The following is a 143,413-nucleotide window of genomic DNA, read 5'->3' on the forward strand; positions in this document are numbered from 1 at the left end:
TAGGAACAGGAGGAGGCTATTCAGCCCCTTGAGCCTATTCAGCCCCTTGAGCCTGCTCTGCCATTCAGTGAGATCCTTGCTGATCTGTACCTTGAAACCATTTACCTGGCTTGGCGCCTTATCCTTCGATCCCCTTACCCAAAAAAAATCTATCCATCACAGTCTGGAAAGTTCCAATTGTTTTCTTTTTGGGAGAGAGTGTTCCAGATATCTATTCCCTCTTTGTCTGACAATTACTACCAAACAAAATATAAATAAAACTTGGAACAAAGTCAGCTTCCAGGGCCCCTAGGGAAAAGTATCAGCAAGAGACAGACCATAGTTGTCAGGGGAGGTGTGTGTGTGTGTGTGTGTGTATATATCATGCGGTGCCGTAGACACTAACTGTTATGTTGTGAAAAGCACCCTTGGCTGCACACTTGCATATGCAGCTACGCGTGTGCAGGCACAAATGCCTGTGCTGCTAGGTTGCACAGTGTGGCAGAAACCGCTTGCTCCAGCTGCTGGCTGCTGCAAGCTGAGAGAGTTCTACCAGAGAGGAAACGGCACTGCCCCGGTAAGGTGAGTGTTGGCTCCTTTAAGAGGTCCTAAGTGTTGCCAGTAAAGAAGCTCGAACTGGCTGTGGGAAGAATGCCGGGTTGCCAACCCTCCAGGAATCTCCTGGTAAGCAAAACGTGGGAAAAATCGGAAGGGCTTATCACAAATTGTGCATCTTTTAAAAAACATTTTCTTAGATTACTGCTATTATAAAAATATCAGAGATGAGAAGTGGGCTCTTCAACCGAGAGAGGAAGTTGGAAGTGAGAGTTCACCCACTGAATTCTCTAGGAATGTGTCGAACGACAGTTGGCTACCCAACCAGGGTGGGGGCCGTGAGTGAAAGTCCCACTGTCTTGCCCATCGGGACGCACTGGTGTGAGGGATGATTGAGATCCAACCCCCATCTATAACATCTAAGGCTCCTGTTAAATTAGAGGGGCTCTTTGATCCTCCATATTACCATTAGATGGAGAAACAGGAAGATACTCTGTGCTTCAGATGGGCTGAGGTGGGATTTCATTTGTGCTCACCAGGCTTGCTATGCCAGTAGCTGGGATACATGACCAAATCACTGTTAAAGAAAACAAAGAGCAGAAGGTAACAGATGTCGCAGAGTGTGTGCGTGACAGACAGAGAGAGAGAGAGAGAGATTCTGCCCTCTGCTAGATAGATTGTGCTGTCTGTCATGTGCTCTTGAATGAATGGGTTTTCCACCCTGTGCAGATCCAAGGGCATCTCAACCGTTAGGTGCTTTACAATCACATTAAAACTGGTACCAAACACACAAAGCAGAGATGGGTCCATGTATTAATGGGGGCACATCCATGTATGTTATGTTAGCACCTTCTGGATGTAGAAATTTCAAGACCCTCTCTGTCACCCAGTTGTCTCTGGGTGTTTGTTGGTGTTTTTTTGACCTCTCTTATGTCCCCATTTCTTCTCTGGGTTACAACGAATTAAAATATATTTTGGGGGGGCAGCTCGTCCTACAGGCTGAATACCCCTCCACTCACCCCCCTTGAAGGCTGTTTTATTCACAGTGGATCTAATGCTGGTTTTGCAACCCCCCCCCCCCCAACCCCACATTGTGTCCCCAATTAACCCCCCCCCAACGCATTGCTCCACCCCCCCCTGCCCCGCCTAACGCCCAACGCTGATGTTGCAGGTCTTGCAGCTGGGGTCCTTCTTGGCGTCGGCAGTGGAAAGGCTCATAAGCTGGTGGCCGCCGATCTCGCCAAGGGTGCCCAAGGCCAAGCTGAGTGGCTGGGTATAGATCAGTTCCAAGATGAGGTCCTGGGCATGGTGGAAGACCAGCCGGCCCTCGGGGTCCTGGGTGCAGGTCAGGAAGGGGTTGTGGGCGCTGTCCAGCAGGGGAAGCCTCTCACGGCAGAACAGGTCGCCAGCGGTACCCTTAGGCGCGAGCACCAGGATGACATAGTGGTAGGCCGTATACATGCAGTAGAAGTCGGCAAAGTAGAGGTTGGTGCCGGAGTTGAAGAGCTGCTCGGCATCCACCCGGAACCGAAGCCGGCCGTAGGGGGAGTCCATCTGCGGCTCGCCGGTGTTGAACTCAGTGTTGCAGCTGAAGAAGATCCCGTGCAGTGTGCCGTTGACCGGGGAGCCATGGCTGCCACTGCTGTCCTTCAGATAGGGTTGCATGACACCATTGTGGTGCATCCTGCAACGACAAAGTCTTAGAGTGAGGCAGCTACTGCCCACCTCGCCCCCGCCAATCCCCCCACCACCACAAAGGCACAAAGGAGTTCAACCAAAATCCAACAGCTATACAAAAAATCTAGAATGGATCCACACTCCACTACACTGTCCCGATCAAATACTCCCAGGACAGGTACAGCACGGGGTTAGATACAGAGTAAAGCTCCCTCTACACTGTCCCCATCAAACACTCCCAGGACAGGTACAGCACGGGGTTAGATACACAGTAAAGCTCCCTCTACACTGTCCCCATCAAACACTCCCAGGACAGGTACAGCACGGGGTTAGATACAGAGTAAAGCTCCCTCTACACTGTCCCCATCAAACATTCCCAGGACAGGTACAGCACGGGGTTAGATACAGAGTAAAGCTCCCTCTACAATCTCCCCGTGAAACACTCCCAGAACAGGAACAGCCTGGGTTTAGATACAGAGTAAATCTCCCTCTACACTGTCCCCATCAAACACTCCCAGGGCAGGTACAGCATGGGGTTAGATACAGAGTAAAGCTCCCTCTGCACTGTCCCCATCAAACACTCCCAGGACAGGTACAGCATGGGGTTAGATACAGAGTAACGCTCCCTCTACACTGTCCCCATCAAACACTCCCAGGACAGGTACAGCATGGGGTTAGATACAGAGTAACGCTCCCTCTACACTGTCCCCATCAAACACTCCCAGGGCAGGTACAGCGAGGGGTTAGATACAGAGTAAAGCTCCCTCTGCACTGTCCCCATCAAACACTCCCAGGACAGGTACAGCACGGGGTTAGATACAGAGTAAAGCTCCCTCTACACTGTCCCCATCAAACACTCCCAGGACAGGTACAGGACAGGGTTATATACAGAGTAAAACTCCCTCTACAATCTCCCCATGAAACACTCCCAGGACAGGAACAGCACGGGGTTAGATACAGAGTAAAGCTCCCTCTACAATCTCCCCATGAAACACTCCCAGAACAGGAACAGCCTGGGTTTAGATACAGAGTAAATCTCCCTCTACACTGTCCCCATCAAACACTCCCAGGGCAGGTACAGCATGGGGTTAGATACAGAGTAAATCTCCCTCTACACTGTCCCCATCAAACACTCCCAGGACAGATACAGCACGGGGTTAGATACAGAGTAAATCTCCCTCTACACTCTCTCTATCAAACACTCCCAGGACAGGTACAGCACAGAGTTAGATACAGAGTAAAGCTCCCTCTACACTGTCCCCATCAAACACTCCCAGGACAGGTACAGCAGGGTGTTAGATACAGAGTAAAACTGTAAAACTGAGCATCCTGCCACAAGGTAGCAGCAGGGTTTTAGGGAGCTGACCATGTGTTACCTGTCCCTGGATGAGGATCCAATTGATTTTAGTGCAACAGTAACACAAATTCCATTTAAATTGCATCTTTAGGATAGTAAAATGTTCACAGAGAAATTGACACTAAATCCCATAAGGAGATATAGGAACAAAGCTTTTGATCATCTGTCTTAATATCTCCTTAGATTGCTCGGTGTCAAATTTTGTTGTATACTGCTCCTGTGAAATGTTTCATTAGATAAATTATTGTAGTAAAATGTTCCAAGGTGCCTCACAGGAGCTTTATCAAACAAGGTTTGATACCGAGCCACCTAAAAAGAATTAGGGTTAGGTGACCATACTATTGGTCAAAGTGGCACATTTTAAGAAGTCATTTAAAGGAGGAAAGAGAGTTGGAGAGATGAAAGGATTTGGGGAGGGAATTCTAGAGCTTTGGTCCTAGGCAGTTGAAGGCATGGCTACCCGTGGTGGAGCAATGTAAACCGGGGATGCTTAAGAGGCCAGAATTTGAGGAGCACAGATATCACAAAGAGTGGTGGGGCTGGAGGAGCTTACAGAGATAAAGAGGAGTGAGGCCATGGAGGGATTTGAAAATGAGGATGAGAAATTTATTCTTGAGGTATGCCTATCTGGGAGCCAATGTAAATCAGCAAGCAACAGCGATGGGCGAAATGGCCTTGGTATGAGTTAGGACATGGGCTATGGAGTTTTGGATGAGCTCAAGTTTATGGAGGCTGGCCAGGAGACTATTGAAATGGTCAAGTCTGAGCGTCCAAAGGCATGCATGAGGATTTCTGCAGCAGACAGTGCTGAGGCAGGGTGGAGCCTGGACAAGTTACCGAATTGGAAGTAGACTGTATTGGTAACAGAGAAGGACACAGGCTAGGGGCTGAGCATCAAATAGGAATAGGTAGTAAATGTATCACCTTATGTATTCAAAGTATTCTTCGTGCTGATTCCGATAGAAGACCGAGAATCTCAGCATTCGTCCAGCAATCACTTCTGCTTTCTCCAGCAACTGTTTCAAGTGGGCAGTGGAATAATCTGGGAAGCACATTAACAGGGAATCAGCTACATCAAACGATGCTATCTATGAGAATATCTCGAAGAGGGTGAATATTCCCAGGATGTCTCTGGAAGAGTGTTGATATCTACAGAATATCTCTCAGTGTTTATATTCACAGGATCGCTCTGAGGCGCTTCGAAGAATCTCTTTAGGAGAGTGTTAATATTTGCAGATGTCTCTGGGACAGTGATAATATTTACAGAATATCTCTCAGAGACCGGTAATATTCTTTGGTTACCTTTGAGATGGTATAAAGAGGTTCCACTCTGTCACTATTTTAGTAAGTGTAGCTTGAGGGGAACTAATGACTTTGAACCAATAATTCCCAAAACTTTCCATCACCTCATGCCTAGGTCTGTTGTAGATGAATTGATGAGATTGGCCGCTGAAGTTCATGAACAACTCTATTATCAAACAGTCTCTTGGCAGTGCAGAACTTGAATATCGCTGCAAAGAGAGACATGTTGCTGAAGCTTTTCCTTTTGCACTCATCAGGACAAATTTCAGACAAGTGCAACAATTTATACTACAGGCGAAAAAGTTGCTGATTGATTGACTAGTTGACTCTCATTAGCTGAGGTGTTGCCATGGAGAAAGCAACCGGGAACTATAGGTTCGTCATGCTCCCAGATAATTCAAAAGAGGTACAAAACTTGAATATATTCCTTATGTTTGCAGAGGACGGGTCCTTGTGTATGAATGTATGTCACTTCCAGCAAGTCTAAATGAGCCATGTTACAAGGTTGACTGATTGTCTTAAATTGGTTGTTAGTATAGTTTTTGCACACTCTGGGTTGTTCAGCAAGTGCCACCCAATCATGGAATCACATGAAACAGTAGACGTTTTGTTCCCCATTGCTTTGGCCATGGCAATGCCTCGGCCAATCAGAGTCAGTTTGCCAGCCAATCAGCACCCTTTTCTCCAGTCATTTAAATTGTTGTGATTGTTTGAAATTTGGCATTCTTGCATTTGTCCTGACGAGTGCAAAACAAAATAACTTCAGCAGCATGTCTCTCTTTTCAGCAAGATTCAACTTCATTGCGACTACCAGAAGACAATTTAGATGGACTTTTATTGTCTGGCAGTTTTTCTATTGCTAAATGCTACATGAGCGTAAAAGGAGACCAGTCCATATGTGATTTCACATGCTCACCTCCAGTGCAGAATTCCACCACCTCGCTCCAGTCAGACACGAGGTATTCTCCATCACTCTGCTTGATGGCGACCTGGACAGCGACGCTGTACTCTGTGCGGGGGCTCAGGAACCAGTGCCCTCTCACAGTCATCGGCAGTGCCACAGCCTTGGCCACCAGCTTGGTAGGGACATCCTGAATAGCCAAGAACATCAGAATGAGCTTTACTGGTTGGTGCCTCTGCTGTTGGCTTAAGCATGTGTGTACAGAGAGCATTTAATGACTGATGGGATTTTCAAAAGCCAATATCTAAGGGGCTGGATTACAAAGGGATGGACATGATGTTTGTTCAGACTCTTGGGTTAAGCCCCATCTGGTGTTTGGACACCCACCTCCAGAAGAATATCTTGTGCATGGAGGGGTTGATGCCAAGACTCAGATGGTTAAATTATGAGGACAGACTGCAAAGAATAAGCATGTTTTCCCCTGAGTAGAGAAGATGGAGGGGTAATCTAATCAAGGTTTTTAAAATGATAGGCTAGATAGAGAAAAACTATTTCCACTGGTGAGAGGAGTCCAGAACCAGGGATTAAAAAAAAACTTATGGCGGAATTTTATGGCCCCTCCCACTGGTGGGAATTTCTGTATCCGCCAAAGTCAATGGATTATTGAACAGCTCGCCGCATTTTCCAGCCCTGCTCCACCACAATGTGGCCGTAAGATTCCACCTTTAAAATCAGAGTCAGGCCATTCAGGGGCCGATGTCAGGAAGCACTTCCTCTTACAAAAAGTAGCCGAAATCTGGAACTCCCCCCCAAAAAAATCTTTGGATCCTGGGGTCTAAAATAAAACTGCTGAAAAAATTCAAGTGGCTTTCCCTCAAGTGCATTTTCAATGTATAGAATCCTGAATCCCATTTCACATTGTCATGTGCTCCCAGGTTTAAAGATGCTGCCCTCAATCTTCCTGGCTTTTCCCTCCTTCAGGTCACATTTCTTTTCAGCTGTGATTTCAGCAAATTACATAGCATTTTGTCTTGTTACATTGCGTAACAATACTAGGCACATCAACCTGACCCAGCCTTGTTTAGTCAGGTCCAGGCAACGATCCAAGGAGCCTGTCACTGACCCATGAAGGACTGCGTGATGGAGTGTGTGTATCTGTGTGTGGAGGTGTCAGAGCCAAGAAACTTTGAATTCCAATTACATTCAGCAGAGCGTGTCTTACATTACAGCCTGAGCTCTGCTGCAGGTAGGATAATGGTCTCTTCACGGCCCCTCATTACTGGAGTTAAATAAGCACTCAGTCAATGCCGGGTGAGGGAGCACTGGCTCTGCTGTGGTATCTGAGCCAATAACTGGTGTCTGGGCGGGGAAACAATGCTGGACCCAGAGAATAATGTGGATATGCTTTCACCTTTGCAGTTTCCTGGTTAAGTGGAAGCTTTATCCTTCTGCGGATCACAACCTAAACTTGTGAATTGGTGACTGACCTACTGCGTGTTTCCACTATTTATTTTAGATTTCTGGCATTTGAGCCTTTTTAAATTTTTTCTCCAGTGATGTCCAGTACAAGACAGACTCAAGCTCCTGTGCAGTAGTGATTCATCAGGGGAAATAAGCATAGCCCTAGAACAGCTTCACAAACAGAGGTAAAAACAAAAAACTGCGGATGCTGGAAATCGATAATCACAAACAGAGGTGTCGAGTACAAAATCAGAACAGTTCTGCTGATCCTTTATAAAGCTCTGGTTAGGCCACAACTAGACGATTGTGACCAGTGCTGGTCACCACACTTTAGGAAGGACGTGAAGGTCCTTGAGAGGGTGCAGAGGAGATTTACCAGAATGGTTCCAGGGATGAGGGGTTTTAGCTACAAGGTTGGGTCGGAGAAGCTGGGGTTGTTCTCCTTGGAGCAAAGGAGATTGAAGGGAGATTTGATAGAGGTGGACAAGATTCTGACAGGTTTAGATAAGGTTGGCACAAGAAAAGCTGTTCCCATCAGATAGAGTCATGGATTTAAGGTTTTGGGCAAGAGATAAGGGGGGGGGGGGGCGCTGTGAGGAAGAAAGGAAGAATTTTTTTTTACGCAGTGAGTATTAGTGATCTGGAACTCGCTGCCCACAAGAGTGGTGGAAGCGCAGATGATGAATGATTTCAAAAGGAAATTGGATGGGCCCTTGAGGGAGGTAAGCTTGCAGAGTTACAGGGATAGAGCGGGGGAATGGGACTGACTAGATTGAGCAGCCACAGCCAAATTAAAAGTCGAAAATCTTCAAATATCATCACTCATATTATCTCCCTTTGCAGACGTTGACGGTCCCACGTGTGACACTGGGCAGCGCCTGAATCCGAGAAACCATGCCCATCTCCAATTTCACCTTCTTTCAGATTAGACTCGAGAAGAAATTTTCTCAATCGTCTCTCATTGCCTGCAGAAACTTGGGACAAAGTGATCATCAGTAATGCTTTGTTCTGGCTATGGGGATCTGTAGCTTATCAATCTCCATTGGTGTGCAATTGCAGGTTTGTCACAGATGGTGATACACAAGTCAGGAGGGTGCACTGTAAATTTAATATCTTGTGGATTTCGATTAAGTGACAAAAATCCAATTCAATGACTGTTGTTTCCATCTTATTTTGCATGTCGGACATGGCTCAATTGGTAGCCTGCTAGCTCCGAATCACATGGTTGTGGGGTTTAAGTCACTCTCCGAGACTCGAGCACTGTAGTGCAGCACAGCAGTGTTGGAGGTGTGTTGCTAGCCACAGCATTCCTTGCCTCTGAACTGCAATTGTAGACGTTGCATTTATATGGCCAATCCAGTCCTGTTTCTGGTCAATGATAACCGTCACAATGCCGAAGGTGCGACTTCCGGCAATAGTAATGCCATTGAATATAACTCTTTCGAGTACAAACCCATTTCCATCTGTTTCAGATGAAATTCCATTGTTTAATAGTTTGCCATTGTGAGATTTGAACTCTTGATCTTGGGGTTACAAACCCTGTACCATAACCACTTGGCTATTTAGGCCAAGCTCACAGCAGTGTTGGAGGTGCCATCTTTTGGATGAGACATTAAGAGGCCCCACCTGCCCTCTCAGGTGGGCGTAAAGAAGAAGAGCAGGGGAGTTATCCCTAGTGTCCTGGCCAAAATTTATCCCTCAATCAACATCACAAAAACAAACCATTTCCCTCTCTCTCTCTTCCTGAAACGCCATGATTGTGATAACAGCAAATATGCACGTGCTCTTGAGCATGAGGATATTCACTATGAAGGAATTGTGAGCTACCAGCGCTGTTCCTATCTATCATACACAGTAGTAAGCTGAGACTAGGTTCTGCCAGGAATCCAGCTCTTGATGATGGTTCCCAAGGCAACGGTTGCTTTAGTGCTGTTTGCTGTTTAAAGAGAATGCAGGTTAAGCCAAGGGAAAAAAACTAGTTGTCATGTCTTTGATATCCGTCTTAGTCTTCAATATTTTTTACAAGCCAAGATATTAGAAAGAGCCAGAGCACACAACTTTCAAACATAGCCGGGGGAATGTATCAGTCCAGGAAGTGTCACCTGTGATAATTTTACACCAGATAAATGTGCGAGGAACAGCACCACTGTTAGTGAATCCTACATATTGATTCCTGGGAAGGAGTTACAGGCTGGAATCTAATTGGGAGTTTTGGTGGGGGAGGTGAGGATTGGCGGGGTTAATATGTCGAATAACAGAATCCCAGGTGTGAGTTACAGGCTGGAACCCCATCGAGGGGTTCGGTGGGTCGGGGAGTTACATATGGAATAACAGGTGCCCGGAAATTCAATCGAGGGGTGGGTGAGGTGGAGTTTCGGGAAATCCAGGCATGAGTTACGGGCTGGAATCTAATTGAGAGTTTTGACTGGTTTATATATAGAATAACAGAAACCTTAGGAGTGAGCTACAGGCTGGAATTCAACTGAGGTGTTGGGTGTGAGTTGGAGTTTATATGTAGAATAACAGAATTCCAGGAGTGAGGTATGGGCTGGAATCTAATCAAGGGGTTCGGGTGGTTTACATAGAGAATAGCAGATAGCCGAGAGTGAGCTGCAGTTTGGAATATAATCTCCTAACAGCTCTTTCATCACCTGTGTCGAGCTGTTGAGAGAAAGCATCCCACGTGAACCGTGGATGATTATGTAAGAAATCAATCTGTGTCAGTCAGACGCCCCCAGAGTGCAAATGATGGTTACATTGCGGGGTTTGAGTGAGCTTCAAAGTGGGAGAATGCCAGTGCAATTAGACAAGAGCTGATGGCTTTAATTCCAAAATCTTACAATAAGCAACGTGTAATAGTTTCAACGTTCCCTGGTGGAGGGGGGGGGCGGGGTAGCTTCTGATCATTTGTGATTAACTGTTTAATAACCTACACACTATCTAACCCCGAGTAAGAGGGAATGAGCTGGATGCTTTGCTCAAATCGCAAAAAGCAATCTTTTCACATTCAGTGGGTGTAGCCTGAGTTGGAGGAGAGAGAGGGACAACAATATTTCTCTGTAACACAGGTAAATATTCGCAAACCTATCCAGCTCTCCACTCTCATCTGCCTCAGCTACAATTCGCTAGAATGTGAAGTGGAACCAAGCTTGCATGGATGGCGGCCACTTTCAGTGCCCCCCCCTACCACCCGCCCCCCCCCCCCCCCCCCCTCTCTCTCTCTCTCAGCCATATGGCTCTCAGTGGGGAAGTGAAAGCCTTCAGGTGTTAATAACACATGCAGGAAGTGTGCCAGGCACTACTGCACCTGTCTATTATCTCAGTGAGGTGGGAGCTCGCTTTTCTTGATTGTTTACTTTTTGCCCATCTGCAGGTTTCTGCTTAAAGACTCTCGCTATCCTCCTGAGATGTGCGTGTGCGCAGATTCTGCGAATGACGCAACAGATTTAGTGTTGTACAGCTTGGTCCAGCATAGGCCAACACTTTCAGAGTAGCAGAACATTGAGTAGTGGACGGGTAGAAGGGGTGCATTCTTAAAACCCTCTCCGACTATATGGCTGACTCATTGTACAAGGCTTGAACTGATCCAGACCTGTAACAGAATGTCCACTCTCACCAGGGACAGTCTTCACTACTACAAGGGTTTAGTAGAGATAGTGTTAGAATATTCTGTATGTATGTGAGTTGCACTCTCACTTCTACTTTTCCTCTCTCTCTCCCTCTTGTCCTCCCTTGCTTTCTCTTTCTCTGTCTCTCTCAGTCGCTCTCTTTATGTGTCTGTCTCTCTCTTTCTATGTTGCCATCTCTTTGTTTCCCTCACTCTGTCATTCTCTGTCCCTCTGTTTTTCCTTCTCTGCCTCTCTTTCTTCCTCCATTTCTCTGTGTCTCTCTTGCCTCTCTTTATTTCTCTGTTTCTCTCTCTCCTCATTTTCTCTCTGTCATTTTCTCTCCCCTTGTCTCTCTCTGTTCTCTCTCTCTCTCTCTCTCAGCTTCTCTCTCTTTCTCTCTGCTTTTTCCTCCATCTTTCTGTTTGCTTTGCTCTTTGTTTCTTTCGCCCCACCCCCACTGTTTTTCTTTCTCTGGCACTCTGTCTCAGCTTCACTCTGTCTCTTTCTCTCTATTTCTCTGAGATGAGATAATTCTGTCTCTCTGAAGTCCTTTCTGGTAATAGCTGCTATGTAGGGAATATTTTGAAATAAAATTTCAATTGGAATTTGTCTCCCTGCTTTAGTCGGAGATGGCAGTTGATCCCTCTGAGCTGACCTGTCTTCTTGGCATCAGCAAACAGTTCCCGCTTCGGTCACCTGGGTCAGCTAGAATCAACATCCTTATTCTTCTCAGATGTTGCCTTTGGTTACCTTGTGCTCCATTTAGTCGGGACAGTTCCTCTTTGATTTTTATGTTTCACTGCTGCTGATGTGGGAAATGCATTTTGCTCTACTTAGCTTAGAAGGAGTATCACAAGACCACAAGAAAGATATGGATGAGAAAAGTTAGTTAGCCATTTAGCTCTTTATGATCAGAGTTCCCTTCTCAACACATGTAACTAGACTTTGCAAACACCTGTGAGCTGCCCACTTGGATGGATGCTAACTATCAGTCAGACTGTGACATTCAGGCTAAGACTAATAGTTGAGTTTATTCCACTTAAGGTAAATACATGGAACTGGATAGTGGAAAGCTGGGAATTGGAGATATTAGACTGCACTCCCATTATATTCCCATTCTCGAGGGCAATTAGAGATGGGTAATAAATGCTGCCTTGCTGGTGATGCTCAAATGCCAAGAATGAATGGAAAAAAATGTCCATCACTGATATTGCAACAGGCTCAATTGAAGTTCACTTGAATAAACAGAGAATTGTGCCTAGTTTTGAGAGAAGGGTTTCCACCCCAAGATGTTCTTACACTCTCATGCTAAAAGAGGAAGCATTACGCTTTAGCAACTCACCAAGGCTTCTTCAACAGCACTTCTCAAACCTGTGACCTTCACTGCCTAGAAGGATGAAGCAGAGCAGCAGGGATATGGGGCCTCCAAGTTACCAAGCATCCCGACATAGACATATATTGACCATTCCTCTATAGTTGCTGGGTCACAAACCTGGAATTTCCTACCTGACAACACCTGCTAGAGCACCTTCACCACATTGACTATTCCTCAAGTGGGCTAGTGATGCCCACATCCCCAGAATGAGTAAAACAAAAGGAAAACCTAGTCTAGTAAATCTTGATTTGAACATGTGAGGAGGCACCAATTGCCCTTGAAAATTGGAATAAAATGGGAGCGCAGTCTAAGATCTCCAATTCCCAACCTTCCACTATCCACCTGCGAGTAATTATCTTAAGCGGAAATAAACTCAAATATTAGTGTTAGCCTGAGGAAACAAGAGCATTTCTGATGACTAGAATAAGAGCAATATCAAGCCCATTTGGCTAACTTTAAAGGGATAAACTAAAGTTAATCAGATTATACTCTTATAGCCCACAGACATGATTAGTTGTGCCATATATATCTATTTAGTAAGCTGCCAGTCTGGAACCCTGGTATAAACTTACTCTGTGCTTGAATTTATTGGAATCCTTGTTTTCTTTCTTGTTGAGGTCCACAAAGTAATGTGTGATGCGCTCCCTGTCCTTCACATCCGTGTCCCAGCAGATCTTGAAAGAGTCGCAGGTGATGTTGGTGATTTTGATGTTGTGAGGTGTTGATAGCAGCTCCATTTTCTGTTGGAGGAAGAGAGAGCATTTCTTACACAGCAAGGAGCAGCTTTACCCTGAGCATCATTACTACACGGCTGCTTCACCCCCGACACTGCTTTTGGGGAGGTGGGGAGCGAGAGTTCTCTCAATAGTTTACAATCAACAACAACAACAGCAACTGGCATTTAGGTAGCACCTCTAACACAGTAAAACACCCCCAAGGCGCTTCACTAGAGGGTTATCAAACAAAAGTCGGCACTGAGTCACACACACAAAAGCTTGGTTCAAGTGGCCGGTTTTAAGGAATGTCTTCAAGGGGTGGCGAGGTGTAAACAGGGAATTCCAAAGCTCAAGGGCTCGACAGGTGAAGGCTCAGCTGCCAATGGTGGAGCTAAATCGGGGATGCACCAGAGACCAGAATTAGAGGGATGCTGATATCTCAGAGGGTTGTGGGGCTGGAGCAGCTTACAGAGATCGGGAGAGAGGAAGCCATGGAGGGATTTGAAAACAAGGGTGAGAATTTTAAAATTGTGACATTGCCAAACCAGGGACCAATGTAGTCAGCAATCACAGATGATGGATAATCAGGGCTTGGTGTGTGTTAGGATGCAGGCAACAGAGTCTTGGATGAACTGAGCTTGATGGAAGGTGGAAGATGGGAGGTTGGCCAAAAGTGCATTGGAATAGTCAGGTCCAGAGTTAAAAAAAGGTATGAATGTATGGTGGGTGGGGGGTGGGTGGGGGTGTTCAGTGGCTGGTGAGCTGAGGCAGGGGCAGACTTGGATGACGTTACAGAATGGAAACCGTCATGGCGATCGAGCGCTTGGAAACTGATCCCGGGTCTAAAAAATGGCACCAAGGTTACAACAGTCTGGTGCATCTCAGACCCTTCCTGGGAGAGAGCTTGAATCAGTCCCCTAATTAAATTGGACATTTCATAGCCACCCACGATCTTTGTACACAAATCCTTCATTGCAGAGAGAACAATGCATTCTCCAACCTGCTGGACACCGATTTAAAGTGATTGGCAAAAGAAGCAATGGCACAATGAGGAAAAACCTTTTTTGCACAGCCAGGGGTTAGGATCTGGAAGGCTCTGCCTGAGAGTGTGGTGGAGGCAGATTCAATGGTGGCTTTCAAAAAGGAATTGTATAATTATCTAAAGAGAGACAATTTGTACGACTGCAGGGAAAGGTGGGAAAGTGGGACTACCTGAGCCATTCTTGTAGGGACCCAGCATGAACAAGACAGACTAAATGGCCTCCTTCTGTGCTGTAATTACTCTGTGGCCAGGATTTTACCGCCCCTCCCTCAGGGCGGGATATTACAGTGCTGTCGGACTGAATGGAGATTTAAATAGCTCACCGCATCCATCGGGGCAGGCATGCCACAGAGAGGCTGTAAAATCCTGGCCTATGGTTCTATCCATCCTGCTCTTTCAGCCTCTGTGCAATGCATTTTATTGGCTGTAGCCTATGCTTTCATCTCCTGAATTAAGGGATTTTCTTCCAAAATACTTCAAAATGCCCATCAAAAGAAAATCCTGAGTGGTCACCATCGTGGTGTGACATTTGCATGATCCCAACTGAAAAGAAGAGGTTAGTCAGAGATCCTATCAAACCTCAATCAAGACTGACTTGAACTATGCTCACATAACATCATGATTGATGTTTTCCAGCATTGTAGTAATATTAGCCTTTGTTTGTTAAGTACGGAAGTATGATTTAATTTTAGAGTATTGATCACTGAACATTTGATCCGTGACTGACACAACAGCGCTGGCCAATTTTAATGTGAAGCCATCACCCACTCAATGAAGGAACTTAATTAAAATCGGCCATTCCAAAGTGGTTCCCAAGGGCAGAATCTTCTGCTCTCACTGGTGGCGAGCTTGTAGGCAGGAAGAGAATTTAATTAGGTGGAATGGTGGTGTGCCAGAACCCAGTCACCTTCACGCTTCCACCAGGGTTAGGTTCTGGGCGGGAAGCCCCATGGTTGACCTTCCCACCCTGCAGCCTATTGAGGCCCTTTAGTGGCCAGTTAATGATCATTTAAGGGCCCCATCCCACTGCCGCTAATATTAACCTAGTGGCGGGCCTGTTGAAATGCGGCGTGCACGACAGGTAAACCTGAGCGGCCAGCTTGTCACCCCTGGGGTGGGGGAGAAGTCCCTTGAATCAAAGACACTCAGTGCCTGATCCAGGGACTTGACATCGGGAGTGGAGGGGGGATTACTGCTGAGAGCCACTCCCCTGTTCTTGCTGCCGAGCACCCCTATACCCTTCCTTCCGCATCTCCCCACTTATGATCCTGGGGCTCTGGTAGGTGTTTCTCCTGTGGCAACCATGGCCCAGCTGAGCACAAGAGCTGCCAGCCCCTGACTGACCGGCAACTCACGGTGGGCGAGATGTCCACCCTCGGGGTCTTGATTCCAGGGGAAGGCCTGCCTTCCACTGTAGCCTTGCCACTGTCCAATTGCCTTGTCATTCAGTGGGCCTCTCCGCAAAACCGAGCGTGGATCTCTCGCTGGCTCTCCAACCAGCTGGCGAGATCACCGACACCTCAACAAGGTTCCGCCTTATGTCTCAGGGAGGTATATTCACTAATCATGGGCTCAAGGACAACAGGTAATCTTGTGATAAGAAAGCACAATTGCTGTCTGCTCATTGGGGTAGAATTGGAGCATTAGCTGGTGCTGGATGGCACAGAATCAAACGCCTACTTACAATTGAAGGTTTCACTTGGAAATAGCAATTATATGCAACAAGAGTAAAATTATTGATTAAAATAATGAAGTAAGGGAGTTGTACTGATCTCTTTAGCCCAACAGATAAATTTGTTGGCATGGAAACCGGCTTGTTAACTGAAATTAATGTAAAAGTGTATGTCCAATTAAATTCTCGTTCTATGGAATTGTAATTTAAATGTTGGTGTGCCTATTGGCAGGAATTGAGTGAAAGAATATACAAAAGGTGGTTTGTTATGAGTATTTGGATTGGTAATGGTTTGTTTGGCCTGTAAACAGTAACATATTTGACTCAGGTGTGGCTGTGGCTTTACCAGCATGCTTAAATATTAGTCTCCACCACTTACAGCAAGTGCATTGATGGGGATGCGACTTGCTTACTATATCTGGTGGGAGGATAAAGCCGCAAAACAATATAGATGAGCGAAGCAAGATTGTGGATTTCCTCCTGGTGTCCATCCCTGGATCATTACGATTCTCCCTTTTGCTCTGCATCCGACTTGATTTGCCTCCACAATATATCGGAATAATTCAACAAACGCTCCCTGCCTTTGTCATAGTGTTCATCACTTCAAAAGCATGTGAGACGACCAAGCCTCTACCTCCCATTCATTCCATGAGGGGGTGGACCCAGGGTGTGGAGGAGCTTTTCTAACTCTTTTTGTACTGTTCACATATTTGTTGCAGCTTCTTTGTGTGAAACCGTTTTAATTTCAAAACAGTGGTGGGGCAGGTAGGGAGGGTTGTATTGTATGCGAGCCATGATGTATGGAAAAGGATGGCTCCTCAGCTATTATGTTACATAAGAACATAAGAAAGAGGAGCAGGAGTAGATCATTCGGCCCCTCGAACCTGCCTGCCCATTCAATCCGATCATGGCTGATCTGCCTCAACTCCACTTTCCTGCCCGCTCCCCATATCCCTTGATTCCCAGAGAGACGAAAAGTCTCTTTCCTTCAGACTTAAATATTCTCAATGATGAAACATCCACAGCCCTCTGGGGAGAGAATTCCAAAGGTTCACAACCCTCTGAGTGTAGAAATTTCTCCTCATCTCAATCATGAATGAGCAACCCCTTGTCCTGAGAGTGTGCCCCTGTGTTATAGTTTACAGAATGGTTTTTACTTGTGGTTAGATGTTTTATCTGTACCCCAAGATCAATAAGGTTCTTGAGGCATTGAGAACAAGCATTTGTAGGTTTCTAAAGCAAGTAGACATGTGCAATACAGTTCCTTCCACTTATGTGGTGGGTTCTTAACACAGGCAAACAGCATTAACTATCACCATTCCAGTCAATTGCAAATATGTTGATTATATCACATTAAGTGCACTAGCTATTTCAGGCTATATAGTTAACATTAGTGGTAAGCATAGATGATATATCTTTTGAGAGCTTAACAACAATTGAATATCTCAGTCTTGATAGCAACAGCTATCCCCTTGCATCCACAGCCTCACAGGGAGGAGAGTTTTACAATGTTTTGTGTTTCCTGGTTTTCCTCCTGAAAGGCCAGTTTTAAGGTTATGTCACTTTTCTACACCAAAAAAAATAGTTTCTCTCTATCTACCCTCCTTTGAACATTTTAAACATCTCAATAAGATGATCCTTCAACCTTCCACACTCAAGGGAACACAAGCCTTGTCGGCCATGATCATATTAAATGGTGGAGCAGGCTTGAGGAGCCAAGTGGTTTGCTGCTCCTATTTCTAAGCTTCTTATGTTAGTGCAGCCTACTCCCTCATTGTTTAGAAAAAACTGATTTATAAATACTGTGGCTTCTAGTGCAGGTCAGAGGTTGGGAATTCTGCAGAGGGTAACTCATCTCCTGACTCCCCAAAGCCTGTCCACCATCTACAAGGCACAAGTCAGGAGTGTGATGGAATACTCTCCACTTGCCTGGATGAGAGCAACTCCAAAAATAGACAGGAAGCTCAACACCATCCAGGGCAAATCAGTTGGCTTGATTGGCACCCTGTCCATCACCTTAAAAATTAACTCCCTCCACCAACGATGCACAGTGATAGCATTGTGTACCATCTACAAGATGCACTGCAGCAACTCACCAAGGCTCCTTTGACAGCACCTTCCAAACCTATGACCTCTACCACCATGAAGGACGAGGGCAGCATGGGGAACACCAACACCTGCAGGTTCCCATGCAAGCCACACACCATCCTGACTTGGAAATATATCGCTGTTCCTTCACTGTCGCTGTGTCAAAATCCTGGAATTCCCTCCCTAACAGCACTGTGGGTGTACCTACAACACATGGACTATAGCGGTTTAAGAAGGCAGCTCACCACCACCTTCTCAAGGGCAATATCAGATGGGCCAGCGATGCCCACACCCTGTGAAAAAATGAATTTTTAAAAATACATCCTGAGTTCAAGATGGACAATCTCACATTTGCCCACATTTGCACTCCATTTGTCCACTCACTTAAACCATTGAGATTCCTTTGTAATTTGGCGCTCCCATCTGCTGCATTTATTGTCCCTTCAATGTAATGTCATAGTGGCACCTCCGCAAAGCCAATTTTCACCCACATCTCCCACTGAGAAACTCATCTGCCCTGCTAATTGAAGTGGGTTGCACTGTTGACAATTCTAGAGCAATGTGCTGTGCATTGAGTATCAATGGAGGCTGCAAACTCTGTCACTTCCACTTGCAATTCTTGGTAAAGTGGGACTGTAACAATGGCGATTACCTCCCCTTTCCTGGCCTGACACCATCAGGTCTGACTTGGATGGGTAGAAGAAGGGTCGGAGTGAAGGAGAGTTGGTGGTTGGCATGGGTGCAGAGAGGGAGGGTGAGTGGGTAAGAGTTGAAGGTAAGTGAATGAGGGAGAGAGGGATGGGGGATAGGAGGGAAGGGAGGCAGGTTGGGAGAGTAGGGAAGAGGGTGAATTAATCTGTGTGTTAATCCTGTCATGCACCTGCATTGTTTTCATGACCTTTTGATGTATTTTAATGCAAATACATATTGCATCATTAGTGTTTGAAATATTTCATTTCTTGTTGCTATGGCAACGATGCTCCTCTGAAAGGAAAGATGCTGATTATAAACGCATTTCTCTCTAAGACAAGTGCAGGCAAGTAAGGCAATTCAGCCCTCATGTTCATCTCTTTTCTCAATCCCTTCCCCTCTGCATCACAGTAATACCTCTAATCCTATTTATATTCTGCGTATTATTTTATAAATGTCCAAGGCCCCTCGATTGCCTCCTTTCAAGGCTGAAGCATTTCAGTTTTTTAACCCTACCTCAGAAGCAGATTCATAACCCTTCCCTGTGCCTCAAACAGTGATCTAACACTTCTCTCTCAATGTCTGTCTTGCAATGTATATGTCTATGTATTCAATATGTATACAATTCTCTCTCTCTCTTTGTAAGCTACTCTCTTCTTGTAAAAATATAAGCTCTGTATTTTACCAGCATTAAATTGAGAACACAGAGCATCTTTAGGAATGTTGATTGCCTTTTGCCCCACGAGGGTGTTTTAAATAATCCCCTCGCCCATATGTTCACTTACTCACTGCATTGCAACAACTGTCGGGGGAACCTCTTTGCCCCAGGCTTTAGCATTTCTGCTCTTCGAGCTTGGATAATATTGCTTGCCAGGAATTTGGAGCACATATGTCAGTGGTGCTGTTGCAGACTTTTAACCCTCCTCATGTACCTGAGGTAGGGCATGCAGCAATTCTACATTTTCCCCATCACACTTGGGAGGGGAATCAGGTTGCACTGTCCTAAATCAAGAGTAAAACCAAGATGCCTGTGTTCCTGACACCTGGTTATATCAACACAACGCTATCCGGTAGGAAGAGCAACATTGATCACTTCAAACTGTTGGCTGTGATGATGGGCTCAAATATCAGTGGAGACATGAAACAGCAAGCAGAGGAGTCGAGTAGGACCTTTTACTTAAGCGGATTCTAAATGTGGGATGTTACCAGAAATGATCAATGAAGCAGACAGTATAAATTGAGTCACTAGACTATTGAGTGTGTTTCTGAAGAAAAGCAGGATTGAGGGATATGAGTAGATGTCTGATAAGAAGGCAGGGAGATGGTGGCATAGTGCTGAGGCCACTGGACTAATAATCCCAAGGCCCAGGGTAATATTTTGGGGATAAGGGTTCAAGTTCCCACATCCAACTTTAAATTCAATTAATAAAAAAATCTGGAATTAAAAGCTAGTCTAGTCAATCATGAACATCCTTTAAGGAAGGATCTCTTATCAGCCACATCTGCACCTGCATCCCATGAAAGAATAAAGAGGTAATACATTGTGTAAATTGGTTGATCAATGGAGGTGGGTAGGTGGGATTGAGGGATATGGGGAAAATGTGCACAGGTAGGATTAAGGGCCATGGGGAGAAAGTGAGCTGCTGGGATTCAGGGATACGGGGAGAAGGCTAGTTAAGTGGGGTTGAGGGATACGGGGGAATGTGGGCAGGTGGAGAGAAGGTGAATAGGTTTAGCTGTCAAAAAAAGGTGGGCTTGAGGCTTTCCCTGTCCCAACAATTCCTACGTGTGCAAAAATATTTTCCGATTTTTGTTCGGATAGAAAATGAAAGATGCTGATGGAGGTCACCATCCAGTTGGACATTGGCTAGCTTAGTTTGAATTGGGAAATGATGGTTGGATGGGCCATATAGACATTTTCATTTATATCTTTAAAACAATGCAGTTTAGGAATAAGGAATTTTAAAAATCTTTTATGCAAATAAAGAATTTATATTCAAGGGCTTTTTAGATGTAAATGAAAGTGTTTTAATAAATGACATCCCATCCTATAATAATGATGAATGCAGCCAATTAAAGTGAGCAACATTCTGGAATATGTGCCAGTGCAGGGTTATGGGAGCTGACAGCTGGAATATTTAGTGCCATTTTATCATCAATCTCTCACATTACACAAATGTTAAAAGCTAGCTCACAGATTTAATTGCAACCTCTTTATTGTTAGGCTCTTAACTCTTAGCCACCCTGCCCTGTGTTTGTTAGGAGATGAAGTCTCCTTGTCTATTTGAAGCTAGTTACAATCCTACCCTATAGCTGCCGACATCACTGAAAGCCAGACTAACAAGTCACCTATTTGGTGCATTGTGTCTCAAGGATCCTCTTTAAATCCCTTACCCCTCCTTCTACCACCACCTTCCTTTCCTCCCTCACTTTCTTTCTTGCTCATTTTAGAAACAGAATACTATTTTGATGAAAAAATTATTGAGGCAGCCGAAGAGGTCACAATACAGATGCAACTAGTCGTTTGGTAGTACAGAGCTTGAGCATTGCTGAAAAAAGAGACTTGCTGTTGAAGCTTTTCGTCTTGCACTCATCAGGTCAGATTCGCAAGAATACCAAAGCTAAGGAGAACAACAACTGGCAAGAGGACTCTGATTTGTTCAACCAAAATTCAACCAAACAAAAGCATGGGGGACAGCTATTCCCTGGTTCATTCCCCATGGCGATGCCTTGACCAATCAGAGTCCACCTGCCTGGTTTGAATTGAATCAAAAGCTTGGCAGTTAACTGTTCTCTGGTGCATTCTCCATGGCAATGCCTCTACCACGGAGTCCTCTTGCCAACCAATCAGCACTCTCTTCTCATGCAGTATAAATTGTTGTTACCTTTAGATTTGGTATTCTTTTGAATCTGTCCTGATGAGTGCAAAATGAAAAGCTTTGACAGCATGTCTCTTTTTTCAGCAATACAGATGCAACTGTTCCATCTACTGTAAGCCAAGTGGCCATTGCCCTCACAATGGGCAGCATGGGTATATACTACTGAGGAAGACACACAGAGAAAGGCTTGCATTTATGTAGCCCTTTTCACAACCACCAGGTATCTTAAAGTGCTTTCCAGCCAATGAAGTGTCGTCAGTGTTCTGCAGCAGCCAATTTGTGCACAGCAAACTCCCACAAACAGCAATGTGGTGATGACCAGATTATGTTTTTTGTGATGTTGATTGAAGGATAAATATTGGCCAGGACACCGAGGATAACTCCCCTGCTCTTCTTCAAAGTAGTGCCATGGGATCTTTTTCATCCACCCTAGCAGGCAGATGAAGCCTCAGTTTAATGTCGCAACCAAAAGACGGCACCTTCGACAGTGCGGCACTCCCTCAGCATTGCACTGGAATGTCAGCCTTGATTTTTGTGCTCAAGCCCTGAAGTGGGACTTAAACCTGGAACCTTGTGATTCAGGTGACACAGAGGCACATTCGGAGGCCCTTGCTACATTCACTTGACATCCAAGCTCGCGCACTTTCTGGAGGGTTAGGGAGGGAGCAATCGGAAGCAAGAAACTGACCGATTGCACCTAGCCAGTCTCAGGGTAATACTACCAAATATCAGAAGTGTCAGAATATTGCACAAATCCAGGATCGAACCTGGGACCTTTCCTGGTCTGCGTAACTCAGTATCCCACCAGGAATTGTATAAACCCACTGAGCCATTAGGGTTGTAAAAAGAACAGTTCCATTTTTACAATAATTATTGTATGTGACATTGAATTTCACATGCCAGTGTGTACAGAAATCCCTGGTTGCTATTCTCTGAAAAGGAAGAACAAGGAAGGAGATTAGGGGAAACTATTTTTACGTAGTGAGTTGTTATGATCTGCCTGAAGGGTTTTTTAAAATATTCTTTCATGGGATGTGGGTGTCACTTGTTGGACAGCATTTGGTGGAGGAATGAAGTTAAAAGGAAGATGCATAAATACTTGAAAAAGGAAAAAAATGCATGCCAAAGCGAAGTGGGACTCATTGGATAGCTCTTTCAAAGAGCTGGCACAGGCATGATAGGCTGAATGGCCTCCTGTGCTGTAAGATCCCATGATTCTGGTTTCCAATTCCAGCTTGCTTATGACTGTGAAACATCCCAGTTGCAGCTCGCACCATTGTGATGGGCAAGAGATGGGGCATCGAAGGTGGTGATGAGCCACCTTCTTGAATTACTGCCATCCATGGGGGGTGAAGGTACTACTATTATACTGTCAGGAAGGAGTGAGAATCACAGAAACACACCCACCACTGATTTGGGAACAATTGCTTCCCCTTGGGGCAAGTGGTTCCACGAACAACAACTTGCATTTATATAGCACCTTAAACAAAGCATCCCAAGGTGCTTGACAGGAGCATGATCAAACATTTGACACTGAGCTACATAAATAGATATTAAGACTGATGGCCAAAACCTTAGTCAGAGGTCAGTTTGAAGGAGTGTCTTAAAGGAGAAAAGAGAGAGAGTTGGAGAGGTTTAAGAAGGGTGTTCCTAAACTTAGGGTTCAACTGAGGGCACAGCCACCAATGGTGAACCGATTAAAATTGAGGATGCTCAAGAGGCCAGAATTGGAAGAGCTCAGCTATTTCGGAGAGTTGTAAGGCTGGAGGAGATCACAGAGATAGGGAGGGGTGAAGACATGGAGGGTTGTAAGGCTAGAGATTACAGAGATAGGAAGGGATGATGACATGGAGGAATTTGAATGTGAGGGTGAGAATTTTAAATTTAAAGCTTGTGGGGCTGGGAGCCAAAGTGGATCAGCAAATATATGATGTGCTGCAGCAACTCGCCAAATCTCCATCAACAGCATCTTCTGAACCCGTGGTCTCTACTACCTAGAAGGTCAAGCGCAGCAGATGCATGGGAACACCCACCATCTGCAAGTTCCCCTCCGAGCCACATATCATCCTGACTTGGAACATTATCGTTGTTCCATCATTGTCACTGGGTCAAAATCCTGGAACTCCCTACCTAACAGCACTGTGGGTGTACATACACCATGTGGACCGCAGCGGCTCAAGAAGGCAGCTCACCACCACCTTCTCAAGGGGCAATTAGGGATGGGCAATAAATGATGGCCTAGCCAGCAATGCCCACATCCCATGAACAAATGAAAAAACAGGAAGAAGGGTGTGTTCTATGTTGAGGGTCTGGGTTATATTGGGGCTTGTCTCTGAGTTTGGGCAGCTCCTTATCTCTGTTGCCCTCTGCGGGTTTTCAATGAGGGGACAGCACAGAAACAGGCCATTCGGCCCACCTGGTCCGTGCTGTTGTTTCTGTTCCGCATTATCCTCCTCCCTCATCTCTTCGTTACAGCCTGTCGGCACATTCTTCTATCCCTTTCCACCTCATGTGTTTATCCAGCTTCCCGTTAAACATATCCATTCAATTCACCTCAACCACTGCCTGTGGTAGTGAGTCCCACATTCTCAACACTCATTGGGTAAAGATTCCTGAATTTCCTGTCGGATTTATTCGTGGCTACCTTATAGTTATGGCTCCTAGTTTTGGTCTCCCCAAGTGGAAATATCTTCTCTGCATCTATCCTATCAAATGCATCACAATCTTGAAGAACACTATTAGTTCACTTTTCAGCCATCTCTTTTCCAGAGGAAAGTGCTAAAAAGGACTGTAGGGCCTTTCTGGATGGATGGATTAAGGCTGGGCTGAATGGCTCTACATTCTATATATAATAGGACATTTCCTTCCCTCCATCCTTCTCCTCGCCTCTCCCACTCTGGGTGCTGTCACCGATTAGCCCGCTCACTGCTCTAAGTTGAATTTGACCTCCGAGGAGTGGAGAATTTGACGCCGTGTCCCTCCATCCTGTGGTGCCAAGTTATGATGAGCCATTCCTTTATCTCCTGGAGCTTTACCATTGTGCAGTGTTTTACATGGTACCCACAAGCTCAGAGCCTGATACAGTGGCCCTGTTGTTATAAGTGTGTACACACTGCAGTAGTATTCCACATTGTGAAGCAAAATGTTGGTACGGGGGAGGGATGACTATTCTGCAACCACAATCACCCCTCAGTGAGGGGTCTTTCAATTGGAAGCTGTGTTCATTTACCTCAGAAATAGAGCTTATATCTTTATGTAGTGTGTGCATAGTCGCAGAGTCAAGCTATAGCCTTGTCAGTGGCTGTGTGGAGTCCTTGAATTTTTCTATTCAGTTGGAGTGACAGGACAGGTTGAGAAAGCTGTTGACAAAACATGTGGGATCCTGGGCTTTACTAATAAATGCATAGAGGTACAGGAGGAAGGAAGCTATTCTAAACCTTTATAAAACACTGGGTAGGCTTCAGCCAGAGTATTGTGTTCAATTCTGCACACCACACTTTAGGAAGGATGTCAAAGCAGGGCAGAGAAGATTTACCAGAATGGTATCAGTGATCAAACACCAGTTATGTGGAGAGACTGGAGAAGCTGGGTCCTTCTCCTTGGGGCAGAGAAGATTATGTGCTAAGAATAGTGTTAAGAAATGTGAAGGGTTTTGATAGAGTAGATAGGGAGCAGGTGTTTCAACTAGCAGGAGGGTCAGTAACCAGAGGAAACAGATTTAAGATAATTGGCATAGAAAGCTAGGGCAAATGAGCAGTTTTTATGCAGCATGTTATGATCTGAAACATATAGCCTGAAAGGGTGGTGAAAGCACATTCAGTAGGAACTTTCAATTGGATATATACTTGAAGAGGAAAACTTGCAGGAATATGAGGAAAGAGCAGGGGGAATAGGACTAATTGGAAAATACTTTCAAAGAGCCAGAACAGTTGCGATGAGCCGAATGACCTCATCTGTGCTCTGTGATTGTATAATACTGAGGATTGAGACTCCAGTCTGTCACTTCCCTCACTTCAACATCATTGGGTTGCCTAAGAATGTCAGTCAATCTCCCTGTGGAGTTTGCTGGGGCTGGTTACACACTCTGAATATTTCTCATCTCAGTGGATTAGTGTTGCATGAAATGATAAAGAGCTACCCAGTAGGAAGGCTCGTGAGTAGCTTTTGTTCCTGCATTTCAGTGTACAGGCTGCTGCCAGGAGTTTAATGTAAATACTGATGGTTTAGATTGAGGGAGCCACATTGGCTTCTATTGCAGACCGAGTAGTTTGCAGAAGAATGGAAGAGAAAGGACCTTTCTCAAATCTCTGCCTTCTTACCGTATCTCTCAATCCATCCTCACTCTCAAGACCTCTCCAGCAACTCTTGAACCATGGATATCTTGCACCGTCCATAAATGCATCAGCTCATCCAAAATTGCTGCCCATGTCATAACACACAGCAAGTCCCATTCACCCACGTCAGCCCTGTACTCATTGACCTACATTGGTTCCTGGTCTGGCAATGCCTTGATTTTTAAAGTTCTCATCCTTGTTTTCAAATCCTTCCCTGACCTCAAAGCCTTCCTGTCTCTGTAATCTCCTCCACCGTTGACAGTAACACAGCAGGAATGTCACTGGGCTAGTAATGCCAGAAATAGAGAAAAAGAAGAGAAAAATTGGAGAAGATGGGGATGAGGAAATAAGAACTCACTTGGTAGTACAGAACAAAAATATTGCTAAAAAGAAAGACATGCCAAAACAAAACGCCTACTGTTAAATGTGATTCTGCAATTGGGCAATACTTGCTGAACAATCTTGAGTGCGCTAATAGCTACATGAACAATCAATTTAAGATAATCATAAGAATATAAGAGATAAGAACAGGAGTAGACTATTCAGCCCCTTGAGCCTGCTCTGCCATTCAGTAAGATCATGGCTGATCTTCTTGTGTTCCGATTTCCACATTCCCATCTACCCCCAATAACCTTGAATTCCCTTGTCTAACAAGAATCTATCTACCTCTGCCTTAAAAATATTCAGTGACCCCGCCTCTACCACCTTCTGAGGCAGAGAATTCCAAAGTTGCACAACCCTCTGAGAGAAAAAATTTCTCCCCATATCTGTCCTAAAAGGCTGACCCCTAATTTTAAAACAGTGCCCCCTAGTTCTGGACTCACTCACAAGAGGAAACATCCTTTCAACATCCACCTTGTCAAGGGTGTTCAGGATCTTGTATACTTCAATCAAATCACCCCTCACTCTTCTAAACTCCACTGGAAACAAGCCCAGTCTGTCCAACCTTTCCTCATAAGACAATCTACTCATTCCAGATATTAGTCTAGTAAACCTTCTCTGAACCGCCTCCAATGCATTTACATCCTTCCTTAAATAAGGAGACCAAAACTGCACACAGTATTTGAGGTGCGGTCTCACCAATGCCCTATATAACTGAAGTATAACATCCTTACTTTTATGTTCAATCCCTCTCATAATAAACAACAGCATTCCATTAGCTGCCTTAATTACTTGCTGTACCTGCATGCTAACTTTTTGTGACTCATATACTAGATCACCTAGATCCCTCTGCACCTCAAAATTATGCAGCCAATTTCTGTTTAAGTAAAACTCTGCTTTTTTTGTTCTTCCAGCCAAAGTGAACAGCTTCACATTTTCCCACATTAAACTCTACTTGCCAGATCTTTGCCCACTCAGTCAACCTATCTACATCCATCTCCTCATGTCCTCTTCACAACACATTTTCCTATCTATCCTTTGTGTCACCTGCAAATTTAGCTACCATGTCTTCATTCCCCTCATCTAAATCATTGCGATGTAAATTGTAAAAAGTTGAGGTCCCAGCACAGACTCCTGTGGGACTCCACCCATCACATCTTGCCAATCCGAAAAAGACCCATTTATGCATACTCTCTGCCAGTCAGACAATCTTCTATCTGTGTTAATATGTTACCCCCTACTCCATGCACTTTTATTTTCCACAATAAACTTTGATGTGGCTCCTTATTAAATGCTTTCTGGAAATCCAAGTACAGTACATCTACATGTTCCCCTTTATCCACTGTGCATGTTATTCCTTCAAAGAACTCCAATAAATCGGTTAAACATGATTTTCCTTGAACAAAACAATACTGACTCTTCCCGATTGCCTTGAGCTCTTCTAAGTGCCCAGTTTTTAACCTCCTTAATGATTGATTCTAACAACTTCCCTATGACAGACATCAAGCTAACTGGCCTATAATTTCCTGTTTTCTGCCTCCCTCCCTTCTTGAATAGAGGGGTTATATTTGCTACTTTCCAGTCTGATGGAACCTTTCCAGAATCTAGCAAATTTTGGAAAATTAATACCAGCACATCAACTACCTCATTAACCACCTCTTTTAAGACCCCAGGATGTAGTCCATCGCAACCCGGAAACTTGCCAACCCACGCGGCTCCATCAATTTGCTCAGTACTGTTTCCCCAGTGATTTCAATTTCATCAAGTTCCTCTCTCCCTTTCACCTCCTGATTTACAGCTATTGCTGGAATGTTTTTTGTATCCTCTATAGTGAACACAGAAGCAAAATATTTGTTCATTTCTTCTGCCATTTCCTTATTATCTACTATTAACTCCCCACTGTCTCTCTCTAGAGGACCAACACTCACTTTACTTACTCTTTTCCTTTTTAAATACCTGTAGAAACTCTTGCTATCCATTTTCCATTTCTAGCTAGCTTCCTCTCATACTCTAATTTCTTTCCCCTGGTTAACCTTTTAAGTCATTCTCTGCCATTCTTTATATTCTGACCAATCATCTATCCTGTCACTCATCTTTGCAGAGTTGTCTGCTTTTTCCTTAAATTTGATACTTCTTAACTTATTTAGTTAACCACAGATGGTGGGTCCTTCCCTTAGAATTTTTCTTTATAATAGGAATGTACTTATTCTGAATGGGCTGAAATATCCCCTTAAATGTCTGCCACTGCTTCTCTATTTATCTATCCTCTAGACTAGTTTCCCAGTCCTCTTCAGCTAGCTCAGCTTTCATCCCCACATAGTTGCCCTTATTTAAGTTTAAGATACTAGTCTTAGACCCACTCTTCTCCCTTTCAAACTGGATGTAAAATTGAATCATATTGTGGTCGCTGCTACCTAGGGAGTGCCTTTACTTTGAGGTCATTAATTAATCCTGTGATTAATTAATCAGTCAAGCTTGTAACATGGCTCATTTATGCTTGCTGGAAGTGACACACATTCATATACAGGGCCCATTCTCTGCAAACAAAAGGACTATGTTCAAGCCTTGTGCCTTTTTTGAATTACTCAGGAGCTTAGTTATAGTTTCCCTGTTACTTTTCCATGGCAACACCTCAGCCAATCAATGTCAACTTGCCAATCCAATCAGCACCTTTTTCTCCTGCAGTACAAATTGTTGTGATTATTTGAAATTTGGCATTCTTGCATTTGTCCAGATGAGTGCAAGATGAAAAGCTTCAGCAACATGCCTCTCTTTTCAGCAATGGATAAGAACTCTTTAAAGGCAGTTCTCCATGGGGTTGGTAATGGGTGGAGCAGTCACGATTAAGCATGCTTTTAGTGATACTTTCGGTAAAACTGGAATTCTGGCAGGTTGTAGTTGTCTAGTGCTGACAAATCTACGCTTGAACAATGATGAAGCCAGGCAGCACGGAGCTGAGACTTACCAGTCACAGTGATGTTATTTTGCACAAACTCTTTGTTTGGTTGTAGATTTGCTAATATTGGTCCCCAGATGCCATGTCAGACAACAGTTTTCAGAATGCCATTGCAGCTGTGAGGGGATTCTGTAGGATATGGCATTGGCCCGGCTCCAATATTGGCAGGCAATCACTGGTAAACAGCCTCATTCAGTTAAAGTTTTAATAGCTCCCAGGAACAAGGGAATGCGACTCAGGCAAAAGCTAATCATTTATTTTTGGAATTAGAGGCCTGATATAAAGTGATTGCATTAGGGGCAATTTCCATTGTATTAGGGGACATGTAGGTGGATGAGACTGGTAGCAGTAGAGATTGTAGGGAGGATGTTAGTGTTGGTAGGCTAAGGGAGGTGTTGTTCAATGGACAAGAAACTACTGAATGTAAAACCTCATTTACTAAAAGGGGTTGCATTCAAGTGATGAACACTGAAATATAGTTATTTATGAAAGTATGAGGCATAGAGGTACAAAAGCAAGGAAATTATGGTGAACCTGTATAAAACACTGGTTCAGACTCAACTGGAGTATTGTGTCCAGCTATGGGCACCACACTTTAGGAAGGATGTGAAAGCTTTAGAGAGGGCACAGGAAAGATTCACGAGGGTGGTTCCAGGGACTTCAGTTACTAGGATAGAGCAGAGAAGTTGGGGCTGTTCTCCTTGGAGTAGAGAAGGGGGAGAGAGGAGATTTGATAGAGGCATTCAAAATCATGAGGGATCCAGACTGCCCCGGCCCAGAGCAAAAGTCAGCCGTCTGAAGCTGGGCTCTCAAGACGCAGAGCTGGTCAAGGTAATCTGAGATGTCTACAGCAGCCTCCCATTGCTCAGGCTGCAGGTACTTGGGAAACACTTGCCCAGGTCGCGACGATAGGGAAACCAGGAAAAGACAGGGAAGACAGGAAACATTCTTTCAAAGAGCTGGTGCAGGAAGAATGGGCTGAATGCCCTCTTTCTATGCTCTATCCTTTAAGATCCTACAAGACAGGCAATAAAATCGTGCACAAGGATGAATCAAATTATTTGTTCACTGTTAGATACAGGTGGAATTGAGATAAAAAAACATCTGCAGCTAGCAAGCTGCCATCCACAGGGTAATGCACCTGCCCTGTTCAGAACCCTGTGGCAATAGAAAGCTACACTGCTGAGGTGCCAACAGAATTCTCTGGCATGAAGGCTTGTTGGCAGCATCACCCTGTTGCCCAGTGGGCAAATGCAAGTTGGCAACCTGCCCCAGAGAGCCACAGGACACTGGTGTGGGAAATGGAACAACGAAATAAAGCAAGCTCATTTTCCATGCAAAGCTATTAGGACTAACAAAGCTATTAGTGGAATGCTCAATTGTAAGAGGCTATGAAACCAAGTCAATTAAAGCAGTTAAAAGGAAAATTTGAATAGGAAAATAATTAAAAGCTGCAAAGAAAGAGAGAGGCTTAATGTATATCACTGATGTGAGACTATGGTAACCAGAAGACATGTTTCTGCTCTCCAATTCCAATCAATCTCTGATATAGAAGGGATTGAGGCACATTGTTCAGGTAGAGTGGAGTGTGCTTTACTCTGAATCTAACCCATGCTGTACCTGCCCTGGGAGTGTTCGATGGGGCAGTGTAGAGGGACCTTTACTCTGATTCTAACCCTGTGCTTGTACCTGCCCTGGGAGTGTTTGATGGGGACACTGTAGAGGGAGCTTTACTCCATATCTAACCCTGTGCTGTACCTGCCCTGGGAGTGTTTGATGGGGACAATGTAGAAGGAGGCTTTACTCTATATCTAACCCCATGCTGTACCTGTCCTGGGAGTGTTTGATGGGGACAGTGTAGAGGGAGCTTTACTCTGTATCTAACCCCATGCTGTACCTGTCCTGGGAGTGTTTGATGGGGACAGTGTAGAGGGAGATTTACTCTGTATCTAACCCCGTGCTGTACCTGTCCTGGGAGTGTTTGATGGGGACAGTGTAGAGGGAGTTTTACTGTGTATCTAACCCCGTGCTGTACCTGTCCTGGGAGTATTTGATGAGCAAGTGCTGAGGGAGTGTTTGATGGGGACAGTGTAGAGGGAGCTTTACTCTGTATCTAACCCCGTGCTGTACCTGTCCTGGGAGTATTTGATGAGCAAGTGCTGAGGGAGTGTTTGATGGGGACAGTGTAGAGGGAGCTTTACTCTGTATCCAACCCCGTGCTGTACCTGCCCTGGGAGTGTTTGATGGGGACAGTGTAGAGGAAGCTTTACTCTGTATCCAACCCCGTGCTCTACCTGCCCTGGGAGTGTTTGATGGGGACAATGTAGAAGGAGGCTTTACTCTGTATCTAACCCCGTACTGTACCTGCCCTGGGAGTGTTTGATGGGGACAGTGTAAAGGGAGCTTTACTCTGATTCTAACCAAAGCTGTACCTGCCCTGGGAGTGTTTGATGGGGACAATGTAGAAGGAGGCTTTACTCTGTATCTAACCCCATGCTGTACCTGCCCTGGGAGTGTTGGATGGGGACAGTGTAGAGGGAGCTTTACTCTGTATCTAACCCCATGCTGTACCTGTCCTGGGAGTGTTTGATGGGGACAGTGTAGTGGGAGTTTTACTGTGTATCTAACCCCGTGCTGTACCTGTCCTGGGAGTATTTGATGAGGAAGTGCTGAGGGAGCTTTACTCTGTATCTAACCATGTGTTGTGCCTTCTTAAAATTTAATCATGCAGTGATGTCCTGGGGTTGAGATTTTGGCCTCCAACTATCAAAACCATCTTTCTTCGTGTTGGGTAAGACTCCAACCAGTGGAGAGCTTTCCCCCAATTTCCATGTACTTCAATTTTATACAGGCTTCTTGATGCCGCACTTGGGCAAATGTTGCCTTGATGCCAAGGGCATATATACTGTCACCTCGCCTCTTGAGTTCAGCTCTTTAGCCCATTTTTGGAACAAGGCTATAATGATGCCTGAAGCCTTGTAGAATGCAAACTGAGCATCAGTGAGTAGACTATATCTGTATAAGTGCAACTTGGTAGCACTGTCAATGATACTTTCCATCACCTTGCTGATGATTGAATGTGAACTGGTGGGGTGGTAATTGTCCAGGTTGGATATGTCCTGTTTTTTGTGAACATGACAATTCTGGGCAATTTTCCACTTTGTTGGGTAGATGTCAGTGGAATACTTTGTTTAGGGTTGCGGCTAGTTCTGGAGGACATGTCTTCAGAACTACAGTTAGGATGTTGCCAGGGCTTGTAGCCTTTGCTGCATCCAGTGCCTTCAGCCATTTCTTGACATCGAATTGACTGAAGACTTGCAGCCGTGGTGATGGGAATCTCTGAGGAGGAGGCTGAGAAGAATCAACCACTCAGCATTTCTGGCTGAAGATGATTGCAAAAATTCAGCCTTTTCTTTCGCATTCATGCACTGGGCTCTGCTATCATTGGGGGCGGGATATTTGTGGAGCCTCCTCCTCCAGTTAGTTGTTTAATTAACCACCACCATTTTCAACTTCAGGGATGTGACAGCTCTACAGATCTTTGAGCTGATTGTTGTTTGTGTGATTGCTCAGTGTGCAACCTTCCCTGGGTGTATTTGATCTAACTCATGTATCTAATCCACACTGTACATGTCCTGACATTATTCAAGTTGATGTGGGGAAATGGTAACATAGTGGTAATATCACTGGACTAATAACCCAGAGGCCCAAGCAAATTGTCTTGGGGCATGAGTTCAAATCTCACCATGGCAGTTGGTGAAATTTAAATGTGATTAATTAATTAAAAATTCAATTAATTAATAAAGCTGGAATCAAATTGAAAACTAGGTTCAGTAATGGTGACCATGAAACTATTGTTTATTGTCATAAAAATTCATCTGGTTTACTTTAAGGAAGGGAATCTACCTGGTCTGGCCTACATGTGACTCCAGACCCACAGCAATGTGGTTGACTCTGAAATGGCTGAGCAAGCCATTCAGTTGTACCAAACTGCCACAGAAAAGTCAAACCAGACAGACTGTGGCAGCCCAAGAAGGCGGCTCACCACCACAATTAGGGATGGGGGACAAATGCTGGCCTTGCCTGCGATATCCGCATCCCATGAAAGAATAAAAACAAAAAAAATCACCAAGGCAATATCATTTTTAAATCTAAACACATTTACGAGATGTCAATCATTCTCCATTAAACCCATTAACTCCACAACGCCCACCCGGACATGACTCACTGCTGTGAGTTTTTTATAGAAGAATAATTCATCCAGACGAATCACAAAATCAATCTGGTTTAAATGTTGCAATAAAATGTGAGATGTTGTTAGCAAGCGGTAACTGTTTTGGGACTGATCTTTCCTGCTCTTTCGAAGCTGTGGATTAGGCTACATAAAATCATCTGGGCTAAGAATGGAGCTGACTAGTTCAAACCTGCACGGGGAAGGCAAACGGGATACCATCTCTCCGATGTGACAAAAGCATTCACTCTTTGACATTGTCTGATTTGTACAATCCCCCCTCGCTACCTCTGTAACCTCTAGCCCTTCAACCCCCTGAGCTCTCTGCACTCCTCAAATTCTGGACCCTTGCACATCTCCAACTTCCTTTGCTCAACCATTGGCAGCCATACCTTCAGCTACCTGGGTCCTAAGCACTCGAATTCCCTCTCTAAACCTCTCCGCCTTCCTCTCCTTTAATACACTTCTTAAAACCTACCTCTTTCAACACGCTTTTGGTAATCTGTTCTAATATGCCCTTTTGTGGCTTGGTGTCAAATTTCTGATTACATAAGAACAAGAAATCAGAGCAAGAGTAGGCCATTCAGCTCCTCGAGCCTGCTCTGCTATTCAATAATTCACGGCTGAACTCTATATGAACTCTACCTTCCCATCCTATCCCCTTCCTGCTCAAAAACCAATCAGATTTGAATATACTCATTGACTGAGCAACCACAACTCTCTGGGGTAGAAAATTCCAAAGATTCACAACCCTTTGAGCGAAGAAATTTCTCAACTCTGTCCTGAATGGCCAACTCCCTTAATGTAATCCCAGGTTCTAGACTCTCCTGTGAAGTTGCTTCGGATGATTTGCCACGTTAATGACAAGTTGTTGTGGTTGGAAGTGCATACTGATGGAGAAAACATATTGTACAAAGGCAGACCTACCCACCAACTTGCACACTTACACCCTGGAGCTTTGCCTATCTTATACTCACACCAGCAGTTTGTATAACTTAGCAAATAAATTCTCTAACCTGTAGAGCTGAATAGCAGGCTCTTTTCCTGCAGGTCAAGGGCTGTAGGATGATGTTCCTGCTTTCTGGAGCTGATCAGCTTCTCTGTTGCCCACACCAAAGAGAGAGAGAGAGAGAGATAGAGAGCAAAGTGAGATGTGTTCAGTAATCCAGTCATGTACAGATCTATACAAATCCAGCACTATCAGGGTTGTTCAGGTATGCTGGGCTCAGACTGCAGCTGCAGGGCACATACCCGTGGATTCTGACTCACCAGTGATTCTGCCAGGCCCTGGCAAAGCAGCAGCTGAGTGCACAGTCGAGAGGCTTCCCCATGACTCTGAACACAGGCCCTCCATGAGAAGCTTGCAGTTGAGTCAGCAGAGAGCTTTCTAGCATAAACCCACAAAAAGCACTGCAGGCTTGATAGAATCAGCCAGAGGAAGGCCATTTGGCCCATTGTGCCTGTGCCAGCTCATTGCAGGAGATATCCAATTAGCCACACTGCCATTCTCTCTTTCCTCATAAGCCCTGCAACATAGGTTTTTTTTTCCAAGTTAGGTACCCTTTTGAACACAAGAAAGCAGCTTAATATTTGCGGTTGCTTGAAGGGCTGTCACAAACCTGCTGGCATTTCAAAAGTTTTTTTGCTCTTCATTCAGAGCCATCTCACAATCACCAGTTCATCTTCCTTTTAAATCTTGAAACCTTTTCTAATTTACTGTGTGGCCTGGGGGAAAATGCAGATTGATATCAGCGTACACGTACTTATTCCAAAAACCTGACTGGTGCTGATAGGAGAAAACAAAGTGGGGAATTTTGAGCCGGCGGGATTTTACAGTCCTCCCAAAGTCGATGTAGATTAGAAAGTCTCGCCACATTTCATGTTCCCGTTCCCGTCGCACTGATGCCATTAAATTCCGGCCAAAGTATCTTTTGTAAGGTAGCTTTCCTCACTCTGACTTGGAAAGGTCGCGTGTTGGAAATGGAGAGGTAATCACTGCACACAATCTGTTCTAAATGGTGATAAAGGGCCCTGTGATAATGCACAAATCACACACAGAGCTCAGAGCAGACAGTTCTAGTCTCCAGACTACAAAATGGACGTAGACGGACTGGAGAAGGTGAGAAAAGGTGGTACCAGAACTGAGAGGTTATACCCATTAGAAAAGATTGAACAGGCTGGGCTCTCTTCTCTCGAAAAGAATTCATGAGAAACTTCTTTACCCAGAGTGTGATTGTGAATGTGGAACTCCCACCACAGGCTGTGTTTGGAGTGAATGGCATAGATGCTTTTAAGGGGAAGTGAAATAACAACATGGGGCAGGATTTTGCCCTCGTTGGGTGGGGCCAGGAGCGGGACGCAAAGTCAACTGCCACCCACAATCAACCCCGACATGGATTCCAATTAATGGCCAGCCGGTGTGAAACACCCGCTCAGTGCTGCCAGGGTGGGGCTGGGAGGAGGACACGCGTGGTAGTGTAGAGGGGAATAGAGGGTTATGCTGATAGGGTAGATGAAGTAGATTGGGAGGAGACTCGTGTGGAGCATAAATGCTGGTGTGAACTAGTTGGGCCGAATGGCCTCCTTCTGTGCCATAAATGACTCTAACTGCCTCTTGTACACATAGTGGGATGACACCTCCATAGAACAGCGCTTGCTATCATAATAAGAAAGGAGATGCCACTCCTGGGATGACTCAACATCTGATCTGTATTTTCTGGTGTCCATATCCTGTCCCACACTAAGTCCTGTTCTTTCATCAGTCCTGTCCTTACTGACCTACTTTGGTTCCTCATCCTCCAAAACCTCGTCCAAAATCCCTGTGCTTATCGTTGAATTGTTCCATGACCTTACCCTGACATATTTCTCTGTCAGCTCAGTTTTTATTTTAATCATTTTAATCCTCTGTGTGAGTACTACCAGGGATAAAATTTCCCCTGATTCTGGTTGGTTAGATTGAGACTCTCTTCTCTCTATTCTCTCTTTCAGCCTCGACTGTTCCTCAGAATGCTTGGACTAACAATAGCTATTTGGATAACTGACCGGGTAAAGCATGTCCTGCACATGTTTATTTTAATCCCGACAGAAAGAAGAACAACTTGCATTTATATAGCGCCTTTCACAACCCCAGGACATCCCAAAGTGCTTTACAGTGCTTTTCAAAGTGTAGGAATTGTAGCAGCTAATTTATGCACCACCACTAGCAATATGATACTGATCAGATAATGTTTTTGTGATGTTGGCTGGGAGATTAATATTGGGCAGGACACCAGGGAGAACCCCCTTGCTCTTCGGTGAAGAAGGACCATAGAACAAGTTACGGCGCAGAAAGAGGCCACTCAGCCCAGCGTGTATGCGCTGGCCAAAAATAAGAGAAAGAAGAAGCTAGCCGCTCATTTTTCTTTGCACCTTCCAGCACCTGGTCCGTAACCTTGCGGGTTACAGCACTTCAGGTGCAGATCCAGGTACCTTTTAAACGAACTGAGTGTTTCAGCCTCAACCACCGATTGAGGCAGTGAATTCCAGAATTTAAAATACTTTACATCTGCCCTTTTAGGTCCTAATTTAACATTTCATCCAAAGGGCCCCACCTCCAATAGTACAGTGCTTTCTGATGACTAACATCCTCACAATGCAGCACTCCCTCAGTACTATACTTGGGTATCAGCCTAGATTGTATACAAAAACAGAATTACCTGGAAAAACTCAGCAGGTCTGGCAGCATCGGTGGAGAAGAAAAGAGTTGACGTTTCGAGTCCTCATGACCCTTCGACAGAACTTGAGTTCGAGTCCAGGAAAGAGCTGAAATATAAGCTGGTTTAAGGTGTGTGTGTGGGGGGCGGAGAGATAGAGAGACAGAGAGGTGGAGGGGGTTGGTGTGGTTGTAGCGACAAACAAGCAGTGATAGCAACAACAATACTACAATAGAACACATAGGTGTTAAAGTTAAAGTTGGTGATATTATCTAAACGAATGTGCTAATTAAGAATGGATGGTAGGGCACTCAAGGTATAGCTCTAGTGGGTTTTTTTTTTTATTTTATATAATGGAAATAGGTGGGAAAAGGAAAATCTTTATAATTTATTGGGAAAAAAAAAAGAAGGGGGAAACAGAAAGGGGGTGGGGATGGGGGAGGGGACTCACGACCTAAAGTTGTTGAATTCAATATTCAGTCCGGAAGGCTGTAAAGTCCCTAGTCGGAAGATGAGGTGTTGTTCCTCCAGTTTGCGTTGGGCTTCACTGGAACAATGCAGCAAGCCAAGGACAGACATGTGGGCAAGAGAGCAGGGTGGAGTGTTAAAATGGCAAGCGACAGGGAGGTTTGGGTCATTCTTGCGGACAGACCGCAGGTGTTCTGCAAAGCGGTCGCCCAGTTTACGTTTGGTCTCTCCAATGTAGAGGAGACCACATTGGGAGCAACGAATGCAGTAGACTAAGTTGGCGGAAATGCAAGTGAAATGCTGCTTCACTTGAAAGGAGTGTTTGGGTCCTTGGACGGTGAGGAGAGAGGAAGTGAAGGGGCAGGTGTTGCATCTTTTGCGTGGGCAAGGGGTTGTGCCATAGGAGGGGGTTGAGGAGTAGGGGGTGATGGAGGAGTGGACCAGGGTGTCCCGGAGGGAGCGATCCCTACGGAATGCCGATAAGGGGGGTGAAGGGAAGATGTGTTTGGTAGTGGCATCATGCTGGAGTTGGCGGAAATGGCGGAGGATGATCCTTTGAATGCGGAGGCTGGTGGGGTGATAAGTGAGGACAAGGGGGACCCTATCATGTTTCTGGGAGGGAGGAGAAGGAGTGAGGGCGGATGCGCGGGAGATGGGCCGGACACGGTTGAGGGCCCTGTCAACGACCGTGGGTGGAAAACCTCGGTTAATGGGTGAGAGGAGCAGAGAAATTGAGACGACTAATGTCGCGCCGACAGTTCTCAATGAAAAGATCGAGAGAAGGTAAGAATCCAGAGGGAGGGGTCCAGGTGGAGGGAGAATATTGAAGATGGGTAAAAGGATCCGTTGAACTGGGAGAGGACTCCTGCCCAAAGAAGTGAGCCCGGAGACGAAGACGGCGGAAGAAGAGTTCAGTATCATGCCGAGCCCGAAATTCATTGAGGTGAGGGCGTAAGGGTATGAAACTAAGTCCTTTGCTGAGCACTGAACGTTCAGCATCGGAGAGGGGAAGGTCAGGGGGTATAGTGAATACACGGCTGGGGTTGGGATTGGAAGATGGGGTGGGGACGGAGGGACAGGCAGGGGTGGAGGGTCCTAGATGGGTGTTGGTGTCGATGAGTTGTTGGAGCTTGCGTTCCTTAGCACTTGAGAGAAAGAGAAAAAGTTTCTTGTTGAGGCGTCGGATGAGCCGAAGGATAAAATGAAACTGGGGGCACGCGCAGCTTTGAAAAAGGGTACAGGCGGTGCTGCTGGAGGGAGAGGTCGAGTGTGTTCATATGGCGGCGCATGGCACTGAGAGTGGATTTCAGAATGTGACGGGAACAGCAGTCCGAGAAACGTTTTATGTCCCGGAGATACCTGTAATCCTGGGTCGATTCGAAACATGAGGGGTGGAATTTCAGTTGAAATCCATGTGGGGTAAGTCGGAGACGGAGACAGTCACTGAGAAAGGAGATATGGCTGTGAAAGCGGGTTTTAGTAAACACCTTGTCAAACACTAGGAGAGAAATGGAAAGCAATGAAGGTGAACAAGGCAACAGAGAAATCCGGAAATCTTGTCGCAGAGAGGAACAGAACTTCTTCAAGGAGGTAGGCATTTCTTGAAGAGCAGTGGCAGTCAATTAAACACAGAGATAAAAAAAAACCCACTAGAGCTATACCTTGAGTGCCCTACCATCCATTCTTAATTAGCACATTCGTTTAGATAATATCACCAACTTTAACTTTAACACCTATGTGTTCTATTGTAGTATTGTTGTTGCTATCACTGCTTGTTTGTCGCTACAACCACACCAACCCCCTCCACCTCTCTGTCTCTCTATCTCTCCGCCCCCCACACACACACCTTAAACCAGCTTATATTTCAGCTCTTTCCTGGACTCGAACTCAAGTTCTGTCGAAGGGTCATGAGGACTCGAAACGTCAACTCTTTTCTTCTCCACCGATGCTGCCAGACCTGCTGAGTTTTTCCAGGTAATTCTGTTTTTGTTTTGGATTTCCAGCATCCGCAGTTTTTTTTTGTTTTTATCTCTGTGTTTAATTGACTGCCACTGCTCTTCAAGAAATGCCTACCTCCTTGAAGAAGTTCTGTTCCTCTCTGCGACAAGATTTCCGGATTTCTCTGTTGCCTTGTTCACCTTCATTGCTTTCCATTTCTCTCCTAGTGTTTGACAAGGTGTTTACTAAAACCCGCTTTCACAGCCATATCTCCTTTCTCAGTGACTGTCTCCGTCTCCGACTTACCCCACATGGATTTCAACTGAAATTCCACCCCTCATGTTTCGAACCCACCCAGGATTACAGGTATCTCCGGGACATAAAACGTTTCTCGGACTGCTGTTCCCGTCACATTCTGAAATCCACTCTCAGTGCCATGCGCCGCCATATGAACACACTCGACCTCTCCCTCCAGCAGCACCGCCGTACCCTTTTTCAAAGCTGCGCGTGCCCCCAGTTTCATTTTATCCTTCGGCTCATCCGACGCCTCAACAAGAAACTTTTTCTCTTTCTCTCAAGTGCTAAGGAACGCAAGCTCCAACAACTCATCGACACCAACACCCATCTAGGACCCTCCACCCCTGCCTGTCCCTCCGTCCCCACCCCATCTTCCAATCCCAACCCCAGCCGTGTATTCACTATACCCCCTGACCTTCCCCTCTCCGATGCTGAACGTTCAGTGCTCAGCAAAGGACTTAGTTTCATACCCTTACGCCCTCACCTCAATGAATTTCGGGCTCGGCATGATACTGAACTCTTCTTCCGCCGTCTTCGTCTCCGGGCTCACTTCTTTGGGCAGGAGTCCTCTCCCAGTTCAACGGATCCTTTTACCCATCTTCAATATTCTCCCTCCACCTGGACCCCTCCCTCTGGATTCTTACCTTCTCTCGATCTTTTCATTGAGAACTGTCGGCGCGACATTAGTCGTCTCAATTTCTCTGCTCCTCTCACCCATTAACCGAGGTTTTCCACCCACGGTCGTTGACAGGGCCCTCAACCGTGTCCGGCCCATCTCCCGCGCATCCGCCCTCACTCCTTCTCCTCCCTCCCAGAAACATGATAGGGTCCCCCTTGTCCTCACTTATCACCCCACCAGCCTCCGCATTCAAAGGATCATCCTCCGCCATTTCCGCCAACTCCAGCATGATGCCACTACCAAACACATCTTCCCTTCACCCCCCTTATCGGCATTCCGTAGGGATCGCTCCCTCCGGACACCCTGGTCCACTCCTCCATCACCCCCTACTCCTCAACCCCCTCCTATGGCACAACCCCTTGCCCACGCAAAAGATGCAACACCTGCCCCTTCACTTCCTCTCTCCTCACCGTCCAAGGACCCAAACACTCCTTTCAAGTGAAGCAGCATTTCACTTGCATTTCCGCCAACTTAGTCTACTGCATTCGTTGCTCCCAATGTGGTCTCCTCTACATTGGAGAGACCAAACGTAAACTGGGCGACCGCTTTGCAGAACACCTGCGGTCTGTCCGCAAGAATGACCCAAACCTCCCTGTCGCTTGCCATTTTAACACTCCACCCTGCTCTCTTGCCCACATGTCTGTCCTTGGCTTGCTGCATTGTTCCAGTGAAGCCCAACGCAAACTGGAGGAACAACACCTCATCTTCCGACTAGGGACTTTACAGCCTTCCGGACTGAATATTGAATTCAACAACTTTAGGTCGTGAGTCCCCTCCCCCATCCCCACCCCCTTTCTGTTTCCCCCTTCTTTTTTTTTTCCCAATAAATTATAAAGATTTTCCTTTTCCCACCTATTTCCATTATATAAAATAAAAAAAAAAACCCACTAGAGCTATACCTTGAGTGCCCTACCATCCATTCTTAATTAGCACATTCGTTTAGATAATATCACCAACTTTAACACCTATGTGTTCTATTGTAGTATTGTTGTTGCTATCACTGCTTGTTTATCGCTACAACCACACCAACCCCCTCCACCTCTCTGTCTCTCTATCTCTCCGCCCCCCACACACACACCTTAAACCAGCTTATATTTCAGCTCTTTCCTGGACTCGAACTCAAGTTCTGTCGAAGGGTCATGAGGACTCGAAACGTCAACTCTTTTCTTCTCCACCGATGCTGCCAGACCTGCTGAGTTTTTCCAGGTAATTCTGTTTTTGTTTTGGATTTCCAGCATCCGCAGTTTTTTTTTTTGTTTTTAGCCTAGATTGTATGTTCAGCTTTTTTTTGGGGGGTGGGATTTGAACCTCCAACCTTCTGGTTCTGAGACATGTGTGCTACCCACTGAGCCACGGCTGGTACTCAGCACAGGGGCAGTCAAAAGAAGAAATCTGTTCAACCTGTGCAGCCATCCCGTTAGGAAGCTCTGAAGTGTTAGTTGTTGTTCTGTGGGTAAAGCTGTTGCCCCTGAGTTTGTGGGTAACAAGCCTCACTCCACAAGATCTCAGCTGCCACTCCAGTGCAGTCCCGAGGGGGGGCTGCACGGTCGGACATGCTGCCTTTCAGATGAGATATTCAACCAAGGCTCCCTCTTCTCTCTCACATGGATGTAAAAGATCCCATGACACTATTTCGAAGAAGAGCAGGGGAGCGGGGCAGGGGTGGGAGGTGCGCTGCAGGGGGAGTTATTCCTGGTGTCCTGGTCAAATTTATCCCTCATTCAGCTTTGCAGAAAAAATAGATTACCTGGTCATTATCACATTGCACTTTGTGGGAGCTTGCTATATGCAAATTGGCTGCTGCGTTCCCTACATTATAACAGGGACCACTTTAAAACGACACTTTAAAAAGTACTTCATTGGCTGTAAAGTGCTTTGGGATGCGGAAGTGGTGAAATGTGCTCTAAAAATGCAAATTCTTTCTTTTTTTTTCTCCATCCTGACGATCACTTTAACAATGGTACTCTCAGCCAGTGCATCTCTCATTCAGACATAGCCAGGACTCATCCATCATCATTCTCCACCCCAGAGACCTGACACAATCACACAATCAGATCGATGTCTTCGAATCACAGGCACACCATTCATTCGCACAGCTCTGGCTAGGTTAATTCCCAGATCAGGCATAGACAGCGCTGATGCCTCCACAAATGCTGCGTGCCAATATTAACCCAGTTCTCAATACGATACTTCCTAACCACTGCTTGCCTTTCTATTTTAGCTTCCCTTAGTGCCATGCAGCCAACTGGTTTGCTGCCAGAACCTCACAATGCTGCTTCATGGCCAGCTATTGGGATTGCTGTTAGAGGCTTGGGGTGAGTCTCTCCGATCCTCCACTTGTTTTCTGTGTAAACACCTTTTTTTGTTAAGCTCTCCCCTGTTGATGGCTCAGTCAAGGTTGAGCTCATCATTACCTACAACTTCTCTGACTTATTCTCCCAGTTTCCCTGACCGTCCTTTATCACAAAGTGTCCTAATGGCTGTCCAGTACCCGCAAGCCCTGGGACAGGACCATTATTTCAGAATGGAGGAAACTGTGGCTCTCACCAAAGTCAATAGACTGAAATGTTTTTTCTCTCTGTCACCAAAGAACCTCAAACTACAACATTGAGTTCCTGGAGCCTTTAATGCCAAAATAATCCTACATGAACCATCTTTTGCATAGGCCCTTAACAGTCTTCTGAAGTCAACTTTAAGTTCAGTAATTTTAGATTTAGCCTCTGACCCATTCTGCATCATGTTTCTTTACAGATATGCTTTCTTCCCTTTCTCTTTTTTTTCTCTCATTTCCTTCACTTTGCATTCAGACGGCAGCCTCCTGTCATTCACACCTCCTATAGACACATAAAGAACAGGTCCTCAAGGGTTATAATCTCCGAATAACTACCCGAGCCACGTGCAAATTGGCATAGGGACGTGAGAATAAGGGAAGTAAACACGTGACTAAAGGAGTGGTGTGGGAAAGAGAGGTTCCATTTCGTGGGGCACTGGCATCAGTATTGGAACAGGAGGGATCTGTACCGTTGGGACGGTCTCCACCTGAACTGACCTGGGACCAATGTTCTAGCAAAAAGGGTAAATAGGGTGGTCAACAGGACTTTAAACTAGAAAGTGAGGGGGAGGGAAGGGTAAAACTCCAAGAAGTATGACTAATGGGAAACAAAGCAACAGGTTAGCGTGTGTGTGTGTGTGTGTGTGTGTGTGTGTTGAGGGGGGGGGGTGCATGGATTCAACTTCATTGAAAATTATGAAAAACTGAAAAGAAAGGAGAGCCCAGGAGAGGCTATTAAAGTCTCCAGAACACAAAATAGGACAGAGTGTTTGGAAAGGGCTAGGAATCTAACTTCAAGCACATCAGATAAAGGGATGACAGTGAGAAAGGGGACGGGAAATACAGGAATGAAGTGTTGATCTGAATGCACGCAGTATACGAAATAAGGTAAATGAGCTTGTGGCTCAGATTGAAATTGGCAGGTATGATGTGGTGGGCATCACGGAGACATGGCTGCAAGGGGATCAGGACTGGGAGATAAATATCCAAGGATATACATCCTATTGAAAAGATAGGCAGGTTGGCAGAAGGGGTGAGGTTGCTTTGTTAGTAAGAAATGAAATTAAATCGATAGCAAGAAATGACGTAGGGTCAGATGATGTAGAATCTGTGTGGGTAGAGTTGAGGAACCGCAAAGGTAAAAAAACCATAATGGGAGTTACGTACAGGCCTCCGAACAGTAGTCAGGATGTGGGGCACAAGATACACCAGGAGATAGAAAAGGTGTGTAAGAAAGGCAAGGTTACAGTGACCATGGGGGATTTCAATATGCAGATAGACTGGGAAAATCAGGTTGGTAGTGGATCCCAAGAAAAGGAATTTGTGGAATGTCTACGAGATGGCTTTTTGGAGCAGCTTGTGGTGGAGCCCACTAGGGAACAGGCAATTCTAGATTTAGTGATGTGTAATGAGGCAGATTTGATAAGGGAGCTTACGGTGAAGGAACCCTTAGGAGGAAGTGACCATAATATGATAGAATTTATCCTGCAATTTGAGAGGAAAAAGCTGGAATCAGATGTTACGCTATTACAGTTGAATAAAGGCAACTACAGAGGCATGAGGGAGGAGCTGGCCAGAATTGACTGGGAGATGAGCCTAGCAGGAAAGACAGCAATGGCAGGAGTTTCTGGGAGTAATTTGGGAGACACAGCAAAAATTCATCCCTAGGAAGAAGAAGCAAACTAAAGGGAGGACAAGGCAACCATAGCTGACAAGGGAAGTCAGGAACAGCATAAAAGCTAAAGAGAAAGCATACAATGCGGCGAAGAGCAGTGGGAAACCAGGAGATTGGGTAGCCTACAAAGACCAACAGAGGACAACTAAAAAAGAAATAAGGAGGGAGAAGATTAAATATGAGGGTAAACTAGCCAGTAATATAAAAGAAGATTGCAAGTGTTTTTTTAGATATATAAATGGTAAGAGAGAGGCAAAAGTGGACATTGGGCCGCTGGAAAAATACGCTGGAGAAGTAGTAGTGGGGAACAAAGAAATGGCGGAGGAACTGAATAGGTACTTTGCGTCAGTCTTCACGGTGGAAGACACGAGTAACATACCCAAAGTTCAAGAGAGTCAGGGGGCAGAGGTGAGTATGGTGACCAAGTGCTAGGAAAACTGAAAGGTCTGAAGGTGGATAAATCATCTGGACCAGATGGATTACACCCCAGAGTTCTGAAGGAGATAGCTGAAGAGATAGTGGAGGCGTTAATGGTGATCTTTCAGGAATCACTCGAGTCAGGGAGGGTCCCAGAGGACTGGAAAATCACTAATGTAACCCCCCTGTTTAAGAAGGGAGTGAGGCAAAAGACGGGAAATTACAGGCCAATTAGCCTGACCTCAGTCGTTGGTAAGATTTTACAGTCCATTATTAAGGATGAGATTTCAGAATACTTGGAAGTGCATGGTAAAATAGGGCAAAGTCAGCATGGTTTCATCAAGGGGAGGTCATGCCTGACAAATCTGTTAGAATTCTTTGAGGAGGTAACGAGTAGGTTAGACAAAGGAGGGCTAATGGATGTTATCTACTTGGACTTCGAGAAGGCCTTTGACAAGGTGCCGCATAGGAGGCTGCTCAGTAAGATAAGAGCCCATGGTGTTAGAGGCAAGGTACTAGCATGGATAGAAGACTGGCTATCTGGCAGGAAGCAGAGAGTGGGAATAAGGGGGTCCTTCTCAGGATGGCGGCCGGTGACTAGTGGAGTTCCGCAAGGGTCAGTGTTGGAACCACAACTTTTCACTTTATACATTAATGATCAAGATGAAAGAACTGAGGGCATTCTGGCTAAGTTTGCATATGATACAAAGATAGGTGGAGGGACAGGTAGTATTGAGGAGGTGGGGAGGCTGCAGAAGGATTTAGACAGGTTAGGAGAATGGGCAAAGAAGTGGCAGATGGAATACAACGTGGGGAAGTGTGAGGTCATGCACTTTGGTAGGAAGAATAGAGGTATAAGACTATTTTCTAAATGGGGAGAGAATTCAGAAATCTGGAGTGCAAAGGGACTTGGGAGTCCTAGTCCAGGATTCTCTTAAGGTTAACTTGCAGGTTGAGTCGGTAGTTAGGAAGGCAAATGCGATGTTGGCATTTATTTCGAGAGGACTAGAATATACAAGCAGGGATGTGCTGCTGAGGCTTTATAAGGCTCTGTTCAGACCACATTTAGAATATTGTGAGCAATTTTGGGCCCCGTATCTCAGGAAGGATGTGCTGGCCCTGGAGAGGGTCCAGAGGAGGTTCACGAGAATGATCCCAGGAATGAAAGGCTTAACATATGAGGAACGATTTAGGACTCTGGGTCTAAACTCGATGGTGTTTAGAAGGATGAGGGGGGATCTGATTGAAACTTACAGAATACTGAAAGGCCTGGATAGAGTGGACGTGGGGAAGATGTTTCCATTCTGCAGCCTCCCCACCTCCTCAATACTACCTGTCCCTCCACCTATCTTTGTATCATATGCAAACTTAGCCAGAATGCCCTCAGTTCTTTCATCTTGATCATTAATGTATAAAGTAGCAGGACCTGAGGGCACAGCCTCAGAGTAAAGGGAAGACCTTTTAGAACAGAGATGAGGAGAAACTTCTTTAGCCAGAGAGTGGTGAATCTATGGAATTCATTGCCACAGAAGGCTGTGGAGGCCAGGTCATTGAGTGTATTTAAGACTGAGAGGTTCTTGATTGGTAAGGGGATTAAAGGTTACGGGGAGAAGGCGGGAGAATGGGGTTGAGAAACTTATCAGCCATGATTGAATGGCGGAGCAGACTCAATGAGCCGAATGGCCTAATTTCTGTTCCTATGTCTTAAAGTCTTATGGTCTATCTTTTGTTTCTTTACCTGGCCCATTACCACTCCCTTTGGCCTTGCACCATTCTGCCATTTAATCTCTCCTGCTCTCCGCCCTATCACAGACCTCTCCTTTTCTTCTTCTCCCCTCCCCACACCATCCCCGCCACATTCACTTGCTTAAAGCCCTTTTTTTTATTTGTTCATGGGGTGTGGGTGTCACTGGCCATGTCAGCATTTATTTCCCATCCATAATTGCCCTTAAGCTGCCTTCTTGAACCGCTATAGTCCATGTGGGGTAGGTACATCCACAGTGCTGTTAGGGAGGGAGTTCCAGGATTTTGACCCAAAGACAGTGAAGAAACGGTGATATATTTCCAAGTCAGGACGTTGTGTGACTTGGAAGGGAGCTTGCAGGTGGTGGTGTTCCCATGTATCTGCTGCCCTTTCCTCCTAGATGGTGGAGGTCATGGGTTTGGAAGGTGCTGCTGAAAGAGCCTTGGTGAGTTGCTGCAGTGCATCTTGTAGATGGTACACACTGCTGCTACATATGTCAGTGGTGGAGGGTGCGAATATTTGTGGATGGGATGCCAATAAAGTGGACTGCTTTGTCCTGGGTGGTGTCGAGCTTCTTGAGTGTTGTTAGAGTTGGACTCATCCAGAAATGTGCAGTGCATTCATCGCACTTCTGACTCGTGCCTTATTTATGGTGGATAGGCTTTGGGGAGTCAGGAGTTGAGTTACCCTCTGAAGAATTCTCAGCTTCTGTCCTGCTCTTGTAGCCACAGTATTTCTAGGGCTGATTTCTGGTCAACAGTAACCGCCAGGATGTTGATAGTGGGCGAGTCAGCGATGGTGATGCCATTGAATGTCAAGGGACGATGGTTAGATTCTGCCTTATTGGAGATGGCCTTTGCCTTCCACTTGTGTGGTGTGAACATTACTTGCCTGAATATTGGTCAGGACTTGCTGCAAGACCTATTATATTTTGTTTTTTTCTGAGTGCTGATGAAAGGTCACAGACCTGAAACGTTAATTCTGCTTCTCTCTCAACAATACCAGTTCTCCCTTCTAAGAGCTGCTGTGGGGTTGCAGATCCCCACACAAAGCATTAACATGTCTTTTCTGTCCAATGGATTAGTGCCTGAGCTGCTGTGCACTTCCAGTAGTTTCTGCTTTTGTTTCAGGTTCCCTTAGTTTGCCATTTTCCATTTCTCAAGACACAGACTGGGGTGCATCTGCAGTGAGTTACCTACACACTGAGATCCTCATCTTCTGTCTTCCCATGGACTGGAGCATTTTGAACCCCTTCCCCCACCCTGGCCAAAAAAAAAAGCCTCAACATCACAGAGCTGCTTTGCCCAACAAGGGGTGCTTGGGTTTAGCGAGGTCCTGAGTACCTTCCAAAATGGGAGGCTGCAGTGGGCAGTTTCATCTTACATATGTGCTGGGCCAATAATCAGTGACAAATGGTCCCAGCAGGATAAGGAAACAAATACCTGTATTATTTTTGTTAGTGTGTACACTTCGCTTAGTGCCATAAAGGGAGGCAAAATGGGATGTCATAGATACTTGTCAAATTGTCCAAAGGGGTTGTAACCAGAGCCAGAGTGTAGGAAAGTAGCTTCAATTTATGCCTTGATGAACCTGTATAAAACATTGGTTGGACCTCAGCTGGAGTATTGTGTCCAGTTCCAGGCACCACACTTTAGGAAGGATGTGAAGGCATTGGAGAGGGTGCAGAAAAGATTTACAAGATTGGCCTCAGGGATCAGAGACTTCGGTTATGTAGACAGATTGGAGAAGCTGACTGAGGTTGTTCTCCTTAGAGAAGAGAAGGTTGAGAGGAGATTTGATAGAGGTGTTCAGAATCATGAGGGGGGGTGGGGGGGCGTCTGGACAGAGTAGATAGGGAGAGACTGTTGACTTTGCCAGTGACGTCTACATCTCATGAAAGAATGGAAAAAGACAAGAGACCCAGACAATGAGGAAAAACAGGACAATGAGGATTGGCAAAGGAAGCAATGGGGACACCAGGAAAAGCTTATTTCACATGGCAAATTGTTAGGACCTGGAATGCACTGCCTGAGATTGTTGGAAGGAAGATTCAATCGAAGCAGTCAAAAAGGAATTGGACAATTATCTGAAGAGAAAAAAAAATTCCAGGGCTACGGGGAAAAGGCTGGGGAGTGGGACTAGGTGAGTTGCTCTTGCAGTGAACCAGCACTGACATGACAGGCCAAATGGCCTCATTCTGTGCTATAACCATTGTATAATTCTAACATTTAGCTCACTGAACATGAGGAAACTTTACACGATTGTGCATGTCCTGGTACCAACCCAGAGTTTCCTGGGGATCTTGAACTTCCAGTAAAATGGTAGCCAACCAGCAGAGTTTTCTTAATGCCTTCCAAAAAGGTTGGAGTGGGTCCATAATTTTAATCAGCTCCAGGTCTTGGCTGGCTTGCTTCCTCCCTCCATGTATAGGATGTAAACCCATCTGGTGGAACACATGATGCTGATTTTCTTAACAATTTTTGAATACGAGTCCTGAGTGTAGCTTGTTAGGGAAGACCAGGTGACTTTAGGATGTTTGATTCTTAAAGCCTCCATCACAGGTGTTTTTCCTCATTGTCTGGATCTGTTGTAATTTTTTATTCTTTCATGAGATGTAGGCTTAGCATTCGTTCCCAATCCCTCATTGAGAAGTTGGTGGTGAGCCAACTTCTTAAACCACTGCAGTCCATGTGGTGTAGTTACATGCAGAGTGCTGTTAGGGAGGGAGTTCCAGGATTTTGATACAGTGATAGTGAAGGAACGGCGAGATAGTTCCAAGTCAGGATGATGAGTGGCTTGGAAGGGAACATGCAAGTGGTAGTGTTTCCATGTGTCTGCTGCCCTTGTACTTCTATGCGGTAGAGGTCATAGGTTTGGGAGGGGCTGTCGAAGGAGCCTTGGTGAGTAGCTGCAGAGCATCTTGTAGATGGTACACACTGTTGCTACTGTGCATCAATGGTAGAAAAAATGAATTTTTAAAGTGGTGGATGGGGTGCCAATCAAGCAGACTGCTTTATCCTGGATGGTGTCAAGCTTCTTGAGTGTAGTCGGTGTAGTTGGAGCTGCACTCATCCAAGTAAGTGGAGAGTATTCCATCACACTCCTGACTTGTGCCTTGTAGATGGTGGACAGGCTTTGGGGAGTCAGGAGGTGAGTTAATCTCCAGCCTCTGACCTGCTGTTGTAGCCACAGTTTTCATATGGCTAGTCCAGTTCAGTTTCTGGTCAATGATAACCCCCAGGATGTTGATAGTGGGGTGTTCAGCGATGGTAAAGCCATTGAGTGTCAAGAGGGAATATTTAGAATCTCTTTGGTTGGAGATGGTCTCGCCTGGCAAATGTGTGGTGTGAGTGTTACTTGTACTTGACAGCCCAAGATTAAAAGTTGTCTTGCTGCGCATGGTTATGGACTGCTTCAGTAGCTGAGGAGTTGAGAATAGTACAGTACACTGTGTGCGTGGAACCTGTTTGTACCACAGAGCTGAGAGTGAGAAAAGCAGAGTGCAACTCTCAGCCTGGCTAGAATTGTCAGCTGAGAGCTCTGCATCTCGGCCAGTTATATTTTTAATCCTTTTGAGAGCACGGGCAAGAGGCCGAGATTCCTCAAAGCATTAAAAGGTTGTAGAATAAATTATAAATGGCCCAGGATGTTAAGAAACCCAAGCACGGCCACACAACACAGTTGTGACCCTAAAGTGACACATCAAGATTCTCGTACTGGCAAAAACCTGCAAAACATATGCAGTCAAATTAGTACCTTTATTGTAACAGTACTTCTTTAAATACAAGATTTCGAGTTATTCTTTCACCAAAGACGTGAACAGAATCAAACCTTGTCACTCTGGAAAAAGCTTCATAAAGCTGTCACTGTGTAAAACCAGGCCGAGGAATATAAATACAAATTAGTCAAAAGTCTGGCCTTGTGACTTGTTTATAGTCATAGAATCGGAAAGTCTAATGAGGAACTGTTTTCTCCTGAGTAGAAAAGGCTGATAGGCTCAATGTTATTTGAGATTTAAACATTCTATTTCCTTGGAACCAGCCTGTTATAATGTCAGTATCGAAGAAAACAGCTTCCTAACTATCAATCATGTTTCATGACAAAGTCCTTATTTCAGGTTCACATTTCGTAGCAACATTATATCTGCCCTTTCCTTGAATTTATGCAGTGCCCATTGGAGTTAGACTGTGTAAAAGCTCTGGAGAGAACAGACTGTTATCATCTCCTTCATCTAGAATCAACGCTGATGTATCCTTTTAATCCACCTGAGAGCTTTTCAAAAACCTTTTCATTCAAACCCAGCGCATCTTCACTTTTAGCACAAAGAATAGCCTGAGAAAAGTAATTCGTCTCAAATGCATCATCGATGAAATACTCCCTCCCCCTTTAGTTGTTCGCGTTGCACTCCTGTCATTCTGTGATTAAGTGGGTTGGGGAGGATATTCCCCTGTCCCCACTCTACCAGCCCTCTGAGCGTGACTGGAACTAACTTTTGGGAGAGAGTCTGAAGAACAGTCATATGGACTTGAAACATTAACTCTGTCTCTCTCTCCACAGATGCTGTCAGACCTGCTGAGTTTTTCCAGCATTTTTTTGTTTTTGTTTCCAATTTCCAGCATCCGCAGTATTTTGCCTTTAACTTTTGGGAGGATTGTGAGAACGTTGTGCGGTGAGTTGCTTTCTAATTTCCCCTCTCTTGCTCTCTCTCTCTGTGTGGGGACGGGACAGTTTCTGTGCTCAGTGACTGGCATCAGGAATCCAGGTGGAAGATTGGGAGCTTGCCACGGAATGAGTTCTGCATATGAGACAACGGAAATTGGGCTGGCATTTAGAGAGGCCAGGGAAAACAGCTGAGGAGGGGAAGCTCTTCGAAAAGTGTAAGTGCTGAGAGAGGAAATGGGAGGGTCAGCAACAAAGGATGAAATATTTAGGGCTATTGGTTGAATCATAGAATCAATTCGAAGAGTTTTTTTCACACAAAGAGGTCGATTTTGAAATCGTGCTGACTCGCTGGCACCCATTTTAAGTGATCAGAATCTACCTCAAAAAGGTTATTAGAGTATGGAAGTCCAGAAATAGAAAGGGGCTTTTAGGCAGTGTCTGTCACAGCATTTAAATGGGAATTAGATAGGCACAAGGAAATCTGAAAATATACAGAGAAAGAGGGAATAGGTTTGAAGTAGATCTCCCTGATGTAGAGCTAGCACCAATACAGATGTGATGGGCCGAATGGCCTGCTTCTAGATCGTAATGTGATTTTGTCACCTCTTCCTTTAGTTCTGGAGTAAATATTCCTGAATTATGGAAAAATATGGACTCCAGTGAAAAGTTACTGACTATACATTTCCAACAGATGCACATGGCCCAGAATGTACAATTCAAGCTCCTGCAACAGAGAGTCTGTCAGCTTAGCAGAGGAAACCAGCTCACTGGGCAATTGAGTGTTCATGAATTGCAATATCAATTGCCGACAGTATTTCTCCTGGGGAAAATACAAGGGCAGTTAGCAATGTGTGGGTAGCACTCTGCCTGTTAGTCAAGTATCGGTAAGTTCAAGTCACACTACAGAGACTTTAGCGTATAACCTAGGTTGACACTCCAAGTGCAATACTAAAGGAGTGCTGCACTGTCAGAGGGGTAGTACTGAGGGAGCAGTGCACCATTGGAGGGGCAGTACTGAGGGAGTACTGCATTGTCAGAGAGGCAGCACTGAGGGAGTGCTGCACTGTCAAATGTTCAGTACTGAGAGAGTGCTGCACTGTCAGAGGGGCAGTCCTGAGGGAGTGTTGCATTATCAGAAGGGCAATACTGAGGGAGCAGTACACCATTGGATGGGCAGTACTGAGGAAGTACTGCTTTGTCAGAGAGGCAGTGCTGAGGGAGTGCTGCACTGACGGAGGTCAACACTGAGAGAACAGTGCACTATCAGAGGGTCAGTACTGAGGGAGTGCATTGCCAGAGGGGCAGTAATGAGGGAGCAGTGCACTGCTGGAGGGGCAGTACTGGGGGACCACTACATTGTTAGAGGTGCCATATTTTGGATAAGATATTAAACAGAGGCTCTCTCAGCTGGATTTGAAAGATCGTATGGCAGTATTTCAACAAAATGCAGGGGAGTCCTCCCCAGTGTCCTGGCCAAGATATCCCTCATCCAACAGATTATCAAGTCATTATCACAGCACTGTTGGGAGTTTGCTGTATGCAAATTGGCTGCTGCACTTCCCACATTACAACAGTGACTACAGTTGAAAAGCACTTCATTGGCTGTAAAGCACTTTGGGAATGTCCTGACGTTGTGAAAGGTGCTATATAAGTGCAAGTCTTTTTTTGTTTCCCTTGGGAGCAGAGGATAACAGAGATATGGGTGGCAACCACCTGTTCGCCTAGTAACAATAGTCATGGTGCTCCAGTTGTGGGATCCATTTGGAGACACTTTGACAACCAGAAAAAATATTGCATGAAAACAAAGGGTCCGCAGAATGAACAGTTAATCTTTGATTGTCTGAATGTTGTATCCATTGGCAATGGGCCACCAGATCCATGTGGCAGTTGCCAATAGCCCTGTGCACAGTGTTAACTAACAAGCACGTTGCTTTTTGAAATGATCCCTCCTTATTGCTCAAGAATAATGAATCGGGAATTATTTTGGTTATGGTGGCATCAATGTGAGGGAGAAACAGGGAGAAGCAGGGAGCAAGCAAGGCAGGGGATAAGAGGGAATTGGAATGGGAACAAGGAGCAGCAATGAACTACACTTTGATGTAATTCTGGTGGACTTAGAGTGTGTTTGGGGAAATTCTACCCATCACCCTAACACACAGGCTGTTTAGCAAAGAAATGTAGCTCCATACTGGCAGAGGCTGCTCTATTTCTAATCTGCAATAGCTGAACCTCTTGGGATCACACAGACCACAAGTGGAGATGATGTGATCATTAATCTCACACTTATAAGAGTCGTGATCATTTAATGTCCCTGTTCCATCGGTTGCTATGTTCATCAAGATGAAAAGTGGCAGTAAAAATATAACTCGACTTTTCACATCCTCTGTGTATGTGGACTCTCACACCCAGTAAGGAGCAATCTCTGCTGAAGATAGATAAATGAGCTGTTTTTGTTGGCAATTGCTTGAGGGGAATCATAGATCATGACACCAGGAGAACTCCCTGCCCGTCTTCAAATAGTGTCATGGGATGTTTTAACATTCATAACACTGAGCAGAAGAGATTTGGTTTAATGTCTTTTCGGAAAGAAGGCACCTCTGACAATCTTGTACTCCTTCAGTTCCACACTGAAGTGTCAGCCTTAATGATGTGCGGAAGTGGGGTTTGAACCTACGGTGGACTGACAGGCAGGACCACTATCCCTGAGGTAAACTGACAGTAGCGAGGATTGTAACATTCCTGCTACCTTCTGTCAACATCGAACATCTAAGAATGAAGTTCATTTATGCTCCTCCAACAAGTCACCTCATCATGAGCATCAATCCCAGAGGCTTATCCTGCCTACTCTAGTGCAGTTTTCATCATTCTAACCCCTCTTACATAGATTGCAAAGCTATTGTCAAATTGCAACTCATGTTCTGCTTTATGCTAACACACACTTGAGGTAACTCTCACTTCGTATGCTGTAGAGGGGTTTATTGACATCGTGTTGTTGCGTCTCACTCTCCTCTGTTGAACCAAACACCACTCCAGAATCATCAAGAGAGCAAAGATGACCCACGGCTTCTTTGTGTCACTGTTAACCTTTGCCTTAAACACCTCCCCACCATTGCTTCCCATTCCCTCCCCGCTCCTCCTCACCATCAACAGTGAGCAGCTCATAGACCTCATTGTCTCTGCTGCTCGCCACCTTTCCCATTGCTCACCATGTCAACTCTCTACAAGCTCCCCCCTTGCCCTGGCCCTGAAGCTGTATCTTTCTCTAGCTTCTCCTCTAACTCTCCTCTTTCTATCTCTCACCTCATCTCTCTTGACGCTATCTCTACTAGACTGTTGACCATCCCTATTCCATTCTTGACATCCATGCTTGCTGATATTGTCAGCAGATCCTCCCCCGTCCTCAGGTACCATCTCCCTTTCAAATCTTCCATCAAGTGTCATCCTCAATAAAATCCAGCCCTTGCCCCTCTCAGTCCTTGCTAACCATCATCTTCAACTACCCTTACCTCTTCAAGATTCTTGAATATGGTGCTGCTTCTAAAATCTGTGCCCATCTTTCCCACAACTCCTCACCCTGCCACAGCACTGAAATGGCTCTCATCAAAGTCACAGACAGCATCCTTGATAGAGGACTTGAGAGAGTGGAAACCAGGAGGATGCTTCCTGTTCTGGGGGTAATTAGAACTAGGGGACACAGTTGAAGAATAAGAGGCCACCCTGTTAAGATGGAGATGAGAAGAATTTTTTTTCTCTCAGAGAGCAGTGGAGGCTGGGTCATTGAATTTATTTAAGGCTGGGTTAGACAGATTTTTGATAGACAAGGGAGTCAAGAGTTATGTAGAGGGCAGACAGGAAAGTAGAGTTGAGACCACAACCAGATCAGTCACGATCTTATTGAATGGCAGAGCAGGCATGAAGGTCTGAATAGCCTACTCCTGCTCCAAAGTCCTATGTTCCTACGTTCATCCTCTATCACAGTGACCATGGTACACTTTCCCTCTTAGTACCCAATGATGTCTCTGCAGGTTTCAATATGGTTAACCACACCATCCTCCTCCCAAGATTGTTTTCTAGTTGAGTTGGGTCACCTTCGCTTGGGCTCTGTTCTTGCCTGCCCTCCCCCGGAAGAAGGAAGCAAGAGGTAGATAAAAAGTGGGAAGGAAATGAATCAGTTGCCAGGAATGTGGTAGAACATGGATCAGGAGCCAGGATTGTGGGAGGAAATTAATTATATTCTAGTGTTGCAGCAGTGAGTTTCTCAAAGCTGGAAGAAAGCATGGTAGGTAGGAGTGAGCAGGTGCCAAGGTCTTGAGCAGGCAGCAGCTGCGGTGTTGGTCTTACATACCACAGTCGAATTTGTAGAAAGAGCTCTAACACAGAGAAAGAACAGAAGCGACCATGGCAACATAAAAATGGCAAATACAGAGGAAACAAAGGGGAGCAATTAACGATACTTAAACATGGCATATGCTTGGAAAGGTGGCACTGCCAAGTGGCATTGCTGACCAGTTGTTATAATAACATAATCCAATGATAAATGACAAACATTTGATGAATTCTTCCCTTCCAGTGCACCAGGCTCCATCTGTTCTCATGTTCTTTACCCCAACACAGAAAATCTCTTGAGAGAAGGTTCTGCCCATGTGCCATTCCACTATCTCGCCCCACTCAGTACTCCAGCAATGAAGCTTCAGAATACTAACCAACCCTTAGATTTGTCGGTCAGTTGTGGCTTGGATGGTAGCACTCTTGCTTCTGAGGTCACAAAGCTGTTGGTTCAAGTCACAGTCCAAGACTTGAGTACCAAGATCTAGGCTGCCGAGTGCTGCACTGCCGGAGGGAATGCAATGTTAAACTGAAGCCCCTGTCTGCCCTTTGAATATCCTGATGTCACGAGAAGTGCTATAGAAATGAAAGTTTTTTCTTTTATCCTGCTGCATCTTGACCAGTTGCCTATTCTTGTCCTGGTATTTTAATGATGACCAGTTGCCTATTCTTGTACTAGTGTGTTAATGATGACCAGTTGCCTATTCTTGTCCTGGTATTTTAATGATGACCAGTTGCCTATTCTTGTACTAGTGTGTTAATGATGACCAGTTGCTTATTCTTGTACTGGTGTTTTAATGATGACCAGTTGCCTATTCCTGTCCTGGTGTTTTAATGACGACCAGTTGCCTATTCTTGTCCTGGTGTTTTAATGATAGCCAGTTGCCTATTCTTGTCCTGGTATTTTAATGATGACCAGTTGCCTATTCTTGTACTAGTGTGTTAATGATGACCAGTTGCCTATTCTTGTCCTGGTGTTTTAATGGCCCCAGAAGCTCAGGTGCAACCACATTGTTTAAATTGTTCGACCACCTTTCTTTGTCTTAGTCTCTCCAACAAGTGACTACCCATCAAAGGCATTCCATTGACTGTAAGAGGCTTTGAAACTCCCTGAGTTCATGAAAAATGCCATATAAACATAATTCCTATTCTTTCCAATGCATTGATGTCTTTCTGAAGACAGGAACCTGAAGCTACCCCCCAAGTGTGACCTTAAAATAATCGATCCAAAGTTACCATCATCAGTTCCAATTTAAGAGATGAATCCTTTTGAGATTCAGTCAACTGTGCCTATAATAGCATCGCATTGATGGATGTTGTCAGTGACTGGTTATTGCAACTGCAAAATCTTTTTCCAGCTTCCTTAGTGGGCATGTTTCATGGTGTAACCACACATCTGGGACTCTGGAGAATGTTTAGCAATGAGGACAGATTGAATAGGCTGTGGCTATTCTCTTTGCTGAGGGGAGATATAATGGAGGCATATGACATAATAAGGAGTCTTAAGTAGTGTGGATGGAAGGACCTATATTAGTTAGCAGAGATCAATAACCAGGGGTCATAGATTTAAAGGAATGGCAGAACTTTAGAGGGGAGTTGAGAATTCTTTTCACCCAGAGGATGGCAGAGGTTTGGAATTCATTGCCTGAAAGGGTGATAGAGGCAGAAACATTCATCGTATTCAAAAGGACACTTGGATATGGATTTAGATACTTGAAGTGCCTTAACCTACAGGGCTAACGACCAAGAGATGGAAAGTGGGATTAGGCTGGTTAGCTGTGTTTTGGTCAGCACAGGCATATTGGGCTGAATGGCCTCCTCTTTCTGGGTCTATTATTCTATGATCTCCTAATATCCCCTAATACTTATCCACATTAAAAATCTATTTGCAAGCCCTTTGCTAAGTTCCTTTACCTATGCAGCTCCCTGTGACTGCTCTCAATCTCCCTGACATTTGTTATGCATTTTGGGCTTCTTCTAGATTCTCTCTCTCACGTTCTCTTTTTCCCTCTTCCTCTGTGTCTCATGTGCCCCTTTTAATAAAGAACATTTGCCTCTGATGAATGCTTTCATAGACCATTCTAGAATGTACAGGCTGTGGGAGGCATCAAAACTCTTCCTGAGCAGAATTGCACTGCTGCCCTTTGAGCTCAAAGTGTCCACAGTGAAGGTAGACAGTTGCGATTGACAGCTTGCTATCGGAGCAGCCTCCCTGGCTCTTACCGCCGGTGAGCTAATGTCTGAGCCTTCCAGTGCTGTCACTGCCATCATTGCACAGATCCTTGCTCAGGCATCGGGCAAAGTCCTAGACTAATTGGCCTGGACGTGACTTTGTTCAAAACAACAATGCACACCCCGCTGTTTGTGGGAGCTTGCTGTGTACAAATTAGCTGCCACGCTTGCAACAGTGACTACACTTCAAAAAACACTTCATTGGCTGTCAAGCGCTTTGGAATGTCCTGAGGCCTTGATAGGCATTATATAAATGTAAGTCTTTTACATTCACCCTCAGAAATGTTTCATTGAGAACTTCCAAACTTCCATTGACGCGAGCAGTATGTATGCTGCCATAACAGTATTATCATTAAGGAAAGGGCATATCAGTCACACTATCACTGGCCCACACAATGTCAGTTCACATGGTCTGTGCATGACATAGTGATAATGTTTCAGCCAAGTCACTTTCTACAAAGGTTAAACCCTACACTGTTGATTAAGCACGATGTGGGGGTGTGAGGAGGGTGGGGGCTGAGTGGTAACTGCTGCAGCCATAAGCATAGGAGCCAGTAATCTTGAAGTCAGAACCAAGGCTTTCACTATGGGCCACAGCACTCCCTGTACATTTCACCAATTATGAATGACAGTTCCACTAACTCAGTAAATACCATCAGGAATCAGTCAACAACTAACCTGAGAGTCTGTTCTCGCCAAGTTGTGAATGTGTGCAGCCATGCAGTAGCCTGGGTGGTACTGCACAGGCCTTTTCCTGGATTCAATAAGTACGTTGTATTGTTTTAAATGTTGGCTGTGCACAGCGATTCAATTTTACAGGAGACATTGCCTGAATAATTGATGATCCTATTAAAAGGCATTGGTGCGAAGGGGGCTTTCCTGCTGCTGAACACATGTTCAGCTGTGCAAGGTAAGGCAGAACGTTAGCTGGAGCATCGAGGTTGAACATGGCAGTACACGCTGACTGACCATGCTGAACTGCCTACTCTGCATCCTTCCCAGCCCTGGCACGACTGATCTTCCCTATACAGGCATCCGGCACGGCCCATACTATAAGTGCACACATGGGGCACAGATAGTATTTGAATGCTAAATGGCTCCCATAGTGCCAAAATTATGGGGAGCCAAATTTCAGGTCTGAACAATCAAATTGTGATCAATCTTCTTCAATTGATAGTTCAGTATGAAGTTAAAGCAATACTTTACTCTCCCAGAAGAGATATGAAAGACTGTTGCGAGCACGAAATAAGAAAGGTTTTTTTTTGATCGCTTAATGTTTTTGCAGATTCTGAGATTTGTCCATGGACGGATTAATAGTTCAAATTGTTGGGGGTCTCACCTGACTGAGTAAATAATGTTCTTAATGCTGACTCATAATACTAAATTATGCAACAACACCCTCACAGGTTAGCTCACACTGAACTCTTTTGTTAAATTATTGCGCTTCTTTAGATAAAGAGCTGCAGGTATTTGGCAGTCCTTGAAACACAGCTGGTCTTGTCCAGAGTATCCTGGAGAAATACTCCTATCCTTGCCCTTAAAATTATCTTGAAAAGGATGTGCTCACACAGGCATCCCATGTGAGCGTTGCAAGCAACAGGACAGGTCACAATGTCGCACAGCCCAATTGATTCATGAGACGCTCATTTTCCAAGTTGGGGCCACTAGAGAGATTCACATCACCAAAGATCAAGTGTTTGGCTGTAAAAGGGGACCAGCGCTGGCATTATTTAAAGGCGTAGGCACCCATCTTGCCGGGAAGGCTACTTTGAAAAAGCGCTAATTCGAGGTGTCTGAAAATGTTTTTGGAGTTCCGGTGGATTTGGCAGTGAGCGTTGCTCCATCCTCATGGGTTGGGCAGAGGAATGGGTGACCTGTCCTCACCAAGGCTGCAGTAGGGTAGCGGGGCTGCAGGGAGATGGAGCAGAGGCCACAGAAATGGCAAGCTCTGCGCCATGCCCTCTGTCAAGATGGAAGATTGACTCCTTCTTGATCCTTGACAGTGGCAAAAGGCTTTCTAACAGGGCAGCCAATGTACCCAGCACCTCAGTGTGCATGCCCATCAACGTTCTACCGGATGCCACCCCATCAAAGTCCTCATCTGAGTCCTCTACAGCAGTCTGTGACCTGTTGCCCTCTGGTGAGTTGGTACACGAACCATCCATTACTCCTGACCTGGCTGCACTCGTGCCTGGTGACTCATCATGTGCTGATCCCAACTCTACTTTCACTTTTTAGGTCAGTGCCAGTATCGGAGCTGATAGCTGTAGCTGTCAGATCAAGTGACGGGGTCTCTTCATCAGCGCTGTGCTCTTGTTCTCTCTCCTCCTCCAGGGGCTCTGGAAAGCAAAAGGTCCGTGGTGACACCATCAGCATCTTGCACATCATGGTGGTGGGGAGTCGAGGGGGTGGTGGGTAGGTGGGGTGCAGCTGACAACATTGGTGGGGCTGGCAAAATTGGTAAGTATGTGAGGGTGAGTTGGAATACCTTCGTGATCCTGAGTGCCAGAGTGTGCTACTGGATAAGTGATGGCGGTATGGTGCATTGAACAGAATGAGAGCTTGGTGGTGTGACAGGCGGTGATGTCATGTGAAGATGCATTAACTGACCTTGACCACCCTGGTGAGGTCATTAAATTTCTTGTAGCGATGTTGCCAGGCCCTCGGGTCCCAACTCCAGGAATTCACTTCCCTGGGCACCTGCTTCCAAACCCTCTGAAGGTGATACTTCAGATCTTTGTGGTATGTATATGACTGGAGTTTGACTGCTTTCTCTCTAAATCTGCAGTGAACATCCTGCAGATGTTTTGGTAGGCATTGTGCTTGGATAGAGGTGACTTGTCATTGAAGTAAGTCCTGTAGATGTCACATGGACAGGAAGCTACTCAATCTCAGATGACTGAGACAAAGACAAAGGTCTCCAAGGGCATACTTTGCAATTTCCTGTTTGCTGATGACTGTACATTAGCTGCTGGCTCAGAGCTGGACAGGCAATGTAACATTCACTTGTTCTCCAATGCATGCGATGACTTCAATCTCACAATGAGCAGGAAGAAACTGAATTAATACCCAAGCCTGCTCCCAGAAAGCCCTATCTTAAGCCCAAGGTCTCACTCCTTGACCAGAACCTGTCAGCAGCAGATAAGTTCACTTATCTCTGGAGGATACTCTGTGAGTTGTATATATTGATGACAAGACACGTGCAAGAATTGTCAAAGCAGGTGTAGCCTTTGGCAGACTTCAAAGCTCAGTCTGGGAATGAAAAGGAGTACCATAGACCGTGGTGTATAAGTCGACCCAGTCAGGCCCAAAAATCATATTTTTGCATATACTCAACCCTACCACGTTCCCTCATCCAACCTTTACATTAGCAACATGCTATACTGACATTAGTATTGAGCCTCAAATTATCACAGTACAAACGCATGTTTTACTTACCAGTGACTTATAACTGGGTGTAAGGGATTGAGCAGGCGATATGGGCTGTATTGTGAGGATGTGCGGTAGTTTAAGACATGCCCACACAGAGCAGACCCTGTGAAGTGAAAAATGACGACCACCCATGCCTGCATTTCACTTTTATGCTCAGTATATCAGTCGACCCAGTTTTAAAGGGATTTTTCAAGGCTTCAGAGGTCGACTTATATAATACATTGTTACAGTTTGACTTTGTGACTCTTGATTTTCAGGAATGGCTAATAAGCAATTCCAATTGCTCTGTCATTGTAAACATCTTTACAGCAATAGATGGTGTCCCATATGTCTCCCCAGTGAAAGAGATCATCAGAAAGATGTCAGCTGTTCCATTGCAGCTGTACAGAGAAGATTGGAGGCTATGTCACTCAGGATCTTTAAAGAGAGTAACTTTTTGCTTTGCTTTTAACTCAGGCAGTGTTTGCACAGGTCTCTGCTGTTCAGTACTCAGGCTAAACTCCTTACTGGAGTATAAAGGCCTTATACTGGCTCCCTTCTGTCAGTTGTGCTACCCACCACACCACCAGACTCTCATTCTGTTCAATGCGCCATTACGTACATAGCAGCACTCTTGCTTTTGAGTCAGAAGGTCATTGATTCAAGTGGCACTCTGATCAGTGGCAAGTAACATTTACACCACACAAATGCAGGGCAATGACCATCTCCAACAAGAGACAGTCTAGCCACTTTCCATTGACATCCAATGCCATTGTCATTTTAAAGCCATCACCATTTACCAGAAACTTAACTGGGCCAAAGGCTGGATATTCTATGGCAAGTGACTCAACTCCTCTCTACCCAAAGCCTGTCCATCTACAAGGCAAAAGATTGTGATGGAGTTCTCTCCACTTGCCTGGATGAGTGCGACCCCAACAATACTCAAGAAGTTCAACAGCATCCAGAACAAAGTGGCATCCCATCCACCACCTTAAGCTTTCACTCCCTCCATTACCGATGCACAGTAGCAGCAGTGTGTGTACCATCCACAAGGTGCACTGCAGGAACTCACCAAGGCTCCTTTCACAGCACCTTCCAAACCTGCAACCTCTACAACCTAGAAGGACAAGGGCAGCAGATGCATGGGAACACCAAATTCCCCTCCAAGCCAAGCACCATCCTGACCTGGACCTCTTTCTATTCTTTCACTGTCACTGAGTCAAAATCCTGGTACTCCCTTCCTAACAGTACCATGGGTGTAATTACACCATATGGACTGCAGTAATTCGAAAAGGCAGCACATCATTGGGCAATTAGAAATGGACGACAAATACTGGCCATACGAGCAATCCCTATGTCACAAGAATGAATTTTAAAATCTCCAGAGACTTTGGCATTCAATCTAGCTAATACTTCAGTGCAGTAGTGAGGGAGCTCTGCACTGTCAGACATGCTGTCTTTCAGGTTGGGAAGTAAAATAGAGGCCTTGTCTGCCCTTGGTAAAAGATCCCACAGCAGTATTTGAAGATTGACAGTGGAGTTCTCACCAGTGACCGGGCCAATATTTTTCCTTTGCCAAACTCCTGAAGAAACAGATTATCTAGTTGTTGCAGTTTGTGGGATCTTGCTGTGCACAAACTGACTGCTGCATTCCCTGCATTAGAACATGGGCTGTACTTCTGAAATACTTCATTGGCTGTAAAGTGCTTTGGGTCACCCTGAGGTTGTGAATGTTACTATATATGTGCAAATTTCTCTTTCTCTGCTCAATGGTACACCATATGTAGTGGTTTGTAGAGTGTTTATGCTGTGGTGTGCAGTCGGCACTGACTGACTGAAAAATGACAAGAGAATGTATTCCATGGTCATTCTCTCAAGTATTTCATGCCCTGGGCTCTGGACAGACGCGAGCGTGAGTATCTTTGGTGTGATTATGACTTCATTACATTTCACAACTTTGGATAGAGGCTGCAGACTTTGAAAGCTCTTCAAAGCTCACGGTGGCCCCATTCGTCCTTCAGCCCCCACTGCTGCTGAAACCATTCTCCATGCTTTGTCACCACTGAACTCAATATATCTAAGCTGCTCTTGGCTGAACTTGCAACCTCCATAAACCTCAATTATTTCTGAACCAGGTGCCTGTATCCTGTCCTGCTTGTCCATAACTCATGTTCTTCCAGTGTCTCAAAAGCATTGAATTGAATCCTCGCATTCACCTTGGATCCCCTCCATGACCTCATCCCATCCTATCTCTCCCCCGTCCCTACATTCCCTGCCTCGTCCCTAACCAACTCTAGCCTCTGGTATTTCCTCCCTTCTTTTAGCCCATCATTGGAGGCAGAACATTCAGTTTCCTTGCTCATATTCCTTGGGACGCCATCCGTAAATCTCTCTGCCTCCCTACTGCTCTCTCCCTCTTTAAAAACCCTTCTTTAAGATGTGACATTTTTGACAAGGCTCTCACATGCTACTCTAACTCATGAGCTCTGTCCGCCTCTTCATTCCTTTTGTCTCCCTCCCCTCCCACCCCTGAAAAACATTGGAATATTTTCTGTGTTAAAAAAGGCACCACAACAATGCAACTTGTTCTTCTTCCGTCACCAGACCAGTTCTCTGATGCTCAGATAGAAAGCAATCCAGAAAAACCAGTTTATTCTTGTCAGGATGAATGCTGTTAGTGACTTCCACATCCCACGCTGGGGTTCCCATGGTAACAGAAAAACCGTGACAGCCACAAAAGTACTCTGGTCCATTCCAATAATATTTGCCATGCGAATAGAACGTGGGTAGTGTGTGGAGAGGCAATGGTTAGTGAAAGGGCAGGGTTAGACACAAGTCACCATTTACACTGACAGCCATCTGATTGAACATGGGCCAGAGAAGTGGGTACTGAGGTGAATGCCCTGTATAATGCTTCATTCAGCCATTTTATTCTAACTAACACAGATTTGGTTTTAGCTGATTGCGCATGAACCTAAGCTGTATTTGTGTTAGATGTGTTATCGCACACAATTCTGGTGCCACTAGTGCATGTCTAGTGAAGGAAATGAAAGTTCAAATGTCACCCAATCTGTTCAATTGGTGATATTCATATGTGTGATTGTGTGTGTGTTAGTGTGAATATGTGTATTAATATGTGTAGCAGAGTGTGATAATGTATCTGTACCAGTGTGTTAGAAAGTGTTAATGTGTTTGTGCCTTGTGTTTGAGTGTTAATGTGCGTGTATGAGAGGGATAGTTTGCTTGTGTGTCAGAATATGTTAGTATGTGTTAATGTGTATATGTTAACGTGTGCATGTTAGTGTGTGTGTGTGTGTGTGCATACATAACTGATACAGCCTCTCAGCAGCTGGTGTGATGATCTCGAATATTCTTAAAGTCGCATGACATATTTTTGAATATGAAATATTTTGCTAGCCCTTTGGCCTGACAAGCCAACATCGTGTCTGCTCATCTTCCAGGAGGATTACCCTTGCCTGTCTCCTTTGTTGCAGACAGAGCACAGTTCCATAGGGCCTCGTTGTTTCATCCTAGTGATCTTTCTATGAATTTGATGCCAGTCAGCCCAAGGGAGATGGTTCCACTTTGGGCAGCATCAACCAGCATCCACAATATGTGTGCTTTCCAGTAGGGATCACATGTGCCTGACTCAACACTCCTCACTCTCAACCATAGAATTGCTGAGGCTAATGGGGGTGCCCAGGCTGCTAGCTCAGCTATGAGCGGATAATTCTGTTGTATTTGATTGGGCACTACAGAGAAACAATTGAGGGAACATTTCTGCAAGATTAGTAGCTCACGGTGCTAAAGGAGATGAATGGTGGGAACATGTGACACTCCCATGGCTGTGAATGGATAGTGCAATGGATAGACCTGTGGATAGTGCAAGAGGGCTACTTAACTGAAGAGGCAATCTCAAATCAGGCAGACTGGGTGGAAGTCTATCCTTTCTTTCCAAATAGGATGGGTTTGGACGTCTCGCCTGGTCGTTGAGTAGTAGGCAAATGGCATGCAGTCTAACTGAGAGAGGCTGGCAGAGACATGGTACCCTGGCACAGAGGTTTGGGGGCTTAGACTTTCTGCTGAATCTAATACTCCCGGTACACATACACAATTCCAAAAAAAGCAGCCACAAAAAAAACGATAAATGAATGAAACCTGAAAAGGACAATTCTAATTTTCACAGGTACAGATATCTATCAGCAGGAACAAGCAGTTACTCCTCTTTCGTTTTGGAGGAATTTTATACATCCCCAAATTCCCTCCCTGATCGGAGTGGAACCATTCCCAGAATGTGTGCGTGCAAATCTTAAATCTTTTAAAGGAACGAGTGAGTGTTGTGGGACGGGGTGGATACACGCTTTGTAAACCTGGAGTGAGACCCCCATTCCCCCGCCCGCCGGCTCCCGACCCCGCCGCTGCGTTGTCCATGGTGCTGAACCGGTTAAGCACCTTCTCTCCAGTCAGCACCAGGAGCTGGACACAGAACGTGGGACACACCGGCAGACGATGCCTCTTGCCCATTGCTACATCTGTTTATCTTGCTGCATTTACAGGAACCCCCAGCGTCTGGGGAAGAGGGTGATTTGCCCCGTTCGATGCGCTCCCCCAGAATAACTGGCTGTGTGCTCAGGAATACCCTCTGTGTGTTTAGGGCTGGAGCTATATTGCAGATGGACCCCCCCACCCACCCCAACTCTCCTCAGTCTCCTCCTCCTAAAGAGACTGAGTGTTAAATTGCATAACAGCCTTGGTCCCCGGCAGCCTTCCTACCTTGGAATGAATGCATCCATTCAACCGGCTCTGCAAAAGATCGGACAGTGCACCCACCTGAAACTGTGGCTTCTGAATCCTTCAGTCTCGCCTGGCGTTAAGTTGCAAAGCTGTAATTTTGGGGAGGGGCTTTTTTTGGGGGGGAGGGAGGGGGAGGGGGGCTGCGATGGCTGAGCTTATTCCAGCTGCATCTTTTTCCCTTCTTCTGCCTTCGCCTCAGACGCTGCTCTGTTCTCGCTGGAGCTGCCTCCCAGCAACAGCTGATCTTACGTCAAATCGCTGCATAATCCCCACACTCGTGCAGTCTCTAGAGAATCCTGAACAGTCCAGGTACACACCCCCCAATTAAAGACGACACACCATTCTTAGGCTGTGCCGAGCCCTGTGAGTGCAGGCTGTGTGCAACAAACAAAGGGTCAATTCATTAGCTGCTTTAACAGTTGGTTGCAATAGGAGTGACACTATTAAGTAAGGAATGATTTTATTTATAAATTGTTCTCCCTTTTGCTACACCCATATCTTAAACTTCACCCAAGTTGGAGCTGCGTTCTCTAGAAAAAAGAAGGCTGAGAGGAGACCTAGAATCATGATTGCAGGACAAAAATGAGACCATTCGACCCATCATGCTCATGACAGCTTTCTGTGAGAGCAATTTAACGAGTCCAACACCTCTGCTTTTTCCCATGTAGCCTTGCAAATCTTTTCTCTTAAGATAATCATTCTATTCCCTTTTGAAAGAGTAATGTATTCCAGGTCCTAAACGCTTGCTCATGTCACCTCTGGTTCTTTTGCCAGTCACTGTAAGTGTGTGTCCCCCCTTGACTCTTTGACCAATGGGAATAGTTTCACCCTATCTACTCTGTCCGGACCCCTCATGATTTTGAAGGCCTCTATCAAATCTCCTCTCAACATTCTCTTTTCCAATCTATCCTCATAGATGAATCTATCATGCCTGGAACCATTCTTGTAAATCTGTTCTTTAAAGCCTTCACATCTTTCCTTAAAGTGCGCTGCCCAGAATTGAACACAATACTCCAGTTGAGGTCCAACCAGTGTTTTATAAAGGTTCACTAGAACTTCCTGGCTTTTGTAACCTCTGCCTCTATTTATAAAACCAAGAATCCCATTTGCTTTATTAACCGCACACTCATCCTGTCCTGCCACCTTCAAAGATAGCCGTCTTTAAAGATTAGGAAGGGCTTCAACAGAATAGATGTGGAGAGATTCTTTTCACTTGTGGGTAAATCCAGAAGAGGTGGTCCCATGAATATGATAGCTACTGGCAGATCAAATAAAGAACTTAGGAGGAGTAACTCACTGTCACTTGCAGCTGATGAAGCTGACAGCAGTGAAGCATTGAAGAAGGGGCTTGATGCTTATACAGGAGAGAATGAAAAAGAGGAATATGAGGCAAGGTAGGAAGAACTCACTAGACTGGGAAGAGGATTGGCTGAATTAAAAGCTTGAGCAATAGGCTGGTTGGACTGAATAGCCTATTGCTTTGTTACAGATTATATGTGTTTCTGGGGGCAACCACTATGTAACATGAACGAGCACTATTTCAGCAGGGAAGGAAGACTCACAAAAGGGAATTTGGATCCCTTGAAAACTGCACATACAGGCAACCAGTAGATATAATCTGTAGATCTCCTTCACAGCCATCTCTCCCCCACAGTAGAGTCACTCTGCTGAAAACCCAGCCCTTTCACATCCCTCCATCATGAGGGATATTTAGCTACAGGGGAGAATGGACATCACCAAATGTTTAACATGGTGAGGACACATCTGATGATGAAAGAAGGTCAGCACCATTCTTAAAGGAACATGGGACATTTTTCATTTGGGTACAATTTGGTAATAAATCTTTGGGTTTCTCCAAGTCATATTTCAGCATGACGGTTGATACAGGTACCTTTTTTCATTTGGTTTTTCCAGACTCGTCCTCTTCTCAAATATATAGCCAGACAGCACATTGCCCTTCAGGAACAAAAAAAAATCAATACAACTAATGAAGTGTTAGCTTTTATAATTAGAAGGCTATATTTCAAAGGGGGAGATAGATGGTGGCATAGTAGGAATGTCACTGAGCTAGTAATCTAGAGACCCAGCTCAATGCTCTGGGGACAGGCGTTCAAATCTGCCATGGCAGCTGGTGGAGTTTAAATTCTATTAATAAAATCTGGAATGGAAATCAAAAGTCAGTCTTAGCAATGGTGACCATGAAACTATCATCAAATTGTTGTAAAAACCCATCTGGTTCACCAATGCCCTTTAGGGAAAGGAAATCTGCCGTCCTTACCTGGTCTGACCTACATGTGACTCCAGACCCACAGCAATGCGGTTGCCTCTTAGCTGCCCTCTGAAATGGCCGAGCAAGCCACTCAGTTCAAGGGCAGTTAGGGATGGGTAAGAAATGCTGACCTTGGCAGCAACATGCACATCAATCAAAGAATTTTTAAAAAAGTTTTGCTAAGCTCTTTTGAGACCACATCTAGAGTACTGAGTATAGTCCTGAGCACTGCACCTTAGAAAGAATATACTGGCCTTAGAAGGAGTGCAGGACAGATTCACCAGCATGTTACCAGGGCTCCAAGGACTAATTTTTAAGGCGAGATTACATAAACTAGGCTTGTATTCCCTGGAATATAAGATTTAAAGGTGATTTAATTGAGGTTTTTATGATCTTGAAAGGAATTGATAGGGTAGATAATGAAAACTTTATCCAATGGTGAGGAAGTCTAGGACAAGAAGACACCAAGACATCAAACCAGAGCATTCAAGAGAGGAGTTTGGAAACATCTCTTGTCACAAAGGATAGTAGAATTGTGGATCTCCCACAAAAAAGCATTAGATGCTAGCTCAATTAATAACTATAATTTTATTACTGAGTTTTTCCAGGTATTTTTGTTTTTGTTTTGGATTTCCAGCATCCGCAATTTTTTACTTTTAACTATAATTTTAAGATTGCTAGATTTTCAGTAGACAAAGCAATAAAACACTAATGAGCAAAGGTGAATGGATAGAGTTAAGGTATATATCAACCATGATCTCATTGAATGGAAGAACAGGCTTGAGGGACTGAATGGCCTTCTGTTCCTATTTTTCTCTCCTGGCTGACATCGACCAATTCAACACAGGATTAGAACCTGGGACCATCCCAATCTGAATTTCTCAGCAGTACACAGGTTGGTGCAGTGAAGAACAGCTTGATCATCTTGTCAAGGGCTGATGATCGCAAGCTGTTATAGTGACAATAGTGCTGACAGCTCAAATGCCAATCTTTATTGCGCACACGCCTGGGTTAAGTGTGGTGGTTTATAGTTAAATGTTCCTGCCCTGTAATTACTCCAGGTTGCTCATGCATGCACCTCCACCTCTTCTTATTTAAAGTATATTTTGATGTATTATTATCTTGGTTTCCAGCTTCCACTGTTGCCTCTGCTTATTTTAGCCTGCTTCCTGTGTTGCACGGCTCTCTCTCTGATATGGGACCCTCTTTGAAACAGATGGCAATCTCTCTTCATTTGTGTTTCTCCTTTTTCCTTTATTAGTCGCAAATTATGAGTCACCTGGCATACATGTCATGTGAAAAAGTGGCATGATTGAAAGCATCACTAAAGCACAAAATGTGAAAGAGAGTTGATTACAGACTGGTGCTGTTTTGGATCATCCTTGGGAGCTACTGGAAAAGGGCACAGCCTACTGTTGTATGACACAAGTTGTGGTGGGGTGCTACACTTGTGGGGTTGTGTTGACTCCAGCTGCACCCCTTGGTCAGTGAACAGGAGATCTGGCTGAACCTCCTCACCAAGAAAGACTTTTCTCTGCTTCTCACAAGGTCAAACAGCCCACAGGTTCAGACAGTAAGAGTAGCCACTTGGGGGGGAAAAGAGCACCTGCTGCACAGAGAAGCATCAGCAACATTCAACACTTCAGGGAGAATGCTACAGATGGGCCAAATGGTCTCCATATGTGCTTTAAATTCTCTATGCTCCCATGAAAAATAATCCTTGATGACGAGGTTCAAACTACACTACTGTTGGTATTTTATTGTCGCATGATCCATGTCACAAAACATTTACCTGTTTGTAAAGAACAAGCTTATCATTGTGTTACACTTAATGCATAATGGGTATCTTTCATGGAAGTTATCACATTGTAAACACAGAAGGAAGGTTTCCCATATCAATATTTCTACTGTGGTTCTGAACTCATGTTCTTACCAAATTCCCTGCTCTTCTTCAATATGGTGTCATGGGATATTTTACATGCACTTGAGGGGGTAGAGGGGTCTTGGTTTAAAGTCTCATCCAAAAGACAGCATCTTTGACAGTGCAGCACTCCCTCAGTACTGGACTTGAGTATCAGCTTGATTTTTGAATCCAAAGCCTTCTAATTCAAAGGCAAAGGTGCTACCTACTGAGCCACAGCCAACACACATTAAACTAGAGGATAAATGTCATGTCTGCAAAGTAAAGGTCATCAAAGTAATGCAGTTGACACAGAGTTATGCTACCAAATCTCTTGCCTTCGGTGGGATACACAAGCCAAAAGTTGCAATTTCTTGCTTTCCTGTCTTCAGATTATGACTTTACGCATATTTTAATGCTGATAATTCCCAGCTCATTGGGAAGGAAGGGAGTAAGACTTGCAAATGGCACTGCAAGGTAGGGTAGAAAGGGAAAAGGAGAAAGATGGTGAATGGAAGACAGAGTTGAGAGGAGCAAAGAAGAATTCAAATATTGTTGAAAATGTTGTGAAAGTTTTTCATCTTGCACTTATCAGGACAAGTGCAAGAATAGCAAATAGCAAATCAATCACAACAATTTATACTACAGCTGAAAAAGGTGCTGATTGGTTAGCAAGTAGACTCTGATCGGCCAAAGTGTTGCCATACCTTTCACCATTGCCTTATCCATGGCAACGACATTTGGGATGGATGCAACTCATCTCTTCTGACCATGTTTAAGTTTCAGTTGAGTATGAGTCCCTGATTTACTGTTGCCAGTAGGAAACCTAACTCCTTGGATAACACACAGGCATTGATTCTGGAGCTGGCCATCAGCGGTCTGGAACAGAAACAGAAAAAAAACCAGCAACTTCTGATTTATAGATTGTGGCAGTCACTGAGTAAATGAGAAATACTCACAAAGCAGGTCCCATGATTAAGGGACCTGTGTTGAGAAAAATGTGTCAGGAGCTAGAGATGGATAGTGGCAGCCCATGGAGCCACAACACAATACCGAGCAAACTGATGAATACAATATGATTCAAAAAGTGAAAGCAAGGAGTAACAGATTGGATCAGGCAATGCTGAAACCATAACCAATGATAAATTATGTAGCTTTGTTATTCCGCTCTGGAAATATTTCAGTGTGTGATGCTAGCTGCAGACATTAGCCTCACAATCTAGGCTCACCGGTGAAGAATAGCCACTTGGATCATGTACTGGAGAACACCTAGTATCTATGAAACTCTCCCCAACCAAAGAATTAATGCTTCCGTAGGAGAAAATTGGTAGAAAAGAGAAGGTTAATATTTGTATGACAGGTCTGTGAATCACTGCACACACAGAACAAATGCAAGGCAGTCATCAGGATTTTAGTAAAATGTGATGTTGGGTGAAGTTTTCACACTGTGTTCACTTATCAAATGAAGCAGCACCAAAGGAGGAATTGGTGCATTGTGAAACGTTGAAGAGTGAAAATAACACGGCGGTACAATTTTAGATTCTGCCCTTCCAAACTTGGAGTGTAGCTGGCGAGGATATTGTGAGCGGTATGGCACTGGGGTGAAGTACTGGAGGGGACTGGCATTAGTGGGAAAGGATATAACCTTGGGGAGGCGGATTAAGGGGCAGCAGACAAAGACAGTCATGACACAACTGATGGTCAGTCACAGTGCCTATATTCTCCACATCAACATTAACATGACACAAATTACAATTTTTCTTCCACCAAAAATATATTTTATTCATAAAATGTGTTAATTTACATTGCAGAACAGTTCAAATTCCGCATTACATAAAGTGCAATACAGCTCAATTTCTTTCAGTACAGTAAATGAGCTGCCTTACTACACTTGCCATTACAGGTTATATTTCATGTCTAACATTCTTTGGTGCATGCAGTTTGTGGGTTTTAGCCCCTCATTGTACTGTAGTGGGAGGGCCTTAGTGGCCATTCCCCATTGAGTATTTGTAGCGGCTGCCTCAAGCTTCAGTACGTCCCTCAGCAAGGACCTTGGAGTGTTCCAGTCTGCATCACTTGGTCATTGACGGCACTTTAGTCCGGAAGAACAGCAGATTTCAAACAGACCAAGGAGCATCTTTCACTTAGTTGATGGTCCTCCAGCTGCAGTTGATGTTTATCTCAGTGTGCATTCCTGGGAACAGCCCATGGAGCACTGAGTCCGGTGTTACAAAGCTGCTCGGGATGAACCTCAACAAAAGCCATTGCCTCTCTTGCCAGACCTGTTTTGCAAAGGCACGTTCCAGAAGGAGGTGGGCGACAGTCTCTTCTCCACTGCAGCCACCTTGAGGGCAATGTGGGGAGGGGGATGAGACTCTTGGTGTGCAAGAACAGCCTGACAGGGAAGGGCCTTCTCCCCACCAGTCAAACGGCGCCTTAGTGCTTGTTTGTAAGTTCTGGAGATGACTTTAACAGTTTGGTCAGGGAACCATCTGACATGGTCCACCATTTCCTTCTCCTGCACAGAAACTGCAAATTGCAGTACAGCTGGAATCAACAAAACTCCAAAACAAATACTACATTATACTTGTTAATAGTATCCGAATGCGAAAACCCTCTTCTGGTGGCACCAGCATTGTAGGGTTCTTTTTGGAAGCATTATGTTACTAAGATAATTTGCTGCCTATAAATTGTGTACATTTGTTTTTTTAAAGGTACATGACTCTATAATGTTCTTTTTGGCTGGATGTTGGTAATTTAAGTTAAATAAATACAAATACTTTCTGATCTTGGGAACTAAACCATTATAGAATAATATTCAGAGGAATTAGTCCTCACCTGCTGTTGCTTTTATGCTATCTGTGTATGTTTGTGTGAGTCTTGTTGCTATTGCAAGTCTCTGGGAGCCTCCGTTACAACATATTTAAACTGTGAAACACATTTCTCAAATCCTACTTGAAATCTTGCTCACAACTCCAAGTTTAAAAACTAACAGCAGCTGCAGAAGCGAACTATAAAGAACACTTTTATCACTTTTATTGTGTCTTAGAAACAAGCACTCTGAATACAAGGAATTGCTTTGAAGTCCAGCCGTACTTAGGTGAGCATAGCAGCTGTGTTGGACACAACATGGTCCCACAAACAGTAATAACTTGAACAGTCATTCACTTATCCATCCGTTCATCCATCTTTTCACCTCTGTTTATCTTTCTTGCAGCATATGGGAACTCAAAACTGGATTTTGATTCTATTGTCTCTATGTTCTTTCACCCTCTTGCTGTGTGGATAAGACAGGTTTTTTTAAAATCACATTCTTCCCCACCCTTCCCCCATCTTTTTTGAATGAGCAAAACATTATGTGTTAGCTGCAGCTCAGATGTTTCTCACTTGTGCTCCGAGTCAAAAGGTTGTGGGTTCAAGTCCCAACCTAGGACTTGAGTATAAAAATCAAGGCAGACATTCCAGTGCAGTACTTGAGGGAGTGCTACACTACCAGAGATGCCTTCCTTTCAGATGGCCCAACCATATTCAGCTGCTTCATCAATGACCTTCCTTCCATCATAATATCAGAAGTGGGGATGTTCACTGATGATTGCACAATGTTCAGCACCATTCGTGACTCCTCAGATACTAAAGCAGTTCATGTCCACATGCAACAAAACCTGGACAATATCCAGGCCTTGGGCTGACAAGTAGCAAGGAACATTCATGCCACACAAGTGCTAGGCAATGACCATCTCCAACAAGAGAGAATCTAACCATCTGCCCTTGACCTTCAATGGCATTATCATCACTGAATCACCCACTATCAACAGCCTGGGGGGTTACCATTGACCAGAAACTGAGCTGGACTAGCCATATAAATACTGTGGTTACAACAGCAGGTGAGAGGCTAGAAATCCTGTGGTGAGTAACTCACCTCCTTACTCCCCAAAGCCTGTCCAGCATCTACAAGGCACATGTTAGGAGTGTGATGGAACACTCTCTGCTTGCCTGGATAATTGCAGCTCCAATAATACTCAAGAAGCTTGATACCATCCAGGACAAAGCTTCCTGCTTGATTGGCACCCCTGCCACGAACATTCACTCCCTCATCACTGACGCACAGTAGCAGCAGTGTGTGTACCATCTACCAGATGCACTGCAGAAACTCACCATGGCTCTTTAGGCAGCACCTTCCAAACCCACGACTGCTACCATCTAGAAGGACAAGGACAACAGACACATGGGAGCACCCACTACTTGGAAGCCACTCACCATTCTGGCTTGGAAATATATCGCCTTTCCTTCACCGTCACTGAGTCAAAATACTGCAGCTGCCTCCCTAACAGCACTGTGGGTGTACTTTCACCTCAGGGACTGTAGTGGTTCAAGAAGGCAGCTCACTATTACCATCTGAAGGACATTTGGGGTTGGGTAATAAATGCTGGCCTAGCCAGTGCTGCCCACATCCCGTAAATGAATAAAAAAGAGGTCTCATCATCTCAGATGAGACCATAAGACATAGGAGCAGAAATTAGGCCATTCGGCCCATCGAGTCTGCTCCGCCATTCAATCATGGCTGATAAGTTTCTCAACCCCATTCTCCCGCCTTCTCCCCGTAACCTTTGATCCCCTTACCAATCAAGAACCTATCCATCTCGGTCTTAAATACACTCAATGACCTGGCCTCCACAACCTTCTGTGGCAATGAATTCCATAGATTCACCACTCTCTGGCTAAAGAAGTTTCTCCTCATCTCTGTTCTAAAAGGTCTTCCCTTTACTCTGAGGCCGTGCCCTCAGGTCCTAGTCTCTCCTACTAATGGAAACATCTTCCCCACGTCCACTCTATCCAGGCCTTTCAGTATTCTGTAAGTTTCAATCAGATCCCCCCTCATCCTTCTAACCTCCATCGAGTATAAACCCAGAGTCCTCAAACGTTCCTCATATGTTAAGCCTTTCATTCCTGGGATCATTCTCGTGAACCTCCTCTGGACCCTCTCCAGGGCCAGCACATCCTTCCTGAGATACGGGGCCCAAAATTGCTCACAATATTCTAAATGTGGTCTGACCAGAGCCTTATAAAGCCTCAGCAGCACATCCCTGCTTTTGTATTCTAGTCCTCTCGAAATAAATGCCAACATTACATTTGCCTTCCTAACTACCGCGTCAACCTGCAAGTTAACCTTAAGAGAATCCTGGACTAGGTCTCCCAAGTCCCTTTGCACTCCAGATTTCTGAATTCTCTCCCCATTTAGAAAATAGTCTATGCCTCCATTCTTCCTATCAAAGTGCATGACCTCACACATCCCCACGTTGTATTCCATCTGCCACTTCTTTGTCCATTCTCCTAACCTGTCTAAATCCTTCTGCAGCCTCCCCGCCTCCTCAATACTACCTGTCATGAGACATTTAAACCACGGCCCTAGCTGTTGACGTCTTAGGTGGATGTAAATAAGACCCCATGACATTGTTTCTAAGAAGAGCAAGGGAGTTATCCCTGGAGACCTGGCCAATATTTATCCCTTAAACAACATCTCAAAAACAGATTGGTCATTATCACATTGCCATTTGTGGGAGCTTGCTGTGTGCAAATTGACTACTGCAGTTCCTACTTTGCAACAGTGACTACACTTCAAAAAGTACCTCATTGACACTTTGGGACATACTATGGTATGAAAGATGCTCTATACGTGCAAGTCTTTTTTTAATGATTATTTTGCCTCCTGTGATACAGTATCTTATTTCCCTGTATTCTTACCTTTTGGCCTGTTTGGACCATTCACACACCGATGTTATTGGAAATGTTTGAAAGTTTCTATCTTTAAGTAATATGTGTCTAGCAGCAGCATTGCAGCACAGCAAACCAGATCACGAGTGCATTGGTGCTCAAGTCTAACCAATTGTTTAGTTGGGGTTTATGATGATGGGAACGTGTGCTGATTAATTGTCTACACTAGTAGCAGGACCTCATTACTTATTTTTACCAATACACCATATGAAGGATTGCATCAAATCAGTGAAAGGATAGAGCAAAATGCTGGCAGCTGAGCCAAGGGACTTTTGAGGATTAATGGGTTTACAATGAACCCTACCTATTTTTACCTATAATCACATTACTAAAACTCACTACTTCCTATTGATACATGTGTTTGCACTCGGGGTGGCTGTGATATTGGGCATAAGAAGAGTCTGATTTTTTTTAAACTTGTGAAAAGAGCTGCAAGTAAAAGTGTGTGGCAGGCATCAAGATTAGGTCACATTCTTAAGGCAGCATTGGATGAGCCAGATAAAAACAAAAAAACTGCGGATGCTGGAAATCCAAAACAAAAACAGAATTACCTGGAAAAACTCAGCAGGTCTGGCAGCATCGGCGAAGAAAAGAGTTGACGTTTCGAGTCCTCATGACCCCCACTGTCAGTGAGAAGGACAGAATGGGCAACACGACCTTTACTTCCGCCCCGCTGTCAGCCGCCATCTTGGTAGGGGGCAAAATGCGCCGCCTGTTGTGCAGGCGAATCGGTGTGGAGAGGCAGGTTTGTCCCGCACCAACATGGCGATGAAGGAAAGAATGGGCAACACGACCTTTACTTCCGCCCCGCTGTCAGCCGCCATCTTGGTAGGGGGCAAAATGCGCCGCCTATTGTGCAGGCGTATTCGGTGTGGAGAGGCAGGTTTGTCCCGCACCAACATGGCGATTTACAGCAGCCGGCCGGGGGTGTGATGGTAGCGCGGCGGGTGAGTGGCCGAGAGAGAGAGAGAGAGAGAGAGAGAGGAGGCAGTAATCTGGTTGGTGGAAGAACCCGAGGATAGTGAGAGCTCGGCACAGCGGGGCCTAGCATCAGGTCTGAGCATTGGAGCTCGTCTCCAGGTAACTGCGGCCTAGCGGGACTGGGGGGTTTGGAAAGCCTGGGGAGGGTTCAGGCCTGGCAAAGAGCTGGTCTTATTATCCAGTACCCCAGAATGGGGTAAGCAAATGAAATAAAATGTTATGGCCCAAGCCCTCACTTAGCCCCCCTTTCAATTACCCCCGTCTCACCCCTTTTCAATTACCCCCCCCCTCGTCTCACCCGTTTTCAATTACCCCCCCTCGTCTCACCCCTTTTCAATTACCCCCCCTCGTCTCACCCCTTTTCAATTACCCCCCCTCGTCTCACCCGTTTTCAATTACCCCCGTCTCACCCCTTTTCAATTACCCCCCCCCTCGTCTCACCCGTTTTCAATTACCCCCCCTCGTCTCACCCCTTTTCAATTACCCCCCCTCGTCTCACCCGTTTTCAATTACCCCCCCTCGTCTCACCCCTTTTCAATTACCCCCCCCCTCGTCTCACCCGTTTTCAATTACCCCCCCTCGTCTCACCCCTTTTCAATTACCCCCCCTCGTCTCACCCGTTTTCAATTACCCCCCCTCGTCTCACCCGTTTTCAATTACCCCCCCTCGTCTCACCCCTTTTCAATTACCCCCCCTCGTCTCACCCCTTTTCAATTACCCCCCCTCGTCTCACCCCTTTTCAATTACCCCACCGTTTCACCCCATTTCAATTACCCCCCCTCGTCTCACCCCTTTTCAATTACACCCCCCGTCTCACCCCTTTTCAATTACCCCACCTCCCATCTCACCCCTTTTCAATTACCCCCCCCGTCTCACCCCTTTTCAATTACCCCCCCATGTCTCACCCCTTTTCAATTACCCCCCCTCGTCTCACCCCTTTTCAATTACCCCCCCCGTCTCACCCCTTTTCAATTACCCCCCCCGTCTCACCCCTTTTCAATTACCCCCCTTGTCTCACCCCTTTTCAATTACCCCCCGTCTCACCCCTTTTCAATTACCCCCCTCGTCTCACCCCTTTTCAATTACCCCCCCTCGTCTCACCCCTTTTCAATTACCCCCCCCTCGTCTCACCCCTTTTCAATTACCCCCCATCGTCTCACCCCTTTTCAATTACCGCACCCCCCATCTCACCCCTTTTCAATTAACCCCCCTCGTCTCACCCCTTTTCAATTACCCCCCCTCGTCTCACCCCTTTTCAATTACCCCCCCTCATCTCACCCCTTTTCAATTACCCCCCCCCTTCGTCTCACCCCTTTTCAATTAACCCCCTCGTCTCACCCCTCTTCGGTGGCCCTCGGTCTCACCCCTCTTCAGTGGCCCTCGGTCTCACCCCTCTTCAGTGGCCCTCGGTCTCACCCCTCTTCAGTGGCCGTCGGTCTCACCCCTCTTCAGTGGCCGTCGGTCTCACCCCTCTTCAGTGGCCGTCGGTCTCACCCCTCTTCAGTGGCCGTCGGTCTCACCCCTCTTCAGTGGCCGTCGGTCTCACCCCTCTTCAGTGGCCGTCGGTCTCACCCCTCTTCAGTGGCCGTCGGTCTCACCCCTCTTCAGTGGCCGTCGGTCTCACCCCTCTTCAGTGGCCGTCGGTCTCACCCCTCTTCAGTGGCCGTCGGTCTCACCCCTCTTCAGTGGCCGTCGGTCTCACCCCTCTTCAGTGGCCCTCGGTCTCACCCCCTTTCATGCAACCCCAGTCCCACCCACTTTCGTTGACCCCCCAGTCTGTCATCCCATTTTTCACATGCCATGTTTTTTTTTGTGTCGCCCTTTTTTGATAACAAGGTGAGTTAAGGACTATGTACAGGCATCTGAAGAATGGCAGACTGGTCCATATCCAGGCTGTCCTTCACAATTGTAATAGGTTTTGCTTCATAAAAATAAACTCCCCACCCTACTGGAAATCATGTAATTTTCTGGGAGACGTGCAAAGGACAGATTTAAGCCCAGGGAAATTTGGGAAGATAAAATCTTGGAAATTCCTCTCTGACCTCTTCAGGTGGTCCAGACTAGTGTTGGAGCTCACTGTGACTCTGAAAATTCTCTGCAGTACCCACCTTTTGAACTAGGAAAAAAAATGAGAATAATTTAAGTATTTAGGAAGCAAAATATCTGCAGGTGGAAGGTGTAGCAAAGAAATAAAAAAATAAAGATAGCAATGGAAAAGGCTGCATTTAGTTAAGAGACTGTTGCTAACTGGAAAGTCGAATAAACAACTCAAGAACCAATTTGTAAAGAGCTTGATTTGGAGTGTTGTTTTGTGTAGATGAGAGACTTGGACCTTCCAGAAAGGAGACCAACTTGCTGAATAGCTTTGAAATGTGGTTTGAAGGAGAACTGAAAGAGTCAGCTGGATGGAAAAAAAGTAACAGGTGAAAAAGTGCTGTGGAAGAGTGAATGAACAAAGAAATTTGCTGTATGTATTTAGGAAGAGGCAGAGAGACTGGGCAGATTGCATCGGAAGAGAAAACAGACTAGTAAGAGACATTATGGAGGGAAGATTTCAAGGAAAAAGAGGAAGAGAATATCATTGCTGGATAGCTTGTAAATTGAAGGAAATTATTAGAAAATGGAAACACTGGCACAGGACAGAGAGACATAGAGAAGACAAAGAGCGCGGGACCTGCCTTCAGGAAGAGCACACATGATGATGACGACCTATCTTTTGTAAGAATGATTTCCATCCCAGGGAGAAAAGGTCCAGCTCTTGCTTGAAGGGTTTAGAGAATTGGTGTTCATCGCACAAGCTTGCAGCCTGTTCCAGAGGTCACTATTCTCTCGGGGGAGAAGGGGGGAAGAACATCCTGATGTCTAACCGAGAACTGGCTTTGTACAACTTCAACATGTGATCCCTGTTCCTCCTTAAGCTTTTTAAATTGGGATTAACTGCTCAAACACAACCCATTCCTTCCACCATCTTGTAAACTTCGATTAAATGATGCTTTAAGTCTGTGCTTCTCTGAAATGTAGAGTCCTAGGGCTTGGATTTTTCTTGCTACCGCTTCTAAAATGGAAAGTAGGCATCACAAGGAATACAATTTATTTAGAACCTGCTTCCCATTGTGCTGTTAGCCCTGGAACTGTCATGGTCCTGCTGGTATTTGGGAGGTCGCAAAATATCATCCAATATGAATTTATATGGCGAGTTTAGGAAAACACCCCTAGGGTGCTTCTTGAGGGGGTGTCAGAAACACGGGCTGTCCTGGAACATACAGACTGGCAGGGTTCAACTTCATGCTGTGGACTTCATGTTACATTCTTGGGTAGCCGTCTTTGAAGCATATAATTTGGATTGCATTAATACAGCAACTTTTAGGGCATTGCTTTCTGCATCGCCACAGTACTGATGCTGCAGTTTGCATCCTGAGTGAGTGCATGAACTGACTTTAGGATTGGGCCCCCTGAAAGAGGCAGTCTAGCACCCCTAAATTCATGGAATATGATTGCACTCCATTGTTGAACTGTGACCTGATTTTAACGGTGGCTGATCTTTATTCATTCTCAAGTTATGACATCACTGGCAAATCTGGCATTTGTTGCTCATCCTTCGTTGCCTTGAAAGATGATGGGTCACCCTCTTGCATTCCATGCAATGAAAGTGCTCCTAAGGTGCTGTCAGATAGGGAGTCTCAGGTTTCTGAACTAGTGCTGACGAATGACAATGTATTTCCGAGAAGACTTGAACAAACTGTAGCAGGCAGCTCAAAGCGCTGGCGATGTCCCACCAGTGGTGCCTTCACAAGATCCTCCAAATCAGGTGGCAAGGAAGGCAGTCCAACAGCAGCAACCTTTCCCAAGCCAACTTGCCCAGGATCGAGGCGCTAACCACTCAAAACCAGCCCCGCTGGGCGGGACATGGTGTTTGTATGTCTGACACCAGACTCCCGAAGCAACTACTTTACTCAGAATTCAGTAGTGGAAGGAGACTCCCAGGAGGAAATGCTTTAGGTATGTCCTTAAAGCATCCCTGAAGAGGTGAAACATCCCCACTGATCTATGGGAGACCCCGGCTTGTGACTAAGCAAAATGGAGAAGGCTCATTGGGGAAGGCACCGAGCACATCGAGAGACTTTGTTGGGAACACGCAGAGATGAAGTGGAGGCATAGGAGGGAACACACAAAGCTCCAAACAGCCCATCCACCTAACCCTTCAAGCACTATCTGCCCTGCATGTGGCAGATCATTTGACTTATCGGCCATCTCAACCCAAAGAACCAGAGTGGAAGCAAGTCATCCTCGATCCCAAGGTACTGCCTCAGAAGAATGAGATTTCCTACTTGGGATGTTCTGTGTCTTGGAGATGGTGGTGTTCCCATGCCTCTACATCCCTTGTTCTTCTAGGTGGTAGAGGTCATGGGTTTGGAAAGTGCGATTGAAGTCATGGTAAGTTGCTGCAGTGCATTTTGCAGATGGTACACATTGCTGCCACTGTGTGCCAGTGGTGGAGGGAGTGATGTTAAGGTGCTGGATAGGTTGCTGAAGAAGCAGATAGGTTTGTCCTGGATGGCATCAGCTTCTTGAGTGTTGTGTGTAAATATTTAATCAAGTGCAGGAGCTCTGTGCCTGTGTGGAACCAAAGTTGTGTGGAGCCACATCCTGGGCAAGGTGTGAAAAACCAGTGAGGTAGCACAACTAAGGGACTGTCTGGCTGAAAGCTGGAGTATAAACAGAGGATAAGAGAAAGGCATTCTACAGAATATATAGGATAGATTGATATAGTGACCCATTTAATTGTGGCCTATTTAAGGTCATTATTTAAGAACAGCAACACTACAACCTCCCCATTATAGTATCCAGCTAGTTCTTAAATGATTCCAGTTCCCCGTTCTCAATCGCTTGTATTTGTACTCCTATAGAGAGCTGGCATAGACCTGATGGGCCAAACGGCCTCCTCTTCTGCCATAATGGCTCTATGACCTACCCTGTTTTGGTTATTGATCAGTTGTTTAATTTTGTCCATGTCAGAAGCTACACCTACTGTGTTTTCCTCACTAGGGGAGTTCCAAGCAAGTTTGGTTCTTTGAAGAGCTTTGAATAATCATCCTTTGTCCATAGCTTGCCATGTTTGTGATAATGTGCAGGTCCTATGAAGATCAAAAGTTTGGTGGTTTTCCTGAAACCCACAGGAAAGCTGCTTTGTTAAGTTGTGATTTTGAAGGATCTGTTCCGTTTCCTGATTGACATGGTTTCTGGAGCTATATTATCTTTGTTCCTTTACTTTGCAGATTGAGAAGCTGAGATGTCTGAGAGAGGTCCCAGTGGAGACTCTGGCCACTCTAGCGCCATCAGGCCTCCTGTCACGGTGGGCAGGGGTCTGCCAGGACGACGGAGTTCTGCCACCGTTACCCCAGGTCGTTTGCCTTCCATCCGCTCACGGGATCTAACGCTGGGAGGAATGAAAAAGGTCAGTGGCATTGATAGTTTGGGACGAGGGCAGGTCAACGTGGAATGAAAACTGGCTTGAATAGCAGGTCAGACCACATCTGTAAAGAGGACAGAGGTTTGCATTTTGGGTGTGACCTGTTGTTACTCTTTCAGACACTGACTGATCGATTATGTATTTGCAGCGTTGTCTGTTCTTATTTCGGCTTTCCAGTACTCGCAGCCAGTTTCTATTATTGGACATCAGTGATGCTCACTGGACTGAGACGAAACAGCAGCAAGGGTTTGGTGAGAGCAGATCTGTGACTGTTGAAATGTGGTGCTGCCTGAGCATTTGTGCCATGCTGTACTGCAGCAGCTTAAGAGCTTCTTTGTGAAGACTTGTGCAAGCTTCCCCTCCCTTCAGAAAGTGCAGGTTTTTATAGACTTTTATAAATGTCGGTCTTTGTCTCAGCAGATAACACTCTCGCTCCCTCAGTCAGTAAATTATGGGTTCAAGCCTTAATCCCCAACTTTATCACATTATCTAGACTTAACACTCCAGTGCAGTACTGAGGGAGTGCTGCACTGTCTTAGGGGCCATACTGAGGGAGTGCTGCACTGTCTTAGGGGCTGTACTGAGGGACTGCTGCATTGTCAGGTCAGGGCAGTGCTGCACTGAGGGAGTGCTGCACTGTCCTAGGGGCCGTACTGGAGGGACTGCTGCATTGCTGGGGCAGTACTGAGGGAGTGCTTTACTGTCTTAGGATGGTACTGAGGAGTGCTGCATTGTCTTTCGGGTCATACTGAGGGGTAGTACTGCATTGTATTAGGCACCTTACCGAGAGAGTGCTGTAATGTTGGAGGTGCTGTCTCTTGGGTTAAACGGAGGACCCATTTGCTCTCTCAGGTGGGCATAAAAGATTCTATGCTGCTATTTTAAAGAAAAGAAGGGATAATATTTATACCTCATCATCAAAATAGATTCTCTGGTCGTTTATTTCATTGCTGTTTGTGGGAGCTTGCTGTGCACAAATTAGCTGCTGTGTTTCCTATGTTATAACAGTAACTACTCTTCATTAGAGCTTCAAATTTAAACACTTATCTTACATGGACAGAAATTATTTTTATAGTCATGTTGTCAAAACATGTTTCGCATTAGGAAGTGAGCTGACTGTTGTATCGGCAAAATCTATGTGCTTAATTGGCCCAGATGTCTTTTGAATGCTGTTTATCTCACCTTGGAATTGTCAGCAAGTTTTCTAATGAGAAAAGATGAGTGGAGTCAAACCGGTAATGTACCGCATACAGACAACCTGCTTAGTAAGCTGCACTGTGCTGGTATGGCCCTCATTTTCATTCTTGAGTTGTACATGCACTTGAATTTGAGGTGAATTTTCAAAGGTTTGTTGCCATCAATGATGGTGCTTTCTCTGGCCCAATCAAATCTTCTATTTTGGTTTATGTAAAGGACTGGTACACTTCAATTTAAGCTGGCAGGGGAGTCGCTGGCGATAGTGGCTCTGCCACTAGCAACCTGCCATGTGCAATTTATACAGAAATAAGCTCCAAGGAGTTGATGTGCTACATGGTGGTGCTCTATACTTCATCTGGACTATAATTTATAATTTGTCATGGCTAATGGAAATGCAATGATGCAATCTGGCTACATTTAGTCACTGTGTGGTGCAGAGGTACCCCTCTGCTCAACTGGAGGTGGGGCTGTTGGGCTGGTAGTTACTGGCTTGTCTGTATTTTAAATAAATATTTTATAACATTTTAAGCATTTTATCTGTGCACAAATTGTTGAAGTTGGCAGGGCAGATTGAGAAAGCGCTTAAAAAGGCAAATGGACCCTGGGCTCTATGAATAGAGGCATAAAGTACAAAAGCCAGGGAGTTATGATGAACATTTCTAAAACACTGCTTGGCCCTCAAAGAGAGTATTGTGTCCGATTCTGGGCTTGACACTTTAAGAAGAATGTAGAGGCTTTAGAGAGGGTGCAGAAAATATTTACAAGAATGGTTCCAGGAATGGGGGACTTCAGCTGCGTGGATAAATTGGGACTGTTCTCCTTGGAAAGGAGAAGGCTAAGAGGAGATTTGGAAGAGGTGTTCAAAAACATGATAGGTCTGGACAGAGTAAATAGGGAGAGACTGTTCCCATTGGTGGAAGGGTCGAGAACCAGAGGACACCGGTTTAAGGTGATTGGCAAAATAACCAAAGGTGACATGAGGAAAAACTTTTTTAACGCAGTGAATGGGTTAGGATCTGAAATGTACTGCCTGAAAGTGTGGTGGAGGCTGATTCAATTGTGGCTTTCAAAAGAGAATCGAATAAGTACCTGAGCAGAAAAGCTTTGCAAGGCTTACAGACTAAGGATGGGAAAGGGAGTCCAGTTAAATTGTGCTTGCAGAGGGCTGGCACAGATGGAATGGGCTGAATGCCCTCCTTCAGTGCTGTATCTATTCTATGATTCTATGAAAACTTACATTTGGCCAACGGTATAGTGGATAAATGTGCCAAGACCTTTTAATCCTTAGTCTGTCTAGAGCTGGCTGAGTCAGCAATGGTTCAGTATCCCTAAGCCTGGAAGGGGGTTAACCAGTCAGAGTTTCCACTTCTGATTTCCATCCATTAATGGCTGTGGAAGTCTACTGAGGACAGGATTGGGCTTGCTGTAATGAATAGTCTAACGACTTCTAGTTGTTAATGAAGTTAGATTGTGGAATGTCTTTTTTGTGTTGAATAATAACAATTAAGTCAACTATTTAATTTGAATGAGGAATTAACCGTTCATTGCAGGATTAAGGAGGGGTTTTGACGTAGTTTTTTTTTTACAATTGGCACAAATGAGGAGGAGTTTGGTTTCACAAAGGTTTCCAGATTTTAAGGCTAATGTTCTCTTTAACTCTAAAAGCCAGGGAATAACAACTGTAGAAAGAAAGAAATGGAATATTAGTTCCTAATACGAATTGTGTGTGAGACAAATTGTGCCCTCTCTTGCAGAAAACTTTCACTCCCAACATCATCAGCAGGAAGGTCAAGGAAGAGTGAGTATATGTTTACTCTGTGGAATTTGTGACTTAGTTTTGGTTTTCCATTTAGTGGTAATTACATGATGCCAGCTGGTAAGTCATCGATGAGAATTCAGGGAGCAAGTGCCATGGGTCCGTGTACATGACCTCCACTTGCTGAGCACCTGCTGCCTGGGAATTATGATCAAAGGCTGAAAGTTTCTTGCAGGGACAGGCAATGAATCATCCTTATACGCCCATTAAGGCTTGTGTGCCTGACTTGCCGGGTGGACTAGTGTTTTCCCAACATTGATAACTAGTGTGATTTTCATCAAGAAGACTAATTTGCACGTTTTAAAACTATTTGAAAGGAATGTATATTCAACGTGAAAGAGAGAGAGTGCAGTTCAGTCTCCTAATTCACAGGATGAATAGCAATGATGTATTGACTGCAATAAAAGCAAAATATTGCGGATGCTGGAAATCTGAAATAAAAACAGAAAATGCTCGAAAAACTCAGCAGATCTGGCAGCATTTCTCTCTCCACAGATGCTGCCAGACCTGAGTTTCCCAATGTTTTCTGTTTTATTATGTAATGACTGCATCTGTACAAGCAGACCTGAGAACATCTCGTCTGTTCCCAAATGTCCTCATGCCTAACTCGGCCTCTGCAATCTTTACATTGTGTATGTGTCAATATGAAATTCCTGCAATTCAGTCAATAGAATAATTTATGTTCTGGCATGGTGTGGTGCTTGGTGTATGAATGATTATCAACTATGTGTGCTTTGAATATGAAAAGGACCCAGCAGCATCATTCTTGGGGTCATGTGTGCAGAGAGCACTTTTTGCCCTGGCTAACATTGGGTTAAGTACTGGTGGGTCAGGTCTGACTGGAAGTGGGAGAGGTGTGAGGGGATGAGTTCAGAGAGTCAGAACAGGTTGGCTTACATAGAACTTTTCCTGTAATGTATTACTGTAGATAAACCCAGTGAGGACATGGGTGTTTGGAAGTTGAAATTCATGCCGCGTGAGGTTATGTCAGATCGCAGTCTCATCTTTGTATGTTGGATGCTTTTAGCTTCTGTAGCTTCTGAATTTCCTGCTATTTATTCCTCAGCTCCATCAGTAATGTGTTGGTACCACATGAAAGACATAGGCACTCACAAACCAGATCCATCTTGCCAACCTATTCACTGACATCACCTTTCAAGCTAAAGATGTGCTTTTGGTTTTGATTTGCTGACTAACAGAGCTCACTTGCATCGTGTGAAGCACTTTTTTTTCTTAAATTTGCTTCTCTTTCAGGCCAAAAGAGGAAGATGCATCTCAGAGAAAAGAGAAGAAAGAACGAGACAGGGATCGCCAGAGAGAGGCACGGGGAAGGGGTAGAGGCAGACCCGAGACAATTCAATCCCACTCCATCTTTGAGCAGGGTCCTGCTGAAATGATGAAGAAAAGAGGTGAGATATGGAGAAGGGAATACATGTGGTGTCCCACATTCTCATGTCTTTCCTGCTTCTATTCATAGAATTGTGCAGCACAGTAAGAGGGCAAGGCCATTTGGCCCATCGAGCCAGTGCTGGCTCTTTCAGAGTGATCCAGTTAATCCCACTCCCCTGGCCTTTCTCCAAATCCCTGCAGTTTTGTCTCCTTCCAAGTATGTAGTCCAATGGGACCACATCCCAAAAATTTACCACTCATTGGAAAGATATTTCATCATATTGCCTCTGATTCTTTTACCAATCACCTTTAATATGTGCCTTCAGCCGTTGGAAATGGTTTCTCTTTATTTACTTAAACTAAACCCTTCATGTTTTTCTACTTCTGCACTGCAGAATCCTGTGTGTACTCTGCAATGTAGTAAAGAAACTGGTTGTTAGCTGTTGGCTATCTGTTTTGCAAGGGGCTCTGCTAGATATGGCACTATGGCCAAGTATCTGACATTCTTTTTTCATGGAATCCAAAGGGACAGGCATCAAATTGAGCAGCCTTTGTAGATCCAATAAAAATGGATTATGGGATCCTGTGGATTGTGGGACTAAAATGTCACAGGGTAGATTTGGGTGTTAGGCACCGCTGAAAGTTGCAAACATTCGGGGACTCACTTGGTGATTGGATTCGGAGGCAGAGATGTGAATTAATTTGATTTTCACCTGTTGTTTTTTTTTTTCCTGGCGGACCTGGATGTCTCTGTTGCTAAAAGGCTACGTCGGCCTTCCAGATCTCTGGTGTGAAGCTGGAGCTGCCGGTAGGACATTCCAGGAAAGTGTCATCCAGCATTTTGTGTTTCTCCCACCTTGATTTTGGTGATATTTTGGGAAGCCTGGAAACAGTTAATGGTTAGCAGTTGTGGCCACTGATAAGACAATGCCAAAGGGAGCTTACTACCACTGTCACTGTCCCTGTCCCATCCTCCAACAAACTGTGCACATGCTAAGGACATTTGCTATAATGCCGTATCTAGCAGGCTGTTAACCATGATGACTTGTTATTGATTGTCCAGCTGTTGTACTGTTACTCGCTATAGATCTGGCATCTCCTTATCTATCATTTATTATTCTAGCTATCTCTTGGTATATCTTTATATATCTTCACAGCTGGTTGGGATTCTTCCATGGACATGAAGGAGTTTGGAACGTCACCAATTATTAACATAAAGAAGGAAAAGCGCGAGTCGGAGGAGGAAACCAAACAGATTCTCCGCATGCTGGACCGTGATGATGTAAGCAGTGGCTGAGGGATTTTTGTCGTGTTTTTGCAGTGCCCTAGATGGGGGCTTAGGCACTGATGTGGGACGTGAAAGTTTTGGGGGGGGTTTTGTTGTTGGGATGGAAGGTTCATTTAAAGTAAAAGGTTAAGTGAAAATGTCTCATTGGCAGCAGAGGTGAGGGTCGGGTCCATGATTTGTTCCCAAACTGTGCCGAATTAACTAATCTTTTACTCAGCACCCTTGGTGTAGGGGAGGCAACAATGAGCTGAGTATGAGAGTCGTGGTGGCCATCTAATGATCTCCCCATACCCCCAACCCAGATATACATGTATGGATGTCAGCAGAAGACTCAAATTAGGCTGGCATCTCCTGCCCCATTGGTAGAATACCTTGTTGATGTTCACCATTGAGTGCCTCACAAGACACAGCAAGCAGGCCTATGGAACCACACCACAGAGAGAGCCTGTGCCTTTCAGAAGGCACAGCTTTGAGTTATGTCGGAGAAGTTCCAGGGTTTGGTGTTGGGATCACTACTCTTACTTTAAATCAATAACTTGGAATCAAGAACTCGGTGCAAACTGGTCACAATTGCGTATAGTATGAAACCGAAATCAGCACAGAGCAAAGTTAGAGTCTGCAACCATATGCTCCCTTATACAATGAATTCCTTTTCTACCTAAGCCATTCAGAGCTCATTTCTTTGTTTCTTTCTTTGTCCACATAAATGAAACATTATGTGTGTCCATTCCGCTGAGTGCTTTTCTTGCTGTGTGTCTGTGTGTAGTTTATTGATGATCCTGGTCTGAAAAATGATGCCCGGAACATGCCTGTCCAGCTGCCACTGGCACAGTCAGGCTGGCTCTTCAAGGAGGAGGTGGAGGACGAGGACATGAAACCCGCATTGCCGGCCAAGGAGGAGAAGATGGAAGTGGATATCTCATCTGTGAAAGGTGAGTATGACAACACAGGCTGTTGTTGGTGCAGGCATGGGTTAATGTGTGAAGCCATTTGGAGGTCACAACTGACTGGGTTGGTTTGTTGGGAACTATTAATAAAGCATGCATCCGTTCAATTTTGTGCCTGCAATCAACCAATCTTACTGTTGATTCACCTAATCTGGTAATATGCTGTGTTAAATGGGAGCAGTCATTTAGATAGTGTTGTACAGAATGTGAGGTGGTGTTTGTATCAATTCAGTGACAATGTGGGAGTGGACGAGTCATTCAGAATTCGGTCATTCAGAGTTGTTAAATTGTTTTATCATCAGAATTAGTGAGCCTGCAGTGTTGGGACACTTAGTGGATAGTCAGGCTCAACTGTGATGTGAACCTCCCACACCTAAAACAAAAGAGTTGCATTTATATAAGTGTCTTTCACAACATCAGAACATCTCACAGAATCGTAGAATGATTAAAGCACAGAAGGCGGCCATTTGGTCCATCGTGTCTGTGCTGGCTCTCTGAAGGAGCACTTCACCTTATGCCAGCCCCTGACTCGTGGCCACCAATTAGACCCAACAACGTTTCTCAAACAGCAATGTGCTGATGACCAGTTAAGCTGCTTTCGTGATTTTTGGCGGCAGGATAAATATTTGTTCCACGTAACTCCTGCTGCCGACCAAAAGGGCATCAGGAATGGTTGAGCATGCACACTCACCTACACTGTAGCTATCGGTGCATCTGTTCCTGAAGCCTTCGCCTCAAAATGAAGACCATGACAGTAAATCCATGAGAGAATAAGAGAGAAAGGTGCCAATGAGAGAGTAGCAGCAGTACTAGCAACAATAACAATGTGTGTGTTAGCTACAGGTATTCCATAATGAAACACAGCCTGGCTAGCTTAGTTGGTAATTAATAGGCCTCTTAATCCCAGGATCATGATCTCTAGCCTCGCATTGGCTGATGATTTTTTTATTTAATATTTTATTTAAGGAGGTAATAAATTGTACTTAATTAAATGAGCAAGACACTTTTGGACACGGTAATTAGGGGACAGTTCTTTGGCAGATATGTATGAAATGTTTTGGCTGACACATTCATTGAAAGTCACCTGGATTTAGCACCTAGGGAAGTGGTTATTGTTGCTGGCACTGCCACCACTTTCTCATTGGCATCTTCCCCTCTTACACCGACATGGTTTTGCTGTCCTGGTCTTCATTTTGAGGCACACTTAGAATGGAGCATGCAGTAGATGCAACACTAAACCCCCGCATCACTGTAACAGCAGAAAATGCTCCCCCTAATGTTGCGACACAAATAAACACAGCCACTTTGGTCAGGAGCTTAGGGAGAGCTCCCCTTCCTTTCTTCGAATAATGTCGTGAGATCTTTTATGTCTATCTGAGAGATCAGTTTAATGTCTCATCCCAAAAGACAGATCCTCTGACAGTGCGCCACTCCCTCAGTACGGCACTGGGAGTGTCAACCTAGATAATGTGCCTGGAGAAGGACTTGAATCCACATTTTTGTGACTCAGAGGTGAAAGTGCCACCGCATGGTGGACTATCCTGGCAATTGTGATGAATTCTGATACTTACCTTAATCGGCAGTTGGAATTGGAAGTTCGATGGCCAGGAATGACAGTTCCCAGTAGGCCTTGGGCCTCCAGCACATACGCTGGTCGGGAGATGGCTGCACATGTTCAATTCATTGTTTTCATGCTTGCGCCTGCTGGAGAATGTTTTTTCTTGTCTTAAGGCCAGGAACCAGCCCTGCGCAATTTGTTTCTTTAGCTCTTCAGGCCAGGAACCGGTCCTATGCATCTGCGCAAAAGAAAAGTGAAACAGCTCAAAGCTCTGGGTCAGGTCACCTGAACAGGAGCACCATTGGAGAGAAGGTGTCCCATGGAGCGGGATACAGGGAGGGGTACAAGGAGAAGGTCCCAGGCAGGACAAGACAGGGATCAGAAATGGATCTCAGAAGACAGTCATAGGTAAAGGACAAGGACAGAGATCAGACATAGATCCTGTTGAACAAAGTTGAGAGAAAGGAGCACGGCAATTGGCTCTGAGTTAAAGAGAAAGCTGCAGGAAGCAGACATGAAACAAAGTGAGCTTGAGAGAATTCAGAAGATCCGAGGAGGCAGCTGAAGATTGGTGACTCCTTACTGAGGGCCTTTGGAGCAGTGACGTTCTGCTTGGCATGGCCGAATATCTAAAGTTGCTTGGAAGGTGACCCTTAAGTGTTCGCAGAGATCCAGGGAAGGGAACATCGGAAGGTGAGATTGAAACCCTGGAGGTGGGTCCTTGTTGAAGGTGTCAAGTGGAAGCAACGTTTGGGAGAGAATTTAAAGACGAGTTCTTTGAGCGTGAAGATTGGAAGCCCTTGTGAGAAAAGCAGAGTTTCAGTGAGGGGGTGTGGGGGAAGGTGTCGGAGGGGCGATGGTGGGTGGGGGTGGGGTGGTGGTGGTAGAGGAGGGTGTGGGGGGAGGAGCAGCAAGTGATTGATGAGAAATCCATGGAATCTGCTTTGGTGGCATCTGTCACTCATTTTGGGGTGTGTTGTGTCCGATCACAGTTCACCTATTAGTTCACATGTACTGCATACTTACCCTGAATATTAGATTATAAAATAGATATTGTAAATTGCATTATCTTCACAAATTTGTATGTATCTGTAAAGGTATAGTTGGGGAGAGGAAGAGTGTGATTTGAATCATTTGCTGGGGTTTGTATTGAAATCTTTCTAGCCTTTTTGTCTGGTAATATAGTTCATTTTTTCTTGTTTATAATGTTTTGTTCTTTTTGTTATAAGACTCCTGTGAATTTGTTCAGTAACAACTCCACAGTTTCTAAAACAAATAAAAGTTAGGATCTATCAAGTCAGGTTTTGCTCTGGGATCTGATTTGTCCAGTAGTAACATCAGCTGGGATTATAACACAATTCTTACTGTATAAACTCGCTCACTTGCATGAACTGTTTGCTGACACCATTCGGGAAAGGAGTGTAGTAATTTTATCTGGTTTTCTTTTTCTAATTCTTCCATATACTGCTGTGACCACTGAAGTGAGTTCTGCACATGCTTTATCCATTGTTTGGTACGTTAATCTCTAATGTATAGTTACTCGCATGTGTTGCTCTGTTTTCAGTTAAGGATGAACCTGAAGATGAAGGTATTGCCAACGAGATTCAGGTGTCACAGAAACCAAGTGCAGTGAAGAAGTTCCCAACTGTGTCAAAGGAGGTTTCGGTATCTGAGCTGCTCCAAGAGCTGAGTGTGTGTAAAGATGATGAACTGCTGTTTCTGCAGCTCCCTGATACACTGCCTGGCCAGGCTCCCACTCGTGATGAGAAGCCAGTAAAATCTGAGGTTCAGACTGAGGATGGCCAGACTGTGTTATTGAAGCAGGAGAAGGCTCAGGTCTGTATGGGGGAGTCACCAGTTATAATGTAGGGGGTCACTCGGGTTATCTCCCACTGACCACCATTTCCAAAATGGGCAAACGACCCAGTGCTGAGGGTTGGAAATATACCAGTTTCAGTTCTGTTGCCTGATTAAAGTAACAAGGGTTGGGATAAATAGGAGTGAGTTACAGGCTGGAATTTAATTGAGAGATTCGACACAGTTTTTATATATAGATTAACAGATATTCGGAAGTGGGTGACAGGTTGCAATGTAATCGAGGGGTTCAGGCGGTTTATATTTAGAATAACAGATATCCAGAAGTGAATTACAGCTGGAATCTAATTGCGGGATTTGAGTGATTTATTTACAGAATAACAGGAGTGAGTTACAGGCTGCAAGCAAATCAAGGGGTTCAGGTGATTTATATTTGGAATAATAACATCCAGGAGTGAGTTACAGGCTGGAATCTAATTGCGGGGTTCAGTGGTTTATATATAGGATTACACTAATTCGGAAGTGAGTTACAGGTCAGATCTAATTGAGGGATTCAGGAGACTTTATATATAGAATAATTGATACCTGGGAGTGAGTTACACACTGATTTAGATAAAGGGATAAGAGATATGGGGAATTAATGGATCTGTGGTATTAAGACATTTTAAAGGCACTTTGCATCACTTTGTAATCCAGTGAGTTTATTGCCTATCTTCTAATTATCCCTGGAACAGAAATACAAAATGATATCTACATGGGCTGGTGCCCTTAGAGGCTGTTGTTAGCCTGTGCGGATGATTATGCCTGTACAGTTAATGACCTGTTCTATAACCAGTGTCTGTATGTGTGTGTGTATCCTGCAGGAACTAAAGCAAGCTGAGAATTCCTGCTCGCTGATGGATTTAACTGAAGGTCAGATTGGGAAGCTGCTGATTAGAAAGTCAGGGAGAGTGCAGCTTGTCCTCGGGCAAGTCACCCTGGATGTCACCATGGGAACAACATGTTCATTTCTCCAGGTATGTTCTACATATTTTTCTAAGCAGGGAAGCCGTTTACTATAACCTTTGACTTTTTCCTGGGAGGAGTCCTCTCGTTTGTTCCTTTGCTTTGCTGGAGGTCATTTAATTCATTCAGGAGCCTCTGATTGTTGTGGGAATAGGTTTGTTACATAATGAATAATTTCCTCCAATTAAATATTGTAAAGACTGAAGCCAATGCTTTCGATCCCTGCTCCAAATTCCATTCCCTGTCCCAGGCAACAATCTTGAGTTTGCAACCTTGGTGTTGCATTTGACCCCGAGATCAGCTTTGACCTATTTTCATGCCACACTAAGACTGCCTATTTCCACCTCTGTAACATCGTCCAACTTCGTCCCTGTCTCAACTCATCTGCTGCTGAAACTCTCATTCGTGCCCTCATTAGCTCTAGACTTGACTATTTCAATGCACTCCTGGCTGGTCTCCAACATTCTACCCTACCTCTGAGTCAGATGGTCAGGGGTTCAGGTCCCACTCCAGAAACCCTTTGAGCACATAATCCAGGCTGACACTCCTGTGCAGTACTGAGGGAGTGCTGCCCTATTGAAGATGCCATCTTTTGGATAAGACATTTAACCAAGGCCCCTTCTGCTGTCTCAGATTGAGTAAAGGATCCCATGCAATGCTTTGAAGAGCAGAGGAGTTGCCCCCGGTGTCCTGGCCAATATCTATGCCTCCACAAACATCATTGAAAAAAATATCTAGTCTTTATTACATTGTTTGCAGGAGCTTGCTGTGTGCAATTAGTTGCCATGTTTCCTAAATTATAAAATTGGCTGCATTTTAAAAGTGCTTAATCAGCTGTGAAACGCTTTGGGACATTGTGAGGTTGTGAAAGGCACCGTAAAAATGCCATTTCTTTGTTTCTCCCCCCCCCCCCCCCAGTCCATGACAATAACCCTGTAATTGTTAAACATCCGTCGTGACTGTTCCACTTAGTTGATTTCTGTTCCCTTTCTCTTTTCAGGAACTGGTTTCTATTGGAATTGGAGAGAACCGGACTGGGGAAATGACGGTGCTGGGACATGTCAAACACAAGTTAGTCTGTTCTCCTGACTTTGAAACACTTCTTGAGCAAAGGCAATAGCTGACATTTGAGGTGCGCATGTTAAAAGGCGTGACAGCACAGGAGAAGCAGAGAAAGTTGCAGGCGGCAGGGTGAGCTCTACTTGTTTTCTCTGAGCTGGGGAATGCAGGAGAGTTTAGAAGAGTAATGAATGACCAGTCCTAAAAGGCAACTGGACTAAAACTTTATGGCTATATTTATGTCATAATGAGGGTTTGTTCTGGTCTGGCTTCCCTGCTAACTAGCTGGCTGCCGGCGAGGTGATGTCTATGATCACTGCAGACATATTCATGTAAAGGTTACTAAACCATGGGAGCAGCTGTACATGAATTTCAGGAGCAAAGATTTTCAGGGCTGGGGTAGGGGAAGAGGGGAGAAGTGCTTAGATTGTGTCTTGACACCATGCAACACTTACCAGGTACATTTCTCTAATGTGCAATGTTACCCTTCCTGATGAATATTTTATTTTGAGGTTGTGTGAATTACTTAAATTTGCTTTCTTGCATGTTTTCAGCCAAAGACGTAACTTGTTTTGCATAATTGGAATATATTTCCATATTGTACCTCAGAAACTGGGAATCCTTCTATAGTTGTGGGACCGCTTCATAGAGGATCTTAATTTACCAAGGCATGGCAATGTCAACAAAAACTAAGTTAATCCAATATAATTTAAAGTGATGCTTTACATTTTACCTCAGGCCTTCATAATTCACTGTTATACTTAAACCCATCCCTCTTGTAGTCTTCAGTACTTTACCCCAGTCCTATACAGCTCAAAAAAATGCTCTTGTGACAGGGCACAATCTCTCACTGTACTGCTGGGTGTTTTTCACAGTTTTGAAGGTTTCACACTCTGTACTTTACATTGTATTGAAATCCCAGTACTGTACTATTGCATAACATTGGTCAAGGAATCTCTGGTGGATACTACACTCTCCCTGGTGTCAAGCAATGTTACAGTGCAGGAGAGAGCTGACAGCACTATTTGCAGAGTTAAATAACTACCCTGACCTTCATAAGGTGGTTACGTAAATCAGAGGTCCACGTGACCAATGTAGGATGAGATTGAATACTGACATTGGCCAGGACTGTGCAGGCTCTGAACTGGTTAATGCAGTGTTTCACTCAATGTTCTTGACACAATGTATGTTAAAATCATAAAGAGAGTTTTGGAAAATCCTGCTGTGACATTCTCAGTGCTGCGTTACAATATTTGGATTTAAGTATTTTTGGATCTTGGACTGGAAATAAAACAACTTCACTTTTTTAAGGTGGGACTTTGTTTTGATTTGATCTTCAGTACATTGGTTGTACGGAACCACAATCTCGGCTTGGAAAACTGTCTCGGCACAACATGCTTATTTTATAATCAGTTGAATATACCCAACTTGTCAGTCACCAAAAACATACTGAAATGGGTGGAAATGACTCCTGAACAGAAACGCACACCTTTCAATACAGGGGGGTTGTTGGTTATCAGGGCTAGGAACAATTATAGCAGATGTCAAGGGATCAGCTGTAGCATGTAGCAAAAGCAGTAAAGGACTGGAGGTGAGGAGTCAGTCCTCTGATTTTAAACAGGAGCTGACAGCATATTTTTGCTAAAGTTCAATATGATTGGAAAGCAATTTGTCGGTGGATGAGAATAATATTTAAAATGGGAGTAATTTTCTCGCTAATGCATCTTCTGCCACTCATTATCCAATCAACAAATGCAACATCTTTCTCCTGAGCGATAAGCCAGTCTGCAAACTAGGACAAGTGAGATAAAGTTTCTAGAACGGGACAGCATTGGAGCTTACCCAGAAACTTAAGGTTGCTGTCCTCTGATAGGTTTACATAGGACTATGTTGTAAATCCATGAATTCTTCCTCCAAATCAAGATTGTGTGTGACTTGGAGGGGAACTTGAAGGTGGCGACATTCCCGTGTATCTGCTGCCCTTGTCCTTCAACGTTACGGGTTAGGAAGAAACTGTCTGAGTTGCTCATTTTGTTCGGTTATCTTCAAAGTTTTGTGCATGTACATCTCCAGGTGTTTGATGCATCTCCTATTTAACCATACCATTTAAATGCAATTTAATGCAATCTCCACCTATCACTGGCCCTCTATCCAGCTCTACTTGTCCCACCCCTCCTTAAACCAGCTTATATTTCACCTCTCTTCTATTTTTCCTTAGTTCTGTTGAAGAGTCATACGGACTTGAAACGTTAACTGTGTTCCTCTCAGCAGATGCTGTCAGACCTGCTGAGTTTTTCCAGATATTTTTATTTTTGTTTTGGATTTCCAGCATCCGCAGTTTTTTGCTTTTACCATTTATATTGTCTGTCCTGATCCATCCTGGCAAAATCCAGAATCAAAGTTTTAAAAGTGCGCTAGAATTCTGAGAAACAGCTTGTCCAGAAATATGCTTGAATGTGCTATAAACAACATTTATAAATAACCTCTTGACAAATCTTGGTGGCATAGCCTACTATACTTAGCAATCTAAACACTTGAGGTGAGAAACAAACTAATTCACAAAAGTGGTTAAAATTCTTTTTTTTGTTAAAAAGAGAACTGAGCTGCTGTCTCTGGGTGAAGTTTGGCAGTGGATATTTGTTACGTATGCTGAATATCAGAGCTCAGCCAGTTGAGACTGTGCTGAGTCAGGATGAGATTTTCTGTTTGGCCAATTGCCAGTGTGACTTGCAGCCTTGGTTAAATTATTTACAGTCTGTGAAAGCCACCTAGGGCGGTGAACTTTTGGGGATTTATCGACCGGCTCACGTTTGGAAGTGCCTGAGCTGTGATCTGCTTTTTCTCCATTCATGTATTTTGGCTCAGATTGAATGGTCACATTTGTAATGTGAAGTATGAGATTCTGTAAGTAACTGGAGGAGAATTGAATCATTTCTGTACCTCATTTACACTGCAAGTTGTAACTGGCCACTTGCATTTTTATTTTAATTTTTAGTGTATTGTAGATGTTTCTTGTAGATACAACTGTCTTTTGAGGAGCATCAAACACTTTTTCACCCTCTCGAAAGAAACAGTCAGCCAATTAACATTTTTAAGTTTATTGGAGCAACACGAGTAACATGTCCGTTCCATTCAGTATTGCAAACTTTGTGCCCGTACACTGTAGAAACTATGTATAAATTTCAAAAAGTACTTTTCTGTGAATAATTTTTATTTGAAAGGGCACAATTCCTACTCAGGTAGTGGAGTTGCCAATAGGTCCAATGGGACGTTTACGAGAAGTGGAACGTCAAAGGCTTTCGAGATGACTTAAGGCAATTCCGTTGCATCCACAAAATAGCCACAGTAAGTTTAATGCCATTTTTCCTAACAGCCAGACTTTCTAATGTAGTTTGCCATCTGAAATGCCTTTTTATTTAGCGTTCCTCCATGGACCCCTCTCTTACCCATAATCATGATGAAGACTTTGTTAGACCTGGCAATGGCTATGCTATGGCAAGGATGGTTGCTGTCCCATCTTTTTGTCCTGATATCCATAGTATAGTCCCCATCCACATGGAAGTTATCTCTGATGACAAAGCACTTCTTGCCACCAATGGTGAGTCCCTTGACCAGGAAGGTCTTCCGGTCACTGCTCATGATGACTTTGATTTCCTGTGGATTCATTTGTTCAAACAGCCCTTCCTCTTTGGCAGCCAGCAGCCTGGGACAGGAGCATGCAAATACTGCTGCATCTTGGCATAACCCATCTGCGAGTAAACTTCTCACATATTCTTCCCAGCCCAGCATCCTGTTTTATGAAGCTGGGACCAATGGGGTGAAGTTTTAACTGAGAACAAGGGCCAAAGTGTAGTGACCCTTTTCAGATTCCAGATTGAATTCTTGCTCAGAAGTTTATCAAAATCGTTCTGCTGGAGTGGCAAACACACTTATGAAGGAAGAAAGTAGCAAAAGGTATGAAGATTCTCATGTGCGCAGGATAAAGTTAACAGAGAAAATGTAACTTAAAAGTATCCAAGTTAATTTAAACTCTGTGTCATAAACATAATGATAATTAGGGTTATTGTGACATCACAATGCATTTAATGTTTAACTCTTAACCAGACAAAATGCACAAAGGAACTTTTACTTTCTACATCTGATGTGGGTCACAGGTTCACAAATGGCTCGGTTTTAAGCTGCTCATCCTCCATGACGCCCCCCAACCCCGTAATTTCCTCCAGCCCTACAACCTCAGAGATCTCTGCGCTTCTCCAATTCTGGCCTCTTGTGCATCCCCGATTTTAATCGCTCCATCGTTAGTAGCCATTGGTCTTTCAGGATTCAGCCAGCTTAGAAAATCACTTGGTGGGTGGGTATGCTGTGAGAAAACATTACCCTGGTGTAGCAGTGGGATACTTTGATTTTTACTTTGTTTCTCATTGTGATATGTCACACCTTGGCGTATTTAATGGCAGCAACAGATACCAGAAATTTTAAAATTTAGGTTGAACTGAAGAAAGGAGGATATTGATATTGGCATCAAGCCATTGTTTCCAGGATTGTCACTGACCTCATATCCTCTGGAGATCTTCCTCCCACAGCTTCCAACCTGATAGTCGCCCAACCTCGGACAGCCCGCTTCTACCTCCTACCCAAAATCCACAAACAGAACTGTCCCGGTAGACCGAACGTGTCAGCCTGCTCCTGCCCCACAGAACTCATTTCTCGTTATCTTGACTCCCTCTCTCTCCCCTTGTCCAGTCCCTTCCCGCCCACATCCGTGATTCCTCTGACACATTACGTCACATCAACAATTTCCAGTTCCCTGGCCCCAACTGCTTCCTCTACACCTCCATCCCCCACCAGGATGATCTGAGGGCCCTTAGCTTCTTCCTCGAACAGAGGCCCGAACAATCCCTATCCACCATTACTCTTCTCCATCTGGCTGAACTTGTTCTCACATTGAACAATTTCTCCTTTAACTCTTCTCATTTCCTCCAAATAAAAGGTGTGGCTATGGGTATCCACATGGGCCCCAGCTATGCCTGTCTCTTTATGGGGTATGTGGAACATTCCTTGTTCCAGTCCTACTCTGGCCCTCTCCCACAGCTCTTTCTCCAGTACATCGATGATTACTTAGGTGCTGCTTCATGCTCTCGTCGGGACTTGGAAAAATTTATTAATTTTGCTTCCAATCTCCACCCCTCCATCATTTTCACATGGTCCATCTCTGTCACTTCCCTTCCATTCCTTGACCTCTCTGTCTCAATTTCTGGCAATAGACTGTCCACCAATATCCATTACAAGCCTACCGACTCACATAGCTACCTCGAATACAGCTCCTCACACCCCGCTTCCTGTAAGGATTCCATCCCATTCTCTCAATTCCTTCGCCTCCGTCGCAATATTCTGATGATGCTACCTTCAAAAACAGTTCCTCTGACATGTCCTCCTCCTTTCTTAACCAAGGTTTTCCACCCATGGTCGTTGACAGGGCCCTTAACTGTGTCCAGCCCATCTCCCACGCATCCGCCCTCACGCCTTCTCCTCCCTCTCAGAAACATGATAGGCTCCCCCTTGTCTTCACTTATCACCCCACCAGCTTCTGCATTCAAAGGATCATCCTCCGCCATTTCCGCCAACTCCAGCATGATGCCACCACCAAACACATCTTCCCCTCACCCCCCTGGCAGCATTCCGTAGGGATCGTTCCCTCTGGGACACCCTGGTCCACTCCTCCATCACCTCCTACTCCTCAACCCCTACCCATGGCACCTCCCCATGCCCACGCAAAAGATGCAACACCTGCCCCTTCACTTCCTCTCTCCTCACCGTCCAAGGGCCCAAACATTCCTTTCAAGTGAAGCAGCATTTCACTTGCATTTCCCCCAACTTAGTCTACTGCATTTGTTGCTCCCAATGCGGTCTCCTCTACATTGGAGAGGCCAAACGTAAACTGGGCGACCGCTTTGCAGAACACCTGCGGTCTGTCCGCAAGAAAGACCCAAACCTCCCTGTCGCTTGCCATTTTAACACTCCACCCTGCTCTCTTGCCCAAATGTCTGTCCTTGGCTTGCTGCATTGTTCCAGTGAAGCCCAATGCAAACTGGAGGAACAACACCTCATCTTCCGACTAGGCACTTTACAGCCTTCCGGACTGAATATTGAATTCAACAACTTTAGATCTTGAACTCCCTCCTTCATCCCCACCCCCTTTCCATTCCTTCCCCCTTCCTTTTGTTTTTTCCAATAATTTATATAGATTTTTCTTTTCCCACCTATTTCCATTATTTTTAAATCTTGTACGCCAGGCTAGTCTTTCCACCCCACCCCCACTAGAGCTGTACCTTGAGTGCCCTGCCATCCATTCTTTATTAGCACATTCATTTAGATAATATCACCACCTTCAACACTTCTTTGTTCCATTGTCTGTGACATATTTTGATTATCTGCTCCTATCATTGCTTGCTTGTCCCTACAACCACACCCCCCGCCCCCACCTTAAACTGGCTTATATTTCACCCCTCTTCTAACAGTCAGTCAGTTCTGTCGAAGGGTCATGAGGACTCGAAACGTCAACTCTTTTCTTCTCCGTCGATGCTGCCAGACCTGCTGAGTTTTTCCAGGTAATTCTGTTTTTATATTGATATAGGTATAGAAGTGTAAAATGCTGTTCTAAGCCATTTCTTTATGATTTTATTGCTAATCCCATCCTTAATATTACTGATTCACTGAACTCTTCAGTAGATGATTAAGGGGAACTGAATGGGAGTGTCTAAACGTTTACTTGATGTATTACACAGAACCACATGATATTTAATCCTTGTTCCAAATAATTTGTAGGTTCCCCAAGTTGGAGAGAAACAAATTTTGGTGTTTGGTTCTACCTATCAAGTAGGGAACAAGGGTAGGAACAGCACTTTGCCAACCCTCCTGGCTCATAAACTTCAAACATACAAAGTTAGAATGTGGAATGCGTTAGCACAAAGATCTATTGAAGCTGAATCAGTCTCAGCATTTGTGTGTTAATTAGTAAAATACTTCCAAGGAAAATATTGAAGTGAAAGAGCAAAAAAATGGGATTCGGGGATCATTGCAACATGCAGCTAGACAAATGGCTAACTCTTGTTATAACATGGCAGGTGATGTGTGCCAGGCAGACTAAATCCACAAGGGAAACTTGGCTACGCTATCAGAAGGGTTTTGCAATTTGTATTTATTATGAGGAGATTTGTGCACTGAATTCACAAGTAATAAGTCCACTTAACACCTTTAGCAATTTTAAAAATTAAAACATTTATTAACAAAAAAAATTTCAAGCACAAATAGTTATTGAATACTGTAACAAATCCCAAAATTCCTAAATAACCTGACTCCCAACTACACCCCCCCCTTTAAGGCAACAGTCCAAAATAGATTTTAAATTTCAATAACAAGCCAGCAAGTTTACCACAGCACCCACTCAACAGTAGAATTCCAAAGGCTTTCCTCCACCTTTCATTATTGGACACAGCACACTTTAGCAAAATAGACATAGTGTTAAGGGTTTGGATGGAGTGGATTTCTTGAAATGTGTACAGGAGAACTTTTTAGGTCAATATGTAGAGACTCCAACAAGGGACGGCGCAGTTCTGGACCTAATTCTGGGGAATGAAGCCAGACCGGTGGCTGAGGGGGAGCATCTTAGTGAAAGTGACCGCAACATGGTATAGTTTAAGTTTGTTATGGACAAAGAAATGGACAAGTTGCAAAAAAATATTTTGGATTGGGGGAGAGTGGATTTTAGTAAAATAAGGCAGGATCTGCCCAATGTAGACTGGGAACAGCTACTTGTGGGGAAATCTATGGAGGAGCAGTGTGGGGTGTTCAGAAAGGAAATGGGGAGGGTACAGGCTCAACATGTGCCCTCTAGGAGTAACAAGCCCAGAGAACCATGGATGACCAGAGATATTCAGATTACAATGAGAAGGAAAAGAGAGGCTTTTAGCAGGTACAAGGGAAGCAAATCAGCAGAGACAATAGTGGAGTACAGACAGTGCAGGGTGGAGCTTAAGATAGCAATGTGGAGAGCAAAGAGGGGATATGAGAAAGCTCTGGCTGGTAAAAGTAGGGAAAATCACAAGATATTCTAAGTATATCAATGGGAAGAGGATAACCCATAAGGGACCAAGGGAGCAATCTATGGGTGGAGCCAGAGGATATCACTAGAGTGTTGAATGAATACTTCACATTTGTCTTCACCCAAGAGAATGAGGATGAAGGTATCGAACTCGGGGAGAGGGACTGCGAAGTTCTTAAGCAAATTGATATAGGGAGTGACAAGGTATTGGAGGCGTTGGCAGGCTTAAAAGTGGACCAATCTCCAGGTCCGGATGATTTGTGTCCCAGACTTCTGAGGGAGGCAAGGGACGAGATCGCAGGGGTCCTGACCCAAATTTGTAATTCCTCTCTGGCCACGGGGAGGTGCCAGAGGACTGGAGAACAGCTAATGTGGTTCCGTTGTTTAAGAAGGGTTGTAGAGATAAGCCAGGGAACTACAGGCCAGCGAGTCTCATGTCAGTGGTAGGGAAACTATTGGAGAAAACTCTGAAGGAGAGAATCTATCTCCAGTTGGAGAGGCAAGGTTTGATCAGGGATAGTCAGCATGGCTGTGTCAGAGGAAGGTTATGCCTAACGAATTTAATTGAATTTTTTGAGGAGGTGACCAGGTGTGTAGATGAGGGTAGTGCAGTTGATGTAGTTTATATGGATTTCAGCAAAGCCTTTGACAAGGTCCCACATGGGAGACTTGTAAAGAAGGCAAATACAGGGTAATTTGACAAGGTGGATTCAAAATTGGCTTAGTTGTAGGAGACAGAGGGTGATGAAAGAAGGATGCTTTAGTGACTGGAAGCCAGTGTTCAGTGGTGTACCACAGGGATCTGTGCTGGGTCCCCTCTTATTCGTCATTTATATAAACGACATAGATGACTATATGGGGGTAGGATTAGTAAGTTTGCGGATGACACAAAGATTGGCCGGGTAGTTAACAGTGAGGTTTAGTGTCTTGGGTTAGAGGAAGATATAGGCGGGACGGTCAAATGGGCAGATGGAATTTAACCCTGAAAAGTGTGAGGTGATACACTTTGGAAGGAGTAATTTGACAAGTATTCAATGAACGGCATGACACTAGGAAGTTCTGAGGAACAAAGTGACCTTGGCGTGTGTGTCCATAGATCTCTGAAGGCAGAGGGGCATGTTAGTGGGGTGGTGAAAAAGGCATATGGGATATTTGCCTTTATCAATCGAGGCATAGATTACAAAAGTAGGGAGGTCATGTTGGAGTTGTATAGAACCTTGGTGAGGCCGCAGCTGGAGTACTGTGTGCAGTTCTGGTCACCACATTATAGGAAGGATGTGATTGCACTGGAGGGGATGCAGAGGAGATTCACCAGGATATTGCCTGGGATGAAACATATGAAGAGAGGTTGGATAGACTTGGGTTGTTTTCGTTGGAGCAGAGAAGACTGAGGGGCGACCTGATCAAGGTGTACAAGATTATGAGGTGCTTGGATAGGGAGCAGCTGCTTCCCTTAGTTGAAGGGTCAGTCACAAGGGGACATAAGTTCAAGGGGGGATGTGAGAAAAAACTTTTTTACCCAGAGGGTGGTGACGGTGTGGAATGCACTGCATGGCGGGGTGGAGGCGGGTTGCCTCACATCCTTTAAAAAGTACCCAGATGAGCACTTGGCATGTCATAACATTCAAGACTATGGGCCAAGTGCTGGTGAATCGGATTAGGTAGGTAGGTAGGTCAGGTGTTTCTCAAGTGTTGGTGCAGACTCGATGGGCCGAAGGGCCTCTTCTGCACTCTGAAAAGTAGCTGGAGACTTCCCCAAGGCTGTTTTACATGGCCCCTGAACCTTGCCTTCCATTCCACCTTAAACATGTTTCTCTCTGTAATCTGTAAATTCCACTGTTCTATATGTCTTTGTGAATTTACTTTTCCCATAATATAAAAATCTTTCATGTTGTCAATACTTTAGGGAAAAATAAACATACTGCTTGGCCTTGCTTATCTTGTTAGTTGTAAACATCCTATAATCCCTTTGAAACCTAAACAACCGCTTTACTTATCTAAAAATGCAAATTTCCTTCACACCCTACATGCAAAGCCATCATCCATGTTTACTCATTAGCATTTCAAATGCCTTTTACCCTTAACTACTTTTGATAATTTCAAGCTTGCAGTCTGATTCTAATTTAATTAAATCGTACCGACAGACCCATCCACACGTACATTCATAAAGCTTTACAATAAACCACAATAATATAATGAATAAAATGTTAGTTTCATGACACCTCCATCCTTATGGAAAAATGAACCATCATAATTTTAAAAGACAGCTTCATTTTCTCAACCTATTTTACTTACTATACTTATCTTTGTACACAAACTATTACATTACCAGGTGCATGCATTAACATAGCTATATATACAAATTCTTTGTATCAGAGGTCAGAGACAGTCCGGTATCCAGGTTTTAAATGTCCAATTTCCTTTGAGCTTTAAACTCTCAACAATTCAGCTGCAATTAGCTTTTGTCATCCAGCCTCATGTAAAACCTATAAATTAAATGGTTGCAGTAATAAACTCCATCTGAACAGTCTTGCACTTCGGTCTCAATTTGTCCAGAAATTTTAAAGGACTGCGGTCTGTATAAACGATTGTTTCTGACAAATTGCTTGCAACATAAACCTCAATGCACGATGCTAACACCAGACCCAGAGTCTCTTTTTCGATATTTAAGTATCTTCTCTGATGTACATTCGGCTTTCACGAAAAATAACCTATTGGGTTCTCAATTCATTTCTTCATCTTTTAACAATACAGCACCAATACCTACATCACTTGCATCAACTGCCAACTTAAACTGCTTGGCATAATTAGGTACTGCCAAAACTGGTGTCGCAGTGGTCAAATTTTAAACTGTCAAATGCATTCTGACACTCCTGTGTCCATTGAAACTTCATGTTCTTTTTTAATAGTTCAGTCAATGGAGCAACCACACTGCTAAAATTTGGTACAAACTTCCAGTAAAATCAACTCATGCCCAGAAATCTAAAACCACCTCGTTTTGTTGTAGGCATGGGGAAATATGGCCTAGATATGTAACTCGCATTTTTGCGAGTGAACTCTTAGCCAAGTTCACTGCCAAATTAGCTTCTTGCAATCAACCAGCTCTTTCAGATGTTGTAAATGCTTCTCCCATGGTTGACTGAAAACTATCAAGCCGTCCATATAAACAGTGCAATTGCTCAGCCCTGCAATTTCTTGGTTTGTCAGTCTTTGAAATGTCGCTGGTGCATTTTTCATACCAAATGGCATAACCTTAAACTGATTTAGTCCATCTGGCTTCACAAAAGCCAATATCTCCTTTGCTTTCTCCAATAATGGGATTTGCTAGTCTACACTCAGCAAGTCAATCTTTATGATGAACTTTGATTGTCCCACTTTCTCGATGCAATCCCCCAACTGTGGAATAGGATATGAATCCGCTTTCATCACCATTTACTTTTTGATAATCCACACAGTCTCTGTCTTCCATCCGGGCTTGGTACCGTCACAATAGGCGAACTCCATTACTGCAACTAGACTCAATATCATTTTGAAACGGGAATTCAATTTCTTTCTGTACTTGTGATAATTTTGCTGGCTTTAATCTATAAGGATGTTGTATTATCGAAACTGAATCACCCACATTTAAATCACATGTAGCTAAATTTGTGTCCCCAACTTATTCCCCGTGACTGCAATAGCTTCTCCAAATCACTATGCCGCTTGTCTGGAAGATAACTCAATATGACTTAAGTTTTTAAGTACCCCCTCATTATTCAATTTGATTAGAGGAAAATGAATTTCAGAATCCTTCATTTCTACCTCTTTCTCTACTACCACTAATACCTCATTTCAGTCATCTTCCCTGTCAAAGTACTTTTTAAGTATATTTACATGACACACCCTCTGCTTCTTTCTTCTATCTAGAGTATTTATTAAATCACTTACTTCACTTAGTTTATTTTCAATCCTGTAAGGCCCACTAAACCTTACCTTTAATGGTTCATCCTATAATGGTAATAAAAATAACACATTCCCCAGCAATATAATTACGAGCTTTGGCCCTCATATCTGCCTTCGCCTTCATCAACTGCAGTGATATCTTTAAATGGTCCTTAGCTAACTCAAGTGCTCTGTTTAATCCAGGAGAGTAGTTTCTAAATTTTGACATTTTTTTCCTGAATCAACTTCAGTGGTCCCCTTCCCTCGTAACCATAGCCCAATTCAAAAAGGACTAAATCCTGTCAATTCATTAGGAGCATCCCTAATAGTAAATAACAAGAATGGAATTCCCCGATCCCAATCCTGTGGGTAGTCTTGACTATAAGCCCTCATCATGTTTTAAAGTTTGATGCCATCTTTGCAAAGCACCTTGTGATTCAAGTTGATAAGCTGTTGACTTAAACTGTTTTATCCCTGAACTGTTCACTACTTCCTTAAACAGCTGTGACATGAAATTTGAACCCTGATCAGATTGTATTTCTTTTGGCAAACCATATCTGGTAAAGAATTTAGTCAGCTCTTCCACAATTTTCTTGCTGCAATATTTTGCGAAATATCACTTCCGGAAACCTTATAGACATATCCATTATTGTCAGCAAGTACTGATTTGCACTTTGTGTAGGGCCCCTCCTTAAGACAACCCCAGTAAAAAGTGCAGGTTGAATAACTGCTTGATGTTTCCCTGTGATAGGCCAATAGAAATGTTTTTGTATTTTTGCCTGAATCTTCCTAATTCCTAAATGTCCCCATATTGGAATTTCATGAGCTACTCTCAATATCTCATTTCTGTATCCAGATGTTCTTACTATCTGATGCATTCCCATCCATTTTTCATCTGCTGAAACATGAGACGGTCTCCACTTGCTCATTAAGACATTACATTTAAGGTAATAACATTCTGCCTCTGTTTCTGAGTAAGCTGTCTTATATAACTGCTTTATTCATGGATCCTTCTGCTGTAACTCTACAAATTTAACTTAACTGAACACTTCAGCTTCATTCTCCTCTATTCTCTCTCCCTGAAGAAGCTTATCAAAGATAGTATCAGCACATTTACCTGCCTTTGAAATTCCTCCTCTTCCTGTTTTAAGTTGTGAATTTGTGATCTCGTGACTACACAATCTGAAAACAATCCAGGATGCTGTTTCTGTAGCATTTGTTGAATGCACCTCCACAGGCTGCTCAACGACAGTAGGCATCACCAACATCTGTGACCCAGCTATATCATTACCGAAAATAAATTGATCCCCTGCAATGGGCAATTTTTCCACTACTCCAACAATCACCTCACCTGTTCTCCATTTACACTTTAAATTTACTTTTCACAATGGAATAGGGTTAGCATCTCAATGAATCCCACTTACCACTTATTCCTGCAATACTGCCTCTGAACAACAAATATCACTATCCCATAACATTAAGGATTGACTAGTCCCGGTGTCTGTCAAAATTTTAATTTCTTTACCTGCTCCACCCTGTATACAAGGAAAGTATTTCCCTTCACATACAAAATCTTTAAACATTTCTGTAATCTGCCCTTCGGTACTCCCTTGGGTAAACTGTGAACACATTTCCGCTTCTTTACCGATCACTGATTCTTCCTGCTTTGCCTGGATCTCATGACCCACTAATGTAACAGATTTTCCCTGTAAAACAGTGTAATGAGGTTGGGCAGACAAAGTCAATGAAAACACCTCAGTTTAAGTGTCACTTCTACCCTCAGTACCTTCCTTTTTGGTCTGAGAAAAAATTTCCTGAGTATTTCCAACCTTTCCTCCTTTTCCTTGATTACCCACCTTCCTTTCACCTTCCTACTTTCTATCCTTCTCAGATTTAAAAGGATGATGAAAGGAAGATTTAGATCTATGAACTAATTCACAATCATCAGCTACCTCTGCTGCTTGCCTTGCCGTTTTAACCCTCTGTTCCTCCACAATTTCTCACTACCAAAGGAATTACTTCTCTAAGAGCTGCATATGTTGTCTCTACCTTTAATGCCCTTATCACTCGTCAAAATTACTTGGTTTTCCGCTCTCAAACTCAAGGTAAGTTTGACCAGGCTGTTTCCTTTTAATTCATAAATTTCTGCCTGCAAGCCTCAGGAAGCAACTCATATGCACTCAATAGCCTTTTTTATTGCATCATAATCCATCGATACGGCTTCTGACAGTGAAGCATAAACCTCATGATCTCTACCTACCAACCTAGACTGTAAAAGCAATGTTCATATTTCTTGTAGCCATTTCATCTGCTGGCTATCTTCTCAAGAGAAATAAAGAACGCCTCTACCTCCCTTTCCTCAAACTTCAGAAGAGCTTGCACAAATTTCGACACGTCCGCACTGGGCGTTAGATTGGAAGTGATCATTTCATCCTCAGAACCTCCCTCAGCACCTGAGATCTCTTTTTTAACTTCCAGCTTCTTAAGCTGACTGTCTTTCTCCTCCTCCCTTGCCAATTCCCTTTCCTCTTTTCTTTTCCTTTGCTTCTAATTCTAGTTTTTCATTTCCATCACTTGTTCAAGTTCAAGCTTCTTCATTTGTAACTGAATTCTCACTAGTTTCAGGTATCCCTTCCAATTTCAAATGCTGTGCTGTTGCTTCATTTATGTCTGCATTCTTTGCCCCTGCGGTTGACTTCAACTGCAACTTATCCGCCAATTCTGTTAACTTAATCTTAGATAATTTTTGTAAACCAGTTATGTCTTCTATTCCCAGAAAAGTATTAGCTATTGATAAAGCCATTTTTGCAGTCTCACCATTTTAAAATCCCTCACACCAGCTTATGAGTTCAATGTTCTTCTCGTACTCTTAAGATTCACGAACTCCAAGCCAATTAAGGAATTTCAAAAATTCTGCAAAGACTCCCCAATTTTATTATGTTGTGGCAGGTGGACCAAATCCACAAGAAGAACAGCTATGCTATCACAACGGTTTTGCAATTTGTATTTATTATGAGAAGACTTGTGCACTAAATTCAGAAGTCATGAGTCCACCAACACCTTTGGTGATTTTAAAAATTAAATTGAAACATTAACAAAAAAAATTAAGCATAAACATAAGATTACAGTTACTTAATACAGTAACAAATCCCCAAATTCCTAACTAACCTAACTCCCAACCACACACCCCCTTGAAGGCTACAGTCAAATAGATTTCAAGTTTAAATACCATACCAGCAAGTTTACCACAGCACTTGACAGTGGAATTCCAAAGGCTTTCCTCCACCTTTCATTACTGGACACAGCAGACTTCTGCTAAGATAACTGGAGGCTTCCCTAAGGCTGTTTTACACAGTCCTCTTAGATTTTACATGGCCCCCTAACATAGCCTTCCATTCCTCCTTATATATGTTTCTCCCTCTTTAATCTGTAAATTACATTGTTCTAATGTCTTTGGAAATTTACTTTTCCCATAATATAAAAATCTTTAATGTTGCCAATATGGTCAATAACTTTGAGGAAAATAAACATACTGCTTGGCCTTGCTTATCTCGTTAGTTATAAATATCCTATCATCTCTTTGAAATCTAAACAACCCCTTCCTTTATCTAAAAATGCAAATTTCCTTCACTTTACATGCTAAGCCCTCATCCACATTTACTCATTAACATCACAAATGCCTTTTACCCGAACTACTTTTGGTAATTTCAACTTTGCAGGCTATCTGACTCAATTCAATCATACAGAGAACCATCCACACTCACACCCATAAACCTATTTTGCAATAAACCACAATAATATAATGAAAAAAGTGTTAGTTTCATGATGCTGTGTGCTGAAATTTCTGGTTCTATGCAGGAGTGGTCCCGAAGTAGGATTTTCCTGTACATGACTTGCCATTTCATCAGATGGGCACAATATTACACTGCCAGGAAAGTGAAACCTTTCTGTATGCAATCACCACAAGATGGAATGTTTTCAAAGGACAGAAGAATTCTAGTCTGCATTTGATGTAAAGAACACATGCTGTCTTGCAGACAGTTGGCTAGACAATATTAATTTCAATACTCTGGAAAGATTTTTGCCATTTGTAAACCTGCATTTAAGGAATGCACATTTAACATTGCTATAATGGAAATTCCTTCCCCACCCCCAAATCTGTTACTCTGACCTAGTCTGCATCCTATTTTTTAAGTTTACTGCTTTTGGATTGCAGGATCAGGCAGGTCTGTTTTCCACTGAATCCAAGTGTATTCAAAATAACTGAAAATTCATGATCCCAAGCAGCAAAGAATCCATGTTTTTTTTATTTATATATAAAAGACTTCAGCATTGTAATTTTTAGAGAATAGTACAATGAAATTTCATCACACCTTAGAACATGCATTTTCTAACAATGTCTATCAAAGTATTACAAAATTAAAATGTATTTTTTAAAAAGGCATCAAAATATAACGGCATTCCACTACTGCAAAAATGACATTCTCCCTCAAGCTAATATATTTAAAAAAGGACACCTGATTACTTACATAAAAAGACACAGTCTGAGGAGCTTTGTTCAACTGTTCCCTTTCTCTCCGCTCTCCAGGTTTATATCCCAAATACTCCATATATTTACATTTCTGCTCAGATGGATTGTGTGGGCGCCTGGAGTTTCCATCCCATCATCCAGCCACATTATTCCTTACCTGTCACTGCGTATGTTACCAAGCTTTCTGTTGACAAACAACTTTCCTTCTGATTCCTGTGCTATGTCCCTCATCCTAATCTGACTTTTCAGTTTTCCTTTGTGATAATTCAAGGAGCCTCCTTATTTCACTCATTTTCCAGCTACATCTATCACATAAATCTTGAAGGCCTCCAATCTTTAGGACCTGCCTTTATTGTTCAAGGTTGAGTTTTCAAATCAGAAATTTAAACATCTTGCTCACCACCAGCTTAGTTTTACTATGAGCTCCTTCATACGTTGTTTAAAAACCTTTTCTTGCAGTTGCTATCTTTTGTCTAACTTCATCATGTGGATGACCCAAGTACACAATACTCTCTGTTCACTTAAAGGTCATTTTTTAGAAGTTGCTCGCTCTTTCCATGCTATTGTGACTTGTAACATTTGGTTATGTGGAATAGAGCACGAGTTTTTAATTACTTGTTAACATTGAAAATTGACTCTAAGAGGACAAGTCAGCCAGCATTCCGTATCTGTGATACTGGCCTTAGATTCTCAGTTTTCCACTGATCTTGAATCCAACTAAATCATCCTGTCTTTCACTAAGTTCAGAATTTACACTGAAAGGATGTGTGATGTAACACATCCTCACTTATTCTGCCTTAATCAATGTCTGTTTTGTTACTTCATAATAAATGCCCGTACCTTGCAGTGAAGGTTGCTTCTGTTTTTCTCTCATTCCAACTCCTTGTAAGACATTTGTCCTTCATTCTAGTCCAATGTTTATGAACCGTAGAACTATTTGTCTCCAGTCTTATTACAATTCACAAACATTCTGAACTCAAAGTTTATGTTTCTTGCTTCAAAACTGTGTTTTGCTTAATTCTCAATCTGGCTTCCTTTTTCATTTTTGTAGTGATTTTTAGCAGCATTTTCAGTGTTGCTCATGATACTTTTCTCCATGTTTTTAGGGGAGGGTTAGGAATATAGGCTTGGCAGAGCTCATGGGGACAATTTCTGAGCTATAGTTATCACTCAGTCACTCAGTTCCATTCACAATTCCCCCACCCCCACAACATCGCTGTTACGAGACTGTTTTTCCTTCTAACTCACATGTAGTACCTGGCTTTTCTCGGTCAAAGGTTCTGCCTAGCTAGATTTAATGTTGTCTTTTCTACACTGACATCAGATTAATCAGAGGTACATACGGTTGTATATTTTTGTACAGCTCTGTACTTAACACTTGTGTGCTAGTTGTCACAATTCACTTTAAAACAATGGCATAAATGTAGATTGAGTGTTGGCACCAATAGGCCATGAGGAGAAAAGTAACACATTTGACCCAATACACTTTAACATTGTAGCAATATATTTATTACATTTCCAATTGCTCCCACCTTGTGATACTCATGTACCTACCAGTATTTCCGCCTGTTATATAGTTCAAAATGCTCTCTCCAGACATAGCCAAAGTACAGAAGAGCGGAAGTCTGTACCATTTATGATGAAAAGATCACACATCCAACATTGCTGAAATCCTGAGGACAACGCTGAGATTATTTCAGCTGTGCAGAAAAACCACAACACTGAGATGTGTGGCATCTATTGTGCTACTGTTATAAAACAGTATTAGCATCCTATAAGTGAAGGCCTTAGGTTTGGCTTTTTTTAAGCTGTGGATGGTGCTATGCTTAATATGAAAGCTTTGTAATTCACTTGAACATTAACATTCATTGGTAAAATGTTCTTCAGTTAAACTTTTACCAACAGTACCACAGAAATATAGTTAGTAGGATCAAATCTAAAATTAAACTTACAAAAAAAATAAACTTGTATGCAGAAATACTTGATGCATGAGTGCAGTCGAGACAACAACAGCTGTTGAAACGAAACCCCCATCTCAACCAGGAATCAGATGGGCAATACTGTAATCAAACAGGTCCACTCATAATAAATTATCAAAGTGAAAAAAAAGAGACACCCTGGGGGTATATGGCAGTAATGAGGCAATAATGCTACACCACAGGGCATAGAGTCACCACGCACTGATCTATTAATCCTAGGCAGGCCTTTTGGTGAGGAACTCCATGTAGGAGGTATATGCCCACTGCAAGGAGAAAAGGAGCCATGTCATTAACAAACAACCTGAACAACTCTTCTATGCCTCCAATCAAAGCTACACAACAGCACTGGCAGAACCCTCATTCACAGGCCCCATCCCCTCCTCCTCAAAATGGGATGATCTTGGGAGGTGGTTGGGGAAAAGCTTCTCACCTCACTCTCCCTTTTTAAAAAAAACACAAAACATAAGAACTGAATTTTGTTTCAAAAATGACAAAACAATTCTTAATGTTTTCGATAAGAGGTCCTGAAGACAAATATTTGAAAAATCATCAATATAATGTATAGTGCTACAGTCAATTAAAAAAAAATGCTAGCAGGAAATCTGGCTTATGAGCAGGCAACCGTGATTGTGCAACCCTGGACCAATCCCAAACCCTGCATCTATAGACTACAACCTGCATCTTGCACCTGATGGAAAACATTAGATAAGCCCAGAGTTAATGCTGAACAGTCAGCGGTCATAGATTGCACCATCTGTTTTACTCTTGCGCACTAGTAACAGTGGCACTTGTTACACAACGTCATTGTCCTCCTCTTGTTCTTTAGCAGTATGCAGCTTAGGCTGCATATTTTGAGCCTGCTTGGAGAGCTGCTCTGTGCGAAGGTGAGAGTTACAAGACGACTGGGGCTCGCAACATTCCTGGGCACCAATGCCACCCATCAGGCCCACTTCCTCATGATAAGGGTCCTCATCCATCTGGCACACACACACCTCTATGCCAGAGTCTCCGGTGATTCGCCTGTGCCTTGAGCTTTCTTCCTTCCCTTCCCCTTGGTCGCATAAGTCAGAATTCATGTCCAACGTTTTAAAATCAGAAGCTGAGGGTGCAGCAGATTCCTCATCTCCAAAGACATCACCGTTTTCTCTGTCAGCTGGATAACTGGGCAGTGCCCCTGTAGTGGTGTCTGACACCTGATGGTCATCCTCCTGTTCGCAAACGGATGGGCTGGACTCTACTTCTTGTGTTGCTGCCTCTGGCACAAGTGAGGTCACAGACTCCTGCAAGGCAGGCTGGCTCTCGACAACTGCGGTTTCATGGCTAGAAGTCTGCGCATTCTGCTGCTGTAGTTCAGTATAGGGAGGTGGGGGTGTCGGTGGGTGCCCTGCCACTTCCTCGTAGTCTGGTAGCTTACAGTTTGTCCAGAATCCTATTGAGAAGTAAATACGGAGATGAGTAGTACGTGACTGTGAGACAAGATTTGTTGCTACAGTTAAATGCAGGATGCATGCACTAAAGATCATATTGCAACTCCTGATAAGGTTTGTCCTCATTAAGGTGAAGTGTGCAAGAGATGGTAACTTTTGTACATAATCAGCATCAGTGAAAATAATTTAGCAATTTTCACAAAACTCTGTTGTACATTGTGTTATTCAGCCTCATTACTCACACACCTTTCAATTTCCAGCTCTGATAAAGGGGCTACCAAGATGTGAATATGCTTTTATTTTTAAATAGTCCTAGTGTATGTTTACAGCTTATTCTATTTTCATTCACCGAATAAAATAGAGATTTAACAACAATGGCAATTGTTGTGTAATCCTCCCTGCACAGATCTCAATTATAAGGTATACTCACTTAAATCCAATGGCTGAGTCGTGTAGGTGCTAGCGCCCTGGTAGGCCATCAAGCTGATCTCCCTCTGACGCTGCTCCTGTTGTAACCGCAGTTTCACACGACGGTGCCGATAAGCACAGCAACAGCTAAGCATAATAATGATAGTCCAGACCAGCCAGAACCCTGCCGTGGTCAAGCAGAAGGAAGGGTCCCTCAGAATTGCATTATAGTTGGATGAGCGAATACAATGCGTGCAAAACTTAACTTGGCAAGGACCAAGCCCTTTAATGTACAAGGGAAGGTGGGTGTTGACCAATAACGGCTGAGTTTCTGCCCCATTCCAGGACTTTGGTACACTGGCTAATACTCAATTATAGTACTGAGGGAGGATTATTGGCAATGAGAGACCGAGGCGTTGGCTATTGGCTTAGCTGGATGTTAAAAGATTCCACAGTACTAAGCAAAGAACAGCATAAAGCTCTCGGTGCCTTGGCCAATATTCTCCCTGCGACCAAAATTAACACAGTGAACAGGAAGCTTGGAAAACTCCTGGCTCTTCCTTGGAAAATGGCATGGGATTTTCAACAATTGTCAAAAACTCTAGAACAGGCAGTTGGGTCTTGTTTTAACACATTGTCTTAAGGGTAGCACTGACAATGCAGGATTATTCCCTTAGTGTTGCATTGAACTGCCAGCCTAGATTGGAGGTATCCAATGCCCTGAATTAACCTGATTATTAAATTTCACGTGCAGTTCCTCAATGGCAGCATTGTTGCATCACCCCCTGTATATAGGCCACGTATATACTATGGAGAGCACCCAGCTGCGATCATTTGGGTCTGCCAGGAGCATTAAGTGAGAGAAGTGAATTGATGCCAACTGTGTACAGGGCTCGTGATGACATGGCACATTCACTAAGTCCCATTCCGGGCCGCAGGTAAACTCCCACCTTCTGATCTTCAGAGTCCTTGTGCCCAAGACCTGGAGAAACATTATCCTCTGGCAGTTAAAAGTAGTTTCTGTGCCCATGCTAGAAACTTACACCACAGTTCGTAATAGTAGGTGCAACACTCGGTTTCCCCACAGCAGTATCCTGTCTCACACCAGTAAGGCTCGTTGTTCACTCCAAAACATAATTCTTTAGCCTGAAAAGACGAGAGAGAGTAAGAACAGTCCACAAGCGCACAACCATACACTATAGAGATGGAAGAAGTAGAAGTGAACCAAGGTGATATGGAAAGTGGTTGCGGAAAGCATATTTTTTATTTACACACACGCATTAATTTTAATCAAGGTATGGTATTTGATCTTTAAAAAAAAACACCCAGAAGGATTTTAAAAAGCCAGAGTTTAATTTAACTTTATTTGAAACATTTCTTACACTTTTTAATAAATGAAATGTTAGATGATGTAAAGCAGTAAATTTCAGTACTGCTAGAAGGAATAATTCAAATGGCTCAACTCAGCTGCATTGCGATGGACTGGTTGTGAATTACAGGCAGAGATTTGTTTTGCAAGTTGTAAGAGCCCCATAAATACTGATGTGCCTCATCCCTTTGGAAAAGTTATTTAAGCACATTCTACCCTGGATGTTCTTGGTTGCTTTCACATGAAATGACAGAGGAGTAAATTTATTGCTCTCAGCATTGTCCAAAGGACTTATCTTCGCTGTCTCCTGAGCAGCAGCCTCAAATGTCCAACCCTCTTCTCTTGTTGACGTTCCCACCAAGCACACCAATTACAGACTAATCCCCACTTAACCTCTGCCTCCTTGTAAGAACTGCCAAGATTTACAGTCACCCTTGGTCTTGTGTCATCAGTACTCGCATTCCTCTGCCCACCGTACTTATTCTGCACCAGCCCTGGTCCCCATAACTCACTTAAAGGTACTTTTCAACTCCTAATTGTTTACCTTTTGGCTCTGTTTGCCACGATACTTCTACAGCTGTTGGTTTGCTTTTGTTGTCCTCCTTACGCTAAGCGATTCTCTTAAACTCTCTGAATTTGGTCATTCCCTTTGAGCCTGCTCCACCATTCAATGAGTTAATGGCTGATCTACTTCAACACTACTTTTCTGCACTATCCTTGTATCCCTTGATGTTTTTATGTGTTGAAATCTATTTATCTCAGTCTTGAACGTGCTCAACGACTAAGCCTCAACAGCCCTCTGGGACAGAATTCCAAAGAATCACCACCCTCTGAGTGAAGAAATTCCTCCTCAACTCTGTCCTAAATGGCCTGCCCCTTATTCTGAGACTATGTCCCCCTTGGTTTTAGATCTTCACAGCCAGGGGAATCATCCTTCCTGCATCTACCCTGTCGAGCCAATGTCTCTTTCTGAATTCTACATCAGATGATACTGTAAACAGTATTTCCTCACTTTTAAATTTGCCATCACCACCCTCAAAAAACCTAATTATCCTCTATTCTTGCAAACTACTGCCCCATCTCCCATCATCCTCTCCAAAGTTCCTGAACATGTTATCTCCTAAATCTATAGCCACCTTTCCTGCAACTTCATGTCTGAACCTCTCCTAACAAGATTCTGCTTCTGCAACAGCAATGATGACATCCTCCATGATGGTGACCTTGGTGCACTATACCTTCCTCATCCTTCTGGAGCTCGCTACAGCCTTTGGCACAGCTAACCACAGCACCTCCTCCAATATCACTCCTCAAGTGTCTGGGTGGCCGGGACAGCCCTTGCCTTGTTCCACTCTTACCTATCCAGTTATGGGTCAAGAATCTTCTGCAATGGATTTCCTCCATGCATTTATACGTTACCCCTGGACTGCCTCAAGGATCGTTTGTTGGCACCTTCCCTTTTCTTATCCACATGCTACCCTTTTCTTATCCACATGCTACCCTTTCCAACATGTCTGAAGAGACACCACCAGGTTTCATGTGCAGGCTGACAGCACACCAAGCTCTATGTCACCAGCACCCCTCTCATCATCAGGTCTCTTTATTCCATCCTCATCCATAGCCACTGGCTCAGGCCGAATCAGACCATTTGCAGCCATGGTATGCTATTTCACGTTGAGCGTCCAACCCCATATCCTTGCCATGACTAAGATTGCCCACTTCCACTTCCTCCACCTTGCTTGATCCATGCTGTTGTCACCTGCAGACTAGACTATTTCAATGCTTTCCTGGCTGGCCTCCTATATTCAATTTTTGTCTTATTCCAAAATAATTAGGCAGAGCATAATGTTTTCCTACATCAAAGGCACTCTACAAATGCTAGTCAAGCTGACTGTTCAGCCTGTAGATAATGAATGTGCCTATTTTGTTTTTTAACACATTAAATTTCATGAATAGACTTCAAGAGATCACCACCTAGTGTTTCCACTGTTATTTTTCAGACTTGTTCATCCAAAATTGGTGTAACAGGTGCAAAAGGTTACAGAGTTTTAAGTGCAAATTACACGCAGAACAAATCATGTTTCCATGACTTTTGCCGCTCCATAATAAGATATCACACTAGAAGAAGGCTCCACCGACAAAACAGACCATGTCCCCAGAATTAATCAATCACCATTTAGAGTGTCCGTTAACTCATTTGGGGGCCTTTGAGGAGATTCTAAAAAACTGAAGTGGCTCTTTTGGGTGCAAAGACACTCTAAAGAAGTTTAGTTTTAGAAACGTTTTAATTTGCTAACAAACTGACTACTGCACCACAATATAACCTTGGAATGGTTCTGCATATAGTTCTGTACATTTTTCAAGAGACATTTTTAGTCATTTAAAATTACCTACAGGTGGAGTGACACCAATTAAAACTTCATTCTCAGTTACATAAAATCAAACAGCACCTAATTACCAGTGCTAAATATGTCAAAGAATATTTTCATTACTGCAACTGTACAGCACAAAATGGTTCCTCACTCCATTCAGTTAGTCCTCTCAAGGTTCTTGATTCACAAGAATCCAATCTGCACAATATTTGAATTCAAGGAATGAACTAAGCCAGTTTTCTGATCTTTGAGTTTATATTGAGAAAACACCTTTTTATGATGATTCTTTAGTAACGGTTGCCTGATTATACGAGAACCCAACAGGGTTCAAAGGCACAATGTTTCTCCAGGTAGTAAAGATGGAAAATCTCTTTTCTTTTTAGGTGAAGGGAAATTTTAGCAGGAAGTGGACTACTAGACAAAAAGTTTTTTAAAAAACTGTTATATAGGGGATTATTTTGGCATTTTCACCTGACAAGCAATTGAATAACCAAAAGAAACTGACCCAAACATGCTTTTAAAAAAAACAGCACATCAGCTACTTGCGGATTGTCAGAAGTCAAAAAGACTGGTTACTGAGATAGAGTAACTGAGGCATTGCCTTCCATTGTGATAGGGCTCAGCAATCTTCCACGTTCAAAGTCAGAACTTAGCAGACTAAATTAAAATGATCAGTGGCAAGTTCACAGCAGTAATTTGATCCCTAGTGTCTGCTGATGTTCACCAGTCATCAGAACCATGATTAAATTACTTCCATACGTCACCACTATCCAACTCCTATACTATATATAACTTGTCTGATATCCTAAAGGTGGATGACTTGCTGTAACATCAGCCCACTGTTTATTCTTTATTTTTGTAGAAAAACACGTCTGCCCCTCTTGTTTCTCCTCGATTTGCTTCTGTTGCTCTCCTGTAGATGCTGCACAGCTGCTTAGGCATAACTCGTCTTCTGGTACCTCGCAAAAGTAAGCGTACACAAACTCTCAAAAACGGGATGATCAGAACTGAGCAGGACAACATTATTACCTGACACTCTTACAAAGGCACTTCCAGTAGGATTGGGCAATAAATACTGGCCCAGCCAGCAAAGCCCACATCCCGCAAATTGAAAAAAAAAGTGGGGCTTGCTCAATAGCAATTCAGAATAGAAGTTCTGGTTGCTTTCCTCATCCCCAACTCAGGAGCATCCAGATCAACTGCGGTGCCTCCACCATCTTCCCGATTTAGTTCACATAAGAAATAGCAGGAGTAGATCACACTTCCCACTGAGGCTGCTGCTCCATTGAATAAGTCCATGAACGAACTTTCCCGATCCCCCAATCTATCAGTTTTGATCTTAAATGTACACAGAGTGGACATCCACACCTCTCCAGGGCAGAGAATTCCAAATATTCACAACCCTCTAAGTGAAGAAATTCCTCTTCATTGCAGTCCAAAATGTCTTTTATCCTGAGACTGTGACCCCTATTTCGAGACTTTCCAATCAAGGGAAACAGTCTCTCAGCATCAACCTGTCAAACTCTCTTAGAATTTCATATTTCAACAACATTGCCTCTAAATTTCTTCTGAAGTCCAGAGAATATAGCACCATTCTGCTTAATTATTCCTCATCCTACTTCTTAGGCAGTCCCTTTGAATAAAGATGACTTGCTCACTCAATGGTTTGATGGGTTCTCAGATGGCTGACTAGTCCATTGCGTGATCTGCAGACTCTGCCACATTACTCGGTGGTTACAAGAACATATCAGAGGCAGGGAACTTGGTGGCAAGTAACTCATCCCTGAGTCCCCAGATCCTTTCCACAATCAACAAGGCACAAGTCAGGAGTGTGAGGCAATGCTCTCCACTTGTCTGGAGTGCAGCTGCAACGCCATCCAGGACAAAGCAATTGACTTGACTGGCACCCTGTCCACCATCTTAATCATTCACTCCCTCCACCACTGTCGCACTGGTTCCGCAACTAATCAGAAACCTTCCTTGGCAGAATCTCTAAAACCCACAACTTCCACCTCCTAGAAGGATGAAGGCAGAAGGGGCATGGGAACACCACCACCTCCAAGTTCTCCTCCAAGTCTCATACCATCTTAACTTGGAAATGGATCCATTTTGCTCTGGGAGAATTGCTGGTTCATTGAAAGTTTAACTGGGCATTCAAGTGACTGTGCCAATGACAAACACTTCTATTTTTTATTTTTCCACAGCGGAAGAAGTGATGTTAACAGGTGGGAATTGACACAACACTTGTCACTTCAGTCACACTGGCAGGGCTCCTGTCCAGAACATTCATTGCACGCCAACACGTAATGTATGTCTTGCGCTTTGTGGAGACATTTCACATTGAGGGTGGCCCAAATCATAGGCTAAAGGTCTGAAAGTGGGCTTTGGGCATATACAACACTGAACCCATTCCTCGTGTACATAAATCACAAGCACTTGAGCCAGTTTGTAAGCTGTGCAAATTGATTGCGCAAAAATAAATGGAAATATACTTAAAAAGGGTTTGGCTCCCAGCCCAGCATCTGTATAATGTTATAACACAATGGAAGTTTACAGGAACACTTAAGTTCAGAACACGCGTTGCCCCTCAGGGCAGGTTCACACCATTGGATCGGTCAAAACCGTACTAATTAGGTACAGTGCTCACTTGGGTTTAAAAATGAGACCTGCTTTAAGGTTAAGGAGATGTCAAGTTTCAAAACTCACTGGGACAGAAACAAACCTTTCCTACCAGGCTATTTGCTTTCTAAACTCAAACAAAAATGACAGCCTGATAAAAGTCATTTTAGTTTTTTCCTTCTTAAATACATGTGTGTACACACACATACAAGGAAATTATTTAATGGCTTTCTGATGTAACAATATGCACCTAAATTTAAAAAATATCAAAGTGGTTTCAAGGTCTGGAAATTATTACACAATTCATGTTATCTCATTTACTGTAAATGCCCAGCTTACTTCTCTAATGTATTCCTGTCACATTTCATGGATAACACCCCGTCATACTGCGACTAACATAGAAAACAAAAAGACTGAGTAATGTTTTGATAATATCAAATTTCATGAGACCCTGGTGACAGCACGGAGGCCTTTTGGCCCATTATGCCTGTGCCAGCTCTTTGAAAGAGCTCTCCAATTCGTCCCAGTCCCCTTTTCCTGCAGAGCACTGCACATATTTCCTTTTTCAAGTATATATCCAATACACCTTTGAAAGAGAGCAGATTCCAGATTACAACCACTCACTTTGTAAAAGGTTCCTCCTAATTTCACCTCTGGTCTTTCAACTAATTATCTTAAATCGGTGTCCTCTGGTTACCAACCCTCCTGCCAGTGGAAAGAGTTTCTTGCTATTCAACCTTATCGAAATCTCTACATAATTTGTAACATCTCTTAAATCTCTCTTTAGCTTCTGTTCTACAAGGCCAACAATCCTAGCCCAGCTAGTGTCTCCCCATAACTTCAATTCCTCATCCTGATAGCACATTAGTAAACTACCACTGCCCTCTTTGCAAGGCCACAGCATTCTTTCTAAAATGTGGTATCCAGAATTGACCACAATACTCCCAGCTGAGGTCAAACCAGCGTTTCGTAAAGGCTAAGCAGAACTTTCTAGCTTTCATATTCTTGTAAACAGGAACTTACTTGGGGTACGCAAATCAACCCATTATTACCAAATTAGAACAGTACCTGTCAGCTTGGATCCCTTGTAAGATTCACCGGTCATACAGAAGAACTTCCTTGCTTTTGTACTCTTATGCCTCAATTAATAAAGCTTAGGAACATGTTATGCTTGTTTTCCAGCTTTGTGAACTTGTCCTGCCACCTTCACAGATTCGTGCTCCGCATTCCTCCAATTCCGGCCTCTTGTGTTTCCCCGATTTTAATCGCTCCACCACATTGGCGGCCGTGTCTTCAGCCCTCCTTAAGCGCCTCCACCCGTCTAAAAGCAAAATACTGCAGATGCTGGAAATCTGAAACAAAAACAGGAACGGCTAGAAAAACTCAGCAGGTCTGACAGCATCTGCGGGGAGAGAGAAAAAAAAGTTAACGTTTCGAGTCCTTGTGACTCTTCTTCAGCTCTGAAGAAGTGAAGAGCTGAAGAGTCACAAGGACTCGAAACGTTGACTCTTGTTTGTTTCTTTCTCTCCACAGATGCTGTCAGACCTGCTGAGTTTTTCCAGCAGTTTCTGTTTTTGCCTCCACCGGTCTCTCTCTCTCTCTTCCTTTAAGACGCTCCCTAAAACCTAGCTGCTTGATCCAGCTTGTTTTTGTTTGCCACCTATTCTAATCTCACCTTGTGTGGGCTGGATGTCTAATTTTTACTGTCAGACTCACCCTCCCTTGGGGGTGTTTTTAAACTACACTGAAAAGGCGCTATATAAATGCAAGTGGTGGTTGCTGAAGCCCTGCTCCTGCCCCCACTTTTAAAAGTGTCTCACTCCAGGCCACATTTTATAACTTTTTTTAAGCCAGTATTTCCACCGCCCGTCCCCAGCAGGTTATTTGTTACTTGCCCTGATGGGGTTTGGCTGCTTCCCTGTTTCTCTCACATATTAACCAACACATATTAACCAAACAGACTTTAAACCTGGGGGGGTTGTTGGGGTGGGGGGAAAGAGGGGGTTGTAAACTTTAGGCAGAGGGTAGGATACGAGAGGTCGGGAGGGGCCTTCTGCTCCCCGCTTCTGCCCGACCGCGGCCTACCCTCACAGCTTGAAGCCTCGGACTTTCCTGGAGCGTTGGCCGGGCTCGCCCCCACCCCCCTCGCCGGCCGTACCTCAGCGTGAAACTCCATGCGCGACGGTCCAACGGGGAAAGCCGGGGCGATGAAGAGGAGAAAGCCGAGGACCATTTTCTCCATTTCTCGGGGCCGCCGGCGACGCTCATTTAGATTTAATTCAAATTTCCGCTCGAGCCTCCGCCGCCCCCGCGACGGCCATGGACCCGCCCCCCGCGCCGATTGGCCGCCAGCTTCCCCGTTCTACCACCCCATTGGCTAACCCCTCTGTCGATCGTCGCCGCCGGGCTGCCCTCTTTTACCCATTCCCGCTTTCTATTGGGCTATGTCTGGTCGCACGTCCACAGCTGCAGGTTTTGATTGGCTAGACGCCGCGTCAATCATCACTAGGAGAAAACTTTCTCCTACCCCACCCCCCTCCCCCACCCCCAGTAAGTTTTGAGCAACTTTTCCAGCTGAGCTTAGCGCTGTTGGAGGTGTGTTGTCATCTTTGTGCCAGGCTAATGTTTGCAGATGCTCGAACTCTTTTCGTCATTGGATTCTGACAAAAGGTCACAGACCTAAAACTTTATAAAAGTTCTCATGGCACTATTTTGAAGAAGAGCAGGGGAGTTAATCTGTCTTGGTCAATATTTATCCCTCTATCAGCACCATCCGGGACAAAGCAGCCTGCTTGATTGGCACCCCACTCACCAACTTCAACATTCACTCCCTCCGCCACCGACGCACAGTGGCAGCAGTATGTACCATCTACAAGATGCCCTGCAGCAACTCACCAAGGCTCCTTCGACTGCACCTTTCGAACCTGCGACCTCTACCATCCAGAAGGACAAGGGCAACAGATGCATGGGAACATCTGCAAGTTCCCCTCATCATCCTGACTTGGAAATATATCACTGTTCCTCCACTGTCGCTGGCTCAAAATCCTGGAACCCCTCCCCTAACAGCACTGTGGGTGTACCCACACCACATGGACTGCAGCAGTTCAGGAAGGTGGCTCACCATCACCTTCTCAAGGACAATTAGGGATGGGCAATAAATGCTGGCTTAGCCAGCAATGCCCACATCCCGTGACAAATAAAAAAAATCCTTCTGTCTCATAAAACAATTGTTTATACCATGGCAGTCAACTTTGTGTTCAGCATCGCATAGTGTGGCTCAGCAGCCCAACTCTTACAAGGCAGTCTCTGCCACATTTGCTGCAGAGGAAGACAGTGGGCTGAGAGGGTTCATGATTCACTGGCCTCTGTTTCTCTGGGGTCTTTTCTTGGCCAGCTGAGCATTTCGTTTCTACTCAGCTCTTCCAATGCCCTTCCAAGCCATCAGCTACCAGGGGGTCATGTCTGTCAGCAACTGGCTCCCAGTTGTCAGTGTCAATATCCACCAGCTTTATATCTTTCTTGCAGGTGTCCTTGTAGCAGAGGCACAAGCACCCAAGAGATCATGACGCAGTGGCCGATTCACCATATAGAAGGTCTTTGGGTACATAGTTATCATCCAACAGATGAACATGCCTGAGCCAGCCCAGACATCATTGGCTTAGCACTGATGGAATTAGCATACTCCAGGACCTCTGAGTTGATGACCTTGACCTGCCAAAAAATGTCAAGGATACATCTGAGACAGCAAAGGTGCAAATTGTTCAGCCTTTTCTCCTGCGTAGGACATGTTGTCCAGGTCTCACCATTGTACAAGGGCATGCTGAGGACACAGGCTTGGTAGAGTTGAAGTTTGGTGTTCTCTGTCAGGTTGCTGTTGTTCCACACTCGGTTACTCAGCTTGGACGTAACAGCTGCATCTCTTGTGAGGTATATGTATTGGTTTCAGCATCATGTGACATATTGCTGGTGATTGTGGTGCTGAGATGTGTGAAGCAATCAAGACCTCCAACATGATATTCTTAATGCCGATAGAAGGTGTTATGTCAACATTCTGGACCATGACATTTGTCTCCCTGATGGACAAGCCAAATTCTTTACGGGTATGTGAGAATCTGTCCATTTTCTGCTACAGGTATTCCTCAATATTAACATAATAAAAGAGATTATCTGGTCATTTATCTCATGGCTGTTTGTGGGACCTTGCTGTGTACAAATTAGCTGCCACATTTCCTACATTACAAGTGACTACACCTCAAAAATACTTAACTTACTGTAAAGCAATATGGGACAATGTGAAGTGGTGAACAGCGGTATATAAATGCCAATCTTTCTTACTGTTTCTCTTTCCACAGAGGGTGCCTAAGCTGCTGAGTATTTCCTGTTTTTATATCAGATTTCCCACATCTGCCATATTCTTTCAAATACCTTTGTGTTACAAGGAAGTATAAATTAAACCCATAAAAAAGCCTATGAAAAGCTATACACACCTGAAGAATAATACCTTCCCCCATTTCACAGATGTTCTCTGACTTGCTATTTCCAGAGTTCGCCTCACTATTCACACGTGTTATGATGTGCGACACAGTCTTTTAATTCAAAAATATTTTCGAGCCATGATTGTTTTTGATATTTACTTGCTAATGGGAAATGTTGAAATTGCATTTTTGAGTTTCTTGACAAGTCTTCCCAGAGTCAAAGAGTGATTACTGCCATTTGGAGCATCGGGTCCATGCGTCTCGTTGTAGACCAATCAGTCCCATTCCCCCACTCTATTCCCATAACCCTGCAAGTTGACTTCTCTCGAATGCCCATCCAACTTCCTTTTGAAATCATCGGCGGAGGAGAAAAGAGTTGACGTTTCGAGTCCTCATGACCCTTCAACAGAACACGAGGACTCGAAACGTCAACTCTTTTCTTCTCCGCCGATGCTGCCAGACCCGCTGAGTTTTTCCAGGTAATTCTGTTTTTGTTTTGGATTTCCAGCATCCGTAGTTTTTTGTTTTTATTCCTTTTGAAATCATTCATTGTCTCCGCTTCCACCAACCTGGTAGGCAGCGAGTTCCAGTTCATCAGCATTCACATCTAAGTAGCAGTAGGAAGTCATATATATCCTATGTGAATGGGTTGTAATGTTTGTGTAAAATGCTGCCCACTGTCATCTGGCACAATTTATATAATATAATGTGGTCTCTCTACTGTTGAGAAGATTTTTCAAATCCTTAATCTTTGATGATTGGGAGAAACATGGTAACTTGCAAATGAATGAATGCGAGAAAGAACACAATATTTACAAGTTGTTTTCTACTTTTATATCAAGAAGAAAGCAACATTTATGTCAGGGGAGGGAGGTGGGGGAACAATTCCAAGCACGGGCGGAACCATCGTCTCGAAGTCGTTTTCCGGTCGGACGATGTTGTCTGTTACGGGGAAGATGGCGGCCGTTTGGTGATGGAAGTGTTTCGGGTCAATGAATTTGCGGCCGAATGTCTGAGCGTTTTGCCTCCAGCTGAACGACCGGAGATAGGTAAGGGTTACAGCTGTTAAACGGGATTTTTTTGTTGTGCCGCTGCCTCTTGTCCTCGGCGACATCTTGGCCTCCTGAGGTATCGGGCCCCGCGCGTGCGCCGAGGGAGCTGCCGGCCGCCGGCCCTCCGCGGGGGCGGGGGCGGGGGAGGGGGAGGGTGCCATTTGTCCCCATGTCCTAATAATAATAAAAACAAAAAAAACTGCGGATGCTGGAAATCCAAAACAAAAACAAAATTACCTGGAAAAACTCAGCAGGTCTGGCAGCATCGGCGGAGAAGAAAAGAGTTGACATTTCGAGTCCTCATGACCCTTCGACAGAACTAAGTGAATCTTAGGAAAGGGGTGAAATATAAGCTGGTTTAAGGTGGAGGGGGTGGGGGGAGAGAAATGTGGGGGCGGGTGGTGTGGTTGTAGGGACAAGCAAACAGTGATAGGAGCAGATAATCAAAAGATGTCACAGACAAAGGAACAAAGAAGTGTTGAAGGTGGTGATATTATCTAAACGAATGTGCTAATTAAGAATGGATGGTAGGGCACTCAAGGTACAGCTCTAGTGGGGGTGGGGTGGAAAGACTAGCAGGGCATACAAGATTTAAAAATAATGGAAATAGGTGGGAAAAGAAAAATCTATATAAATTATTGGAAAAAACAAAAGGAAGGGGGAAGAAACAGAAAGGGGGTGGGGATGGAGGAGGGAGTTCAAGATCTAAAGTTGTTGAATTCACTATTCCGTCCGGAAGGCTGTAAAGTGCCTAGTCGGAAGATGAGGTGCTGTTCCTCCAGTTTGCGTTGGGCTTCACTGGAACAATGCAGCAAGCCAAGGACAGACATATGGGCAAGAGAGCAGGGTGGAGTGTTAAAATGGCAAGCGACAGGGAGGTTTGGGTCATTCTTGCGGACAGACCGAAGGTGTTCTGCAAAGCGGTTGCCCAGTTTACGTTTGGTCTCTCCAACGTAGAGGAGACCGCATTGGGAGCAACGAATGCAGTAGACTAAGTTGGGGGAAATGCAAGTGAAATGCTGCTTCACTTGAAAGGAGTGTTTGGGCCCTTGGATGGTGAGGAGAGAGCCTGGACTGAGTGCAAGCCCAGCAGGAGTGTGGAAGTGTCCTCCAGTCTTTTAAAGAGGAAGAAAGTGGCTGTGGGTCTCTCAAAGTCAAAACCAGGGCTCTCTCTAACTGCCTTATCAACACTGAATTCTCCACTATCAACATCCTGGGGGTTACCATTGACCAGAAACTTAACTGGACCAGCCATGTAAATACTGTGGCTACAAGAGCAGGTCAGAGGTTGGGAATCCTGTGCCGAGTAACTCACCCCCTGATTCCTAAAGCCTGTCCACCATCTACAAGGCACAAGGCAGGAGTGTGAGGGAATACTCTCCAATTGCCTGGATGAGTGCAGCTCCTACAACACTCAAGAAACTCGAAGCTGTGTTATAGATAAAGTGCTTCATTCCCCTGGCTAACAGCGCTTACCCTAAAGGTTGCATCTACAAGCCACTTGATAGCTTGAGGGGATACCAAACTGAGTGAAAGCCAGTTACTGTTCCCTTTGTTTATTGAGAAGCTGAAAGGCACCAGCAGGTTTTGACTCTTGTAGCTTTGATTTTTCCATCACAGGTTAACAAGGAACGAAAATGCTGCTGAATGAAATCTCCAAGGACACATTGGCACGACCGCTGAGCCGGAGTGAGGTGCTGGGAATGCTCTTCCGCCTCACGGTATTTGGCGCTGCCACATACTTTGGTATTAAATTTATGGTGGATACCATCGATCCTACACGGAGACAGAAGATCGAGGCCAAGAAAAAGGTATGGCTGTTAAGGACAAGCCACTCATAAACAGTAGAGACTTGTGTTGAAATAAGTTTGTTTGGGAATAGGGTGAGGTTATTAGACCCTAAAAGCCCATCTTTTTTGTTTGGCCAGTTGAGGTTGATCTATCATATCCCTCAGTCTTCCTGCCATCGGAAATGTCTAATTTTCTCAACCCCAGTTGTGCTCTTCAGTTTTGTATAATCACAATCCCCTTTGGATGAAGAGTCTCAGTCTGACTTGACTGTCTTACCAGTAACTTCTGAAATGTTAACCTGGGCTGACTGAGGTTTGTACTTGTTGACAGCATGAGTAAAAGGATCTATTTGTGCCATTTCAACCATTGGCCCTCATCACTTCAATTGTTTCTGACACTTATTAAGCAATATAAATGTCCAGTCTTCACCAGCATCACATTTGACTGCAGCCATAGTGTTTTGTTGAACTGTTCAACAGGCAGCGAAGCTAATGAAACAGATTGGTGTGGAAGGAATCAAACTCTCAGAATATGAATTGACAATAGCTGCTCATCTGGTGGACCCCAGAACATTGAAGGTGAGTGTCTACATTATGTATTTTATTGACTTATTAAATTAATGATTTATCTTTGGCCAGATGCTTAACTAAGCCTGGACTGTGCTATCGGTGCCAGTTAGAGAGTCACTTTGGGCATTTACATTGTGAGCTGGAGCTTGGCCTCCATCTCATAAAACATTGCAGCTGCTGGCAAGAGAAGCATAAAGTAACAGCATAAAGGAGAAAGAACTCTGTATGGTCTTTCTGGGGGAGTTTATTTCAATCCTAAACAAGTAGATATACAGTGCACCAAACAAGACAAAGAGCCACCTCGCAACTGGTGTTGACTTTCTGCACTGGAGATGGGTTCCTGATCCCGAGGCTAGCTGCAGCAGAGTAAACGTGTAAGCTTTTGTTCAGTTAGTTATAAAGTTAATTTTGCAAATAAGTGCTTAAGAAGAGGTTCTTTGCAATATCTGAATACCTCTTCTGGAGTCTTTTGAGAGAGGTTCTGTTGTGTATTTGCTATTTGCGTTTTTTATTCATCCATGAGATGTGGGCATCGCTGGCAAGCATTTATTTCCCATCCCTAATTCAGAGGGCATTTAAGAGTCAACCATATTGCTGTGGACTCACATGTAGGTCAGATCAGCTAAGGACGGCAGATTTCCTTCCCTTAGTGAACCAGATGGGTTCCTACGACAATTGGCAATGGTTTTGTAGTCATCATCAGACTTTTTAATTCTAGATTTTTATTGAATTCAGATTTGAACCCTGGTCCCCAGAGCATTACCCTAGGTCTCTGGAATACCAGTGCAGTGACAATATCACTAAGTCTCCACCTCCCCAGTGTTCCAGTGCAGGGCTCAATGGGAGTGAAACTAATTTGAGCTGTGCTTAATGTCACACTGTAGTATCAAGCCCTGCTGCTCCCTGAGCCCTGACAAATGTGAAAAGTTTAATCAGACCACCAAATTGCCCCAACTTTACCAAACTCTAATTTAGGTTAAAAAAAAATACGAACACCAAGTTTGTAAACTTAACAAGTAAATAACTGTTTATTAAACAAATACAGTGGCAAAAGAAAGAAATATGAACTGCTAACTTTTAACTCTATAACGCGCGCATGCACACACACATTAAGGGTGAGATGAAACAGTTCAATAGCACCAATCTGGAGTTCAGGATTAGATGAGTTGACTTTGATTGATTTCTTCCAAATTAGTTGCAGGTTGTTGTTGTTGACATGAGGTGGTCTCCTAGCATTTGCACTCTGTGGTTCTCTGGTTGAAACTTGCTTTTAGTGTCTCTACTGGTGATTTTTTTTCCCTTTTCTTCATGACAGGGGTTTCTCAAAGAAAATAGGATACAGCGATGTGAGAAATAGCCAGCTAACTGCTATGGCAGGATTACTGGAGTCTTACAAAACACAGGAGAGAGTGGTTTCAGGTCTTTCCTCTTTTCAGGCTAGGAGCTGATTTACTGCACCATCCTCACACAAAACCTGGCCGTTTGGTCAGGAGCCAATCAAAACCCTGTTGCTAGGCAGTTCCCTCTTAAACCAGGTCTCCATTCCAGCACCATTATGCCAAACCTGGCACATACACTGTTCCAGGAGATGGCAACATTAATTGGAGTTCTTTGAATCAATTGGTAACATTTTCACCTCTCCGTCAGTATATTTTTGGTTTGGAGTCCAAAATCTAGATTGGCACTCAAAGGCAGCATTGAGGGAGTGCAGTGTCAGACATCCTGTGGTTTAAGTAGTCATTGAAACTGAACTCCCAAAAATGGGTGAGTTGGAGTCGTGTCAGAGGTTAAAGTGCAAAAAAACTGTAACAGGAACCAAACAGGCGCACTTCTGGTTTTAACTCAGGTGGAACGAGGGGCAGACAATTAACCCATTTATGGAAAGAAAATTTAAACGTAATAATGAGGCTGTGTGCCTTCACTCATTTGATGTACCTTTAACCGCAGGCAGCAGGGGTTCCCAGGCCTTGGGAAATCTGGCAGCTTAAGCGAAGTGAGAAGACTGAACACATGAGGCAATTGCTTTTACAGCACTGCTTGTGGGCCAAGAGGAGAAGGAGTGCTTCTTCCAGGCCCAACAAGCTACCCAGTAAATCCTCCCTAGCTCTGTCTGCATCCTCACCTACTATGATTGAGGCCCATCAGACCCTGCCCTGCACCAAACCCCCTCCCCCACCAAGTATCTCTCTCTCTCCTCGTTGCTCTCTTTGGCTATGAAGCTGGCCTCCAGCTTATCAATCAATAGAGGAAAATCCCATTAAACGAGCCTTATAGTCAAATTCTGCAGGACATTTAGGAATCTTCTGGGTATCCCAGCTTACAATATCAACCCCTATGGCGCAAAACTCCTCTCCAGGCTAAAATCCTGACCCAAAAATCCCACAACACCACTTGTAAAAGCCAGGAAGTTTTTAGTGTCCTAGCAAAACTGTTTAACTGGCCATTCATCTTATTGATGTTTAGATTTACTTGGCCACATAACAACAATCACTGCACTTGCTGTGTTTTCTGACGTTTGTTCCTTTATAAATATAATTCTTGACATTCCAATAGGTGACATGGCGGGACATTGCTGGGCTGGATGAAGTTATCACTGAGCTACAGGAAACAGTCATTCTCCCATTCCAGAAGAAACATTTATTCCATGGATCCAAGCTCTTCCAGCCACCAAAAGGTGAGGATTGATTTGTATTTGGAGCAGAGACATGGTAATAACTGAGGTATGGTGTCGACTTTAGTGCGTTTGATAACGCCAGTGTCTCATAACTTGGGATCAAGTATTATATTTAACACTGCACAACGCAAAATTAGCGTTTGGAAACTCTGTCTCCAGGTGCAGCAAGGGTCAGATACAGAGTAAAGCTTTCCTCTACACTGTCCCATCAGACACTCCCAAGACAGGTACAGCACCGGATTAGATACAGAGTAAAGCTTCCTCTGCACTGTCCCACCAAATGCACCAAGGGCAGGTACAGCACAGGGTTAAATAGAGAGTAAAGCTCCCCCTATACTGTCCCCATCAAACACACACAGGGTAGGTACAGCAAGGGGATCGATATAGAGTAAAGCTCCCTCTACACTGTCCACATCAAACATTCCCAAGGGAGGCACAGCATGGGATTAGATACAGAGTAAAGCTCCCTCTACACTGTCCAGTCAAGCCCAAAATTATGTTTTTATTTTTATGACTTTACCTATATGTCCTTGAGTTGTCAGAGCACCTTTTTATCCACACCTTGTGTTTAGACACCATGTCTTGCTCCCTGCAAGGGGAGGTTGATCTGTAAATTTTGAATATTGGGAAACTCAGAAAAGCTTGAAATGCGTGATCTGTCAACATCTGAATGGAGAAAAAGCAAATGCTTCTGTTGCAAATGTGTGGGTTTGAAGGCCATCGATCTGAAACATTGCCCTGTATTTTCTTTCGAATCCTGACTCTGCAACTTTGCTACGTGTACCGCTTCCTATTTGTGATGGATTTCAAACGAGAACCTTCTCCCTGTGCCTGTGAATAGGTGTGTTGCTGTATGGCCCTCCAGGCTGTGGGAAGACCCTCATTGCCAAAGCCACAGCAAGTGTCTTTGGCTGCCATTTCATCAACATGCAAGCCTCAACGTTAACTGATAAGTGGTATGGAGAGTCACAGAAACTGACAGCTGCTGTCTTCTCTTTGGCTGCGAAAATTGAACCTTGTATTATATTCATTGATGAAATAGGTAGGTGCTGACTCGCTGGAGAACGGTTACTTGGGGCTAAAGAATTTAAGAACTTTTCTTCTTTGCCAGAACTTGTAAGAGAAAAGAGGGACCTTGCATTCTATATATAGATCACCTCCTGAACTCCCCGATTAGATTTCAGCCTGTAATTTACTCCTGGGTATCTGTTATCCTGAGTTATCTGTTATGAAGGAACAGAGGAACTTGGTGGCAAGACAGGTTGAGAAAGTATAAAGCATGGGAACCTGAGCTCTATAAATAGGGGCATGGAGTACAAAAGCAAGAAAGTTACTATAAACACTGGTTCAGCCTCAACTGGGTTATTGCGTCCAGTTGTGGACACTACACTTTAGGAAGGAGAGGGTGCAAAAAAGATTCATGAGAATGGTTCCAGCGGTGAGGAATCCCAGTTCCATATATAGACTGGAGAAGCTCCTCTTAACCTTTTCTTGTCTGTTCTCTTCAGACAAGATTAAGAGGAGATTTGATCTAGGTGTTCAAAATCATAAGGGGCCTGGACAGAGTTTATAGGGAGAAACTGTTCCCACGGGTGAAAGGATCGAGAATGAGAGGGTGCCGGTTTAAATTGATTGGCAAAGGAAGAGATGGCAAGTTGAGGGGAAACAACTTTGTTTTGCGTGAGTGGTTAGATCTGCCATACACTACCTGAGAATGTTGTGGAGGCAGATTCAATCATGGCTTTCAAAAGGGAATTGGGTTAATATCTGAAGAGAGACAATTTACAGGGCTATGGGGAAAAGACAGATAGCGGGCAAGGGCACAATGGGCCGAATGGCTTTCTTCTGTGCTGGAAACATTCAATGATTCTCAATGACTCAAATCCATCAATTAGATCAGCACTTCAAGGCTGGGTATTGTGGTTAATATGCATGGTTCAAGTTTAACAATCCAGGCTGATTTACTCTTATGTCCTGTGCCCTGCACCTGATGGCAGTCTGTATCTTGTTGATTCTCACTCTGGTGTCTATTTTCATTCTGCTAGATTCCTTTCTCAGGAACCGTTCCTGCAATGACCATGAAGCGACCGCCATGATGAAAGCACAGTTCATGAGCCTGTGGGATGGACTGAACACTGACACAGATTGCCAGGTATATGGGGAGCTGGCTGTTACCAGTAGAGCTGGGGTCAAGACAATAGATGAATATTCCACATTGCTTTATGTATGTGTCACTTGTGATGGACAATTTTTAAACCATAAACCTTTTTAAAAAGGGGCTTTAATTTTACCAACAATGTGAATGAAACAGGAAGTCAATGCAGTGCTTTGATTAAAAGGTTGTTCTTTTAAATCCCACAAGTTCAGATGTAACTGCTACCTGCAGATCTCATTTCCAACCAGCTGCCAGCTCCTTCAGCAGCAAAAGGAGGGAGATATAAACTTTAGAAGCCCCCATGTCCCAGGAGGGAAAATCAGACATGTTTGTCATAATTAAAAGGAAACATTGGGAGGTAATGTTGGAATTCAGTGTCTGAGTCAATTAATCCTCAAACCCCTTCTTTTCAAGTTCTTAAATGATTCAAAATGACAACGCTTATTGGTGACAGTGCTTATATTTTATTCAGCGTAAGACTTAACAGATGCTGCTGTCTGAGCAGGAGGATCAAAATGCAGGTTGGAAGTGTGACCTCCACGTAACTACTCCCTGGTTGTGCCCCAGATCTTGCTGCATCAGTCAACAACATGCAATACCTCGACAATCTCTATATCAGGGTTTTTGCACTTTGCTGGATGTCTGCTGAAGTTTGCCTTTTTTTAAAAGTTGATCCCCAAATCTTTGGGGTCAAGAGCACTTGGTCGATTGCACGTCAAGTCACCTCTCAGCTGCTTTTATCTAGAGCGTACCACAAACAGGATTAAAGATCTAGTTCAGTATAAGATTAAGTGTAACAAGGAAATTAAAAGGAATGTCCAGCCAGTTATAGCATTGAAGTTAGTTTTTGTTAATTAGCAAGAAAACCCAGCGTAGGGATTTCCCAGGATTCTTACAATGTGAATGCTGCAAGTTTTGCCACCTAGTTTCCTGTTCCTGTGCTTTTTCTGTAGGTGATTGTGATGGGTGCTACAAACAGGCCACAGGATGTGGATCCAGCCATCTTGAGGAGAATGCCCAGTACATTCCACGTGGGCCTGCCTGTGAGTTTTTGACTGTTAGATTTTTTCAAGTTTTCCTGAGCTGTTCTGCTGTCCCTGTTAGTTTCTGAATGAACCTGAACAGGTTTCTGAATGAACCTGGAGGAGGGGAGAATGGAGGCATTGGCCCACTGATTTGCAAGTGTTCATGAACATGTGCCCAATTTTAAAAGAGGGAAGTAACCACCATACTCGACTAGGCCACTTGCAGAACCCAAAACAAAATGTCTGCTGCTAGATGAGCTTTATCAATTGGGCAGCACTTGTTGAACAATCCAAAGTGTGCTAACATCAATTTAAGATAATCAGTCGAGCTGATAAGTTGATTAATTTAAATTCACTAAAAGCAACATTCATTCATATGCAGGGACCCATCCTCTGAAAATAAAAGGAAGATGTTTAAGCCTTGTGCCTTTTTTTGAATTACCTGGGAGCATGGGGAGCCTATACAGTAAGCCCTCACTTAAAGTTGTGGTTGTGTTCGCCAACAGTGCAACTTTAAGTGAAATGCCTTTAAGCAAATCAAATTGTCCCACTAAAGCCAATGTAAAACTGCAGTTAGGTTTTGCCAGACATTATTATCAGAAAGAAAACTTAACACATTATACACTTAAGTTGAAATGCTTTATGTAGCTAAATTCCTATATTGGTAAATGAAGTAACTTTAAAATAAATTTTAATATTTAGAAGAAGTGTGGTAACTTTCTACTCCTGCTTACTGCCAATCCTGCTTCCTGAACCTACCGCCCGCCTTGCCTCCCTCCTGCCATCCTGCCCTCTAGCCCTTCCTCTCGCTGCCGACTCTCTCACTTCATAACCAACCCACTTGCTGCTGACCCTCCAGGATTGTGTCTTCTGCTGCTGTCTGACCCTCCCTCTCGCCAAACCTGCTGCTCTCCAACTCTCTTGCTCACTGCTTCCTTCTCCTGAGCCCTCGCTCTGAGCGAGGGCTTTGACAATGCGAAGCAAGAGGAGCAGCTTGGACTTCCTCTACATTACCCTCCAGAGCTCTCTCAGCAATGGTTCAGGAGGGAGAAGTAGTGGGTGGGAGAATCGGGGAGTGAGAGGTTTGGCGAGAGTAAGGATTGACGAGATGGTTAAGAGAGGGAAATTCAACTATTCCCCTCTTGACATTCAATGCTAGCACCATTACTGAATCCCCCATTATCAACATCCTGGGGGGTTACCATTGATCAGAAACTGAACTGGACCAGCCATATAAATGCTGTGGCTATAAGAGCTGGTCAGAGGCTGGGAATTCTGCAGAGTAACTCACTTCCTGACTTCCCAGAGCCTGTCTGCCATCTACTGGCACAAGCCAGGAGTGTGTTGGAATACTCTCCACTTGCCTGGATGAGAGCAGCTCCAACAACACACAAGAAGCTCAATACCATCTAAGACAAAGCAACATGCTTGACTGGCACCCCATCCACCACCTTAAACATTCACTCCCTCCACCACTGATGCACAGTAGCAGCAGTGTGTGTACCATCTACAAGATGCGCTGCAAGAATTCACCAAGGCTCCTTCGACAGCACCTTCCAAACCCATGACCTCTACCATCTAGAAGTACAAGGGCAGCAGATGAATGGCCACACTAACAACTGCAAGTTCACCTCCAAGCCACACACCATCCTGACTTGGAACTATATCATTGTTCCTTCACTGGGTCAAAATTTAGAACTCCCTCCCTAACCGCACTGTGGTTGTACCTACACCACAGGGACTGCAGCGGTTCAAGAAGGCAGCTCACCACCACCTTCTCAAGGACAATTAGGCATGGGCAATAAAAATTTCCGTCCTAGCAAGCGATGCTCACATCCAGTGAAAAAAAAATTCTTTTAAAGGGTCGGAGAGCGGCAGAGGCTGGTCCAAAATGGCGCCAATCAGGTCACGTTGCCCTACGTCAAACTGACATGAAACAACTTTAAAATGAAACTTGTGACATTAAATAAGAATATAGGCCCCATTAAATGACTGCTAAAGCAAGAAAACATAAAACAGGACAGTGCAAAGTGGGGACTTATTGTAATTCCCCATTGCTTTCTCCATGGTAATGTCTTGGCCAATCACAATAGACTTGCCAGCTAATCAGCACCCCCCCTTTTCTCCTGTAGAATAAATTATTGTGATCGTTTGAAATTTGGCATTCTTGCGTTTGCCGTGATGAGTGCAAAATGTAAAGCTTTGGCAACATGTCTCATTTTTCCTTGATATTCAAGTAACTATTTCTGTGTAATCTTACAGAGGCAGAGAGAGCGGCAGGAGATTCTGAAGTTGGTCCTTTCTGGCGAATGTGTACGTGTCTCTCTCCTTTCCGTTTGTTTTTGTCTTTTATCCAATGCCTTTCCTGCTGTAGGTTGGGTGCATTCATTGATTTTTTTTTTTCTCTCTCTCTCTCTCTTCTAAAATGTTCCTTCCAGTTAAACAGTAATGTGAGGCTGAAAGAAATTGCAGAGAAGACTGAAGGTTACTCTGGCAGTGATCTAAGGGAGCTCTGCAGAGAGGCAGCCTTGCACAGACTCCGTGACTTTGTTCGGAAGGAGCAAATGCAGCGCATCGGGAGACAACTGCAAGCTGATGACTGCGAGGAAAGGTGCCTCTCGCCGCCATGGTTTTTTACCGTTTGAGAGGCATTCGCACTGGGGCTGGGAGGTGCCTAAGGGCAAAGATTGTTCCACAGTGTGGGGGAGTTAACAAGAATAGCAGGAAGGTAAGGTGAGGGGCACAGAAGGGAACGCATCCCTTTATGGGGAAAACGTGGGCAACTTGTGTCCTTGAGCCCCGACAGTGCATCCACTTGTCACTTTCCAGTCACTATGTGAAGCAGCATCCGTTCCCTGTGCTGCCATGGGTAGGAGCTGTTTCGTTATCTTTTCACCTCCTCCCCTGTAGATGACAAAAAAAAAACCTGTGGCGTTAGATCCTGTTTTGTGCTGGCAATGTGGGACTGGGTATTGGGAGACAACCAGTGGCCATTCCAAATGTGCAAGTCCCTACTGGGTAATGGCAGGTTATTTGTTCTGTGATTTGAAAGGTGCACACACAACTACCACGGCTAGCTTCTAGAAAAGGAGTTCATTGCACTTAGGTTTAGGGACTGAGAGTTCGGTGACTTCAGTATATCAGGCACAGATCAAGCTTGCCCTAGGATTAGTGGAAGGGATTTGTCGTATCCCCAAGGATTGCCTCTCTAAATGAGGGTGACTTCACTTCATCTGAAGATTTAGTGACTAAAATTGAACATAGCTTTATATTTTCCCCTCCTGAATGGTCTTGATTTTATTTTTTTGACCAACAAGAATTCTGCCTCTGCTCTGTCTAGTTGCACCTCTGTGGATTGAAGTAAGACCAGAAACTGACCAGTACCTGGGGAACTTAGTAGGTTCAGGAGACAGGGGAGAAAATTTTCAGGCTGGAGGAGGTAGTGGAGTGGAAAAAATCGGGTCTGATAGACAGTTTTGAAAGATGTATGCTTTGGATGATTGGGCTGAAGCAGTTTTCAGTCTAGTACAGTATGACTGTAGGGAGGATAATCCTAATGCATGCTGTTGTTATTTTTAGCTCCACTGATGAGGGTCTGCGAGCGATCACTCAGACGGATTTACACCTGGCCTTAGAGAAGATGAAGGAATCAAAGGCGGGGACTGGCACTCCGATACTGCAAGACACTCCTGTGGACTGAGCAGAGCACACACTGAGCAGCACTGACCAATGGGTTTACATGTGCAAGTCACTTTTATTTGTTTTAAAGGCAGTTCTGTAGACTTCTAGCTGTTAATAGTTAAGTTTCACAAATGGGCGGCTATCCCTTTCATGAGATTGGACTGCAGGAATTGCCGAGCGACCATCAACTTTCATTTTCTCCCTGACAGTCAGAAACTCCCTCAAGTGACTTCAAGAAAAAAAGCATGACATACTTGCAGTGCACTGAGAGTTGAGTGAGTCGTCGTGCATTCAGCACAAACCTCGTTTGGACCAGGATTAGTGGAGCAGATTTGTCATACACTCAGGGAGTTCCTGCAGTTGTTGTCTCACCCCCATTTCAGCGAAGAGCTGCTAGGTAGTGAAAAGTGACAATGGCTGTGCTGAATTTTCCCGTCCCCTCTCCTCCAGTGCGGCCTGTCACCGGTGTGCAATGTCACAGGCACCAGCAGCCATTCACTGCTGAAGCAGCAAGACCTTTTTCTCAGTGGATGAGCTGGGGCAGTGAATGTCGCCACGCTGTTTTGACACTGGGTAGGTGATACAGCCTGGCCAGGACAATGATAGGGGCACGAAACCTGCACTGTTGCTTCCCTCCAGCACTCCCTAATCCAGGTGTTGGTAGAGAGGGAGCCGTTTAGGGAAAGGGTGCATATTGCAGCAGGTGTTTGACTTCGGCTGGCATATTAAGCTGAGGCCCTGTCTGCCCTGTTGTGCAGTTTAACATTATTGATTGGAAAGAAGTCTGATGTTATTTAAAGAGCAGCAGGGACATTTCCTGGTAACCTGGCCAACATTCCTCTTGCCCAACATCACAAAAGTGGTAATTCACGTTGCTGCTGTTTGTGAGGAACTTTGTGCATTCGGCAACTAACAGTCACTGCAGTTTAGGCAATCGAATCGTGATGGTCCTCAGTCCTCTTCCAAAGTGCTTCATAAATGCCAGTTTGTTTTACCAGTTGAGCTGGTTTCAGAGTTTGCATCTCCACCAATTACATACGCTTCCAACAAAGCGGCAGATGAGCTCAGTGGGTAGCACTGTCTCTTTTCTCTGCCTCCCCAGTCGATAGGTTGACGCTGCAGAGACTTGAGCACACAGTCGAGGTGGCACTCCAGTGCTAAGGGAGCATTGCACTGTCGAGGGTGCCATCTTGCTCCTGAGTTGTTAAACCTTTCCGTCCCTTCAGGTGGATGCAAGTAATCCCATGGCAATATTCGCAAAAGGGCAGGAGCAGGGATGTTCTCCTGGCCAACATTTATCCTTCATTTGCCCTTTTTAAAAAAGACAATGTCGTCTTTTTTTTCCATTTGTGAAAACTTGCAAATTGGCCTACATTACAGCAGTGACTGCTATTCGGAGATACTTCATTGGCTGTAAAGCACTTTGGAACACCCTGAGGTCATGAGATACATATAAATTTACACGTTCTTTCTAATAACTGAAATTAATTTATAAGTTCCAATTAATTGAGTGTTTTCACCTTCGCTAACACCATGAGAAATTAGCAACCACAGCTGCATTTACAACTTTGCTTCCATTTGTTACCTGTATGTACAATATGCTACATGATTGTAAGATGGAGAAGATAATTCTGCCCATCTTATTTCAGTTGTCTCGAAAATGTCACCTTGCCCCCGTCACAACGTCCTGATTATCATTTTTATCCCACACAGATATGGACCACTCTTGATAGGAATGGCTTGCTGACATCCGTCCAAGACTTGTCTCTCGCTGCTTTCAGTCTGTGCTAGTGTGTCTGCTGTACAGCTGTCCTTAATCAGGGAGGCAGAAAGTGGGTCCCAGTGCCCATAGAACGGCAGGCCGTGAAAAGCATTCCTGCTGCTAATCTCTCTCCTTATCGTACCCATTCCTATTGTATAGAATTAACAGCACAGAAATAGGTAATTTGTCTATGCTGGTGTTTATGCTTTCCTTGGCTCCCTCTTACTCTACTTCATCTCAACCTATGGGCATATCTTTTCTTCCTTTCCTTCTTGTGTACTTATTTAACTTCCCCTTAAATGCATCTTGATGTTAAACATTCCTATGTGATGCTGATCAACTCAATCACTCCCTGTGGCACTGAGTTACGCATTCTAACCACTCTGGAGGGAACAAAAGTTGCTGAATTTCCTGTTAGATTTATTAGTGACTATCTTATACTTATGGTTCTGGTCCCCTCCACAAGTGGAAATATCTTCTCTGCATTTACCCCGTCAAACCATTTCCTAATTTCAAAGACCTCCATCAGTTCACCTCTCAGCTTTCCATTTCCCAGAGAGAAGAGCTCCAGCCTATTCAATCTTTCCTCATAGTTATACTCCCTCAGTTCTGATATCATCCTTGTGAATCTTTTTACACTCTATGTCCTGTTTGTAATGTCCAAGACTTGTCTCTCGCTGCTTTCAGTCTGTGCTAGTGTGTCTGCTGTACAGCTGTCCTTAATCAGGGAGGCAGAAAGTGGGTCCCAGTGCCCATAGAACGGCAGGCCGTGAAAAGCATTCCTGCTGCTAATCTCTCTCCTTATCGTACCCATTCCTATTGTATAGAATTAACAGCACAGAAATGGGTAATTTGAGCCCTGTACTCTGTGTGGTCTCACCAAGAATCTATTTAAGATCAGCATAACTTCTCTGCTTTTGAATTCTATTTTGCTAAAAAAAATACCAGTATTTGTTTACATTTTTATGACCTTGTTGACCTGCGTTACTACTTCAGATGATTTCTAAATCTGCATCTAAATCTCTTTGTGCCCCTACCCCATACTGCTATGTTCCAACGGGTATGTGGCCTTGTGATTCTTCCTAGCAAAATGGACCGCCTCACAGTTGCTGCCCAACCCTTACTCTGTGAGCTTATGCTGAAAGAAAGGCTAGTTTGAAGAAGACTGGAGAGAGACTTACAAATCCTTGAAGTCTTTGTTCGTTTTTTTTTAAGTGGACGCAATGTGTAAAGCTTGTTTGCCCTCTTCAAACTCTGACAGTGGCATAAGGCCAGAGGTTCAAACTCAGGCAAGGCACATTTAGAACTGAGGTCAAGATGTGCTTCACGTAAACAGTGACCAACACATAAAATTAATACTATGATGGTGCGGGAGTTAACTATGGGGCATTAATTAAAGGATGAACTCCATAATAGTCTGAATGAGCTTCCTTGCCTGTGTCCATCCTGTGGCTTAAAAATAGAGTTAAATCATAGTTTCTATAGAACTCTTTTATATACAGAGTGTACTGCTGAGACGTCTTTTGTGCTGGAGTATGCTGGTTCAACATGCACAAGAAAAACATTCGGATGTGTATGTTAAAACAAAAGGCTGGAACAATGGATTTTTTTTTTGTCTTTTTAATTTTAACCAGCAAAAGCCATGCTTGAGGATCTTTTACAGGTCTTAGCCATGTAGATGGGAGCTATAGGCAGCAGTATAAGCGAGTCCTGCCATCAACCAACTAAATAAGAGGAAAGCTATTAGCCAGTTTAGAAGATTTACGTGAGTATGATAGAACAAGGCCAGACAGGAAAGAAAGATCTTGTTGCCTGATCTTATTTTGGGTTATTCTGCAGTTAACATTTTTATTATTCAGCCTTGTAAATTAGATTTCCAAATTTCTCAGTGAACTTTAACCAAACAACATTGAGAGCGCTCATCATTCTAGGAAGACTTGAGTTCTGTTATGAGACCTTAGTATATGTGAGGATTTTAGCTGATTTGCCTTCACAATCTATTACAAACCACTTTCTTTCGATGCTAATGATGATATGGTGATGTAAGAAAATATCAAAAGATACAGGAGGTGTTCAAAACTGAATTCGAAGCAAATACTTTTTTGTCCAGTTTCCTCTTTCACCTCTACTGAATGCATGCTGCCCTTGTGATTTTGCAGACTCCAGCAGATTTTGGTACAACTGAGTTCAGGAGAGGAAGTGGGTGGGGGGGAATAAGGAGGTGCTCCTGGCCATGAGAATGGGCCTCCAATATGGCAGTGCTCTGGACTGTAAATCATGCTGCAATAATCTGCACACCTTTGAGTCTTTGTATATACAGAACTTGAATAGAAAGGTTTTTGTTACTAGCAATAATTTATTGTTTTGTGTGTGTATATAATTTGACATCATTTGACTATTGTACAGTGGGTGGGGAGGGTGTTTAGTTTTAATTTGCTTGCCTGTTACAAGCAGTTCCATTGACTGCAGTTGTCAGCTAGCCCAGGATTTTTAGTAAATTATCACCGTGAGACATCGCAATGAAATAAACAGATCTCAATCTCATTGTTGCTTAAGTCATTTTTGTTTTAAACCAACAAATTATCCATAATAAAGGCAGAGAAAGTGATGGAAATGGTCAGCAGGTCTGGAAGCACCTGTGGAGAGAGAAACAGCCTTCAGAAAAAAGCATGTTTTCAATGTGAAACGTTAACTCTGTTTCTCTCTCCACAGATGCTGCCAGACTTGCTGAGTATTTTCAGCACTTAGATTAACCAAGGTGTTGCTTGTAGTAAATTGAAAGGCAGGAATGCTATAACATTTCACAGGCAAAGTATTATTCTCTTGCTAACCTGGTATGCATTTTTTTTCAGGCTATAATGTTTAACTGCTGTGAACAGGTATACCTGTGCATCATTTAGAGAATATTGGCATTTAGACATACCATGAGGTAAATTAAAGAATATTAGC

At 44.2% G+C, this 143,413-nt stretch overlaps 5 protein-coding genes across 9 annotated transcripts; 2 read left to right on the forward strand and 3 right to left on the reverse strand.

Moving 5' to 3' along the window:
- Window positions 1-1,680: 1,680 nt before the first annotated feature.
- Window positions 1,681-66,152, reverse strand: LOC121290024 (phytanoyl-CoA hydroxylase-interacting protein-like). Its single transcript, XM_041210165.1, has 6 exons — window positions 66,127-66,152; window positions 34,221-34,304; window positions 12,788-12,955; window positions 5,787-5,961; window positions 4,493-4,610; window positions 1,681-2,218 (listed from the first exon to the last, which is right to left on the reverse strand). The coding sequence occupies exons 3-6, from the start codon at window positions 12,950-12,952 to the stop codon at window positions 1,681-1,683; spliced, it is 996 nt and encodes a 331-aa protein (XP_041066099.1). The 5' UTR covers window positions 12,953-12,955; window positions 34,221-34,304; window positions 66,127-66,152.
- A 10,708-nt stretch (window positions 66,153-76,860) lies between these two features.
- On the forward strand, window positions 76,861-95,862 carry polr3d (polymerase (RNA) III (DNA directed) polypeptide D). 2 transcript variants are annotated; one of them, XM_041210301.1, is made up of 9 exons: window positions 76,861-77,111; window positions 82,289-82,467; window positions 85,434-85,477; window positions 86,750-86,904; window positions 88,042-88,166; window positions 88,939-89,104; window positions 92,242-92,513; window positions 93,356-93,508; window positions 94,498-95,862. In XM_041210301.1, the coding sequence occupies exons 2-9, from the start codon at window positions 82,303-82,305 to the stop codon at window positions 94,615-94,617; spliced, it is 1,200 nt and encodes a 399-aa protein (XP_041066235.1). In that variant the 5' UTR covers window positions 76,861-77,111; window positions 82,289-82,302; the 3' UTR covers window positions 94,618-95,862. The 2 variants fall into 2 exon arrangements, with proteins under 2 accessions (XP_041066235.1, XP_041066237.1); XM_041210303.1 differs by having other exon boundaries at window positions 76,864-76,978.
- Window positions 95,863-97,922: 2,060 nt separating this feature from the next.
- Window positions 97,923-98,345, reverse strand: LOC121290058 (profilin-2-like). Its single transcript, XM_041210215.1, has one exon. It carries the CDS (start codon window positions 98,343-98,345, stop codon window positions 97,923-97,925), a length of 423 nt encoding a protein of 140 aa, XP_041066149.1.
- Window positions 98,346-110,864: 12,519 nt separating this feature from the next.
- On the reverse strand, window positions 110,865-123,609 carry LOC121289913 (WW domain-binding protein 1-like). The gene is made up of 4 exons (XM_041209887.1): window positions 123,439-123,609; window positions 115,967-116,069; window positions 114,946-115,107; window positions 110,865-114,517 (listed from the first exon to the last, which is right to left on the reverse strand). The coding sequence occupies exons 1-4, from the start codon at window positions 123,520-123,522 to the stop codon at window positions 113,880-113,882; spliced, it is 987 nt and encodes a 328-aa protein (XP_041065821.1). The 5' UTR covers window positions 123,523-123,609; the 3' UTR covers window positions 110,865-113,879.
- A 3,022-nt stretch (window positions 123,610-126,631) lies between these two features.
- On the forward strand, window positions 126,632-143,008 carry LOC121290031 (outer mitochondrial transmembrane helix translocase-like). 4 transcript variants are annotated; one of them, XM_041210173.1, is made up of 10 exons: window positions 126,632-126,804; window positions 128,428-128,618; window positions 129,078-129,176; window positions 131,721-131,841; window positions 132,683-132,883; window positions 133,887-133,993; window positions 134,950-135,039; window positions 137,284-137,334; window positions 137,460-137,632; window positions 138,601-143,008. In XM_041210173.1, the coding sequence occupies exons 2-10, from the start codon at window positions 128,445-128,447 to the stop codon at window positions 138,719-138,721; spliced, it is 1,137 nt and encodes a 378-aa protein (XP_041066107.1). In that variant the 5' UTR covers window positions 126,632-126,804; window positions 128,428-128,444; the 3' UTR covers window positions 138,722-143,008. The 4 variants fall into 4 exon arrangements, with proteins under 4 accessions (XP_041066107.1, XP_041066110.1, XP_041066108.1 ...); XM_041210174.1 differs by lacking the exon at window positions 126,632-126,804 and adding an exon at window positions 127,086-127,130; XM_041210175.1 differs by lacking the exon at window positions 126,632-126,804 and adding an exon at window positions 127,244-127,291.
- The last annotated feature ends 405 nt before the right edge of the window (window positions 143,009-143,413 follow it).

The sequence above is a fragment of the Carcharodon carcharias genome, chromosome 17 (genome assembly GCF_017639515.1).
Source record: "Carcharodon carcharias isolate sCarCar2 chromosome 17, sCarCar2.pri, whole genome shotgun sequence".
NCBI classification, from domain to species: domain Eukaryota; kingdom Metazoa; phylum Chordata; class Chondrichthyes; order Lamniformes; family Lamnidae; genus Carcharodon; species Carcharodon carcharias.

What these genes read in the sequence shown, in the direction of transcription:
- LOC121289913 (XM_041209887.1), bottom strand. Translation starts at nt 123,522, where the DNA reads ATGGAGAAAATGGTCCTCGGCTTTCTCCTCTTCATCGCCCCGGCTTTC. An exon ending in GCATGGAGTTTCACGCTGAG is followed by an intron (nt 116,070 to 123,438) that starts GTACGGCCGGCG and finishes TCGTCTTTTCAG; the next exon opens with GCTAAAGAATTATGTTTTGG. An exon ending in CTACTATTACGAACTGTGGT is followed by an intron (nt 115,108 to 115,966) that starts GTAAGTTTCTAG and finishes TGACCACGGCAG; the next exon opens with GGTTCTGGCTGGTCTGGACT.
- LOC121290024 (XM_041210165.1), bottom strand. Translation starts at nt 12,952, where the DNA reads ATGGAGCTGCTATCAACACCTCACAACATCAAAATCACCAACATCACC. An exon ending in CCAATAAATTCAAGCACAGA is followed by an intron (nt 5,962 to 12,787) that starts GTAAGTTTATAC and finishes TTGGCTATTCAG; the next exon opens with GATGTCCCTACCAAGCTGGT. An exon ending in GGTGGAATTCTGCACTGGAG is followed by an intron (nt 4,611 to 5,786) that starts GTGAGCATGTGA and finishes TGTGCTTCCCAG; the next exon opens with ATTATTCCACTGCCCACTTG.
- LOC121290058 (XM_041210215.1), bottom strand. Translation starts at nt 98,345, where the DNA reads ATGCTGGGCTGGGAAGAATATGTGAGAAGTTTACTCGCAGATGGGTTA.
- LOC121290031 (XM_041210173.1), top strand. Translation starts at nt 128,445, where the DNA reads ATGCTGCTGAATGAAATCTCCAAGGACACATTGGCACGACCGCTGAGC. An exon ending in GCTCTTCCAGCCACCAAAAG is followed by an intron (nt 131,842 to 132,682) that starts GTGAGGATTGAT and finishes GCCTGTGAATAG; the next exon opens with GTGTGTTGCTGTATGGCCCT. An exon ending in ACACTGACACAGATTGCCAG is followed by an intron (nt 133,994 to 134,949) that starts GTATATGGGGAG and finishes CTTTTTCTGTAG; the next exon opens with GTGATTGTGATGGGTGCTAC.
- polr3d (XM_041210301.1), top strand. Translation starts at nt 82,303, where the DNA reads ATGTCTGAGAGAGGTCCCAGTGGAGACTCTGGCCACTCTAGCGCCATC. An exon ending in CGCTGGGAGGAATGAAAAAG is followed by an intron (nt 82,468 to 85,433) that starts GTCAGTGGCATT and finishes CCTCTCTTGCAG; the next exon opens with AAAACTTTCACTCCCAACAT. An exon ending in TGAAGCAGGAGAAGGCTCAG is followed by an intron (nt 92,514 to 93,355) that starts GTCTGTATGGGG and finishes TGTATCCTGCAG; the next exon opens with GAACTAAAGCAAGCTGAGAA.